The following is a 144,179-nucleotide window of genomic DNA, read 5'->3' on the forward strand; positions in this document are numbered from 1 at the left end:
CCGCAGTGTCGCTACAGAACATACTACATAACTCCTGGAAAAGTGTCCAAGCACAGACAGTGTGAAGCGTCACATACATGGACAGATGTCGGCGTGGTGCCTGATGTGTTTATTCCGATTTTATTTCTGTGTTCTGTCGTCAATGTGAAGATCTAAGGATTACTGTAAACTTTCAGTGTCGCAACAAACCACAGTACAGAACTCCTAGAAAAGTTTCCAAGCACAGACAGTGTAGAGCGTTACATGCATAGACAGAGGTCAGCATGGCCCCTGTTGTATTAATTCCGATGCTATTTCTGTGTTCTGTCGTCAATGTGAAGATCTAAGGATTACTGTAAACCTGCAGTGTCGCATTAGAACATACTACAAAACTCCTAGAAAAGTTTGCAAGCACAGACAGTGTCAAGCTTTACAGGCATGGACACAGGTCGGCATGGTGCCTGTTGTATTTATTCCAATGCAATTTCTGTGTTCTGTCGTCAATCAGAAAGCGTAAGGATTACTGTAAACCCGCAGTGTCGCTACAGAACATACAACTGAACTGCTAGAAATGTTTACAAGCACAGACAGTGTGAAGCGTTGCATGCATGGACAGAGGTCGGCGTGGTGCCTGTTGTATTTATACCGATGCTATTTCTGTGTTCTGTCGTCAATGTGAAGGTTTAAGGATTACTGTAAACCTGAATTTACGCAACAGAACATACTACAGAACTCCTAGAAAAATTTTCAAGCACAGACAGTGTGTAGCGTTACATGCATGGACAGAGGTCGGCGTGGTGCCTGTTGTATTTGTTCCGATGCTATTTCTGTGTTCTATGGTCAATGTGAAGATCTAAGGATTACTGTAAACATGCAGTATCGCAACAGAACATACTACAGAACTACTAGAAATGTTTCCAAGATCAGACAGGGTGAAGCGTTACATGCATGGACAGAGGTCGGCGTGGTGCCTGTTGTATTTATTCCGATGCTATTTCGGTGTTCTGTAGTCAATGTGAAGATCTAAGGATTTGTGTAAACCTGCAGTTTCGCAACAGGTCATACAACAGAACTCCTAGAAAAGTTTCCAAGGGCAGACAGGGTGAAGCGTTACATGCATGAACAGAGGTCAGCGTGGTGCCTCTTGTATTTATTCCGATGCAATTTCTGTGTTTTGTCGTCAATGTGAAGATCAAAGGATTTATGTAAACCTGCAGTGCCGCAACAGAACATACTACTGAACTCCTACAAAAGTTTCCAAGCACAGACAGTGTGAACCGTTACATGTATGGACAGAGGTGTGCGTGGTGCCTGTTGTATTTATTCCGATGCTATTTCGGTGTTCTGTAGTCAATGTGAAGATCTAAGGATTTGTGTAAACCTGCAGTTTCGCAACAGATCATACTACAGAACTACTAGAAATGTTTCCAAGATCAGACAGTGTGAACCGTTACATGCCTTCACAGACGTCGGCGTGGTGTCAGATGTGTTTATTCCGATGCTATTTCTATGTTCTTTCGGCAACGTGAAGATCTAAGGATTACTGTAAACCTGCAGTGTCGCAATATTACATATTACAGAACTCCGAGAAAAGTTACCAAGCACAGTCAGTGTGAAGCGTTACATGCATGGACAAAGGGCGGCGTGGTGCCTCTTGTATTTATTCCGTTGCTATTTCTGTGTTCTGTCGTCAATGTGAAGGTTTAAGGATTACCGTAAACCTGCATTTTCCCAACAGGTCATACTACAGAACTCCTGGAAAAGTTTCCAAACACAGGAAGTGTGAAGCGTTACATGCATGGACAGAGGTCGAAATGGTGCCAGTTGTATTTATTCCGATGCAATTTCTGTGTTCTGACGTCAATGTGAAGGTCTAAGGTTTACTGTAAACCTGCAGTGTCGCTACAGACCATACTACATAACTCCTAGAAAAGTTTCCAAGCACACACAGTGTGAAGCGGTAGATGGATTGACAAACGTCGGCGTGGTGGCTGTTGTATTTATTCCAAGGAAATTTCTGTGTTCAGTCGTCAATGTGAGGGTCTAAGGATTACTGTATACCTGCAGTTTCTCAACAGAACATACTACAGAACTCCTAGAAAAGTTTCCAAGCACAGACAGTGTGATGCGTTACATGCATGGACAGAGGTCGGCGTGGTGCCTGATGTGTTTATCCCGAAGTTATCTCCGTGTTCTGTCGTCAATGTGAAGATTTAAGGATTACCGTAAACATTCAGTGTCGCAATAAACCATAGTACAGAACTCCTAGAAAAGTTTCCAAACACCGACGGTGTAGAGCGTTACATGTATGGACAGAGGTGGGCATGGTGCCTGTTGTATTTATTCCGATGCAATTTCTGTGTTCTGTCGTCAATCGGAAGGTCTAAGGATTACTGTAAACCCGCAGTGTCGCTACAGAACATACTACATAAGTCCAGGAAAAATTTCCAAGCACAGACAGTGTGAAGCCCACATACATAGACAGACGTCGGCGTGGTGCCTGTTGTATTTATTCCGATGCTATTTCTGTGTTCTGTCGTCGATGTGAAGGTTTAAGGTTTACTGTAAATTTGCAGTTTCGCAACAGAACCTACTACAGAACTCCTTGAATAGTTTCCAAACACAGACAGTGTGAAGCGTTACATGCATGGACAAATGTTGACGTGGTGCCTGTTGTATTTATTCTGATTCATTCTCTGTGTTCCATGGACAATGTGAAGGTCTAAGAATTTTTGTAAACCTGCTGTGGCGCATCGGAGCATACTACAGAACTCCTAGGGAACTTACCAAGCACAGACAGTGTGAAGCGTTAAATGCATGGAGAGAGGTCGGTATGATGCCTGTTGTATTTATTCCGATGCAATTGTTGTGTTTCGTCTTCAATATGAAGATCTAAGGATTACTGTAAACCTGCAGTAGAACATCGCAACGAACTATTGAACTTCTCGGAAATTTTCGAAGCACAGACGTTGTGGAGCGTTACATATATGAACAGAGGTCGGCGTGGTGCCTGATGTGTTTATTCCGATGTCATTTCGGTGTTCTGTCGTCAATGTGAAGATCTAAGGATAACTGTAAAAATTCAGTGTCGCAACAGAACATACTACAGAACTCCTATAAAAGTTTCCAAGCACAGACAGTGTGAAGCGTTAGATACATGGACAGAGGTTCGCGTGGTGCCTGATGTGTTTATTCCGATGTTATATCTGTGTTCTGTCGTCAATGTGAAGATCTAAGGATTACTGTAAACTTTCAGTGTCGCAACAAAGCATAGTACAGAACTCCTAGAAAAGTTTCCAAGCACAGACAGTGTAGAGCGTTAATTGCATGGATAAAGGTCGGGGTGGTGCCTGTTGTATTTATTCCGATGCTATTTCTGTGTTTTGTGGTCAATGTGAGATCTAAAGATTACTGTAAACCTGCAGTCTCGCAACAGAACGTACTACCGAACTCCTAGAAAAGTTTCCAAGCATAGACAGAGTGAAGCGTTACATGCATGGACAGAGGTCGGCATGGTGCCTGCTGTATTTATTCCGATGCAATTTCTGTGTTCTGTCATCGATCTGAAGGTCTAGGAATTACTGTAAACCTGCAGTGTCGCTACGGTACATACTACATAACTCCTAGAAAAGTTTCCAAGCATAGACAGTGTGAAGCGGTAGATGGATTGACAGATGTCGGCAGGTGCCTGTTGTATTTATTCCATTGCTATTTCTGTGTTCTGTCGTCAATGAGAAGGTTTCAGGGTTACTGTCAACCTTTAGTTTGGCAACAGAACATACTACAGAACTCCTAGAAAAGGTTCCAATCACGGATAGTGTGAAGCGTTACATGCATGAACAGAGGTCAGCGTGGTGCTTGTTGTACTTATTCCGGTGCTATTACTGTGTTCTGTCGTCAATGTGAGGGTCTAAGGAGTACCGTAAACCTGCAGTGTCGCAACAGAACATACTACATAACTCCTAGAAAAGTATCCAAGCACAGACACTGTGAAGCGTTACATGCATGGACAGAGATCGGCATGGTGCCTGTTGTATTTATTCCGATGCAATTTCTGTCTTCTGTCGTCAATGTGAAGATCTAAAGATTACTCTAAACCTGCAGTCTCGCAACAGAACTTACTACAGAACTCCTAGAAAAGTTTCGAAGCATAGACAGCGTGAAGCGTTACATGCATGGACAGAGGTCAGCGTGGTGCCTCTTGTATTTATTCCGATGCAATTTCTGTGTTTTGTCGTCAATGTGAAGATCAAAGGATTTATGTAAACCTGCAGTGCCGCAACAGAACATACTACTGAACTCCTACAAAAGTTTCCAAGCACAGACAGTGTGAACCCTTACATGTATGGACAGAGGTGTGCGGGTGCCTGTTGTATTTATTCCGATGCTATTTCGGTGTTCTGTAGTCAGTGTGAAGATCTAAGGATTTGTGTAAACCTGCAGTTTCGCAACAGATCATACTACAGAACTACTAGAAATGTTTCCAAGGTCAGACAGTGTGAAGCGTTACGTGCCTTCACAGTGGTCGGCGTGGTGTCAGATGTGTTTATTCCGATGCTATTTCTATGTTCTGTCGGCAACGTGAAGATCTAAGGATTACTGTAAACCTGCAGTGTCACAATATTACATACTACAGAACTCCGAGAAAAGTTACCAAGCACAGTCAGTGTGAAGCGTTACATGCATGGACAAAGGGCGGCGTGGTGCCTCTTGTATTTATTCCGTTGCTATTTCTGTGTTCTGTCGTCAATGTGAAGGTTTAAGGATTACTGTAAACCTGCATTTTCGCAACAGATCATACTACAGAACTCCTGGAAAAGTTTCCAAACACAGACAGTGTGAAGCGTTACATGCATGGACAGAGGTCGAAATGGTGCCAGTTGTATTTATTCCGATGCAATTTCTGTGTTCTGACGTCAATGTGAAGGTCTAAGGTTTACTATAAACCTGCAGTGTCGCTACAGACCATACTACGTAACTCCTAGAAAAGTTTCCAAGCACACACAGTGTGAAGCGTAGATGGATTGACAAACGTCGGCGTGGTGCCTGTTGTATTTATTCCAAGGAAATTTCTCTGTTCAGTCGTTAATGTGATTGTCTAAGGATTACTGTATACCTGCAGTTTCTCAGCAGAACATACTACAGAACTCCTAGAAAAGTTTCCAAGCACAGACAGTGTGATGCGTTACATGCATGGACAGAGGTCGGCGTGGTGCCTGATGTGTTTATCCCGAAGTTATCTCTGTGTTCTTACGTCAATGTGAAGATTTAAGGATTACCGTAAACATTCAGTGTCGCAATAAACCATAGTACAGAACTACTAGAAAAGTTTCCAAACACAGACGGTGTAGAGCGTTACATGTATGGACAGAGGTGGGCATGGTGCCTGTTGTATTTATTCCGATGCTATTTCTGTGTTCTGTCGTCAATGTGAATGTCTAAGGATTACTGTAAACCTCTACTGTCGCATCAGAACATACTACAGAACTCCTAGAAATGTTTGCAAACACAGACAGTGTCAAGCTTTACATGTATGGACAGAGGTCCTCATGGTGCCTGTTGTATTTATTCCGATGCAATTTCTGTGTTCTGTCGTCAATGGGAAGGTCTAAGGATTACTGTAAACCCGCAGTGTCGCTACAGAACATACTACATAAGTCCTGGAAAATTTTCAAAGCACAGACAGTGTGAAGTCCACATACATGGACAGACGTCGGCGTGGTGCCTGTTGTATTTATTCCGATGCTATTTCTGTGTTCTGTCGTCAATGTGAAGGTTTAAGGTTTACTGTAAATTTGCAGTTTCGCAACAGAACCTACTACAGAACTCCTTGAATAGTTTCCAAGCACAGAGAGTGTGAAGCGTTACATGCTTGGACAAATGTTGGCGTGGTGCCTGTTGTATTTATTCTGATACATTCTCTGTGTTCCATGGACAATGTGAAGGTCTAAGAATTTTTGTAAACTTGCTGTGGCGCATCGGAGCATACTACAGAACTCCTAGGGAACTTACCAAGCACAGACAGTGTGAAGCGTTAAATGCATGGAGAGAGGTCGGCATGATGCCTGTTGTATTTATTCCGATGCAATTGTTGTGTTTCGTCGTCAATATGAAGATCTAAGGATTACTGTAAACCTGCAGTAGAACATCGCAACGAACTATTGAACTTCTCGGAAATTTTCGAAGCACAGACATTGTGGAGCGTTACATATATGAACAGAGGTCGGCGTGGTGCCTGATGTGTTTATTCCGATGTCATTTCGGTGTTCTGTCGTCAATGTGAAGATCTAAGGATAACTGTAAAAATTCAGTGTCGCAACAGAACATACTAGAGAACTCCTATAAAAGTTTCCAAGCACAGACAATGTGAAGCGTTACATACATGGACAGAGGTTCGCGTGGTGCCTGATGTGTTTATTCCGATGTTATATCTGTGTTCTGTCGTCAATGTGAACATCTAAGGATTACTGTAAACTTTCAGTGTCGCAACAAAGCATAGTACAGAACTCCTAGAAAAGTTTTCAAGCACAGACAGTGTAGAGCGTTAATTGCATGGACAAAGGTTGGGGTGGTGCCTGTTGTATTTATTCCGATGCTATTTCTGTGTTTTGTGGTCAATGTGAAGATCTAAAGATTACTGTAAACCTGCAGTCTCGCAACAGCACTTACTACAGAACTCCTAGAAAAGGTTCCAATCACGGATAGTGTGAAGCGTTACATGCATGAACAGAGGTCGGCGTGGTGCTTGTTGTATTTATTACGATGCTATTTCTGTGTTCTGTCGTCAATGTGAAGATCTAAAGATTACTCTAAACCTGCAGTCTCGCAACAGAACATACTACAGAACTCCTAGAAAAGGTTCCAATCACGGATAGTGTGAAGCGTTACATGCATGAACAGAGGTCGGCGTGGTGCTTGTTGTATTTATTCCGGTGCTATTTCTGTGTTCTGTCGTCAATGTGAGGGTCTAAGGAGTACCGTAAACCTGCAGTGTCGCAACAGAACATACTACAGAACTGCTAGAAAAGTTTCCAAGCACAGACAGTGTCAAGCTTTACATGCATGGACAGAGGTCGGCATGGTGCCTGTTGTATTTATTCCGATGCAATTTCTGTGTTCTGTCGTCAATGTGAAGATCTAAAGATTACTCTAAACCTGCAGTCTCGCAACAGAACTTACTACAGAACTCCTAGAAAAGGTTCCAATCACGGATAGTGTGAAGCGTTACATGCATGAACAGAGGTCGGCGTGGTGCTTGTTGTATTTATTACGATGCTATTTCTGTGTTCTGTCGTCAATGTGAGGGTCTAAGGAGTACCGTAAACCTGCAGTGTCGCAACAGAACATACTACAGAACTGCTAGAAAAGTTTCCAAGCACAGACAGTGTCAAGCTTTACATGCATGGACAGAGGTCGGCGTGGTGCTTGTTGTATTTATTACGATGCTATTTCTGTGTTCTGTCGTCAATGTGAGGGTCTAAGGAGTACCGTAAACCTGCAGTGTCGCAACAGAACATACTACAGAACTGCTAGAAAAGTTTCCAAGCACAGACAGTGTCAAGCTTTACATGCATGGACAGAGGTCGGCATGGTGCCTGTTGTATTTATTCCGATGCAATTTCTGTGTTCTGTCGTCAATGTGAAGATCTAAAGATTACTCTAAACCTGCAGTCTCGCAACAGAACTTACTACAGAACTCCTAGAAAAGGTTCCAATCACGGATAGTGTGAAGCGTTACATGCATGAACAGAGGTCGGCGTGGTGCTTGTTGTATTTATTACGATGCTATTTCTGTGTTCTGTCGTCAATGTGAGGGTCTAAGGAGTACCGTAAACCTGCAGTGTCGCAACAGAACATACTACAGAACTGCTAGAAAAGTTTCCAAGCACAGACAGTGTCAAGCTTTACATGCATGGACAGAGGTCGGCGTGGTGCTTGTTGTATTTATTACGATGCTATTTCTGTGTTCTGTCGTCAATGTGAAGATCTAAAGATTACCATAAACCTGCAGTCTCGCAACAGAACATACTACAGAACTCCTAGAAAAGGTTCCAATCACGGATAGTGTGAAGCGTTACATGCATGAACAGAGGTCGGCGTGGTGCTTGTTGTATTTATTACGATGCTATTTCTGTGTTCTGTCGTCAATGTGAGGGTCTAAGGAGTACCGTAAACCTGCAGTGTCGCAACAGAACATACTACAGAACTGCTAGAAAAGTTTCCAAGCACAGACAGTGTCAAGCTTTACATGCATGGACAGAGGTCGGCATGGTGCCTGTTGTATTTATTCCGATGCAATTTCTGTGTTCTGTCGTCAATGTGAAGATCTAAAGATTACTCTAAACCTGCAGTCTCGCAACAGAACTTACTACAGAACTCCTAGAAAAGGTTCCAATCACGGATAGTGTGAAGCGTTACATGCATGAACAGAGGTCGGCGTGGTGCTTGTTGTATTTATTACGATGCTATTTCTGTGTTCTGTCGTCAATGTGAGGGTCTAAGGAGTACCGTAAACCTGCAGTGTCGCAACAGAACATACTACAGAACTGCTAGAAAAGTTTCCAAGCACAGACAGTGTCAAGCTTTACATGCATGGACAGAGGTCGGCGTGGTGCTTGTTGTATTTATTACGATGCTATTTCTGTGTTCTGTCGTCAATGTGAAGATCTAAAGATTACCATAAACCTGCAGTCTCGCAACAGAACATACTACAGAACTCCTAGAAAAGGTTCCAATCACGGATAGTGTGAAGCGTTACATGCATGAACAGAGGTCGGCGTGGTGCTTGTTGTATTTATTACGATGCTATTTCTGTGTTCTGTCGTCAATGTGAGGGTCTAAGGAGTACCGTAAACCTGCAGTGTCGCAACAGAACATACTACAGAACTGCTAGAAAAGTTTCCAAGCACAGACAGTGTCAAGCTTTACATGCATGGACAGAGGTCGGCATGGTGCCTGTTGTATTTATTACGATGCAATTTCTGTGTTCTGTCGTCAATGTGAAGATCTAAAGATTACTCTAAACCTGCAGTCTCGCAACAGAACTTACTACAGAACTCCTAGAAAAGGTTCCAATCACGGATAGTGTGAAGCGTTACATGCATGAACAGAGGTCGGCGTGGTGCTTGTTGTATTTATTCCGATGCTATTTCTGTGTTCTGTCGTCAATGTGAAGATCTAAAGATTACTCTAAACCTGCAGTCTCGCAACAGAACATACTACAGAACTCCTAGAAAAGGTTCCAATCACGGATAGTGTGAAGCGTTACATGCATGAACAGAGGTCGGCGTGGTGCTTGTTGTATTTATTACGATGCTATTTCTGTGTTCTGTCGTCAATGTGAGGGTCTAAGGAGTACCGTAAACCTGCAGTGTCGCAACAGAACATACTACAGAACTGCTAGAAAAGTTTCCAAGCACAGACAGTGTCAAGCTTTACATGCATGGACAGAGGTCGGCGTGGTGCTTGTTGTATTTATTACGATGCTATTTCTGTGTTCTGTCGTCAATGTGAAGATCTAAAGATTACTCTAAACCTGCAGTCTCGCAACAGAACTTACTACAGAACTCCTAGAAAAGGTTCCAATCACGGATAGTGTGAAGCGTTACATGCATGAACAGAGGTCGGCGTGGTGCTTGTTGTATTTATTACGATGCTATTTCTGTGTTCTGTCGTCAATGTGAGGGTCTAAGGAGTACCGTAAACCTGCAGTGTCGCAACAGAACATACTACAGAACTGCTAGAAAAGTTTCCAAGCACAGACAGTGTCAAGCTTTACATGCATGAACAGAGGTCGGCGTGGTGCTTGTTGTATTTATTACGATGCTATTTCTGTGTTCTGTCGTCAATGTGAGGGTCTAAGGAGTACCGTAAACCTGCAGTGTCGCAACAGAACATACTACAGAACTGCTAGAAAAGTTTCCAAGCACAGACAGTGTCAAGCTTTACATGCATGGACAGAGGTCGGCATGGTGCCTGTTGTATTTATTACGATGCAATTTCTGTGTTCTGTCGTCAATGTGAAGATCTAAAGATTACTCTAAACCTGCAGTCTCGCAACAGAACTTACTACAGAACTCCTAGAAAAGGTTCCAATCACGGATAGTGTGAAGCGTTACATGCATGAACAGAGGTCGGCGTGGTGCTTGTTGTATTTATTACGATGCTATTTCTGTGTTCTGTCGTCAATGTGAGGGTCTAAGGAGTACCGTAAACCTGCAGTGTCGCAACAGAACATACTACAGAACTGCTAGAAAAGTTTCCAAGCACAGACAGTGTCAAGCTTTACATGCATGGACAGAGGTCGGCATGGTGCCTGTTGTATTTATTACGATGCAATTTCTGTGTTCTGTCGTCAATGTGAAGATCTAAAGATTACTCTAAACCTGCAGTCTCGCAACAGAACATACTACAGAACTCCTAGAAAAGGTTCCAATCACGGATAGTGTGAAGCGTTACATGCATGAACAGAGGTCGGCGTGGTGCTTGTTGTATTTATTACGATGCTATTTCTGTGTTCTGTCGTCAATGTGAGGGTCTAAGGAGTACCGTAAACCTGCAGTGTCGCAACAGAACATACTACAGAACTGCTAGAAAAGTTTCCAAGCACAGACAGTGTCAAGCTTTACATGCATGGACAGAGGTCGGCATGGTGCCTGTTGTATTTATTACGATGCAATTTCTGTGTTCTGTCGTCAATGTGAAGATCTAAAGATTACTCTAAACCTGCAGTCTCGCAACAGAACATACTACAGAACTCCTAGAAAAGGTTCCAATCACGGATAGTGTGAAGCGTTACATGCATGAACAGAGGTCGGCGTGGTGCTTGTTGTATTTATTACGATGCTATTTCTGTGTTCTGTCGTCAATGTGAGGGTCTAAGGAGTACCGTAAACCTGCAGTGTCGCAACAGAACATACTACAGAACTGCTAGAAAAGTTTCCAAGCACAGACAGTGTCAAGCTTTACATGCATGGACAGAGGTCGGCATGGTGCCTGTTGTATTTATTACGATGCAATTTCTGTGTTCTGTCGTCAATGTGAAGATCTAAAGATTACTCTAAACCTGCAGTCTCGCAACAGAACTTACTACAGAACTCCTAGAAAAGGTTCCAATCACGGATAGTGTGAAGCGTTACATGCATGAACAGAGGTCGGCGTGGTGCTTGTTGTATTTATTCCGATGCTATTTCTGTGTTCTGTCGTCAATGTGAAGATCTAAAGATTACTCTAAACCTGCAGTCTCGCAACAGAACATACTACAGAACTCCTAGAAAAGGTTCCAATCACGGATAGTGTGAAGCGTTACATGCATGAACAGAGGTCGGCGTGGTGCTTGTTGTATTTATTACGATGCTATTTCTGTGTTCTGTCGTCAATGTGAGGGTCTAAGGAGTACCGTAAACCTGCAGTGTCGCAACAGAACATACTACAGAACTGCTAGAAAAGTTTCCAAGCACAGACAGTGTCAAGCTTTACATGCATGGACAGAGGTCGGCATGGTGCCTGTTGTATTTATTACGATGCAATTTCTGTGTTCTGTCGTCAATGTGAAGATCTAAAGATTACTCTAAACCTGCAGTCTCGCAACAGAACTTACTACAGAACTCCTAGAAAAGGTTCCAATCACGGATAGTGTGAAGCGTTACATGCATGAACAGAGGTCGGCGTGGTGCTTGTTGTATTTATTACGATGCTATTTCTGTGTTCTGTCGTCAATGTGAAGATCTAAAGATTACTCTAAACCTGCAGTCTCGCAACAGAACTTACTACAGAACTCCTAGAAAAGGTTCCAATCACGGATAGTGTGAAGCGTTACATGCATGAACAGAGGTCGGCGTGGTGCTTGTTGTATTTATTACGATGCTATTTCTGTGTTCTGTCGTCAATGTGAGGGTCTAAGGAGTACCGTAAACCTGCAGTGTCGCAACAGAACATACTACAGAACTGCTAGAAAAGTTTCCAAGCACAGACAGTGTCAAGCTTTACATGCATGGACAGAGGTCGGCATGGTGCCTGTTGTATTTATTACGATGCAATTTCTGTGTTCTGTCGTCAATGTGAAGATCTAAAGATTACTCTAAACCTGCAGTCTCGCAACAGAACTTACTACAGAACTCCTAGAAAAGGTTCCAATCACGGATAGTGTGAAGCGTTACATGCATGAACAGAGGTCGGCGTGGTGCTTGTTGTATTTATTACGATGCTATTTCTGTGTTCTGTCGTCAATGTGAAGATCTAAAGATTACTCTAAACCTGCAGTCTCGCAACAGAACTTACTACAGAACTCCTAGAAAAGGTTCCAATCACGGATAGTGTGAAGCGTTACATGCATGAACAGAGGTCGGCGTGGTGCTTGTTGTATTTATTACGATGCTATTTCTGTGTTCTGTCGTCAATGTGAGGGTCTAAGGAGTACCGTAAACCTGCAGTGTCGCAACAGAACATACTACAGAACTGCTAGAAAAGTTTCCAAGCACAGACAGTGTCAAGCTTTACATGCATGAACAGAGGTCGGCGTGGTGCTTGTTGTATTTATTACGATGCTATTTCTGTGTTCTGTCGTCAATGTGAGGGTCTAAGGAGTACCGTAAACCTGCAGTGTCGCAACAGAACATACTACAGAACTGCTAGAAAAGTTTCCAAGCACAGACAGTGTCAAGCTTTACATGCATGGACAGAGGTCGGCATGGTGCCTGTTGTATTTATTACGATGCAATTTCTGTGTTCTGTCGTCAATGTGAAGATCTAAAGATTACTCTAAACCTGCAGTCTCGCAACAGAACTTACTACAGAACTCCTAGAAAAGGTTCCAATCACGGATAGTGTGAAGCGTTACATGCATGAACAGAGGTCGGCGTGGTGCTTGTTGTATTTATTACGATGCTATTTCTGTGTTCTGTCGTCAATGTGAGGGTCTAAGGAGTACCGTAAACCTGCAGTGTCGCAACAGAACATACTACAGAACTGCTAGAAAAGTTTCCAAGCACAGACAGTGTCAAGCTTTACATGCATGGACAGAGGTCGGCATGGTGCCTGTTGTATTTATTACGATGCAATTTCTGTGTTCTGTCGTCAATGTGAAGATCTAAAGATTACTCTAAACCTGCAGTCTCGCAACAGAACATACTACAGAACTCCTAGAAAAGGTTCCAATCACGGATAGTGTGAAGCGTTACATGCATGAACAGAGGTCGGCGTGGTGCTTGTTGTATTTATTACGATGCTATTTCTGTGTTCTGTCGTCAATGTGAGGGTCTAAGGAGTACCGTAAACCTGCAGTGTCGCAACAGAACATACTACAGAACTGCTAGAAAAGTTTCCAAGCACAGACAGTGTCAAGCTTTACATGCATGGACAGAGGTCGGCATGGTGCCTGTTGTATTTATTACGATGCAATTTCTGTGTTCTGTCGTCAATGTGAAGATCTAAAGATTACTCTAAACCTGCAGTCTCGCAACAGAACATACTACAGAACTCCTAGAAAAGGTTCCAATCACGGATAGTGTGAAGCGTTACATGCATGAACAGAGGTCGGCGTGGTGCTTGTTGTATTTATTACGATGCTATTTCTGTGTTCTGTCGTCAATGTGAGGGTCTAAGGAGTACCGTAAACCTGCAGTGTCGCAACAGAACATACTACAGAACTGCTAGAAAAGTTTCCAAGCACAGACAGTGTCAAGCTTTACATGCATGGACAGAGGTCGGCATGGTGCCTGTTGTATTTATTCCGATGCAATTTCTGTGTTCTGTCGTCAATGTGAAGATCTAAAGATTACTCTAAACCTGCAGTCTCGCAACAGAACTTACTACAGAACTCCTAGAAAAGGTTCCAATCACGGATAGTGTGAAGCGTTACATGCATGAACAGAGGTCGGCGTGGTGCTTGTTGTATTTATTACGATGCTATTTCTGTGTTCTGTCGTCAATGTGAGGGTCTAAGGAGTACCGTAAACCTGCAGTGTCGCAACAGAACATACTACAGAACTGCTAGAAAAGTTTCCAAGCACAGACAGTGTCAAGCTTTACATGCATGGACAGAGGTCGGCGTGGTGCTTGTTGTATTTATTACGATGCTATTTCTGTGTTCTGTCGTCAATGTGAAGATCTAAAGATTACCATAAACCTGCAGTCTCGCAACAGAACATACTACAGAACTCCTAGAAAAGGTTCCAATCACGGATAGTGTGAAGCGTTACATGCATGAACAGAGGTCGGCGTGGTGCTTGTTGTATTTATTACGATGCTATTTCTGTGTTCTGTCGTCAATGTGAGGGTCTAAGGAGTACCGTAAACCTGCAGTGTCGCAACAGAACATACTACAGAACTGCTAGAAAAGTTTCCAAGCACAGACAGTGTCAAGCTTTACATGCATGGACAGAGGTCGGCATGGTGCCTGTTGTATTTATTACGATGCAATTTCTGTGTTCTGTCGTCAATGTGAAGATCTAAAGATTACTCTAAACCTGCAGTCTCGCAACAGAACTTACTACAGAACTCCTAGAAAAGGTTCCAATCACGGATAGTGTGAAGCGTTACATGCATGAACAGAGGTCGGCGTGGTGCTTGTTGTATTTATTCCGATGCTATTTCTGTGTTCTGTCGTCAATGTGAAGATCTAAAGATTACTCTAAACCTGCAGTCTCGCAACAGAACATACTACAGAACTCCTAGAAAAGGTTCCAATCACGGATAGTGTGAAGCGTTACATGCATGAACAGAGGTCGGCGTGGTGCTTGTTGTATTTATTACGATGCTATTTCTGTGTTCTGTCGTCAATGTGAGGGTCTAAGGAGTACCGTAAACCTGCAGTGTCGCAACAGAACATACTACAGAACTGCTAGAAAAGTTTCCAAGCACAGACAGTGTCAAGCTTTACATGCATGGACAGAGGTCGGCGTGGTGCTTGTTGTATTTATTACGATGCTATTTCTGTGTTCTGTCGTCAATGTGAAGATCTAAAGATTACTCTAAACCTGCAGTCTCGCAACAGAACTTACTACAGAACTCCTAAAAAAGGTTCCAATCACGGATAGTGTGAAGCGTTACATGCATGAACAGAGGTCGGCGTGGTGCTTGTTGTATTTATTACGATGCTATTTCTGTGTTCTGTCGTCAATGTGAGGGTCTAAGGAGTACCGTAAACCTGCAGTGTCGCAACAGAACATACTACAGAACTGCTAGAAAAGTTTCCAAGCACAGACAGTGTCAAGCTTTACATGCATGAACAGAGGTCGGCGTGGTGCTTGTTGTATTTATTACGATGCTATTTCTGTGTTCTGTCGTCAATGTGAGGGTCTAAGGAGTACCGTAAACCTGCAGTGTCGCAACAGAACATACTACAGAACTGCTAGAAAAGTTTCCAAGCACAGACAGTGTCAAGCTTTACATGCATGGACAGAGGTCGGCATGGTGCCTGTTGTATTTATTACGATGCAATTTCTGTGTTCTGTCGTCAATGTGAAGATCTAAAGATTACTCTAAACCTGCAGTCTCGCAACAGAACTTACTACAGAACTCCTAGAAAAGGTTCCAATCACGGATAGTGTGAAGCGTTACATGCATGAACAGAGGTCGGCGTGGTGCTTGTTGTATTTATTACGATGCTATTTCTGTGTTCTGTCGTCAATGTGAGGGTCTAAGGAGTACCGTAAACCTGCAGTGTCGCAACAGAACATACTACAGAACTGCTAGAAAAGTTTCCAAGCACAGACAGTGTCAAGCTTTACATGCATGGACAGAGGTCGGCATGGTGCCTGTTGTATTTATTACGATGCAATTTCTGTGTTCTGTCGTCAATGTGAAGATCTAAAGATTACTCTAAACCTGCAGTCTCGCAACAGAACATACTACAGAACTCCTAGAAAAGGTTCCAATCACGGATAGTGTGAAGCGTTACATGCATGAACAGAGGTCGGCGTGGTGCTTGTTGTATTTATTACGATGCTATTTCTGTGTTCTGTCGTCAATGTGAGGGTCTAAGGAGTACCGTAAACCTGCAGTGTCGCAACAGAACATACTACAGAACTGCTAGAAAAGTTTCCAAACACAGACAGTGTCAAGCTTTACATGCATGGACAGAGGTCGGCGTGGTGCTTGTTGTATTTATTACGATGCTATTTCTGTGTTCTGTCGTCAATGTGAAGATCTAAAGATTACCATAAACCTGCAGTCTCGCAACAGAACATACTACAGAACTCCTAGAAAAGGTTCCAATCACGGATAGTGTGAAGCGTTACATGCATGAACAGAGGTCGGCGTGGTGCTTGTTGTATTTATTACGATGCTATTTCTGTGTTCTGTCGTCAATGTGAGGGTCTAAGGAGTACCGTAAACCTGCAGTGTCGCAACAGAACATACTACAGAACTGCTAGAAAAGTTTCCAAGCACAGACAGTGTCAAGCTTTACATGCATGGACAGAGGTCGGCGTGGTGCTTGTTGTATTTATTACGATGCTATTTCTGTGTTCTGTCGTCAATGTGAAGATCTAAAGATTACCATAAACCTGCAGTCTCGCAACAGAACATACTACAGAACTCCTAGAAAAGGTTCCAATCACGGATAGTGTGAAGCGTTACATGCATGAACAGAGGTCGGCGTGGTGCTTGTTGTATTTATTACGATGCTATTTCTGTGTTCTGTCGTCAATGTGAGGGTCTAAGGAGTACCGTAAACCTGCAGTGTCGCAACAGAACATACTACAGAACTGCTAGAAAAGTTTCCAAGCACAGACAGTGTCAAGCTTTACATGCATGGACAGAGGTCGGCGTGGTGCTTGTTGTATTTATTACGATGCTATTTCTGTGTTCTGTCGTCAATGTGAAGATCTAAAGATTACCATAAACCTGCAGTCTCGCAACAGAACATACTACAGAACTCCTAGAAAAGGTTCCAATCACGGATAGTGTGAAGCGTTACATGCATGAACAGAGGTCGGCGTGGTGCTTGTTGTATTTATTACGATGCTATTTCTGTGTTCTGTCGTCAATGTGAGGGTCTAAGGAGTACCGTAAACCTGCAGTGTCGCAACAGAACATACTACAGAACTGCTAGAAAAGTTTCCAAGCACAGACAGTGTCAAGCTTTACATGCATGAACAGAGGTCGGCGTGGTGCTTGTTGTATTTATTACGATGCTATTTCTGTGTTCTGTCGTCAATGTGAGGGTCTAAGGAGTACCGTAAACCTGCAGTGTCGCAACAGAACATACTACAGAACTGCTAGAAAAGTTTCCAAGCACAGACAGTGTCAAGCTTTACATGCATGGACAGAGGTCGGCATGGTGCCTGTTGTATTTATTACGATGCAATTTCTGTGTTCTGTCGTCAATGTGAAGATCTAAAGATTACTCTAAACCTGCAGTCTCGCAACAGAACTTACTACAGAACTCCTAGAAAAGGTTCCAATCACGGATAGTGTGAAGCGTTACATGCATGAACAGAGGTCGGCGTGGTGCTTGTTGTATTTATTACGATGCTATTTCTGTGTTCTGTCGTCAATGTGAGGGTCTAAGGAGTACCGTAAACCTGCAGTGTCGCAACAGAACATACTACAGAACTGCTAGAAAAGTTTCCAAGCACAGACAGTGTCAAGCTTTACATGCATGGACAGAGGTCGGCGTGGTGCTTGTTGTATTTATTACGATGCTATTTCTGTGTTCTGTCGTCAATGTGAGGGTCTAAGGAGTACCGTAAACCTGCAGTGTCGCAACAGAACATACTACAGAACTGCTAGAAAAGTTTCCAAGCACAGACAGTGTCAAGCTTTACATGCATGGACAGAGGTCGGCGTGGTGCTTGTTGTATTTATTACGATGCTATTTCTGTGTTCTGTCGTCAATGTGAAGATCTAAAGATTACTCTAAACCTGCAGTCTCGCAACAGAACATACTACAGAACTCCTAGAAAAGGTTCCAATCACGGATAGTGTGAAGCGTTACATGCATGATCAGAGGTCGGCGTGGTGCTTGTTGTATTTATTCCGATGCAATTTCTGTGTTCTGTCGTCAATGTGAAGATCTAAAGATTACTCTAAACCTGCAGTCTCGCAACAGAACTTACTACAGAACTCCTAGAAAAGGTTCCAATCACGGATAGTGTGAAGCGTTACATGCATGAACAGAGGTCGGCGTGGTGCTTGTTGTATTTATTACGATGCTATTTCTGTGTTCTGTCGTCAATGTGAGGGTCTAAGGAGTACCGTAAACCTGCAGTGTCGCAACAGAACATACTACAGAACTGCTAGAAAAGTTTCCAAGCACAGACAGTGTCAAGCTTTACATGCATGGACAGAGGTCGGCGTGGTGCTTGTTGTATTTATTACGATGCTATTTCTGTGTTCTGTCGTCAATGTGAAGATCTAAAGATTACTCTAAACCTGCAGTCTCGCAACAGAACTTACTACAGAACTCCTAGAAAAGGTTCCAATCACGGATAGTGTGAAGCGTTACATGCATGAACAGAGGTCGGCGTGGTGCTTGTTGTATTTATTACGATGCTATTTCTGTGTTCTGTCGTCAATGTGAGGGTCTAAGGAGTACCGTAAACCTGCAGTGTCGCAACAGAACATACTACAGAACTGCTAGAAAAGTTTCCAAGCACAGACAGTGTCAAGCTTTACATGCATGGACAGAGGTCGGCGTGGTGCTTGTTGTATTTATTCCGATGCAATTTCTGTGTTCTGTCGTCAATGTGAAGATCTAAAGATTACTCTAAACCTGCAGTCTCGCAACAGAACTTACTACAGAACTCCTAGAAAAGGTTCCAATCACGGATAGTGTGAAGCGTTACATGCATGAACAGAGGTCGGCGTGGTGCTTGTTGTATTTATTACGATGCTATTTCTGTGTTCTGTCGTCAATGTGAGGGTCTAAGGAGTACCGTAAACCTGCAGTGTCGCAACAGAACATACTACAGAACTGCTAGAAAAGTTTCCAAGCACAGTCAGTGTCAAGCTTTACATGCATGAACAGAGGTCGGCGTGGTGCTTGTTGTATTTATTACGATGCTATTTCTGTGTTCTGTCGTCAATGTGAGGGTCTAAGGAGTACCGTAAACCTGCAGTGTCGCAACAGAACATACTACAGAACTGCTAGAAAAGTTTCCAAGCACAGACAGTGTCAAGCTTTACATGCATGGACAGAGGTCGGCATGGTGCCTGTTGTATTTATTACGATGCAATTTCTGTGTTCTGTCGTCAATGTGAAGATCTAAAGATTACTCTAAACCTGCAGTCTCGCAACAGAACTTACTACAGAACTCCTAGAAAAGGTTCCAATCACGGATAGTGTGAAGCGTTACATGCATGAACAGAGGTCGGCGTGGTGCTTGTTGTATTTATTACGATGCTATTTCTGTGTTCTGTCGTCAATGTGAGGGTCTAAGGAGTACCGTAAACCTGCAGTGTCGCAACAGAACATACTACAGAACTGCTAGAAAAGTTTCCAAGCACAGACAGTGTCAAGCTTTACATGCATGGACAGAGGTCGGCATGGTGCCTGTTGTATTTATTACGATGCAATTTCTGTGTTCTGTCGTCAATGTGAAGATCTAAAGATTACTCTAAACCTGCAGTCTCGCAACAGAACATACTACAGAACTCCTAGAAAAGGTTCCAATCACGGATAGTGTGAAGCGTTACATGCATGAACAGAGGTCGGCGTGGTGCTTGTTGTATTTATTACGATGCTATTTCTGTGTTCTGTCGTCAATGTGAGGGTCTAAGGAGTACCGTAAACCTGCAGTGTCGCAACAGAACATACTACAGAACTGCTAGAAAAGTTTCCAAGCACAGACAGTGTCAAGCTTTACATGCATGGACAGAGGTCGGCGTGGTGCTTGTTGTATTTATTACGATGCTATTTCTGTGTTCTGTCGTCAATGTGAAGATCTAAAGATTACCATAAACCTGCAGTCTCGCAACAGAACATACTACAGAACTCCTAGAAAAGGTTCCAATCACGGATAGTGTGAAGCGTTACATGCATGAACAGAGGTCGGCGTGGTGCTTGTTGTATTTATTACGATGCTATTTCTGTGTTCTGTCGTCAATGTGAGGGTCTAAGGAGTACCGTAAACCTGCAGTGTCGCAACAGAACATACTACAGAACTGCTAGAAAAGTTTCCAAGCACAGACAGTGTCAAGCTTTACATGCATGAACAGAGGTCGGCGTGGTGCTTGTTGTATTTATTACGATGCTATTTCTGTGTTCTGTCGTCAATGTGAGGGTCTAAGGAGTACCGTAAACCTGCAGTGTCGCAACAGAACATACTACAGAACTGCTAGAAAAGTTTCCAAGCACAGACAGTGTCAAGCTTTACATGCATGGACAGAGGTCGGCATGGTGCCTGTTGTATTTATTACGATGCAATTTCTGTGTTCTGTCGTCAATGTGAAGATCTAAAGATTACTCTAAACCTGCAGTCTCGCAACAGAACTTACTACAGAACTCCTAGAAAAGGTTCCAATCACGGATAGTGTGAAGCGTTACATGCATGAACAGAGGTCGGCGTGGTGCTTGTTGTATTTATTACGATGCTATTTCTGTGTTCTGTCGTCAATGTGAGGGTCTAAGGAGTACCGTAAACCTGCAGTGTCGCAACAGAACATACTACAGAACTGCTAGAAAAGTTTCCAAGCACAGACAGTGTCAAGCTTTACATGCATGGACAGAGGTCGGCGTGGTGCTTGTTGTATTTATTACGATGCTATTTCTGTGTTCTGTCGTCAATGTGAGGGTCTAAGGAGTACCGTAAACCTGCAGTGTCGCAACAGAACATACTACAGAACTGCTAGAAAAGTTTCCAAGCACAGACAGTGTCAAGCTTTACATGCATGGACAGAGGTCGGCGTGGTGCTTGTTGTATTTATTACGATGCTATTTCTGTGTTCTGTCGTCAATGTGAAGATCTAAAGATTACTCTAAACCTGCAGTCTCGCAACAGAACATACTACAGAACTCCTAGAAAAGGTTCCAATCACGGATAGTGTGAAGCGTTACATGCATGATCAGAGGTCGGCGTGGTGCTTGTTGTATTTATTCCGATGCAATTTCTGTGTTCTGTCGTCAATGTGAAGATCTAAAGATTACTCTAAACCTGCAGTCTCGCAACAGAACTTACTACAGAACTCCTAGAAAAGGTTCCAATCACGGATAGTGTGAAGCGTTACATGCATGAACAGAGGTCGGCGTGGTGCTTGTTGTATTTATTACGATGCTATTTCTGTGTTCTGTCGTCAATGTGAAGATCTAAAGATTACTCTAAACCTGCAGTCTCGCAACAGAACTTACTACAGAACTCCTAGAAAAGGTTCCAATCACGGATAGTGTGAAGCGTTACATGCATGAACAGAGGTCGGCGTGGTGCTTGTTGTATTTATTACGATGCTATTTCTGTGTTCTGTCGTCAATGTGAAGATCTAAAGATTACTCTAAACCTGCAGTCTCGCAACAGAACTTACTACAGAACTCCTAGAAAAGGTTCCAATCACGGATAGTGTGAAGCGTTACATGCATGAACAGAGGTCGGCGTGGTGCTTGTTGTATTTATTACGATGCTATTTCTGTGTTCTGTCGTCAATGTGAAGATCTAAAGATTACTCTAAACCTGCAGTCTCGCAACAGAACTTACTACAGAACTCCTAGAAAAGGTTCCAATCACGGATAGTGTGAAGCGTTACATGCATGAACAGAGGTCGGCGTGGTGCTTGTTGTATTTATTACGATGCTATTTCTGTGTTCTGTCGTCAATGTGAGGGTCTAAGGAGTACCGTAAACCTGCAGTGTCGCAACAGAACATACTACAGAACTGCTAGAAAAGTTTCCAAGCACAGACAGTGTCAAGCTTTACATGCATGGACAGAGGTCGGCATGGTGCCTGTTGTATTTATTACGATGCAATTTCTGTGTTCTGTCGTCAATGTGAAGATCTAAAGATTACTCTAAACCTGCAGTCTCGCAACAGAACTTACTACAGAACTCCTAGAAAAGGTTCCAATCACGGATAGTGTGAAGCGTTACATGCATGAACAGAGGTCGGCGTGGTGCTTGTTGTATTTATTACGATGCTATTTCTGTGTTCTGTCGTCAATGTGAAGATCTAAAGATTACTCTAAACCTGCAGTCTCGCAACAGAACATACTACAGAACTCCTAGAAAAGGTTCCAATCACGGATAGTGTGAAGCGTTACATGCATGAACAGAGGTCGGCGTGGTGCTTGTTGTATTTATTACGATGCTATTTCTGTGTTCTGTCGTCAATGTGAGGGTCTAAGGAGTACCGTAAACCTGCAGTGTCGCAACAGAACATACTACAGAACTGCTAGAAAAGTTTCCAAGCACAGACAGTGTCAAGCTTTACATGCATGGACAGAGGTCGGCGTGGTGCTTGTTGTATTTATTACGATGCTATTTCTGTGTTCTGTCGTCAATGTGAAGATCTAAAGATTACTCTAAACCTGCAGTCTCGCAACAGAACATACTACAGAACTCCTAGAAAAGGTTCCAATCACGGATAGTGTGAAGCGTTACATGCATGAACAGAGGTCGGCGTGGTGCTTGTTGTATTTATTCCGGTGCTATTTCTGTGTTCTGTCGTCAATGTGAGGGTCTAAGGAGTACCGTAAACCTGCAGTGTCGCAACAGAACATACTACAGAACTGCTAGAAAAGTTTCCAAGCACAGACAGTGTCAAGCTTTACATGCATGGACAGAGGTCGGCGTGGTGCTTGTTGTATTTATTACGATGCTATTTCTGTGTTCTGTCGTCAATGTGAAGATCTAAAGATTACCATAAACCTGCAGTCTCGCAACAGAACATACTACAGAACTCCTAGAAAAGGTTCCAATCACGGATAGTGTGAAGCGTTACATGCATGAACAGAGGTCGGCGTGGTGCTGGTTGTATTTATTACGATGCTATTTCTGTGTTCTGTCGTCAATGTGAGGGTCTAAGGAGTACCGTAAACCTGCAGTGTCGCAACAGAACATACTACAGAACTGCTAGAAAAGTTTCCAAGCACAGACAGTGTCAAGCTTTACATGCATGGACAGAGGTCGGCATGGTGCCTGTTGTATTTATTACGATGCAATTTCTGTGTTCTGTCGTCAATGTGAAGATCTAAAGATTACTCTAAACCTGCAGTCTCGCAACAGAACTTACTACAGAACTCCTAGAAAAGGTTCCAATCACGGATAGTGTGAAGCGTTACATGCATGAACAGAGGTCGGCGTGGTGCTTGTTGTATTTATTCCGATGCTATTTCTGTGTTCTGTCGTCAATGTGAAGATCTAAAGATTACTCTAAACCTGCAGTCTCGCAACAGAACATACTACAGAACTCCTAGAAAAGGTTCCAATCACGGATAGTGTGAAGCGTTACATGCATGAACAGAGGTCGGCGTGGTGCTTGTTGTATTTATTACGATGCTATTTCTGTGTTCTGTCGTCAATGTGAGGGTCTAAGGAGTACCGTAAACCTGCAGTGTCGCAACAGAACATACTACAGAACTGCTAGAAAAGTTTCCAAGCACAGACAGTGTCAAGCTTTACATGCATGGACAGAGGTCGGCGTGGTGCTTGTTGTATTTATTACGATGCTATTTCTGTGTTCTGTCGTCAATGTGAAGATCTAAAGATTACTCTAAACCTGCAGTCTCGCAACAGAACATACTACAGAACTGCTAGAAAAGTTTCCAAGCACAGACAGTGTCAAGCTTTACATGCATGGACAGAGGTCGGCGTGGTGCTTGTTGTATTTATTACGATGCTATTTCTGTGTTCTGTCGTCAATGTGAAGATCTAAAGATTACCATAAACCTGCAGTCTCGCAACAGAACATACTACAGAACTGCTAGAAAAGTTTCCAAGCACAGACAGTGTCAAGCTTTACATGCATGAACAGAGGTCGGCGTGGTGCTTGTTGTATTTATTACGATGCTATTTCTGTGTTCTGTCGTCAATGTGAGGGTCTAAGGAGTACCGTAAACCTGCAGTGTCGCAACAGAACATACTACAGAACTGCTAGAAAAGTTTCCAAGCACAGACAGTGTCAAGCTTTACATGCATGGACAGAGGTCGGCATGGTGCCTGTTGTATTTATTACGATGCAATTTCTGTGTTCTGTCGTCAATGTGAAGATCTAAAGATTACTCTAAACCTGCAGTCTCGCAACAGAACTTACTACAGAACTCCTAGAAAAGGTTCCAATCACGGATAGTGTGAAGCGTTACATGCATGAACAGAGGTCGGCGTGGTGCTTGTTGTATTTATTACGATGCTATTTCTGTGTTCTGTCGTCAATGTGAGGGTCTAAGGAGTACCGTAAACCTGCAGTGTCGCAACAGAACATACTACAGAACTGCTAGAAAAGTTTCCAAGCACAGACAGTGTCAAGCTTTACATGCATGGACAGAGGTCGGCGTGGTGCTTGTTGTATTTATTACGATGCTATTTCTGTGTTCTGTCGTCAATGTGAAGATCTAAAGATTACCATAAACCTGCAGTCTCGCAACAGAACATACTACAGAACTCCTAGAAAAGGTTCCAATCACGGATAGTGTGAAGCGTTACATGCATGAATAGAGGTCGGCGTGGTGCTTGTTGTATTTATTACGATGCTATTTCTGTGTTCTGTCGTCAATGTGAGGGTCTAAGGAGTACCGTAAACCTGCAGTGTCGCAACAGAACATACTACAGAACTGCTAGAAAAGTTTCCAAGCACAGACAGTGTCAAGCTTTACATGCATGGACAGAGGTCGGCATGGTGCCTGTTGTATTTATTCCGATGCAATTTCTGTGTTCTGTCGTCAATGTGAAGATCTAAAGATTACTCTAAACCTGCAGTCTCGCAACAGAACTTACTACAGAACTCCTAGAAAAGGTTCCAATCACGGATAGTGTGAAGCGTTACATGCATGAACAGAGGTCGGCGTGGTGCTTGTTGTATTTATTACGATGCTATTTCTGTGTTCTGTCGTCAATGTGAAGATCTAAAGATTACCATAAACCTGCAGTCTCGCAACAGAACATACTACAGAACTCCTAGAAAAGGTTCCAATCACGGATAGTGTGAAGCGTTACATGCATGAACAGAGGTCGGCGTGGTGCTTGTTGTATTTATTACGATGCTATTTCTGTGTTCTGTCGTCAATGTGAGGGTCTAAGGAGTACCGTGAACCTGCAGTGTCGCAACAGAACATACTACAGAACTGCTAGAAAAGTTTCCAAGCACAGACAGTGTCAAGCTTTACATGCATGAACAGAGGTCGGCGTGGTGCTTGTTGTATTTATTACGATGCTATTTCTGTGTTCTGTCGTCAATGTGAGGGTCTAAGGAGTACCGTAAACCTGCAGTGTCGCAACAGAACATACTACAGAACTGCTAGAAAAGTTTCCAAGCACAGACAGTGTCAAGCTTTACATGCATGGACAGAGGTCGGCATGGTGCCTGTTGTATTTATTACGATGCAATTTCTGTGTTCTGTCGTCAATGTGAAGATCTAAAGATTACTCTAAACCTGCAGTCTCGCAACAGAACTTACTACAGAACTCCTAGAAAAGGTTCCAATCACGGATAGTGTGAAGCGTTACATGCATGAACAGAGGTCGGCGTGGTGCTTGTTGTATTTATTACGATGCTATTTCTGTGTTCTGTCGTCAATGTGAGGGTCTAAGGAGTACCGTAAACCTGCAGTGTCGCAACAGAACATACTACAGAACTGCTAGAAAAGTTTCCAAGCACAGACAGTGTCAAGCTTTACATGCATGGACAGAGGTCGGCGTGGTGCTTGTTGTATTTATTACGATGCTATTTCTGTGTTCTGTCGTCAATGTGAGGGTCTAAGGAGTACCGTAAACCTGCAGTGTCGCAACAGAACATACTACAGAACTGCTAGAAAAGTTTCCAAGCACAGACAGTGTCAAGCTTTACATGCATGGACAGAGGTCGGCGTGGTGCTTGTTGTATTTATTACGATGCTATTTCTGTGTTCTGTCGTCAATGTGAAGATCTAAAGATTACTCTAAACCTGCAGTCTCGCAACAGAACATACTACAGAACTCCTAGAAAAGGTTCCAATCACGGATAGTGTGAAGCGTTACATGCATGATCAGAGGTCGGCGTGGTGCTTGTTGTATTTATTACGATGCTATTTCTGTGTTCTGTCGTCAATGTGAAGATCTAAAGATTACTCTAAACCTGCAGTCTCGCAACAGAACTTACTACAGAACTCCTAGAAAAGGTTCCAATCACGGATAGTGTGAAGCGTTACATGCATGGACAGAGGTCGGCATGGTGCCTGTTGTATTTATTCCGATGCAATTTCTGTGTTCTGTCGTCAATGTGAAGATCTAAAGATTACTCTAAACCTGCAGTCTCGCAACAGAACTTACTACAGAACTCCTAGAAAAGGTTCCAATCACGGATAGTGTGAAGCGTTACATGCATGAACAGAGGTCGGCGTGGTGCTTGTTGTATTTATTACGATGCTATTTCTGTGTTCTGTCGTCAATGTGAAGATCTAAAGATTACTCTAAACCTGCAGTCTCGCAACAGAACTTACTACAGAACTCCTAGAAAAGGTTCCAATCACGGATAGTGTGAAGCGTTACATGCATGAACAGAGGTCGGCGTGGTGCTTGTTGTATTTATTACGATGCTATTTCTGTGTTCTGTCGTCAATGTGAAGATCTAAAGATTACTCTAAACCTGCAGTCTCGCAACAGAACTTACTACAGAACTCCTAGAAAAGGTTCCAATCACGGATAGTGTGAAGCGTTACATGCATGAACAGAGGTCGGCGTGGTGCTTGTTGTATTTATTACGATGCTATTTCTGTGTTCTGTCGTCAATGTGAAGATCTAAAGATTACTCTAAACCTGCAGTCTCGCAACAGAACTTACTACAGAACTCCTAGAAAAGGTTCCAATCACGGATAGTGTGAAGCGTTACATGCATGAACAGAGGTCGGCGTGGTGCTTGTTGTATTTATTCCGATGCAATTTCTGTGTTCTGTCGTCAATGTGAAGATCTAAAGATTACTCTAAACCTGCAGTCTCGCAACAGAACTTACTACAGAACTCCTAGAAAAGGTTCCAATCACGGATAGTGTGAAGCGTTACATGCATGAACAGAGGTCGGCGTGGTGCTTGTTGTATTTATTACGATGCTATTTCTGTGTTCTGTCGTCAATGTGAAGATCTAAAGATTACTCTAAACCTGCAGTCTCGCAACAGAACTTACTACAGAACTCCTAGAAAAGGTTCCAATCACGGATAGTGTGAAGCGTTACATGCATGAACAGAGGTCGGCGTGGTGCTTGTTGTATTTATTACGATGCTATTTCTGTGTTCTGTCGTCAATGTGAAGATCTAAAGATTACTCTAAACCTGCAGTCTCGCAACAGAACTTACTACAGAACTCCTAGAAAAGGTTCCAATCACGGATAGTGTGAAGCGTTACATGCATGAACAGAGGTCGGCGTGGTGCTTGTTGTATTTATTACGATGCTATTTCTGTGTTCTGTCGTCAATGTGAAGATCTAAAGATTACTCTAAACCTGCAGTCTCGCAACAGAACTTACTACAGAACTCCTAGAAAAGGTTCCAATCACGGATAGTGTGAAGCGTTACATGCATGAACAGAGGTCGGCGTGGTGCTTGTTGTATTTATTACGATGCTATTTCTGTGTTCTGTCGTCAATGTGAAGATCTAAAGATTACTCTAAACCTGCAGTCTCGCAACAGAACTTACTACAGAACTCCTAGAAAAGGTTCCAATCACGGATAGTGTGAAGCGTTACATGCATGGACAGAGGTCGGCATGGTGCCTGTTGTATTTATTCCGATGCAATTTCTGTGTTCTGTCGTCAATGTGAAGATCTAAAGATTACTCTAAACCTGCAGTCTCGCAACAGAACTTACTACAGAACTCCTAGAAAAGGTTCCAATCACGGATAGTGTGAAGCGTTACATGCATGATCAGAGGTCGGCGTGGTGCTTGTTGTATTTATTACGATGCTATTTCTGTGTTCTGTCGTCAATGTGAAGATCTAAAGATTACTCTAAACCTGCAGTCTCGCAACAGAACTTACTACAGAACTCCTAGAAAAGGTTCCAATCACGGATAGTGTGAAGCGTTACATGCATGGACAGAGGTCGGCATGGTGCCTGTTGTATTTATTCCGATGCAATTTCTGTGTTCTGTCGTCAATGTGAAGATCTAAAGATTACTCTAAACCTGCAGTCTCGCAACAGAACTTACTACAGAACTCCTAGAAAAGGTTCCAATCACGGATAGTGTGAAGCGTTACATGCATGATCAGAGGTCGGCGTGGTGCTTGTTGTATTTATTACGATGCTATTTCTGTGTTCTGTCGTCAATGTGAAGATCTAAAGATTACTCTAAACCTGCAGTCTCGCAACAGAACTTACTACAGAACTCCTAGAAAAGGTTCCAATCACGGATAGTGTGAAGCGTTACATGCATGGACAGAGGTCGGCATGGTGCCTGTTGTATTTATTCCGATGCAATTTCTGTGTTCTGTCGTCAATGTGAAGATCTAAAGATTACTCTAAACCTGCAGTCTCGCAACAGAACTTACTACAGAACTCCTAGAAAAGGTTCCAATCACGGATAGTGTGAAGCGTTACATGCATGATCAGAGGTCGGCGTGGTGCTTGTTGTATTTATTACGATGCTATTTCTGTGTTCTGTCGTCAATGTGAAGATCTAAAGATTACTCTAAACCTGCAGTCTCGCAACAGAACTTACTACAGAACTCCTAGAAAAGGTTCCAATCACGGATAGTGTGAAGCGTTACATGCATGGACAGAGGTCGGCATGGTGCCTGTTGTATTTATTCCGATGCAATTTCTGTGTTCTGTCGTCAATGTGAAGATCTAAAGATTACTCTAAACCTGCAGTCTCGCAACAGAACTTACTACAGAACTCCTAGAAAAGGTTCCAATCACGGATAGTGTGAAGCGTTACATGCATGATCAGAGGTCGGCGTGGTGCTTGTTGTATTTATTACGATGCTATTTCTGTGTTCTGTCGTCAATGTGAAGATCTAAAGATTACTCTAAACCTGCAGTCTCGCAACAGAACTTACTACAGAACTCCTAGAAAAGGTTCCAATCACGGATAGTGTGAAGCGTTACATGCATGAACAGAGGTCGGCGTGGTGCTTGTTGTATTTATTACGATGCTATTTCTGTGTTCTGTCGTCAATGTGAAGATCTAAAGATTACTCTAAACCTGCAGTCTCGCAACAGAACTTACTACAGAACTCCTAGAAAAGGTTCCAATCACGGATAGTGTGAAGCGTTACATGCATGAACAGAGGTCGGCGTGGTGCTTGTTGTATTTATTCCGATGCAATTTCTGTGTTCTGTCGTCAATGTGAAGATCTAAAGATTACTCTAAACCTGCAGTCTCGCAACAGAACTTACTACAGAACTCCTAGAAAAGGTTCCAATCACGGATAGTGTGAAGCGTTACATGCATGAACAGAGGTCGGCGTGGTGCTTGTTGTATTTATTACGAAGCTATTTCTGTGTTCTGTCGTCAATGTGAGGGTCTAAGGAGTACCGTAAACCTGCAGTGTCGCAACAGAACATACTACAGAACTGCTAGAAAAGTTTCCAAGCACAGACAGTGTCAAGCTTTACATGCATGGACAGAGGTCGGCATGGTGCCTGTTGTATTTATTACGATGCAATTTCTGTGTTCTGTCGTCAATGTGAAGATCTAAAGATTACTCTAAACCTGCAGTCTCGCAACAGAACTTACTACAGAACTCCTAGAAAAGGTTCCAATCACGGATAGTGTGAAGCGTTACATGCATGAACAGAGGTCGGCGTGGTGCTTGTTGTATTTATTACGATGCTATTTCTGTGTTCTGTCGTCAATGTGAAGATCTAAAGATTACTCTAAACCTGCAGTCTCGCAACAGAACATACTACAGAACTCCTAGAAAAGGTTCCAATCACGGATAGTGTGAAGCGTTACATGCATGAACAGAGGTCGGCGTGGTGCTTGTTGTATTTATTACGATGCTATTTCTGTGTTCTGTCGTCAATGTGAGGGTCTAAGGAGTACCGTAAACCTGCAGTGTCGCAACAGAACATACTACAGAACTGCTAGAAAAGTTTCCAAGCACAGACAGTGTCAAGCTTTACATGCATTGACAGAGGTCGGCGTGGTGCTTGTTGTATTTATTACGATGCTATTTCTGTGTTCTGTCGTCAATGTGAAGATCTAAAGATTACTCTAAACCTGCAGTCTCGCAACAGAACATACTACAGAACTCCTAGAAAAGGTTCCAATCACGGATAGTGTGAAGCGTTACATGCATGAACAGAGGTCGGCGTGGTGCTTGTTGTATTTATTCCGGTGCTATTTCTGTGTTCTGTCGTCAATGTGAGGGTCTAAGGAGTACCGTAAACCTGCAGTGTCGCAACAGAACATACTACAGAACTGCTAGAAAAGTTTCCAAGCACAGACAGTGTCAAGCTTTACATGCATGGACAGAGGTCGGTGTGGTGCTTGTTGTATTTATTACGATGCTATTTCTGTGTTCTGTCGTCAATGTGAAGATCTAAAGATTACTCTAAACCTGCAGTCTCGCAACAGAACTTACTACAGAACTCCTAGAAAAGGTTCCAATCACGGATAGTGTGAAGCGTTACATGCATGAACAGAGGTCGGCATGGTGCTTGTTGTATTTATTACGATGCTATTTCTGTGTTCTGTCGTCAATGTGAGGGTCTAAGGAGTACCGTAAACCTGCAGTGTCGCAACAGAACATACTACAGAACTGCTAGAAAAGTTTCCAAGCACAGACAGTGTCAAGCTTTACATGCATGGACAGAGGTCGGCGTGGTGCTTGTTGTATTTATTACGATGCTATTTCTGTGTTCTGTCGTCAATGTGAAGATCTAAAGATTACTCTAAACCTGCAGTCTCGCAACAGAACTTACTACAGAACTCCTAGAAAAGGTTCCAATCACGGATAGTGTGAAGCGTTACATGCATGAACAGAGGTCGGCGTGGTGCTTGTTGTATTTATTACGATGCTATTTCTGTGTTCTGTCGTCAATGTGAGGGTCTAAGGAGTACCGTAAACCTGCAGTGTCGCAACAGAACATACTACAGAACTGCTAGAAAAGTTTCCAAGCACAGACAGTGTCAAGCTTTACATGCATGGACAGAGGTCGGCATGGTGCCTGTTGTATTTATTCCGATGCAATTTCTGTGTTCTGTCGTCAATGTGAAGATCTAAAGATTACTCTAAACCTGCAGTCTCGCAACAGAACTTACTACAGAACTCCTAGAAAAGGTTCCAATCACGGATAGTGTGAAGCGTTACATGCATGAACAGAGGTCGGCGTGGTGCTTGTTGTATTTATTACGATGCTATTTCTGTGTTCTGTCGTCAATGTGAGGGTCTAAGGAGTACCGTAAACCTGCAGTGTCACAACAGAACATACTACAGAACTGCTAGAAAAGTTTCCAAGCACAGACAGTGTCAAGCTTTACATGCATGGACAGAGGTCGGCGTGGTGCTTGTTGTATTTATTCCGATGCTATTTCTGTGTTCTGTCGTCAATGTGAAGATCTAAAGATTACTCTAAACCTGCAGTCTCGCAACAGAACTTACTACAGAACTCCTAGAAAAGGTTCCAATCACGGATAGTGTGAAGCGTTACATGCATGAACAGAGGTCGGCGTGGTGCTTGTTGTATTTATTCCGGTGCTATTTCTGTGTTCTGTCGTCAATGTGAGGGTCTAAGGAGTACCGTAAACCTGCAGTGTCGCAACAGAACATACTACAGAACTGCTAGAAAAGTTTCCAAGCACAGACAGTGTCAAGCTTTACATGCATGGACAGAGGTCGGCGTGGTGCTTGTTGTATTTATTCCGATGCAATTTCTGTGTTCTGTCGTCAATGTGAAGATCTAAAGATTACTCTAAACCTGCAGTCTCGCAACAGAACTTACTACAGAACTCCTAGAAAAGGTTCCAATCACGGATAGTGTGAAGCGTTACATGCATGAACAGAGGTCGGCGTGGTGCTTGTTGTATTTATTCCGGTGCTATTTCTGTGTTCTGTCGTCAATGTGAAGATCTAAAGATTACTCTAAACCTGCAGTCTCGCAACAGAACTTACTACAGAACTCCTAGAAAAGGTTCCAATCACGGATAGTGTGAAGCGTTACATGCATGGACAGAGGTCGGCGTGGTGCTTGTTGTATTTATTCCGATGCAATTTCTGTGTTCTGTCGTCAATGTGAAGATCTAAAGATTACTCTAAACCTGCAGTCTCGCAACAGAACTTACTACAGAACTCCTAGAAAAGGTTCCAATCACGGATAGTGTGAAGCGTTACATGCATGAACAGAGGTCGGCGTGGTGCTTGTTGTATTTATTCCGATGCAATTTCTGTGTTCTGTCGTCAATGTGAAGATCTAAAGATTACTCTAAACCTGCAGTCTCGCAACAGAACTTACTACAGAACTCCTAGAAAAGGTTCCAATCACAGATAGTGTGAAGCGTTACATGCATGAACAGAGGTCGGCGTGGTGCTTGTTGTATTTATTACGATGCTATTTCTGTGTTCTGTCGTCAATGTGAGGGTCTAAGGAGTACCGTAAACCTGCAGTGTCGCAACAGAACATACTACAGAACTGCTAGAAAAGTTTCCAAGCACAGACAGTGTCAAGCTTTACATGCATGGACAGAGGTCGGCGTGGTGCTTGTTGTATTTATTCCGATGCAATTTCTGTGTTCTGTCGTCAATGTGAAGATCTAAAGATTACTCTAAACCTGCAGTCTCGCAACAGAACTTACTACAGAACTCCTAGAAAAGGTTCCAATCACGGATAGTGTGAAGCGTTACATGCATGAACAGAGGTCGGCGTGGTGCTTGTTGTATTTATTCCGGTGCTATTTCTGTGTTCTGTCGTCAATGTGAGGGTCTAAGGAGTACCGTAAACCTGCAGTGTCGCAACAGAACATACTACAGAACTGCTAGAAAAGTTTCCAAGCACAGACAGTGTCAAGCTTTACATGCATGGACAGAGGTCGGCATGGTGCCTGTTGTATTTATTCCGATGCAATTTCTGTGTTCTGTCGTCAATGTGAAGATCTAAAGATTACTCTAAACCTGCAGTCTCGCAACAGAACTTACTACAGAACTCCTAGAAAAGGTTCCAATCACGGATAGTGTGAAGCGTTACATGCATGAACAGAGGTCGGCGTGGTGCTTGTTGTATTTATTACGATGCTATTTCTGTGTTCTGTCGTCAATGTGAGGGTCTAAGGAGTACCGTAAACCTGCAGTGTCGCAACAGAACATACTACAGAACTGCTAGAAAAGTTTCCAAGCACAGACAGTGTCAAGCTTTACATGCATGGACAGAGGTCGGCGTGGTGCTTGTTGTATTTATTACGATGCTATTTCTGTGTTCTGTCGTCAATGTGAAGATCTAAAGATTACTCTAAACCTGCAGTCTCGCAACAGAACATACTACAGAACTCCTAGAAAAGGTTCCAATCACGGATAGTGTGAAGCGTTACATGCATGAACAGAGGTCGGCGTGGTGCTTGTTGTATTTATTCCGATGCAATTTCTGTGTTCTGTCGTCAATGTGAAGATCTAAAGATTACTCTAAACCTGCAGTCTCGCAACAGAACTTACTACAGAACTCCTAGAAAAGGTTCCAATCACGGATAGTGTGAAGCGTTACATGCATGAACAGAGGTCGGCGTGGTGCTTGTTGTATTTATTCCGATGCAATTTCTGTGTTCTGTCGTCAATGTGAAGATCTAAAGATTACTCTAAACCTGCAGTCTCGCAACAGAACATACTACAGAACTCCTAGAAAAGGTTCCAATCACGGATAGTGTGAAGCGTTACATGCATGAACAGAGGTCGGCGTGGTGCTTGTTGTATTTATTCCGGTGCTATTTCTGTGTTCTGTCGTCAATGTGAGGGTCTAAGGAGTACCGTACACCTGCAGTGTCGCAACAGAACATACTACAGAACTGCTAGAAAAGTTTCCAAGCACAGACAGTGTCAAGCTTTACATGCATGGACAGAGGTCGGCATGGTGCCTGTTGTATTTATTCCGATGCAATTTCTGTGTTCTGTCGTCAATGTGAAGATCTAAAGATTACTCTAAACCTGCAGTCTCGCAACAGAACTTACTACAGAACTCCTAGAAAAGGTTCCAATCACGGATAGTGTGAAGCGTTACATGCATGAACAGAGGTCGGCGTGGTGCTTGTTGTATTTATTCCGGTGCTATTTCTGTGTTCTGTCGTCAATGTGAGGGTCTAAGGAGTACCGTAAACCTGCAGTGTCGCAACAGAACATACTACAGAACTGCTAGAAAAGTTTCCAAGCACAGACAGTGTCAAGCTTTACATGCATGGACAGAGGTCGGCATGGTGCCTGTTGTATTTATTCCGATGCAATTTCTGTGTTCTGTCGTCAATGTGAAGATCTAAAGATTACTCTAAACCTGCAGTCTCGCAACAGAACTTACTACAGAACTCCTAGAAAAGGTTCTAATCACGGATAGTGTGAAGCGTTACATGCATGAACAGAGGTCGGCGTGGTGCTTGTTGTATTTATTCCGGTGCTATTTCTGTGTTCTGTCGTCAATGTGAGGGTCTAAGGAGTACCGTAAACCTGCAGTGTCGCAACAGAACATACTACAGAACTGCTAGAAAAGTTTCCAAGCACAGACAGTGTCAAGCTTTACATGCATGGACAGAGGTCGGCGTGGTGCTTGTTGTATTTATTACGATGCTATTTCTGTGTTCTGTCGTCAATGTGAAGATCTAAAGATTACTCTAAACCTGCAGTCTCGCAACAGAACATACTACAGAACTCCTAGAAAAGGTTCCAATCACGGATAGTGTGAAGCGTTACATGCATGAACAGAGGTCGGCGTGGTGCTTGTTGTATTTATTCCGATGCAATTTCTGTGTTCTGTCGTCAATGTGAAGATCTAAAGATTACTCTAAACCTGCAGTCTCGCAACAGAACTTACTACAGAACTCCTAGAAAAGGTTCCAATCACGGATAGTGTGAAGCGTTACATGCATGAACAGAGGTCGGCGTGGTGCTTGTTGTATTTATTCCGATGCAATTTCTGTGTTCTGTCGTCAATGTGAAGATCTAAAGATTACTCTAAACCTGCAGTCTCGCAACAGAACATACTACAGAACTGCTAGAAAAGTTTCCAAGCACAGACAGTGTCAAGCTTTACATGCATGGACAGAGGTCGGCATGGTGCCTGTTGTATTTATTCCGATGCAATTTCTGTGTTCTGTCGTCAATGTGAAGATCTAAAGATTACTCTAAACCTGCAGTCTCGCAACAGAACTTACTACAGAACTCCTAGAAAAGGTTCCAATCACGGATAGTGTGAAGCGTTACATGCATGAACAGAGGTCGGCGTGGTGCTTGTTGTATTTATTCCGATGCAATTTCTGTGTTCTGTCGTCAATGTGAAGATCTAAAGATTACTCTAAACCTGCAGTCTCGCAACAGAACTTACTACAGAACTCCTAGAAAAGGTTCCAATCACGGATAGTGTGAAGCGTTACATGCATGAACAGAGGTCGGCGTGGTGCTTGTTGTATTTATTACGATGCTATTTCTGTGTTCTGTCGTCAATGTGAGGGTCTAAGGAGTACCGTAATCCTGCAGTGTCGCAACAGAACATACTACAGAACTGCTAGAAAAGTTTCCAAGCACAGACAGTGTCAAGCTTTACATGCATGGACAGAGGTCGGCATGGTGCCTGTTGTATTTATTCCGATGCAATTTCTGTGTTCTGTCGTCAATGTGAAGATCTAAAGATTACTCTAAACCTGCAGTCTCGCAACAGAACTTACTACAGAACTCCTAGAAAAGGTTCTAATCACGGATAGTGTGAAGCGTTACATGCATGAACAGAGGTCGGCGTGGTGCTTGTTGTATTTATTCCGGTGCTATTTCTGTGTTCTGTCGTCAATGTGAGGGTCTAAGGAGTACCGTAAACCTGCAGTGTCGCAACAGAACATACTACAGAACTGCTAGAAAAGTTTCCAAGCACAGACAGTGTCAAGCTTTACATGCATGGACAGAGGTCGGTGTGGTGCTTGTTGTATTTATTACGATGCTATTTCTGTGTTCTGTCGTCAATGTGAAGATCTAAAGATTACTCTAAACCTGCAGTCTCGCAACAGAACTTACTACAGAACTCCTAGAAAAGGTTCCAATCACGGATAGTGTGAAGCGTTACATGCATGAACAGAGGTCGGCGTGGTGCTTGTTGTATTTATTACGATGCTATTTCTGTGTTCTGTCGTCAATGTGAGGGTCTAAGGAGTACCGTAAACCTGCAGTGTCGCAACAGAACATACTACAGAACTGCTAGAAAAGTTTCCAAGCACAGACAGTGTCAAGCTTTACATGCATGGACAGAGGTCGGCATGGTGCCTGTTGTATTTATTACGATGCTATTTCTGTGTTCTGTCGTCAATGTGAAGATCTAAAGATTACTCTAAACCTGCAGTCTCGCAACAGAACTTACTACAGAACTCCTAGAAAAGGTTCCAATCACGGATAGTGTGAAGCGTTACATGCATGAACAGAGGTCGGCGTGGTGCTTGTTGTATTTATTCCGGTGCTATTTCTGTGTTCTGTCGTCAATGTGAGGGTCTAAGGAGTACCGTAAACCTGCAGTGTCGCAACAGAACATACTACAGAACTGCTAGAAAAGTTTCCAAGCACAGACAGTGTCAAGCTTTACATGCATGGACAGAGGTCGGCATGGTGCCTGTTGTATTTATTCCGATGCAATTTCTGTGTTCTGTCGTCAATGTGAAGATCTAAAGATTACTCTAAACCTGCAGTCTCGCAACAGAACTTACTACAGAACTCCTAGAAAAGGTTCCAATCACGGATAGTGTGAAGCGTTACATGCATGAACAGAGGTCGGCGTGGTGCTTGTTGTATTTATTACGATGCTATTTCTGTGTTCTGTCGTCAATGTGAGGGTCTAAGGAGTACCGTAAACCTGCAGTGTCGCAACAGAACATACTACAGAACTGCTAGAAAAGTTTCCAAGCACAGACAGTGTCAAGCTTTACATGCATGGACAGAGGTCGGCATGGTGCCTGTTGTATTTATTCCGATGCAATTTCTGTGTTCTGTCGTCAATGTGAAGATCTAAAGATTACTCTAAACCTGCAGTCTCGCAACAGAACTTACTACAGAACTCCTAGAAAAGGTTCCAATCACGGATAGTGTGAAGCGTTACATGCATGAACAGAGGTCGGCGTGGTGCTTGTTGTATTTATTCCGGTGCTATTTCTGTGTTCTGTCGTCAATGTGAGGGTCTAAGGAGTACCGTAAACCTGCAGTGTCGCAACAGAACATACTACAGAACTGCTAGAAAAGTTTCCAAGCACAGACAGTGTCAAGCTTTACATGCATGGACAGAGGTCGGCATGGTGCCTGTTGTATTTATTCCGATGCAATTTCTGTGTTCTGTCGTCAATGTGAAGATCTAAAGATTACTCTAAACCTGCAGTCTCGCAACAGAACTTACTACAGAACTCCTAGAAAAGGTTCCAATCACGGATAGTGTGAAGCGTTACATGCATGAACAGAGGTCGGCGTGGTGCTTGTTGTATTTATTCCGGTGCTATTTCTGTGTTCTGTCGTCAATGTGAGGGTCTAAGGAGTACCGTAAACCTGCAGTGTCGCAACAGAACATACTACAGAACTGCTAGAAAAGTTTCCAAGCACAGACAGTGTCAAGCTTTACATGCATGGACAGAGGTCGGCGTGGTGCTTGTTGTATTTATTACGATGCTATTTCTGTGTTCTGTCGTCAATGTGAGGGTCTAAGGAGTACCGTAAACCTGCAGTCTCGCAACAGAACTTACTACAGAACTCCTAGAAAAGGTTCCAATCACGGATAGTGTGAAGCGTTACATGCATGGACAGAGGTCGGCGTGGTGCTTGTTGTATTTATTCCGGTGCTATTTCTGTGTTCTGTCGTCAATGTGAGGGTCTAAGGAGTACCGTAAACCTGCAGTGTCGCAACAGAACATACTACAGAACTGCTAGAAAAGTTTCCAAGCACAGACAGTGTCAAGCTTTACATGCATGGACAGAGGTCGGCATGGTGCCTGTTGTATTTATTACGATGCTATTTCTGTGTTCTGTCGTCAATGTGAAGATCTAAAGATTACTCTAAACCTGCAGTCTCGCAACAGAACTTACTACAGAACTCCTAGAAAAGGTTCCAATCACGGATAGTGTGAAGCGTTACATGCATGAACAGAGGTCGGCGTGGTGCTTGTTGTATTTATTCCGGTGCTATTTCTGTGTTCTGTCGTCAATGTGAGGGTCTAAGGAGTACCGTAAACCTGCAGTGTCGCAACAGAACATACTACAGAACTGCTAGAAAAGTTTCCAAGCACAGACAGTGTCAAGCTTTACATGCATGGACAGAGGTCGGCATGGTGCCTGTTGTATTTATTCCGATGCAATTTCTGTGTTCTGTCGTCAATGTGAAGATCTAAAGATTACTCTAAACCTGCAGTCTCGCAACAGAACTTACTACAGAACTCCTAGAAAAGGTTCCAATCACGGATAGTGTGAAGCGTTACATGCATGAACAGAGGTCGGCGTGGTGCTTGTTGTATTTATTACGATGCTATTTCTGTGTTCTGTCGTCAATGTGAGGGTCTAAGGAGTACCGTAAACCTGCAGTGTCGCAACAGAACATACTACAGAACTGCTAGAAAAGTTTCCAAGCACAGACAGTGTCAAGCTTTACATGCATGGACAGAGGTCGGCGTGGTGCTTGTTGTATTTATTACGATGCTATTTCTGTGTTCTGTCGTCAATGTGAAGATCTAAAGATTACTCTAAACCTGCAGTCTCGCAACAGAACATACTACAGAACTCCTAGAAAAGGTTCCAATCACGGATAGTGTGAAGCGTTACATGCATGAACAGAGGTCGGCGTGGTGCTTGTTGTATTTATTCCGGTGCTATTTCTGTGTTCTGTCGTCAATGTGAGGGTCTAAGGAGTACCGTAAACCTGCAGTGTCGCAACAGAACATACTACAGAACTGCTAGAAAAGTTTCCAAGCACAGACAGTGTCAAGCTTTACATGCATGGACAGAGGTCGGCATGGTGCCTGTTGTATTTATTCCGATGCAATTTCTGTGTTCTGTCGTCAATGTGAAGATCTAAAGATTACTCTAAACCTGCAGTCTCGCAACAGAACTTACTACAGAACTCCTAGAAAAGGTTCCAATCACGGATAGTGTGAAGCGTTACATGCATGAACAGAGGTCGGCGTGGTGCTTGTTGTATTTATTCCGGTGCTATTTCTGTGTTCTGTCGTCAATGTGAGGGTCTAAGGAGTACCGTAAACCTGCAGTGTCGCAACAGAACATACTACAGAACTGCTAGAAAAGTTTCCAAGCACAGACAGTGTCAAGCTTTACATGCATGGACAGAGGTCGGCATGGTGCCTGTTGTATTTATTCCGATGCAATTTCTGTGTTCTGTCGTCAATGTGAAGATCTAAAGATTACTCTAAACCTGCAGTCTCGCAACAGAACTTACTACAGAACTCCTAGAAAAGGTTCCAATCACGGATAGTGTGAAGCGTTACATGCATGAACAGAGGTCGGCGTGGTGCTTGTTGTATTTATTCCGGTGCTATTTCTGTGTTCTGTCGTCAATGTGAGGGTCTAAGGAGTACCGTAAACCTGCAGTGTCGCAACAGAACATACTACAGAACTGCTAGAAAAGTTTCCAAGCACAGACAGTGTCAAGCTTTACATGCATGAACAGAGGTCGGCGTGGTGCTTGTTGTATTTATTCCGGTGCTATTTCTGTGTTCTGTCGTCAATGTGAGGGTCTAAGGAGTACCGTAAACCTGCAGTGTCGCAACAGAACATACTACAGAACTGCTAGAAAAGTTTCCAAGCACAGACAGTGTCAAGCTTTACATGCATGGACAGAGGTCGGCGTGGTGCTTGTTGTATTTATTCCGGTGCTATTTCTGTGTTCTGTCGTCAATGTGAGGGTCTAAGGAGTACCGTAAACCTGCAGTGTCGCAACAGAACATACTACAGAACTGCTAGAAAAGTTTCCAAGCACAGACAGTGTCAAGCTTTACATGCATGGACAGAGGTCGGCGTGGTGCTTGTTGTATTTATTACGATGCTATTTCTGTGTTCTGTCGTCAATGTGAAGATCTAAAGATTACTCTAAACCTGCAGTCTCGCAACAGAACTTACTACAGAACTCCTAGAAAAGGTTCCAATCACGGATAGTGTGAAGCGTTACATGCATGAACAGAGGTCGGCGTGGTGCTTGTTGTATTTATTCCGATGCAATTTCTGTGTTCTGTCGTCAATGTGAGGGTCTAAGGAGTACCGTAAACCTGCAGTGTCGCAACAGAACATACTACAGAACTGCTAGAAAAGTTTCCAAGCACAGACAGTGTCAAGCTTTACATGCATGGACAGAGGTCGGCATGGTGCCTGTTGTATTTATTCCGGTGCTATTTCTGTGTTCTGTCGTCAATGTGAGGGTCTAAGGAGTACCGTAAACCTGCAGTGTCGCAACAGAACATACTACAGAACTGCTAGAAAAGTTTCCAAGCACAGACAGTGTCAAGCTTTACATGCATGGACAGAGGTCGGCATGGTGCCTGTTGTATTTATTCCGGTGCTATTTCTGTGTTCTGTCGTCAATGTGAGGGTCTAAGGAGTACCGTAAACCTGCAGTGTCGCAACAGAACATACTACAGAACTGCTAGAAAAGTTTCCAAGCACAGACAGTGTCAAGCTTTACATGCATGGACAGAGGTCGGCATGGTGCCTGTTGTATTTATTACGATGCTATTTCTGTGTTCTGTCGTCAATGTGAAGATCTAAAGATTACTCTAAACCTGCAGTCTCGCAACAGAACTTACTACAGAACTCCTAGAAAAGGTTCCAATCACGGATAGTGTGAAGCGTTACATGCATGAACAGAGGTCGGCGTGGTGCTTGTTGTATTTATTCCGATGCAATTTCTGTGTTCTGTCGTCAATGTGAGGGTCTAAGGAGTACCGTAAACCTGCAGTGTCGCAACAGAACATACTACAGAACTGCTAGAAAAGTTTCCAAGCACAGACAGTGTCAAGCTTTACATGCATGGACAGAGGTCGGCATGGTGCCTGTTGTATTTATTCCGGTGCTATTTCTGTGTTCTGTCGTCAATGTGAGGGTCTAAGGAGTACCGTAAACCTGCAGTGTCGCAACAGAACATACTACAGAACTGCTAGAAAAGTTTCCAAGCACAGACAGTGTCAAGCTTTACATGCATGGACAGAGGTCGGCATGGTGCCTGTTGTATTTATTCCGATGCAATTTCTGTGTTCTGTCGTCAATGTGAAGATCTAAAGATTACTCTAAACCTGCAGTCTCGCAACAGAACATACTACAGAACTCCTAGAAAAGGTTCCAATCACGGATAGTGTGAAGCGTTACATGCATGAACAGAGGTCGGCGTGGTGCTTGTTGTATTTATTACGATGCTATTTCTGTGTTCTGTCGTCAATGTGAAGATCTAAAGATTACTCTAAACCTGCAGTCTCGCAACAGAACTTACTACAGAACTCCTAGAAAAGGTTCCAATCACGGATAGTGTGAAGCGTTACATGCATGAACAGAGGTCGGCGTGGTGCTTGTTGTATTTATTACGATGCTATTTCTGTGTTCTGTCGTCAATGTGAGGGTCTAAGGAGTACCGTAAACCTGCAGTGTCGCAACAGAACATACTACAGAACTCCTAGAAAAGTTTCCAAGCACAGACAGTGTCAAGCTTTACATGCATGGACAGAGGTCGGCATGGTGCCTGTTGTATTTATTCCGATGCTATTTCTGTGTTCTGTCGTCAATGTGAGGGTCTAAGGAGTACCGTAAACCTGCAGTCTCGCAACAGAACATACTACAGAACTCCTAGAAAAGGTTCCAATCACGGATAGTGTGAAGCGTTACATGCATGAACAGAGGTCGGCGTGGTGCTTGTTGTATTTATTACGATGCTATTTCTGTGTTCTGTCGTCAATGTGAAGATCTAAAGATTACTCTAAACCTGCAGTCTCGCAACAGAACTTACTACAGAACTCCTAGAAAAGGTTCCAATCACGGATAGTGTGAAGCGTTACATGCATGAACAGAGGTCGGCGTGGTGCTTGTTGTATTTATTACGATGCTATTTCTGTGTTCTGTCGTCAATGTGAGGGTCTAAGGAGTACCGTAAACCTGCAGTGTCGCAACAGAACATACTACAGAACTGCTAGAAAAGTTTCCAAGCACAGACAGTGTCAAGCTTTACATGCATGAACAGAGGTCGGCGTGGTGCTTGTTGTATTTATTCCGGTGCTATTTCTGTGTTCTGTCGTCAATGTGAGGGTCTAAGGAGTACCGTAAACCTGCAGTGTCGCAACAGAACATACTACAGAACTGCTAGAAAAGTTTCCAAGCACAGACAGTGTCAAGCTTTACATGCATGAACAGAGGTCGGCGTGGTGCTTGTTGTATTTATTCCGGTGCTATTTCTGTGTTCTGTCGTCAATGTGAGGGTCTAAGGAGTACCGTAAACCTGCAGTGTCGCAACAGAACATACTACAGAACTGCTAGAAAAGTTTCCAAGCACAGACAGTGTCAAGCTTTACATGCATGAACAGAGGTCGGCGTGGTGCTTGTTGTATTTATTACGATGCTATTTCTGTGTTCTGTCGTCAATGTGAGGGTCTAAGGAGTACCGTAAACCTGCAGTGTCGCAACAGAACATACTACAGAACTCCTAGAAAAGTTTCCAAGCACAGACAGTGTCAAGCTTTACATGCATGCACAGAGGTCGGCATGGTGCCTGTTGTATTTATTCCGATGCTATTTCTGTGTTCTGTCGTCAATGTGAGGGTCTAAGGAGTACCGTAAACCTGCAGTCTCGCAACAGAACATACTACAGAACTCCTAGAAAAGGTTCCAATCACGGATAGTGTGAAGCGTTACATGCATGAACAGAGGTCGGCGTGGTGCTTGTTGTATTTATTACGATGCTATTTCTGTGTTCTGTCGTCAATGTGAAGGTCTAAAGATTACTCTAAACCTGCAGTCTCGCAACAGAACATACTACAGAACTCCTAGAAAAGGTTCCAATCACGGATAGTGTGAAGCGTTACATGCATGAACAGAGGTCGGCGTGGTGCTTGTTGTATTTATTACGATGCTATTTCTGTGTTCTGTCGTCAATGTGAGGGTCTAAGGAGTACCGTAAACCTGCAGTGTCGCAACAGAACATACTACAGAACTGCTAGAAAAGTTTCCAAGCACAGACAGTGTCAAGCTTTACATGCATGGACAGAGGTCGGCATGGTGCCTGTTGTATTTATTCCGATGCAATTTCTGTGTTCTGTCGTCAATGTGAAGATCTAAAGATTACTCTAAACCTGCAGTCTCGCAACAGAACATACTACAGAACTCCTAGAAAAGGTTCCAATCACGGATAGTGTGAAGCGTTACATGCATGAACAGAGGTCGGCGTGGTGCTTGTTGTATTTATTACGATGCTATTTCTGTGTTCTGTCGTCAATGTGAGGGTCTAAGGAGTACCGTAAACCTGCAGTGTCGCAACAGAACATACTACAGAACTGCTAGAAAAGTTTCCAAGCACAGACAGTGTCAAGCTTTACATGCATGGACAGAGGTCGGCATGGTGCCTGTTGTATTTATTCCGATGCAATTTCTGTGTTCTGTCGTCAATGTGAAGATCTAAAGATTACTCTAAACCTGCAGTCTCGCAACAGAACTTACTACAGAACTCCTAGAAAAGGTTCCAATCACGGATAGTGTGAAGCGTTACATGCATGAACAGAGGTCGGCGTGGTGCTTGTTGTATTTATTACGATGCTATTTCTGTGTTCTGTCGTCAATGTGAGGGTCTAAGGAGTACCGTAAACCTGCAGTGTCGCAACAGAACATACTACAGAACTGCTAGAAAAGTTTCCAAGCACAGACAGTGTCAAGCTTTACATGCATGAACAGAGGTCGGCGTGGTGCTTGTTGTATTTATTCCGGTGCTATTTCTGTGTTCTGTCGTCAATGTGAGGGTCTAAGGAGTACCGTAAACCTGCAGTGTCGCAACAGAACATACTACAGAACTGCTAGAAAAGTTTCCAAGCACAGACAGTGTCAAGCTTTACATGCATGGACAGAGGTCGGCGTGGTGCTTGTTGTATTTATTACGATGCTATTTCTGTGTTCTGTCGTCAATGTGAAGATCTAAAGATTACTCTAAACCTGCAGTCTCGCAACAGAACATACTACAGAACTCCTAGAAAAGGTTCCAATCACGGATAGTGTGAAGCGTTACATGCATGAACAGAGGTCGGCGTGGTGCTTGTTGTATTTATTCCGATGCAATTTCTGTGTTCTGTCGTCAATGTGAGGGTCTAAGGAGTACCGTAAACCTGCAGTGTCGCAACAGAACATACTACAGAACTGCTAGAAAAGTTTCCAAGCACAGACAGTGTCAAGCTTTACATGCATGGACAGAGGTCGGCATGGTGCCTGTTGTATTTATTCCGGTGCTATATCTGTGTTCTGTCGTCAATGTGAGGGTCTAAGGAGTACCGTAAACCTGCAGTGTCGCAACAGAACATACTACAGAACTGCTAGAAAAGTTTCCAAGCACAGACAGTGTCAAGCTTTACATGCATGGACAGAGGTCGGCATGGTGCCTGTTGTATTTATTCCGATGCAATTTCTGTGTTCTGTCGTCAATGTGAAGATCTAAAGATTACTCTAAACCTGCAGTCTCGCAACAGAACATACTACAGAACTCCTAGAAAAGGTTCCAATCACGGATAGTGTGAAGCGTTACATGCATGAACAGAGGTCGGCGTGGTGCTTGTTGTATTTATTACGATGCTATTTCTGTGTTCTGTCGTCAATGTGAAGATCTAAAGATTACTCTAAACCTGCAGTCTCGCAACAGAACTTACTACAGAACTCCTAGAAAAGGTTCCAATCACGGATAGTGTGAAGCGTTACATGAATGAACAGAGGTCGGCGTGGTGCTTGTTGTATTTATTACGATGCTATTTCTGTGTTCTGTCGTCAATGTGAGGGTCTAAGGAGTACCGTAAACCTGCAGTGTCGCAACAGAACATACTACAGAACTCCTAGAAAAGTTTCCAAGCACAGACAGTGTCAAGCTTTACATGCATGGACAGAGGTCGGCATGGTGCCTGTTGTATTTATTCCGATGCTATTTCTGTGTTCTGTCGTCAATGTGAGGGTCTAAGGAGTACCGTAAACCTGCAGTCTCGCAACAGAACATACTACAGAACTCCTAGAAAAGGTTCCAATCACGGATAGTGTGAAGCGTTACATGCATGAACAGAGGTCGGCGTGGTGCTTGTTGTATTTATTACGATGCTATTTCTGTGTTCTGTCGTCAATGTGAAGATCTAAAGATTACTCTAAACCTGCAGTCTCGCAACAGAACTTACTACAGAACTCCTAGAAAAGGTTCCAATCACGGATAGTGTGAAGCGTTACATGCATGAACAGAGGTCGGCGTGGTGCTTGTTGTATTTATTACGATGCTATTTCTGTGTTCTGTCGTCAATGTGAGGGTCTAAGGAGTACCGTAAACCTGCAGTGTCGCAACAGAACATACTACAGAACTGCTAGAAAAGTTTCCAAGCACAGCCAGTGTCAAGCTTTACATGCATGGACAGAGGTCGGCGTGGTGCTTGTTGTATTTATTACGATGCTATTTCTGTGTTCTGTCGTCAATGTGAAGATCTAAAGATTACTCTAAACCTGCAGTCTCGCAACAGAACTTACTACAGAACTCCTAGAAAAGGTTCCAATCACGGATAGTGTGAAGCGTTACATGCATGAACAGAGGTCGGCGTGGTGCTTGTTGTATTTATTCCGGTGCTATTTCTGTGTTCTGTCGTCAATGTGAAGATCTAAAGATTACTCTAAACCTGCAGTCTCGCAACAGAACATACTACAGAACTCCTAGAAAAGGTTCCAATCACGGATAGTGTGAAGCGTTACATGCATGAACAGAGGTCGGCGTGGTGCTTGTTGTATTTATTCCGGTGCTATTTCTGTGTTCTGTCGTCAATGTGAGGGTCTAAGGAGTACCGTAAACCTGCAGTGTCGCAACAGAACATACTACAGAACTGCTAGAAAAGTTTACAAGCACAGACAGTGTCAAGCTTTACATGCATGGACAGAGGTCGGCATGGTGCCTGTTGTATTTATTCCGATGCAATTTCTGTGTTCTGTCGTCAATGTGAAGATCTAAAGATTACTCTAAACCTGCAGTCTCGCAACAGAACTTACTACAGAACTCCTAGAAAAGGTTCCAATCACGGATAGTGTGAAGCGTTACATGCATGAACAGAGGTCGGCGTGGTGCTTGTTGTATTTATTACGATGCTATTTCTGTGTTCTGTCGTCAATGTGAGGGTCTAAGGAGTACCGTAAACCTGCAGTGTCGCAACAGAACATACTACAGAACTGCTAGAAAAGTTTCCAAGCACAGACAGTGTCAAGCTTTACATGCATGGACAGAGGTCGGCGTGGTGCTTGTTGTATTTATTACGATGCTATTTCTGTGTTCTGTCGTCAATGTGAAGATCTAAAGATTACTCTAAACCTGCAGTCTCGCAACAGAACTTACTACAGAACTCCTAGAAAAGGTTCCAATCACGGATAGTGTGAAGCGTTACATGCATGAACAGAGGTCGGCGTGGTGCTTGTTGTATTTATTACGATGCTATTTCTGTGTTCTGTCGTCAATGTGAAGATCTAAAGATTACTCTAAACCTGCAGTCTCGCAACAGAACATACTACAGAACTCCTAGAAAAGGTTCCAATCACGGATAGTGTGAAGCGTTACATGCATGAACAGAGGTCGGCGTGGTGCTTGTTGTATTTATTACGATGCAATTTCTGTGTTCTGTCGTCAATGTGAAGATCTAAAGATTACTCTAAACCTGCAGTCTCGCAACAGAACATACTACAGAACTCCTAGAAAAGGTTCCAATCACGGATAGTGTGAAGCGTTACATGCATGAACAGAGGTCGGCGTGGTGCTTGTTGTATTTATTACGATGCTATTTCTGTGTTCTGTTGTCAATGTGAGGGTCTAAGGAGTACCGTAAACCTGCAGTGTCGCAACAGAACATACTACAGAACTGCTAGAAAAGTTTCCAAGCACAGACAGTGTCAAGCTTTACATGCATGGACAGAGGTCGGCGTGGTGCTTGTTGTATTTATTACGATGCTATTTCTGTGTTCTGTCGTCAATGTGAAGATCTAAAGATTACTCTAAACCTGCAGTCTCGCAACAGAACTTACTACAGAACTCCTAGAAAAGGTTCCAATCACGGATAGTGTGAAGCGTTACATGCATGAACAGAGGTCGGCGTGGTGCTTGTTGTATTTATTACGATGCTATTTCTGTGTTCTGTCGTCAATGTGAGGGTCTAAGGAGTACCGTAAACCTGCAGTGTCGCAACAGAACATACTACAGAACTCCTAGAAAAGTTTCCAAGCACAGACAGTGTCAAGCTTTACATGCATGCACAGAGGTCGGCATGGTGCCTGTTGTATTTATTCCGATGCTATTTCTGTGTTCTGTCGTCAATGTGAGGGTCTAAGGAGTACCGTAAACCTGCAGTGTCGCAACAGAACATACTACAGAACTGCTAGAAAAGTTTCCAAGCACAGACAGTGTCAAGCTTTACATGCATGGACAGAGGTCGGCGTGGTGCTTGTTGTATTTATTACGATGCTATTTCTGTGTTCTGTCGTCAATGTGAAGATCTAAAGATTACTCTAAACCTGCAGTCTCGCAACAGAACTTACTACAGAACTCCTAGAAAAGGTTCCAATCACGGATAGTGTGAAGCGTTACATGCATGAACAGAGGTCGGGGTGGTGCTTGTTGTATTTATTACGATGCTATTTCTGTGTTCTGTCGTCAATGTGAAGATCTAAAGATTACTCTAAACCTGCAGTCTCGCAACAGAACATACTACAGAACTCCTAGAAAAGGTTCCAATCACGGATAGTGTGAAGCGTTACATGCATGAACAGAGGTCGGCGTGGTGCTTGTTGTATTTATTACGATGCTATTTCTGTGTTCTGTCGTCAATGTGAAGATCTAAAGATTACTCTAAACCTGCAGTCTCGCAACAGAACTTACTACAGAACTCCTAGAAAAGGTTCCAATCACGGATAGTGTGAAGCGTTACATGCATGAACAGAGGTCGGCGTGGTGCTTGTTGTATTTATTACGATGCTATTTCTGTGTTCTGTCGTCAATGTGAGGGTCTAAGGAGTACCGTAAACCTGCAGTGTCGCAACAGAACATACTACAGAACTGCTAGAAAAGTTTCCAAGCACAGACAGTGTCAAGCTTTACATGCATGAACAGAGGTCGGCGTGGTGCTTGTTGTATTTATTCCGGTGCTATTTCTGTGTTCTGTCGTCAATGTGAGGGTCTAAGGAGTACCGTAAACCTGCAGTGTCGCAACAGAACATACTACAGAACTGCTAGAAAAGTTTCCAAGCACAGACAGTGTCAAGCTTTACATGCATGGACAGAGGTCGGCATGGTGCCTGTTGTATTTATTACGATGCTATTTCTGTGTTCTGTCGTCAATGTGAAGATCTAAAGATTACTCTAAACCTGCAGTCTCGCAACAGAACATACTACAGAACTCCTAGAAAAGGTTCCAATCACGGATAGTGTGAAGCGTTACATGCATGAACAGAGGTCGGCGTGGTGCTTGTTGTATTTATTCCGGTGCTATTTCTGTGTTCTGTCGTCAATGTGAGGGTCTAAGGAGTACCGTAAACCTGCAGTGTCGCAACAGAACATACTACAGAACTGCTAGAAAAGTTTCCAAGCACAGACAGTGTCAAGCTTTACATGCATGGACAGAGGTCGGCATGGTGCCTGTTGTATTTATTCCGATGCAATTTCTGTGTTCTGTCGTCAATGTGAAGATCTAAAGATTACTCTAAACCTGCAGTCTCGCAACAGAACTTACTACAGAACTCCTAGAAAAGGTTCCAATCACGGATAGTGTGAAGCGTTACATGCATGAACAGAGGTCGGCGTGGTGCTTGTTGTATTTATTACGATGCTATTTCTGTGTTCTGTCGTCAATGTGAGGGTCTAAGGAGTACCGTAAACCTGCAGTGTCGCAACAGAACATACTACAGAACTGCTAGAAAAGTTTCCAAGCACAGACAGTGTCAAGCTTTACATGCATGGACAGAGGTCGGCGTGGTGCTTGTTGTATTTATTACGATGCTATTTCTGTGTTCTGTCGTCAATGTGAAGATCTAAAGATTACTCTAAACCTGCAGTCTCGCAACAGAACATACTACAGAACTCCTAGAAAAGGTTCCAATCACGGATAGTGTGAAGCGTTACATGCATGAACAGAGGTCGGCGTGGTGCTTGTTGTATTTATTCCGGTGCTATTTCTGTGTTCTGTCGTCAATGTGAGGGTCTAAGGAGTACCGTAAACCTGCAGTGTCGCAACAGAACATACTACAGAACTGCTAGAAAAGTTTCCAAGCACAGACAGTGTCAAGCTTTACATGCATGGACAGAGGTCGGCATGGTGCCTGTTGTATTTATTCCGATGCAATTTCTGTGTTCTGTCGTCAATGTGAAGATCTAAAGATTACTCTAAACCTGCAGTCTCGCAACAGAACTTTCTACAGAACTCCTAGAAAAGGTTCCAATCACGGATAGTGTGAAGCGTTACATGCATGAACAGAGGTCGGCGTGGTGCTTGTTGTATTTATTCCGGTGCTATTTCTGTGTTCTGTCGTCAATGTGAGGGTCTAAGGAGTACCGTAAACCTGCAGTGTCGCAACAGAACATACTACAGAACTGCTAGAAAAGTTTCCAAGCACAGACAGTGTCAAGCTTTACATGCATGGACAGAGGTCGGCATGGTGCCTGTTGTATTTATTCCGATGCAATTTCTGTGTTCTGTCGTCAATGTGAAGATCTAAAGATTACTCTAAACCTGCAGTCTCGCAACAGAACTTACTACAGAACTCCTAGAAAAGGTTCCAATCACGGATAGTGTGAAGCGTTACATGCATGAACAGAGGTCGGCGTGGTGCTTGTTGTATTTATTACGATGCTATTTCTGTGTTCTGTCGTCAATGTGAGGGTCTAAGGAGTACCGTAAACCTGCAGTGTCGCAACAGAACATACTACAGAACTGCTAGAAAAGTTTCCAAGCACAGACAGTGTCAAGCTTTACATGCATGAACAGAGGTCGGCGTGGTGCTTGTTGTATTTATTCCGGTGCTATTTCTGTGTTCTGTCGTCAATGTGAGGGTCTAAGGAGTACCGTAAACCTGCAGTGTCGCAACAGAACATACTACAGAACTGCTAGAAAAGTTTCCAAGCACAGACAGTGTCAAGCTTTACATGCATGGACAGAGGTCGGCGTGGTGCTTGTTGTATTTATTACGATGCTATTTCTGTGTTCTGTCGTCAATGTGAAGATCTAAAGATTACTCTAAACCTGCAGTCTCGCAACAGAACATACTACAGAACTCCTAGAAAAGGTTCCAATCACGGATAGTGTGAAGCGTTACATGCATGAACAGAGGTCGGCGTGGTGCTTGTTGTATTTATTCCGATGCAATTTCTGTGTTCTGTCGTCAATGTGAGGGTCTAAGGAGTACCGTAAACCTGCAGTGTCGCAACAGAACATACTACAGAACTGCTAGAAAAGTTTCCAAGCACAGACAGTGTCAAGCTTTACATGCATGGACAGAGGTCGGCATGGTGCCTGTTGTATTTATTCCGATGCAATTTCTGTGTTCTGTCGTCAATGTGAAGATCTAAAGATTACTCTAAACCTGCAGTCTCGCAACAGAACATACTACAGAACTCCTAGAAAAGGTTCCAATCACGGATAGTGTGAAGCGTTACATGCATGAACAGAGGTCGGCGTGGTGCTTGTTGTATTTATTACGATGCTATTTCTGTGTTCTGTCGTCAATGTGAAGATCTAAAGATTACTCTAAACCTGCAGTCTCGCAACAGAACTTACTACAGAACTCCTAGAAAAGGTTCCAATCACGGATAGTGTGAAGCGTTACATGCATGAACAGAGGTCGGCGTGGTGCTTGTTGTATTTATTACGATGCTATTTCTGTGTTCTGTCGTCAATGTGAGGGTCTAAGGAGTACCGTAAACCTGCAGTGTCGCAACAGAACATACTACAGAACTCCTAGAAAAGTTTCCAAGCACAGACAGTGTCAAGCTTTACATGCATGGACAGAGGTCGGCATGGTGCCTGTTGTATTTATTCCGATGCTATTTCTGTGTTCTGTCGTCAATGTGAGGGTCTAAGGAGTACCGTAAACCTGCAGTCTCGCAACAGAACATACTACAGAACTCCTAGAAAAGGTTCCAATCACGGATAGTGTGAAGCGTTACATGCATGAACAGAGGTCGGCGTGGTGCTTGTTGTATTTATTACGATGCAATTTCTGTGTTCTGTCGTCAATGTGAGGGTCTAAGGAGTACCGTAAACCTGCAGTCTCGCAACAGAACATACTACAGAACTCCTAGAAAAGGTTCCAATCACGGATAGTGTGAAGCGTTACATGCATGAACAGAGGTCGGCGTGGTGCTTGTTGTATTTATTACGATGCTATTTCTGTGTTCTGTCGTCAATGTGAAGATCTAAAGATTACTCTAAACCTGCAGTCTCGCAACAGAACATACTACAGAACTCCTAGAAAAGGTTCCAATCACGGATAGTGTGAAGCGTTACATGCATGAACAGAGGTCGGCGTGGTGCTTGTTGTATTTATTACGATGCTATTTCTGTGTTCTGTTGTCAATGTGAGGGTCTAAGGAGTACCGTAAACCTGCAGTGTCGCAACAGAACATACTACAGAACTGCTAGAAAAGTTTCCAAGCACAGACAGTGTCAAGCTTTACATGCATGGACAGAGGTCGGCGTGGTGCTTGTTGTATTTATTACGATGCTATTTCTGTGTTCTGTCGTCAATGTGAAGATCTAAAGATTACTCTAAACCTGCAGTCTCGCAACAGAACTTACTACAGAACTCCTAGAAAAGGTTCCAATCACGGATAGTGTGAAGCGTTACATGCATGAACAGAGGTCGGCGTGGTGCTTGTTGTATTTATTACGATGCTATTTCTGTGTTCTGTCGTCAATGTGAAGATCTAAAGATTACTCTAAACCTGCAGTCTCGCAACAGAACTTACTACAGAACTCCTAGAAAAGGTTCCAATCACGGATAGTGTGAAGCGTTACATGCATGAACAGAGGTCGGCGTGGTGCTTGTTGTATTTATTACGATGCTATTTCTGTGTTCTGTCGTCAATGTGAGGGTCTAAGGAGTACCGTAAACCTGCAGTGTCGCAACAGAACATACTACAGAACTGCTAGAAAAGTTTCCAAGCACAGACAGTGTCAAGCTTTACATGCATGGACAGAGGTCGGCGTGGTGCTTGTTGTATTTATTCCGATGCAATTTCTGTGTTCTGTCGTCAATGTGAGGGTCTAAGGAGTACCGTAAACCTGCAGTGTCGCAACAGAACATACTACAGAACTGCTAGAAAAGTTTCCAAGCACAGACAGTGTCAAGCTTTACATGCATGGACAGAGGTCGGCGTGGTGCTTGTTGTATTTATTCCGGTGCTATTTCTGTGTTCTGTCGTCAATGTGAGGGTCTAAGGAGTACCGTAAACCTGCAGTGTCGCAACAGAACATACTACAGAACTGCTAGAAAAGTTTCCAAGCACAGACAGTGTCAAGCTTTACATGCATGGACAGAGGTCGGCGTGGTGCTTGTTGTATTTATTCCGGTGCTATTTCTGTGTTCTGTCGTCAATGTGAGGGTCTAAGGAGTACCGTAAACCTGCAGTGTCGCAACAGAACATACTACAGAACTGCTAGAAAAGTTTCCAAGCACAGACACTGTCAAGCTTTACATGCATGGTCAGAGGTCGGCATGGTGCCTGTTGTATTTATTCCGATGCAATTTCTGTGTTCTGTCGTCAATGTGAAGATCTAAAGATTACTCTAAACCTGCAGTCTCGCAACAGAACATACTACAGAACTCCTAGAAAAGGTTCCAATCACGGATAGTGTGAAGCGTTACATGCATGAACAGAGGTCGGCGTGGTGCTTGTTGTATTTATTACGATGCTATTTCTGTGTTCTGTCGTCAATGTGAAGATCTAAAGATTACTCTAAACCTGCAGTCTCGCAACAGAACTTACTACAGAACTCCTAGAAAAGGTTCCAATCACGGATAGTGTGAAGCGTTACATGCATGAACAGAGGTCGGCGTGGTGCTTGTTGTATTTATTACGATGCTATTTCTGTGTTCTGTCGTCAATGTGAAGATCTAAAGATTACTCTAAACCTGCAGTCTCGCAACAGAACTTACTACAGAACTCCTAGAAAAGGTTCCAATCACGGATAGTGTGAAGCGTTACATGCATGAACAGAGGTCGGCGTGGTGCTTGTTGTATTTATTACGATGCTATTTCTGTGTTCTGTCGTCAATGTGAAGATCTAAAGATTACTCTAAACCTGCAGTCTCGCAACAGAACTTACTACAGAACTCCTAGAAAAGGTTCCAATCACGGATAGTGTGAAGCGTTACATGCATGAACAGAGGTCGGCGTGGTGCTTGTTGTATTTATTACGATGCTATTTCTGTGTTCTGTCGTCAATGTGAGGGTCTAAGGAGTACCGTAAACCTGCAGTCTCGCAACAGAACTTACTACAGAACTGCTAGAAAAGTTTCCAAGCACAGACAGTGTCAAGCTTTACATGCATGGACAGAGGTCGGCGTGGTGCTTGTTGTATTTATTCCGATGCAATTTCTGTGTTCTGTCGTCAATGTGAGGGTCTAAGGAGTACCGTAAACCTGCAGTGTCGCAACAGAACATACTACAGAACTGCTAGAAAAGTTTCCAAGCACAGACAGTGTCAAGCTTTACATGCATGGACAGAGGTCGGCGTTGTGCTTGTTGTATTTATTCCGGTGCTATTTCTGTGTTCTGTCGTCAATGTGAGGGTCTAAGGAGTACCGTAAACCTGCAGTGTCGCAACAGAACATACTACAGAACTGCTAGAAAAGTTTCCAAGCACAGACAGTGTCAAGCTTTACATGCATGGACAGAGGTCGGCATGGTGCCTGTTGTATTTATTCCGATGCAATTTCTGTGTTCTGTCGTCAATGTGAAGATCTAAAGATTACTCTAAACCTGCAGTCTCGCAACAGAACATACTACAGAACTCCTAGAAAAGGTTCCAATCACGGATAGTGTGAAGCGTTACATGCATGAACAGAGGTCGGCGTGGTGCTTGTTGTATTTATTACGATGCTATTTCTGTGTTCTGTCGTCAATGTGAAGATCTAAAGATTACTCTAAACCTGCAGTCTCGCAACAGAACTTACTACAGAACTCCTAGAAAAGGTTCCAATCACGGATAGTGTGAAGCGTTACATGCATGAACAGAGGTCGGCGTGGTGCTTGTTGTATTTATTACGATGCTATTTCTGTGTTCTGTCGTCAATGTGAAGATCTAAAGATTACTCTAAACCTGCAGTCTCGCAACAGAACTTACTACAGAACTCCTAGAAAAGGTTCCAATCACGGATAGTGTGAAGCGTTACATGCATGAACAGAGGTCGGCGTGGTGCTTGTTGTATTTATTACGATGCTATTTCTGTGTTCTGTCGTCAATGTGAAGATCTAAAGATTACTCTAAACCTGCAGTCTCGCAACAGAACTTACTACAGAACTCCTAGAAAAGGTTCCAATCACGGATAGTGTGAAGCGTTACATGCATGAACAGAGGTCGGCGTGGTGCTTGTTGTATTTATTCCGGTGCTATTTCTGTGTTCTGTCGTCAATGTGAGGGTCTAAGGAGTACCGTAAACCTGCAGTGTCGCAACAGAACATACTACAGAACTGCTAGAAAAGTTTCCAAGCACAGACAGTGTCAAGCTTTACATGCATGGACAGAGGTCGGCATGGTGCCTGTTGTATTTATTCCGATGCAATTTCTGTGTTCTGTCGTCAATGTGAAGATCTAAAGATTACTCTAAACCTGCAGTCTCGCAACAGAACTTACTACAGAACTCCTAGAAAAGGTTCCAATCACGGATAGTGTGAAGCGTTACATGCATGAACAGAGGTCGGCGTGGTGCTTGTTGTATTTATTCCGGTGCTATTTCTGTGTTCTGTCGTCAATGTGAGGGTCTAAGGAGTACCGTAAACCTGCAGTGTCGCAACAGAACATACTACAGAACTGCTAGAAAAGTTTCCAAGCACAGACAGTGTCAAGCTTTACATGCATGGACAGAGGTCGGCATGGTGCCTGTTGTATTTATTCCGATGCAATTTCTGTGTTCTGTCGTCAATGTGAAGATCTAAAGATTACTCTAAACCTGCAGTCTCGCAACAGAACTTACTACAGAACTCCTAGAAAAGGTTCCAATCACGGATAGTGTGAAGCGTTACATGCATGAACAGAGGTCGGCGTGGTGCTTGTTGTATTTATTACGATGCTATTTCTGTGTTCTGTCGTCAATGTGAAGATCTAAAGATTACTCTAAACCTGCAGTCTCGCAACAGAACTTACTACAGAACTCCTAGAAAAGGTTCCAATCACGGATAGTGTGAAGCGTTACATGCATGAACAGAGGTCGGCGTGGTGCTTGTTGTATTTATTACGATGCTATTTCTGTGTTCTGTCGTCAATGTGAAGATCTAAAGATTACTCTAAACCTGCAGTCTCGCAACAGAACTTACTACAGAACTCCTAGAAAAGGTTCCAATCACGGATAGTGTGAAGCGTTACATGCATGAACAGAGGTCGGCGTGGTGCTTGTTGTATTTATTACGATGCTATTTCTGTGTTCTGTCGTCAATGTGAAGATCTAAAGATTACTCTAAACCTGCAGTCTCGCAACAGAACTTACTACAGAACTCCTAGAAAAGGTTCCAATCACGGATAGTGTGAAGCGTTACATGCATGAACAGAGGTCGGCGTGGTGCTTGTTGTATTTATTACGATGCTATTTCTGTGTTCTGTCGTCAATGTGAAGATCTAAAGATTACTCTAAACCTGCAGTCTCGCAACAGAACATACTACAGAACTGCTAGAAAAGTTTCCAAGCACAGACAGTGTCAAGCTTTACATGCATGAACAGAGGTCGGCGTGGTGCTTGTTGTATTTATTACGATGCTATTTCTGTGTTCTGTCGTCAATGTGAAGATCTAAAGATTACTCTAAACCTGCAGTCTCGCAACAGAACTTACTACAGAACTCCTAGAAAAGGTTCCAATCACGGATAGTGTGAAGCGTTACATGCATGAACAGAGGTCGGCGTGGTGCTTGTTGTATTTATTACGATGCTATTTCTGTGTTCTGTCGTCAATGTGAAGATCTAAAGATTACTCTAAACCTGCAGTCTCGCAACAGAACTTACTACAGAACTCCTAGAAAAGGTTCCAATCACGGATAGTGTGAAGCGTTACATGCATGAACAGAGGTCGGCGTGGTGCTTGTTGTATTTATTACGATGCTATTTCTGTGTTCTGTCGTCAATGTGAAGATCTAAAGATTACTCTAAACCTGCAGTCTCGCAACAGAACTTACTACTGAACTCCTAGAAAAGGTTCCAATCACGGATAGTGTGAAGCGTTACATGCATGAACAGAGGTCGGCGTGGTGCTTGTTGTATTTATTACGATGCTATTTCTGTGTTCTGTCGTCAATGTGAAGATCTAAAGATTACTCTAAACCTGCAGTCTCGCAACAGAACTTACTACAGAACTCCTAGAAAAGGTTCCAATCACGGATAGTGTGAAGCGTTACATGCATGAACAGAGGTCGGCGTGGTGCTTGTTGTATTTATTACGATGCTATTTCTGTGTTCTGTCGTCAATGTGAAGATCTAAAGATTACTCTAAACCTGCAGTCTCGCTACAGAACATACTACAGAACTGCTAGAAAAGTTTCCAAGCACAGACAGTGTCAAGCTTTACATGCATGAACAGAGGTCGGCGTGGTGCTTGTTGTATTTATTACGATGCTATTTCTGTGTTCTGTCGTCAATGTGAAGATCTAAAGATTACTCTAAACCTGCAGTCTCGCAACAGAACTTACTACAGAACTCCTAGAAAAGGTTCCAATCACGGATAGTGTGAAGCGTTACATGCATGAACAGAGGTCGGCGTGGTGCTTGTTGTATTTATTACGATGCTATTTCTGTGTTCTGTCGTCAATGTGAAGATCTAAAGATTACTCTAAACCTGCAGTCTCGCAACAGAACTTACTACAGAACTCCTAGAAAAGGTTCCAATCACGGATAGTGTGAAGCGTTACATGCATGAACAGAGGTCGGCGTGGTGCTTGTTGTATTTATTACGATGCTATTTCTGTGTTCTGTCGTCAATGTGAAGATCTAAAGATTACTCTAAACCTGCAGTCTCGCAACAGAACTTACTACAGAACTCCTAGAAAAGGTTCCAATCACGGATAGTGTGAAGCGTTACATGCATGAACAGAGGTCGGCGTGGTGCTTGTTGTATTTATTACGATGCTATTTCTGTGTTCTGTCGTCAATGTGAAGATCTAAAGATTACTCTAAACCTGCAGTCTCGCAACAGAACTTACTACAGAACTCCTAGAAAAGGTTCCAATCACGGATAGTGTGAAGCGTTACATGCATGAACAGAGGTCGGCGTGGTGCTTGTTGTATTTATTCCGATGCAATTTCTGTGTTCTGTCGTCAATGTGAAGATCTAAAGATTACTCTAAACCTGCAGTCTCGCAACAGAACTTACTACAGAACTCCTAGAAAAGGTTCCAATCACGGATAGTGTGAAGCGTTACATGCATGAACAGAGGTCGGCGTGGTGCTTGTTGTATTTATTCCGGTGCTATTTCTGTGTTCTGTCGTCAATGTGAGGGTCTAAGGAGTACCGTAAACCTGCAGTGTCGCAACTGAACATACTACAGAACTGCTAGAAAAGTTTCCAAGCACAGACAGTGTCAAGCTTTACATGCATGGACAGAGGTCGGCATGGTGCCTGTTGTATTTATTCCGATGCAATTTCTGTGTTCTGTCGTCAATGTGAAGATCTAAAGATTACTCTAAACCTGCAGTCTCGCAACAGAACTTACTACAGAACTCCTAGAAAAGGTTCCAATCACGGATAGTGTGAAGCGTTACATGCATGAACAGAGGTCGGCGTGGTGCTTGTTGTATTTATTACGATGCTATTTCTGTGTTCTGTCGTCAATGTGAAGATCTAAAGATTACTCTAAACCTGCAGTCTCGCAACAGAACTTACTACAGAACTCCTAGAAAAGGTTCCAATCACGGATAGTGTGAAGCGTTACATGCATGAACAGAGGTCGGCGTGGTGCTTGTTGTATTTATTACGATGCTATTTCTGTGTTCTGTCGTCAATGTGAAGATCTAAAGATTACTCTAAACCTGCAGTCTCGCAACAGAACTTACTACAGAACTCCTAGAAAAGGTTCCAATCACGGATAGTGTGAAGCGTTACATGCATGAACAGAGGTCGGCGTGGTGCTTGTTGTATTTATTACGATGCTATTTCTGTGTTCTGTCGTCAATGTGAAGATCTAAAGATTACTCTAAACCTGCAGTCTCGCAACAGAACTTACTACAGAACTCCTAGAAAAGGTTCCAATCACGGATAGTGTGAAGCGTTACATGCATGAACAGAGGTCGGCGTGGTGCTTGTTGTATTTATTACGATGCTATTTCTGTGTTCTGTCGTCAATGTGAAGATCTAAAGATTACTCTAAACCTGCAGTCTCGCAACAGAACATACTACAGAACTGCTAGAAAAGTTTCCAAGCACAGACAGTGTCAAGCTTTACATGCATGAACAGAGGTCGGCGTGGTGCTTGTTGTATTTATTACGATGCTATTTCTGTGTTCTGTCGTCAATGTGAAGATCTAAAGATTACTCTAAACCTGCAGTCTCGCAACAGAACTTACTACAGAACTCCTAGAAAAGGTTCCAATCACGGATAGTGTGAAGCGTTACATGCATGAACAGAGGTCGGCGTGGTGCTTGTTGTATTTATTACGATGCTATTTCTGTGTTCTGTCGTCAATGTGAAGATCTAAAGATTACTCTAAACCTGCAGTCTCGCAACAGAACTTACTACAGAACTCCTAGAAAAGGTTCCACTCACGGATAGTGTGAAGCGTTACATGCATGAACAGAGGTCGGCGTGGTGCTTGTTGTATTTATTACGATGCTATTTCTGTGTTCTGTCGTCAATGTGAAGATCTAAAGATTACTCTAAACCTGCAGTCTCGCAACAGAACTTACTACAGAACTCCTAGAAAAGGTTCCAATCACGGATAGTGTGAAGCGTTACATGCATGAACAGAGGTCGGCGTGGTGCTTGTTGTATTTATTACGATGCTATTTCTGTGTTCTGTCGTCAATGTGAAGATCTAAAGATTACTCTAAACCTGCAGTCTCGCAACAGAACTTACTACAGAACTCCTAGAAAAGGTTCCAATCACGGATAGTGTGAAGCGTTACATGCATGAACAGAGGTCGGCGTGGTGCTTGTTGTATTTATTACGATGCTATTTCTGTGTTCTGCCGTCAATGTGAAGATCTAAAGATTACTCTAAACCTGCAGTCTCGCAACAGAACTTACTACAGAACTCCTAGAAAAGGTTCCAATCACGGATAGTGTGAAGCGTTACATGCATGAACAGAGGTCGGCGTGGTGCTTGTTGTATTTATTCCGGTGCTATTTCTGTGTTCTGTCGTCAATGTGAGGGTCTAAGGAGTACCGTAAACCTGCAGTGTCGCAACAGAACATACTACAGAACTGCTAGAAAAGTTTCCAAGCACAGACAGTGTCAAGCTTTACATGCATGGACAGAGGTCGGCATGGTGCCTGTTGTATTTATTCCGATGCAATTTCTGTGTTCTGTCGTCAATGTGAAGATCTAAAGATTACTCTAAACCTGCAGTCTCGCAACAGAACTTACTACAGAACTCCTAGAAAAGGTTCCAATCACGGATAGTGTGAAGCGTTACATGCATGAACAGAGGTCGGCGTGGTGCTTGTTGTATTTATTACGATGCTATTTCTGTGTTCTGTCGTCAATGTGAAGATCTAAAGATTACTCTAAACCTGCAGTCTCGCAACAGAACTTACTACAGAACTCCTAGAAAAGGTTCCAATCACGGATAGTGTGAAGCGTTACATGCATGAACAGAGGTCGGCGTGGTGCTTGTTGTATTTATTCCGGTGCTATTTCTGTGTTCTGTCGTCAATGTGAGGGTCTAAGGAGTACCGTAAACCTGCAGTGTCGCAACAGAACATACTACAGAACTGCTAGAAAAGTTTCCAAGCACAGACAGTGTCAAGCTTTACATGCATGGACAGAGGTCGGCATGGTGCCTGTTGTATTTATTCCGATGCAATTTCTGTGTTCTGTCGTCAATGTGAAGATCTAAAGATTACTCTAAACCTGCAGTCTCGCAACAGAACATACTACAGAACTCCTAGAAAAGGTTCCAATCACGGATAGTGTGAAGCGTTACATGCATGAACAGAGGTCGGCGTGGTGCTTGTTGTATTTATTACGATGCTATTTCTGTGTTCTGTCGTCAATGTGAAGATCTAAAGATTACTCTAAACCTGCAGTCTCGCAACAGAACTTACTACAGAACTCCTAGAAAAGGTTCCAATCACGGATAGTGTGAAGCGTTACATGCATGAACAGAGGTCGGCGTGGTGCTTGTTGTATTTATTACGATGCTATTTCTGTGTTCTGTCGTCAATGTGAAGATCTAAAGATTACTCTAAACCTGCAGTCTCGCAACAGAACATACTACAGAACTCCTAGAAAAGGTTCCAATCACGGATAGTGTGAAGCGTTACATGCATGAACAGAGGTCGGCGTGGTGCTTGTTGTATTTATTACGATGCTATTTCTGTGTTCTGTCGTCAATGTGAAGATCTAAAGATTACTCTAAACCTGCAGTCTCGCAACAGAACTTACTACAGAACTCCTAGAAAAGGTTCCAATCACGGATAGTGTGAAGCGTTACATGCATGAACAGAGGTCGGCGTGGTGCTTGTTGTATTTATTACGATGCTATTTCTGTGTTCTGTCGTCAATGTGAAGATCTAAAGATTACTCTAAACCTGCAGTCTCGCAACAGAACTTACTACAGAACTCCTAGAAAAGGTTCCAATCACGGATAGTGTGAAGCGTTACATGCATGAACAGAGGTCGGCGTGGTGCTTGTTGTATTTATTCCGGTGCTATTTCTGTGTTCTGTCGTCAATGTGAGGGTCTAAGGAGTACCGTAAACCTGCAGTGTCGCAACAGAACATACTACAGAACTGCTAGAAAAGTTTCCAAGCACAGACAGTGTCAAGCTTTACATGCATGGACAGAGGTCGGCATGGTGCCTGTTGTATTTATTCCGATGCAATTTCTGTGTTCTGTCGTCAATGTGAAGATCTAAAGATTACTCTAAACCTGCAGTCTCGCAACAGAACTTACTACAGAACTCCTAGAAAAGGTTCCAATCACGGATAGTGTGAAGCGTTACATGCATGAACAGAGGTCGGCGTGGTGCTTGTTGTATTTATTACGATGCTATTTCTGTGTTCTGTCGTCAATGTGAAGATCTAAAGATTACTCTAAACCTGCAGTCTCGCAACAGAACTTACTACAGAACTCCTAGAAAAGGTTCCAATCACGGATAGTGTGAAGCGTTACATGCATGAACAGAGGTCGGCGTGGTGCTTGTTGTATTTATTACGATGCTATTTCTGTGTTCTGTCGTCAATGTGAAGATCTAAAGATTACTCTAAACCTGCAGTCTCGCAACAGAACTTACTACAGAACTCCTAGAAAAGGTTCCAATCACGGATAGTGTGAAGCGTTACATGCATGAACAGAGGTCGGCGTGGTGCTTGTTGTATTTATTCCGGTGCTATTTCTGTGTTCTGTCGTCAATGTGAGGGTCTAAGGAGTACCGTAAACCTGCAGTGTCGCAACAGAACATACTACAGAACTGCTAGAAAAGTTTCCAAGCACAGACAGTGTCAAGCTTTACATGCATGGACAGAGGTCGGCATGGTGCCTGTTGTATTTATTCCGATGCAATTTCTGTGTTCTGTCGTCAATGTGAAGATCTAAAGATTACTCTAAACCTGCAGTCTCGCAACAGAACATACTACAGAACTCCTAGAAAAGGTTCCAATCACGGATAGTGTGAAGCGTTACATGCATGAACAGAGGTCGGCGTGGTGCTTGTTGTATTTATTACGATGCTATTTCTGTGTTCTGTCGTCAATGTGAAGATCTAAAGATTACTCTAAACCTGCAGTCTCGCAACAGAACTTACTACAGAACTCCTAGAAAAGGTTCCAATCACGGATAGTGTGAAGCGTTACATGCATGAACAGAGGTCGGCGTGGTGCTTGTTGTATTTATTACGATGCTATTTCTGTGTTCTGTCGTCAATGTGAAGATCTAAAGATTACTCTAAACCTGCAGTCTCGCAACAGAACTTACTACAGAACTCCTAGAAAAGGTTCCAATCACGGATAGTGTGAAGCGTTACATGCATGAACAGAGGTCGGCGTGGTGCTTGTTGTATTTATTCCGGTGCTATTTCTGTGTTCTGTCGTCAATGTGAGGGTCTAAGGAGTACCGTAAACCTGCAGTGTCGCAACAGAACATACTACAGAACTGCTAGAAAAGTTTCCAAGCACAGACAGTGTCAAGCTTTACATGCATGGACAGAGGTCGGCATGGTGCCTGTTGTATTTATTCCGATGCAATTTCTGTGTTCTGTCGTCAATGTGAAGATCTAAAGATTACTCTAAACCTGCAGTCTCGCAACAGAACTTACTACAGAACTCCTAGAAAAGGTTCCAATCACGGATAGTGTGAAGCGTTACATGCATGAACAGAGGTCGGCGTGGTGCTTGTTGTATTTATTACGATGCTATTTCTCTGTTCTGTCGTAAATGTGAGGGTCTAAGGAGTACCGTAAACCTGCAGTGTCGCAACAGAACATACTACAGAACTGCTAGAAAAGTTTCCAAGCACAGACAGTGTCAAGCTTTACATGCATGGACAGAGGTCGGCATGGTGCCTGTTGTATTTATTCCGATGCAATTTCTGTGTTCTGTCGTCAATGTGAAGATCTAAAGATTACTCTAAACCTGCAGTCTCGCAACAGAACATACTACAGAACTCCTAGAAAAGGTTCCAATCACGGATAGTGTGAAGCGTTACATGCATGAACAGAGGTCGGCGTGGTGCTTGTTGTATTTATTCCGGTGCTATTTCTGTGTTCTGTCGTCAATGTGAGGGTCTAAGGAGTACCGTAAACCTGCAGTGTCGCAACAGAACATACTACAGAACTGCTAGAAAAGTTTCCAAGCACAGACAGTGTCAAGCTTTACATGCATGGACAGAGGTCGGCATGGTGCCTGTTGTATTTATTCCGATGCAATTTCTGTGTTCTGTCTTCAATGTGAAGATCTAAAGATTACTCTAAACCTGCAGTCTCGCAACAGAACATACTACAGAACTCCTAGAAAAGGTTCCAATCACGGATAGTGTGAAGCGTTACATGCATGAACAGAGGTCGGCGTGGTGCTTGTTGTATTTATTACGATGCTATTTCTGTGTTCTGTCGTCAATGTGAAGATCTAAAGATTACTCTAAACCTGCAGTCTCGCAACAGAACTTACTACAGAACTCCTAGAAAAGGTTCCAATCACGGATAGTGTGAAGCGTTACATGCATGAACAGAGGTCGGCGTGGTGCTTGTTGTATTTATTACGATGCTATTTCTGTGTTCTGTCGTCAATGTGAAGATCTAAAGATTACTCTAAACCTGCAGTCTCGCAACAGAACTTACTACAGAACTCCTAGAAAAGGTTCCAATCACGGATAGTGTGAAGCGTTACATGCATGAACAGAGGTCGGCGTGGTGCTTGTTGTATTTATTACGATGCTATTTCTGTGTTCTGTCGTCAATGTGAAGATCTAAAGATTACTCTAAACCTGCAGTCTCGCAACAGAACTTACTACAGAACTCCTAGAAAAGGTTCCAATCACGGATAGTGTGAAGCGTTACATGCATGAACAGAGGTCGGCGTGGTGCTTGTTGTATTTATTACGATGCTATTTCTGTGTTCTGCCGTCAATGTGAAGATCTAAAGATTACTCTAAACCTGCAGTCTCGCAACAGAACTTACTACAGAACTCCTAGAAAAGGTTCCAATCACGGATAGTGTGAAGCGTTACATGCATGAACAGAGGTCGGCGTGGTGCTTGTTGTATTTATTCCGGTGCTATTTCTGTGTTCTGTCGTCAATGTGAGGGTCTAAGGAGTACCGTAAACCTGCAGTGTCGCAACAGAACATACTACAGAACTGCTAGAAAAGTTTCCAAGCACAGACAGTGTCAAGCTTTACATGCATGGACAGAGGTCGGCATGGTGCCTGTTGTATTTATTCCGATGCAATTTCTGTGTTCTGTCGTCAATGTGAAGATCTAAAGATTACTCTAAACCTGCAGTCTCGCAACAGAACTTACTACAGAACTCCTAGAAAAGGTTCCAATCACGGATAGTGTGAAGCGTTACATGCATGAACAGAGGTCGGCGTGGTGCTTGTTGTATTTATTACGATGCTATTTCTGTGTTCTGTCGTCAATGTGAAGATCTAAAGATTACTCTAAACCTGCAGTCTCGCAACAGAACTTACTACAGAACTCCTAGAAAAGGTTCCAATCACGGATAGTGTGAAGCGTTACATGCATGAACAGAGGTCGGCGTGGTGCTTGTTGTATTTATTCCGGTGCTATTTCTGTGTTCTGTCGTCAATGTGAGGGTCTAAGGAGTACCGTAAACCTGCAGTGTCGCAACAGAACATACTACAGAACTGCTAGAAAAGTTTCCAAGCACAGACAGTGTCAAGCTTTACATGCATGGACAGAGGTCGGCATGGTGCCTGTTGTATTTATTCCGATGCAATTTCTGTGTTCTGTCGTCAATGTGAAGATCTAAAGATTACTCTAAACCTGCAGTCTCGCAACAGAACATACTACAGAACTCCTAGAAAAGGTTCCAATCACGGATAGTGTGAAGCGTTACATGCATGAACAGAGGTCGGCGTGGTGCTTGTTGTATTTATTACGATGCTATTTCTGTGTTCTGTCGTCAATGTGAAGATCTAAAGATTACTCTAAACCTGCAGTCTCGCAACAGAACTTACTACAGAACTCCTAGAAAAGGTTCCAATCACGGATAGTGTGAAGCGTTACATGCATGAACAGAGGTCGGCGTGGTGCTTGTTGTATTTATTACGATGCTATTTCTGTGTTCTGTCGTCAATGTGAAGATCTAAAGATTACTCTAAACCTGCAGTCTCGCAACAGAACATACTACAGAACTCCTAGAAAAGGTTCCAATCACGGATAGTGTGAAGCGTTACATGCATGAACAGAGGTCGGCGTGGTGCTTGTTGTATTTATTACGATGCTATTTCTGTGTTCTGTCGTCAATGTGAAGATCTAAAGATTACTCTAAACCTGCAGTCTCGCAACAGAACTTACTACAGAACTCCTAGAAAAGGTTCCAATCACGGATAGTGTGAAGCGTTACATGCATGAACAGAGGTCGGCGTGGTGCTTGTTGTATTTATTACGATGCTATTTCTGTGTTCTGTCGTCAATGTGAAGATCTAAAGATTACTCTAAACCTGCAGTCTCGCAACAGAACTTACTACAGAACTCCTAGAAAAGGTTCCAATCACGGATAGTGTGAAGCGTTACATGCATGAACAGAGGTCGGCGTGGTGCTTGTTGTATTTATTCCGGTGCTATTTCTGTGTTCTGTCGTCAATGTGAGGGTCTAAGGAGTACCGTAAACCTGCAGTGTCGCAACAGAACATACTACAGAACTGCTAGAAAAGTTTCCAAGCACAGACAGTGTCAAGCTTTACATGCATGGACAGAGGTCGGCATGGTGCCTGTTGTATTTATTCCGATGCAATTTCTGTGTTCTGTCGTCAATGTGAAGATCTAAAGATTACTCTAAACCTGCAGTCTCGCAACAGAACTTACTACAGAACTCCTAGAAAAGGTTCCAATCACGGATAGTGTGAAGCGTTACATGCATGAACAGAGGTCGGCGTGGTGCTTGTTGTATTTATTACGATGCTATTTCTGTGTTCTGTCGTCAATGTGAAGATCTAAAGATTACTCTAAACCTGCAGTCTCGCAACAGAACTTACTACAGAACTCCTAGAAAAGGTTCCAATCACGGATAGTGTGAAGCGTTACATGCATGAACAGAGGTCGGCGTGGTGCTTGTTGTATTTATTACGATGCTATTTCTGTGTTCTGTCGTCAATGTGAAGATCTAAAGATTACTCTAAACCTGCAGTCTCGCAACAGAACTTACTACAGAACTCCTAGAAAAGGTTCCAATCACGGATAGTGTGAAGCGTTACATGCATGAACAGAGGTCGGCGTGGTGCTTGTTGTATTTATTCCGGTGCTATTTCTGTGTTCTGTCGTCAATGTGAGGGTCTAAGGAGTACCGTAAACCTGCAGTGTCGCAACAGAACATACTACAGAACTGCTAGAAAAGTTTCCAAGCACAGACAGTGTCAAGCTTTACATGCATGGACAGAGGTCGGCATGGTGCCTGTTGTATTTATTCCGATGCAATTTCTGTGTTCTGTCGTCAATGTGAAGATCTAAAGATTACTCTAAACCTGCAGTCTCGCAACAGAACATACTACAGAACTCCTAGAAAAGGTTCCAATCACGGATAGTGTGAAGCGTTACATGCATGAACAGAGGTCGGCGTGGTGCTTGTTGTATTTATTACGATGCTATTTCTGTGTTCTGTCGTCAATGTGAAGATCTAAAGATTACTCTAAACCTGCAGTCTCGCAACAGAACTTACTACAGAACTCCTAGAAAAGGTTCCAATCACGGATAGTGTGAAGCGTTACATGCATGAACAGAGGTCGGCGTGGTGCTTGTTGTATTTATTACGATGCTATTTCTGTGTTCTGTCGTCAATGTGAAGATCTAAAGATTACTCTAAACCTGCAGTCTCGCAACAGAACTTACTACAGAACTCCTAGAAAAGGTTCCAATCACGGATAGTGTGAAGCGTTACATGCATGAACAGAGGTCGGCGTGGTGCTTGTTGTATTTATTCCGGTGCTATTTCTGTGTTCTGTCGTCAATGTGAGGGTCTAAGGAGTACCGTAAACCTGCAGTGTCGCAACAGAACATACTACAGAACTGCTAGAAAAGTTTCCAAGCACAGACAGTGTCAAGCTTTACATGCATGGACAGAGGTCGGCATGGTGCCTGTTGTATTTATTCCGATGCAATTTCTGTGTTCTGTCGTCAATGTGAAGATCTAAAGATTACTCTAAACCTGCAGTCTCGCAACAGAACTTACTACAGAACTCCTAGAAAAGGTTCCAATCACGGATAGTGTGAAGCGTTACATGCATGAACAGAGGTCGGCGTGGTGCTTGTTGTATTTATTACGATGCTATTTCTCTGTTCTGTCGTAAATGTGAGGGTCTAAGGAGTACCGTAAACCTGCAGTGTCGCAACAGAACATACTACAGAACTGCTAGAAAAGTTTCCAAGCACAGACAGTGTCAAGCTTTACATGCATGGACAGAGGTCGGCATGGTGCCTGTTGTATTTATTCCGATGCAATTTCTGTGTTCTGTCGTCAATGTGAAGATCTAAAGATTACTCTAAACCTGCAGTCTCGCAACAGAACATACTACAGAACTCCTAGAAAAGGTTCCAATCACGGATAGTGTGAAGCGTTACATGCATGAACAGAGGTCGGCGTGGTGCTTGTTGTATTTATTCCGGTGCTATTTCTGTGTTCTGTCGTCAATGTGAGGGTCTAAGGAGTACCGTAAACCTGCAGTGTCGCAACAGAACATACTACAGAACTGCTAGAAAAGTTTCCAAGCACAGACAGTGTCAAGCTTTACATGCATGGACAGAGGTCGGCATGGTGCCTGTTGTATTTATTCCGATGCAATTTCTGTGTTCTGTCTTCAATGTGAAGATCTAAAGATTACTCTAAACCTGCAGTCTCGCAACAGAACATACTACAGAACTCCTAGAAAAGGTTCCAATCACGGATAGTGTGAAGCGTTACATGCATGAACAGAGGTCGGCGTGGTGCTTGTTGTATTTATTCCGGTGCTATTTCTGTGTTCTGTCGTCAATGTGAGGGTCTAAGGAGTACCGTAAACCTGCAGTGTCGCAACAGAACATACTACAGAACTGCTAGAAAAGTTTCCAAGCACAGACAGTGTCAAGCTTTACATGCATGGACAGAGGTCGGCATGGTGCCTGATGTATTTATTCCGATGCAATTTCTGTGTTCTGTCGTCAATGTGAAGATCTAAAGATTACTCTAAACCTGCAGTCTCGCAACAGAACATACTACAGAACTCCTAGAAAAGGTTCCAATCACGGATAGTGTGAAGCGTTACATGCATGAACAGAGGTCGGCGTGGTGCTTGTTGTATTTATTCCGGTGCTATTTCTGTGTTCTGTCGTCAATGTGAGGGTCTAAGGAGTACCGTAAACCTGCATTGTCGCAACAGAACATACTACAGAACTGCTAGAAAAGTTTCCAAGCACATACAGTGTCAAGCTTTACATGCATGGACAGAGGTCGGCGTGGTGCTTGTTGTATTTATTCCGATGCTATTTCTGTGTTCTGTCGTCAATGTGAAGATCTAAAGATTACTCTAAACCTGCAGTCTCGCAACAGAACATACTACAGAACTCCTAGAAAAGGTTCCAATCACGGATAGTGTGAAGCGTTACATGCATGAACAGAGGTCGGCGTGGTGCTTGTTGTATTTATTCCGGTGCTATTTCTGTGTTCTGTCGTCAATGTGAGGGTCTAAGGAGTACCGTAAACCTGCAGTGTCGCAACAGAACATACTACAGAACTGCTAGAAAAGTTTCCAAGCACAGACAGTGTCAAGCTTTACATGCATGGACAGAGGTCGGCATGGTGCCTGTTGTATTTATTCCGATGCAATTTCTGTGTTCTGTCGTCAATGTGAAGATCTAAAGATTACTCTAAACCTGCAGTCTCGCAACAGAACATACTACAGAACTCCTAGAAAAGGTTCCAATCACGGATAGTGTGAAGCGTTACATGCATGAACAGAGGTCGGCGTGGTGCTTGTTGTATTTATTACGATGCTATTTCTGTGTTCTGTCGTCAATGTGAGGGTCTAAGGAGTACCGTAAACCTGCAGTGTCGCAACAGAACATACTACAGAACTGCTAGAAAAGTTTCCAAGCACAGACAGTGTCAAGCTTTACATGCATGGACAGAGGTCGGCGTGGTGCTTGTTGTATTTATTACGATGCTATTTCTGTGTTCTGTCGTCAATGTGAAGATCTAAAGATTACTCTAAACCTGCAGTCTCGCAACAGAACATACTACAGAACTCCTAGAAAAGGTTCCAATCACGGATAGTGTGAAGCGTTACATGCATGAACAGAGGTCGGCGTGGTGCTTGTTGTATTTATTACGATGCTATTTCTGTGTTCTGTCGTCAATGTGAGGGTCTAAGGAGTACCGTAAACCTGCAGTGTCGCAACAGAACATACTACAGAACTGCTAGAAAAGTTTCCAAGCACAGACAGTGTCAAGCTTTACATGCATGGACAGAGGTCGGCGTGGTGCTTGTTGTATTTATTCCGGTGCTATTTCTGTGTTCTGTCGTCAATGTGAGGGTCTAAGGAGTACCGTAAACCTGCAGTGTCGCAACAGAACATACTACAGAACTGCTAGAAAAGTTTCCAAGCACAGACAGTGTCAAGCTTTACATGCATGAACAGAGGTCGGCGTGGTGCTTGTTGTATTTATTCCGGTGCTATTTCTGTGTTCTGTCGTCAATGTGAGGGTCTAAGGAGTACCGTAAACCTGCAGTGTCGCAACAGAACATACTACAGAACTGCTAGAAAAGTTTCCAAGCACAGACAGTGTCAAGCTTTACATGCATGGACAGAGGTCGGCGTGGTGCTTGTTGTATTTATTACGATGCTATTTCTGTGTTCTGTCGTCAATGTGAAGATCTAAAGATTACTCTAAACCTGCAGTCTCGCAACAGAACATACTACAGAACTCCTAGAAAAGGTTCCAATCACGGATAGTGTGAAGCGTTACATGCATGAACAGAGGTCGGCGTGGTGCTTGTTGTATTTATTACGATGCTATTTCTGTGTTCTGTCGTCAATGTGAGGGTCTAAGGAGTACCGTAAACCTGCAGTGTCGCAACAGAACATACTACAGAACTGCTAGAAAAGTTTCCAAGCACAGACAGTGTCAAGCTTTACATGCATGGACAGAGGTCGGCGTGGTGCTTGTTGTATTTATTACGATGCTATTTCTGTGTTCTGTCGTCAATGTGAAGATCTAAAGATTACTCTAAACCTGCAGTCTCGCAACAGAACATACTACAGAACTCCTAGAAAAGGTTCCAATCACGGATAGTGTGAAGCGTTACATGCATGAACAGAGGTCGGCGTGGTGCTTGTTGTATTTATTACGATGCTATTTCTGTGTTCTGTCGTCAATGTGAGGGTCTAAGGAGTACCGTAAACCTGCAGTGTCGCAACAGAACATACTACAGAACTGCTAGAAAAGTTTCCAAGCACAGACAGTGTCAAGCTTTACATGCATGGACAGAGGTCGGCGTGGTGCTTGTTGTATTTATTCCGGTGCTATTTCTGTGTTCTGTCGTCAATGTGAGGGTCTAAGGAGTACCGTAAACCTGCAGTGTCGCAACAGAACATACTACAGAACTGCTAGAAAAGTTTCCAAGCACAGACAGTGTCAAGCTTTACATGCATGGACAGAGGTCGGCGTGGTGCTTGTTGTATTTATTACGATGCTATTTCTGTGTTCTGTCGTCAATGTGAAGATCTAAAGATTACTCTAAACCTGCAGTCTCGCAACAGAACATACTACAGAACTCCTAGAAAAGGTTCCAATCACGGATAGTGTGAAGCGTTACATGCATGAACAGAGGTCGGCGTGGTGCTTGTTGTATTTATTACGATGCTATTTCTGTGTTCTGTCGTCAATGTGAGGGTCTAAGGAGTACCGTAAACCTGCAGTGTCGCAACAGAACATACTACAGAACTGCTAGAAAAGTTTCCAAGCACAGACAGTGTCAAGCTTTACATGCATGGACAGAGGTCGGCATGGTGCCTGTTGTATTTATTCCGATGCAATTTCTGTGTTCTGTCGTCAATGTGAAGATCTAAAGATTACTCTAAACCTGCAGTCTCGCAACAGAACTTACTACAGAACTCCTAGAAAAGGTTCCAATCACGGATAGTGTGAAGCGTTACATGCATGAACAGAGGTCGGCGTGGTGCTTGTTGTATTTATTACGATGCTATTTCTGTGTTCTGTCGTCAATGTGAAGATCTAAAGATTACTCTAAACCTGCAGTCTCGCAACAGAACATACTACAGAACTCCTAGAAAAGGTTCCAATCACGGATAGTGTGAAGCGTTACATGCATGAACAGAGGTCGGCGTGGTGCTTGTTGTATTTATTACGATGCTATTTCTGTGTTCTGTCGTCAATGTGAGGGTCTAAGGAGTACCGTAAACCTGCAGTGTCGCAACAGAACATACTACAGAACTGCTAGAAAAGTTTCCAAGCACAGACAGTGTCAAGCTTTACATGCATGGACAGAGGTCGGCATGGTGCCTGTTGTATTTATTCCGATGCAATTTCTGTGTTCTGTCGTCAATGTGAAGATCTAAAGATTACTCTAAACCTGCAGTCTCGCAACAGAACATACTACAGAACTGCTAGAAAAGTTTCCAAGCACAGACAGTGTCAAGCTTTACATGCATGGACAGAGGTCGGCGTGGTGCTTGTTGTATTTATTACGATGCTATTTCTGTGTTCTGTCGTCAATGTGAAGATCTAAAGATTACTCTAAACCTGCAGTCTCGCAACAGAACATACTACAGAACTCCTAGAAAAGGTTCCAATCACGGATAGTGTGAAGCGTTACATGCATGAACAGAGGTCGGCGTGGTGCTTGTTGTATTTATTACGATGCTATTTCTGTGTTCTGTCGTCAATGTGAGGGTCTAAGGAGTACCGTAAACCTGCAGTGTCGCAACAGAACATACTACAGAACTGCTAGAAAAGTTTCCAAGCACAGACAGTGTCAAGCTTTACATGCATGGACAGAGGTCGGCATGGTGCCTGTTGTATTTATTCCGATGCAATTTCTGTGTTCTGTCGTCAATGTGAAGATCTAAAGATTACTCTAAACCTGCAGTCTCGCAACAGAACTTACTACAGAACTCCTAGAAAAGGTTCCAATCACGGATAGTGTGAAGCGTTACATGCATGAACAGAGGTCGGCGTGGTGCTTGTTGTATTTATTACGATGCTATTTCTGTGTTCTGTCGTCAATGTGAAGATCTAAAGATTACTCTAAACCTGCAGTCTCGCAACAGAACTTACTACAGAACTCCTAGAAAAGGTTCCAATCACGGATAGTGTGAAGCGTTACATGCATGAACAGAGGTCGGCGTGGTGCTTGTTGTATTTATTACGATGCTATTTCTGTGTTCTGTCGTCAATGTGAGGGTCTAAGGAGTACCGTAAACCTGCAGTGTCGCAACAGAACATACTACAGAACTGCTAGAAAAGTTTCCAAGCACAGACAGTGTCAAGCTTTACATGCATGGACAGAGGTCGGCATGGTGCCTGTTGTATTTATTCCGATGCAATTTCTGTCTTCTGTCGTCAATGTGAAGATCTAAAGATTACTCTAAACCTGCAGTCTCGCAACAGAACTTACTACAGAACTCCTAGAAAAGGTTCCAATCACGGATAGTGTGAAGCGTTACATGCATGAACAGAGGTCGGCGTGGTGCTTGTTGTATTTATTACGATGCTATTTCTGTGTTCTGTCGTCAATGTGAGGGTCTAAGGAGTACCGTAAACCTGCAGTGTCGCAACAGAACATACTACAGAACTGCTAGAAAAGTTTCCAAGCACAGACAGTGTCAAGCTTTACATGCATGGACAGAGGTCGGCATGGTGCCTGTTGTATTTATTCCGATGCAATTTCTGTCTTCTGTCGTCAATGTGAAGATCTAAAGATTACTCTAAACCTGCAGTCTCGCAACAGAACTTACTACAGAACTCCTAGAAAGGTTTCGAAGCATAGACAGCGTGAAGCGTTACATGCATGGACAGAGGTTGGCGTGGGACCTGTTGTATTTATTCCGATGCTATTTCTGTGTTCTGTCGTCAATGTGAAAATCTAAAGATTACTCTAAACCTGTTGTCTCGCAACAGAACTTACTACAGAACTCCTAGAGATGTTTCCAAGCATAGACAGCGTGAAGCGTTACATGCTTGGACAGAGGTTGGCGTGGGACCTGTTGTATTTATTCCGATGCTATTTCCGTCCTCTGTCGTCAATGTGAAGATTTAAGTATTACTGTAAACCTGCAGTGTCGTAACAGAACATACAACAGACCTCCTGGAAACGTTTCCAAGCACAGACAGTATGATGCGTTACATGCATGGACAAAGGTTGGCTTGGTGCCTGTTGTAATTATTCTGATACATTATCTGTGTTCCATGGACAATGTGAAGGTCTAAGAATTTTTGTAAACCTGCTGTGGCGCATCGGAGCATACTACAGAACTCCTAGGGGAGTTACCAAGCACAGACAGGGTGAAGCGTTACATTCATTTAGAGAGGTCGGTGTGATGCCTGATGTATTTATTCCGATGCAATTTTTGTGTTCCGTCTTCAATGTGAAGATCTAAGGATTACTGTAAACCTGCAGTGGAACATCGCAACGAACTACTGAACTTCTAGGAAATTTTTGAAGCACAGACATTGTTAAGCGTTACATACATGGACAGAGGTCGGTGTGGTGCCTGATGTGTTTATTCCGATGTCATTTCGGGTTTCTGTCGTCAATGTGAAGATCTAAGGATAACAGTAAAAATTCAGTGTCTCAACAGAACATACTACAGAACTCCTATAAAAGTTTCCAAGCACAGACAGTGTGAAGCGTTAGATACATGGACAGAGGCTCGCATGGTGCCTGATGTGTTTATTCCGATGTTATTTCTGTGTTCTGTCGTCAATGTGAAGATCTAAGGATTACTGTAAACTTTCAGTGTCGCAACAAACTATAGTACAGAACTCCTAGAAAAGTTTCCAAGCACAGACAGTGTGAAGCGTTACACGCATAGACAGAGGTCGGCATGGTGCCTGTTGTATTTTTCTGATGCAATTTCTGTGTTCTGTCGTCAATCTGAAGGTCTAAGGATTACTGTAAACCTGCAGTGTCACAACAGAACATACTACAGAACTATTAGAACAGTTTCCAACCACAGACTGTGTGAGGCGTTACATCCATGGACAGAAGTCGGCGTGGTGCCTGTAGTATTTATTCAGATGCAATTCCTGTGTTCTGTCGTCAATGTGTGAAGGTATAAGGATTACTGTAAACCTGCAGTGTCGCAACAGAACATACTACAGAACTCCTAGAAAAATTTTCAAGCACAGAAAGTGTGAACCGTTACATGTATGGACAGAGGTTGGCGTGGTGCCTGTTGTATTTATTCCGATGCTATTTCGGTGTTCTGTAGTCAATGTGAAGATCTAAGGATTTGTGTAAACCTGCAGTTTCGCAACAGATCATACTACAGAACTACTAGAAATGTTTCCAAGATCAGACAGGGTGAAGCGTTACATGCATGGACAGAGGTCGGCGTGGTGCCTGTTGTATTTATTCCGATGCTATTTCGGTGTTCTGTAGTCAATGTGAAGATCTAAGGATTTGTGTAAACCTGCAGTTTCGCAACAGGTCATACAACAGAACTACTAGAAATGTTTCCAAGATCAGACAGTGTGAAGCGTTACATGCCTTCACAGAGGTCGGCGTGGTGTCAGATGTGTTTATTCCGATGCTATTTCTATGTTCTGTCGGCAACGTGAAGATTTAAGTATTACTGTAAACCTGCAGTGTCGCAACAGAACATACAACAGACCTCCTGGAAAAGTTTCCAAGCACAGACAGTGTCAAGCGTTTCATGAATGGACAGAGGTAAGAGTTGTGCCTGTTGTATTTATTTCGATGCAATTTCTGTGTTCCATCGTGAATGTGAAGGTCTAAGGATTAGTGTAAACCTGCAGTTTCGCAACAGAACATACTACAGATCTACTAGAATAGTTTCCAACCACAGACAGTGTGAGGCGTTACATTGATTTTCAGAGGATGGCGTGGTGCGTGATGTGTTTATTCCGACGCTATTTCTGTGTTCTGTCGTCATTGTAAAGATCTAAGGATTACTGTACATCTGCAGTGTCGCAACAGACCATTCTACAAAACTCCTAGAAAAGTTTCCAAGCACAGACAGTGTGAAGCGTTACATGCATAGACAGAGGTCGGCGTGGTGCCTGTTGTATTTGTTCCAATGATATTTCTGTGTTCTGACGTCAATGTGAAGGTCTAAGGATTACGGTAAACCTGAAGCGCCGCAACAGAACATACTACAGAACTCCTATAAAAGTTTCCATGCACAGACAGTGTGAAGCGTTAGATGCATTGACAGAGTTCGGCGTGGTGCCTGTTGTATTTATTCCGATGCTATTTCTGTGTTCTGTCGTCAATGTGAGGATCTAAAGATTAGTGTAAACCTGCAGTGTCGCCATAGATCATACTACAGAACTCCTAGAAAAGTTTCCAAGCACAGAGAGTGTGAAGCGTTACATGCATGGACAGACGTCGGCGTGGCGCCTGTTGTATTTATTCCGATGCAATTTCTGTTTTCTGTCGTCAATATGAGGGTCTAAGGATTACTGTAAACCTGCAGTCTCGCAACAGCACTTACTACCGAACTCCTAGAAAAGTTTCCAAGCATAGACAGCGTGAAGCGTTACATGCATGGACAGAGGTCGGCATGGTGCCTGCTGTATTTATTCCGATGCAATTTCTGTGTTCTGTCGTCGATCTGAAGGTCTAGGGATTACTGTAAACCAGCAGTGTCGCTACGGTACATACTACATAACTCCTAGAAAAGTTTCCAAGCATAGACAGTGTGAAGCGTTAGATGCATTGACAGAGGTCGGCATGGTGCCTGTTGTATTTATTCCGATGCAATTTCTGTGTTCTGTCGTCAATGTGAAGATCTAAAGATTACTCTAAACCTGCAGTTTCGCAACAGAACATACTACAGAACTCCTAGAAAAGGTTCCAATCACGGATAGTGTGAAGCGTTACATGCATGAACAGAGGTCGGCGTGGTGCTTGTTGTATTTATTACGATGCTATTTCTGTGTTCTGTCGTCAATGTGAGGGTCTAAGGAGTACCGTAAACCTGCAGTGTCGCAACAGAACATACTACAGAACTGCTAGAAAAGTTTCCAAGCACAGACAGTGTCAAGCTTTACATGCATGGACAGAGGTCGGCATGGTGCCTGTTGTATTTATTCCGATGCAATTTCTGTGTTCTGTCGTCAATGTGAAGATCTAAAGATTACTCTAAACCTGCAGTTTCGCAACAGAACATACTACAGAACTCCTAGAAAAGGTTCCAATCACGGATAGTGTGAAGCGTTACATGCATGAACAGAGGTCGGCGTGGTGCTTGTTGTATTTATTACGATGCTATTTCTGTGTTCTGTCGTCAATGTGAGGGTCTAAGGAGTACCGTAAACCTGCAGTGTCGCAACAGAACATACTACAGAACTGCTAGAAAAGTTTCCAAGCACAGACAGTGTCAAGCTTTACATGCATGGACAGAGGTCGGCATGGTGCCTGTTGTATTTATTCCGATGCAATTTCTGTCTTCTGTCGTCAATGTGAAGATCTAAAGATTACTCTAAACCTGCAGTCTCGCAACAGAACTTACTACAGAACTCCTAGAAAGGTTTCGAAGCATAGACAGCGTGAAGCGTTACATGCATGGACAGAGGTTGGCGTGGGACCTGTTGTATTTATTCCGATGCTATTTCTGTGTTCTGTCGTCAATGTGAAAATCTAAAGATTACTCTAAACCTGTTGTCTCGCAACAGAACTTACTACAGAACTCCTAGAGATGTTTCCAAGCATAGACAGCGTGAAGTGTTACATGCTTGGACAGAGGTTGGCGTGGGACCTGTTGTATTTATTCCGATGCTATTTCCGTCCTCTGTCGTCAATGTGAAGATTTAAGTATTACTGTAAACCTGCAGTGTCGTAACAGAACATACAACAGACCTCCTGGAAACGTTTCCAAGCACAGACAGTATGATGCGTTACATGCATGGACAAAGGTTGGCTTGGTGCCTGTTGTAATTATTCTGATACATTATCTGTGTTCCATGGACAATGTGAAGGTCTAAGAATTTTTGTAAACCTGCTGTGGCGCATCGGAGCATACTACAGAACTCCTAGGGGAGTTACCAAGCACAGACAGGGTGAAGCGTTACATTCATTTAGAGAGGTCGGTGTGATGCCTGATGTATTTATTCCGATGCAATTTTTGTGTTCCGTCTTCAATGTGAAGATCTAAGGATTACTGTAAACCTGCAGTGGAACATCGCAACGAACTACTGAACTTCTAGGAAATTTTTGAAGCACAGACATTGTTAAGCGTTACATACATGGACAGAGGTCGGTGTGGTGCCTGATGTGTTTTTTCCGATGTCATTTCGGGTTTCTGTCGTCAATGTGAAGATCTAAGGATAACAGTAAAAATTCAGTGTCTCAACAGAACATACTACAGAACTCCTATAAAAGTTTCCAAGCACAGACAGTGTGAAGCGTTAGATACATGGACAGAGGCTCGCATGGTGCCTGATGTGTTTATTCCGATGTTATTTCTGTGTTCTGTCGTCAATGTGAAGATCTAAGGATTACTGTAAACTTTCAGTGTCGCAACAAACTATAGTACAGAACTCCTAGAAAAGTTTCCAAGCACAGACAGTGTGAAGCGTTACATGCATAGACAGAGGTCGGCATGGTGCCTGTTGTATTTATTCCGATGCAATTTCTGTGTTCTGTCGTCAATCTGAAGGTCTAAGGATTACTGTAAACCTGCAGTGTCACAACAGAACATACTACAGAACTATTAGAACAGTTTCCAACCACAGACTGTGTGAGGCGTTACATCCATGGACAGAAGTCGGCGTGGTGCCTGTAGTATTTATTCAGATGCAATTCCTGTGTTCTGTCGTCAATGTGTGAAGGTATAAGGATTACTGTAAACCTGCAGTGTCGCAACAGAACATACTACAGAACTCCTAGAAAAATTTTCAAGCACAGAAAGTGTGAACCGTTACATGTATGGACAGAGGTTGGCGTGGTGCCTGTTGTATTTATTCCGATGCTATTTCGGTGTTCTGTAGTCAATGTGAAGATCTAAGGATTTGTGTAAACCTGCAGTTTCGCAACAGATCATACTACAGAACTACTAGAAATGTTTCCAAGATCAGACAGGGTGAAGCGTTACATGCATGGACAGAGGTCGGCGTGGTGCCTGTTGTATTTATTCCGATGCTATTTCGGTGTTCTGTAGTCAATGTGAAGATCTAAGGATTTGTGTAAACCTGCAGTTTCGCAACAGGTCATACAACAGAACTACTAGAAATGTTTCCAAGATCAGACAGTGTGAAGCGTTACATGCCTTCACAGAGGTCGGCGTGGTGTCAGATGTGTTTATTCCGATGCTATTTCTATGTTCTGTCGGCAACGTGAAGATTTAAGTATTACTGTAAACCTGCAGTGTCGCAACAGAACATACAACAGACCTCCTGGAAAAGTTTCCAAGCACAGACAGTGTCAAGCGTTTCATGAATGGACAGAGGTAAGAGTTGTGCCTGTTGTATTTATTTCGATGCAATTTCTGTGTTCCATCGTGAATGTGAAGGTCTAAGGATTAGTGTAAACCTGCAGTTTCGCAACAGAACATACTACAGATCTACTAGAATAGTTTCCAACCACAGACAGTGTGAGGCGTTACATTGATTTTCAGAGGATGGCGTGGTGCGTGATGTGTTTATTCCGACGCTATTTCTGTGTTCTGTCGTCATTGTAAAGATCTAAGGATTACTGTACATCTGCAGTGTCGCAACAGACCATTCTACAAAACTCCTAGAAAAGTTTCCAAGCACAGACAGTGTGAAGCGTTACATGCATAGACAGAGGTCGGCGTGGTGCCTGTTGTATTTGTTCCAATGATATTTCTGTGTTCTGACGTCAATGTGAAGGTCTAAGGATTACGGTAAACCTGAAGCGCCGCAACAGAACATACTACAGAACTCCTATAAAAGTTTCCATGCACAGACAGTGTGAAGCGTTAGATGCATTGACAGAGTTCGGCGTGGTGCCTGTTGTATTTATTCCGATGCTATTTCTGTGTTCTGTCGTCAATGTGAGGATCTAAAGATTAGTGTAAACCTGCAGTGTCGCCATAGATCATACTACAGAACTCCTAGAAAAGTTTCCAAGCACAGAGAGTGTGAAGCGTTACATGCATGGACAGACGTCGGCGTGGCGCCTGTTGTATTTATTCCGATGCAATTTCTGTTTTCTGTCGTCAATATGAGGGTCTAAGGATTACTGTAAACCTGCAGTCTCGCAACAGCACTTACTACCGAACTCCTAGAAAAGTTTCCAAGCATAGACAGCGTGAAGCGTTACATGCATGGACAGAGGTCGGCATGGTGCCTGCTGTATTTATTCCGATGCAATTTCTGTGTTCTGTCGTCGATCTGAAGGTCTAGGGATTACTGTAAACCAGCAGTGTCGCTACGGTACATACTACATAACTCCTAGAAAAGTTTCCAAGCATAGACAGTGTGAAGCGTTAGATGCATTGACAGAGGTCGGCATGGTGCCTGTTGTATTTATTCCGATGCAATTTCTGTGTTCTGTCGTCAATGTGAAGATCTAAAGATTACTCTAAACCTGCAGTTTCGCAACAGAACATACTACAGAACTCCTAGAAAAGGTTCCAATCACGGATAGTGTGAAGCGTTACATGCATGAACAGAGGTCGGCGTGGTGCTTGTTGTATTTATTACGATGCTATTTCTGTGTTCTGTCGTCAATGTGAGGGTCTAAGGAGTACCGTAAACCTGCAGTGCCGCAACAGAACATACTACAGAACTGCTAGAAAAGTTTCCAAGCACAGACAGTGTCAAGCTTTACATGCATGGACAGAGGTCGGCATGGTGCCTGTTGTATTTATTCCGATGCAATTTCTGTGTTCTGTCGTCAATGTGAAGATCTAAAGATTACTCTAAACCTGCAGTTTCGCAACAGAACATACTACAGAACTCCTAGAAAAGGTTCCAATCACGGATAGTGTGAAGCGTTACATGCATGAACAGAGGTCGGCGTGGTGCTTGTTGTATTTATTACGATGCTATTTCTGTGTTCTGTCGTCAATGTGAGGGTCTAAGGAGTACCGTAAACCTGCAGTGTCGCAACAGAACATACTACAGAACTGCTAGAAAAGTTTCCAAGCACAGACAGTGTCAAGCTTTACATGCATGGACAGAGGTCGGCATGGTGCCTGTTGTATTTATTCCGATGCAATTTCTGTCTTCTGTCGTCAATGTGAAGATCTAAAGATTACTCTAAACCTGCAGTCTCGCAACAGAACTTACTACAGAACTCCTAGAAAGGTTTCGAAGCATAGACAGCGTGAAGCGTTACATGCTTGGACAGAGGTTGGCGTGGGACCTGTTGTATTTATTCCGATGCTATTTCTGTGTTCTGTCGTCAATGTGAAAATCTAAAGATTACTCTAAACCTGTTGTCTCGCAACAGAACTTACTACAGAACTCCTAGAGATGTTTCCAAGCATAGACAGCGTGAAGTGTTACATGCTTGGACAGAGGTTGGCGTGGGACCTGTTGTATTTATTCCGATGCTATTTCCGTCCTCTGTCGTCAATGTGAAGATTTAAGTATTACTGTAAACCTGCAGTGTCGTAACAGAACATACAACAGACCTCCTGGAAACGTTTCCAAGCACAGACAGTATGATGCGTTACATGCATGGACAAAGGTTGGCTTGGTGCCTGTTGTAATTATTCTGATACATTATCTGTGTTCCATGGACAATGTGAAGGTCTAAGAATTTTTGTAAACCTGCTGTGGCGCATCGGAGCATACTACAGAACTCCTAGGGGAGTTACCAAGCACAGACAGGGTGAAGCGTTACATTCATTTAGAGAGGTCGGTGTGATGCCTGATGTATTTATTCCGATGCAATTTTTGTGTTCCGTCTTCAATGTGAAGATCTAAGGATTACTGTAAACCTGCAGTGGAACATCGCAACGAACTACTGAACTTCTAGGAAATTTTTGAAGCACAGACATTGTTAAGCGTTACATACATGGACAGAGGTCGGTGTGGTGCCTGATGTGTTTATTCCGATGTCATTTCGGGTTTCTGTCGTCAATGTGAAGATCTAAGGATAACAGTAAAAATTCAGTGTCTCAACAGAACATACTACAGAACTCCTATAAAAGTTTCCAAGCACAGACAGTGTGAAGCGTTAGATACATGGACAGAGGCTCGCATGGTGCCTGATGTGTTTATTCCGATGTTATTTCTGTGTTCTGTCGTCAATGTGAAGATCTAAGGATTACTGTAAACTTTCAGTGTCGCAACAAACTATAGTACAGAACTCCTAGAAAAGTTTCCAAGCACAGACAGTGTGAAGCGTTACATGCATAGACAGAGGTCGGCATGGTGCCTATTGTATTTATTCCGATGCAATTTCTGTGTTCTGTCGTCAATCTGAAGGTCTAAGGATTACTGTAAACCTGCAGTGTCACAACAGAACATACTACAGAACTATTAGAACAGTTTCCAACCACAGACTGTGTGAGGCGTTACATCCATGGACAGAAGTCGGCGTGGTGCCTGTAGTATTTATTCAGATGCAATTCCTGTGTTCTGTCGTCAATGTGTGAAGGTATAAGGATTACTGTAAACCTGCAGTGTCGCAACAGAACATACTACAGAACTCCTAGAAAAATTTTCAAGCACAGAAAGTGTGAACCGTTACATGTATGGACAGAGGTTGGCGTGGTGCCTGTTGTATTTATTCCGATGCTATTTCGGTGTTCTGTAGTCAATGTGAAGATCTAAGGATTTGTGTAAACCTGCAGTTTCGCAACAGATCATACTACAGAACTACTAGAAATGTTTCCAAGATCAGACAGGGTGAAGCGTTACATGCATGGACAGAGGTCGGCGTGGTGCCTGTTGTATTTATTCCGATGCTATTTCGGTGTTCTGTAGTCAATGTGAAGATCTAAGGATTTGTGTAAACCTGCAGTTTCGCAACAGGTCATACAACAGAACTACTAGAAATGTTTCCAAGATCAGACAGTGTGAAGCGTTACATGCCTTCACAGAGGTCGGCGTGGTGTCAGATGTGTTTATTCCGATGCTATTTCTATGTTCTGTCGGCAACGTGAAGATTTAAGTATTACTGTAAACCTGCAGTGTCGCAACAGAACATACAACAGACCTCCTGGAAAAGTTTCCAAGCACAGACAGTGTCAAGCGTTTCATGAATGGACAGAGGTAAGAGTTGTGCCTGTTGTATTTATTTCGATGCAATTTCTGTGTTCCATCGTGAATGTGAAGGTCTAAGGATTAGTGTAAACCTGCAGTTTCGCAACAGAACATACTACAGATCTACTAGAATAGTTTCCAACCACAGACAGTGTGAGGCGTTACATTGATTTTCAGAGGATGGCGTGGTGCGTGATGTGTTTATTCCGACGCTATTTCTGTGTTCTGTCGTCATTGTAAAGATCTAAGGATTACTGTACATCTGCAGTGTCGCAACAGACCATTCTACAAAACTCCTAGAAAAGTTTCCAAGCACAGACAGTGTGAAGCGTTACATGCATAGACAGAGGTCGGCGTGGTGCCTGTTGTATTTGTTCCAATGATATTTCTGTGTTCTGACGTCAATGTGAAGGTCTAAGGATTACGGTAAACCTGAAGCGCCGCAACAGAACATACTACAGAACTCCTATAAAAGTTTCCATGCACAGACAGTGTGAAGCGTTAGATGCATTGACAGAGTTCGGCGTGGTGCCTGTTGTATTTATTCCGATGCTATTTCTGTGTTCTGTCGTCAATGTGAGGATCTAAAGATTAGTGTAAACCTGCAGTGTCGCCATAGATCATACTACAGAACTCCTAGAAAAGTTTCCAAGCACAGAGACTGTGAAGCGTTACATGCATGGACCGACGTCGGCGTGGCGCCTGTTGTATTTATTCCGATGCAATTTCTGTTTTCTGTCGTCAATATGAGGGTCTAAGGATTACTATAAACCTTCAGTTTCGCAACTGAACATACTACTGAACTCCTAGGAAAGTTTGCAACCACACACAGTCTGAAGCGTTACATGCATGGACAGAGGTCAGCGTGGTGCCTGTTGTATTTTTTCCGCTGCTATTTATGTGTTCTGTCGTCAATGTGAAGATATAAAGATTGCTGTAAACCTGCAGTGTCGCTACAGAACATACTACTGAACTCATAGAAAAGTTTCCAAGCACAGACATTGTGTAGCGTTACATGCTTGGACAGAGGTAAGAGTTTTGCCAGTTGTTCTTATTCTGATGCTATTTCTGTGTTCTGTCGTTAATGTGAAGATCTAAGGACTACTGTAAACCCGCAGTGTCACAACAGAACATACTACAGAACTCCTAGGATAGTTTCCAAGCACAGACAGTGTAAAGCGTTGTATGCATGGACAGAGGTCGGCGTGGTGCCTGTTGTATTTATTCCGATGGAATTTCTGTATTCTGTCGTCAATGTGAAGGTCTAAGGATTACTGTAAACCTGCAGTGTCGCAACAGAACATACTACAGATATCCTAGAAAAGTTTACAAGCACAGGCAGTGTCAAGCGTTTAATGCATGGACAGAGGTTATCGTGGTGCCTGTTGTATTTATTCCGACGCTATTTCTGTGTTCTGTCGTCAATGTGAAATTCTAAGGATTACTGTATATCTGCAGTGTCGCTACAGAACATACTACAGAACTCCTAGAAAAGTTTCCAAGCACAGACAGTGTGAACCATTACGTGTATGGACAGAGGTTGGCGTGGTGCATGTTGTATTTATTCCGATGCTATTTCTGTGTTTTGTCGTCAATGAGAAAGTATAAGGATGACTGTAAACCTGCAGTGTCGCAACAGAACATACTACAAAACTCCTAGAAGAGTTTCCTAGCACAGACAGTGTGCAGCATTAAATGCAAGGACAGAGGTCGGCGTGGTGCCTGTTGTATTTATTCCGAAGGGATTTCTGTATTCTGTCGTCAATGTGAAGGTCTAAGGATTACTGTAAACCTGCAGTGTCACAACAGAACATACTACAGAACTATTAGAACAGTTTCCAACCACAGACTGTGTGAGGCGTTACATCCATGGACAGAAGTCGGCGTGGTGCCTGTAGTATTTATTCAGATGCAATTCCTGTGTTCTGTCGTCAATGTGTGAAGGTATAAGGATTACTGTAAACCTGCAGTGTCGCAACAGAACATACTACAGAATTCCTAGAAATATTTCCAAACAAGACAGTGTCAAGCATTACATGGAACGACTTAGGTCGGCGTGCTGCCTCTTGTTATTTATTCCGATGCAATTTCTGTGTTCTGTCGTCAATGTGTAGGTCGAAGGATTACTTTAAACCTGCAGTGTCGCAACAGAGCATGCTACAGTACTCCTAGAAAAGCACCCAAGCAAATCAGTGTGAAGCGTTACATGCATGGACAGAGGCTGGTGTGGTGCCTATTGTATTGATTTGCGATGCAATTTCGTGTTCTGTCGTCATTGTGAAGATGTAAAGATTTCTGTAAACTTGCAGTGTCGCAACAGAACATACTACAGAACCCATAGAAAAGTTTCTAAGCACAGACAGTGTGAAGCGGTACATGCATCGACAGAGGTCGGCGTGGTGCCTGTTGAATTTACTCCGATGCAAATTCTGTGTTCTGTTGTCAATGTGACGGTCTAAGGATTACTGTAAACCTGCAGTGTAGCAACAGAACATACTACAGAACTCCTAGAAAAGTTTCCAAGCACAGACAGTGTCAAGCGTTACATGCATGGACAGGGATCGGCGTGGTGCCTGTTGTATTTATTCCGATACTGTATCTGTGTTCTGGCGTCAATGTCAAGATCTAAGGATTACTGTAAACCTGCAGTGTCGCAACAGAACGTACTACAGAACTCATAGAAACGTTTCCAAGCACTGACAGTGTCAGGCGGTACATGCATGAACAGAAGTAAGCGTGATGCCTGTTGTATCTATTCCGATATTATATCTGAGTTCTGTCGTCAATGTGAAGATCTATGGTTTACTGTAAACCTGCAGTGTCGCAACAGAACATACTACTGAACTCCTAGAAATGTTTCCAACCACAGACCTTGTGAAGCGTTACATGCATGGACAGAGGTTTGTGTAGTGCCTCTTGTAATTATTCCGATGCAATTTCTGTGTTCTGTCGTCAATTTGAAGGTCTAAGGATTACAGTAAACCTGCAGTGTCGCAACAGAACATGCTACAGAACTCCTATAAAAGTTTCCAAGTGCAGACTGTGTAAAGCGTTACATGCATGGACAGAGGTCGTCATGATGCCTGTTGTATATATTCCGATGCAATTTCTGTGCTCTAATGATTACTGTAAACCTGCAATGTCGCAACAGAACATACTACAGAACTCCTAGAAATGTTTCCAAGCACAGACAATGTCATGCGTTACGTTCTTGGACAGAGGTCGGCTTGCTGTATGTTGTTATTTACTCCATATCAATTTCTGTGTTCTGTTGTCTAAGGATTACTGTAAACCTGCAGTGTCGCAACAGAATATACTATAGAACTCCTAGAAAAGTTTCCAAGCACAGAGAGTGTGAAGAGTTACATGCGTGGACAGAGGCCGGCTTGTTGCCTGTTGAATTGATTCCGATGCAATTTCCGTGTTCCGTCGTCAATGTGAAGATCTAATAATTACTGTAAACCTGCAGTGTCGCTACAGAACATACTACAGAGCTCGTAGAAATGTTTCCAAGCACAGAAAGTGTCAAGCGTTACATACATGGACAAAGGTCGGCGTGGTGCCTGTTGTTATTAATTCCGATGCAATTTCTGTGTTCTGTCGTCAATGTAAAGATCTAACGATTACTTTAAACCTGTAGTGTCGAAACAGAACATACTACAGTACTCCTAGAAGAGTTTCAAAGCACAACTGCGTGAAGCGTTACATGCATGGACAGAGGTCGGCGTGGTGCCTGATGTATCTATTCCGATGCTATATGTGTGTTCTGTTGTCAGTGTGAAGACCTAAGGATTATTGTAAACCTGCAGTGTTGCAACAGAACGTACTACAGAACTCCTAGAAAAGTTTCCAAGCACAGACAGTGTCAAGCGTTATATGCATGGACAGTAGTCGGCGTGGTGCCTGTTGTATTTATTGCGATGAAATTTCTGTGTTATGTCGTCATTGTGAAGGTCTAAGGATTACTTTAACTTGCAGTGTCGCAACAGAACATACTACATAACTCCTAGAAAAGTTTCCAAGCACAGATAGAGTCAAGCGTTACATGCATGGACAGACGTCGGCGTGGTGCCTGTTGTTATTTCTTACGATGCAATTTCTGTGTTCTGTCGTCAATGTGAAGATCTAAAGATTACTGTAAACCTGCAGTGTCGCAACAGAATATACAACAGAACTCCTAGAAAAGTATCCAAGCACAGACAGTGTCAAGCATTACATGCATGGACAGAGGTCAGCGTGGTGCCTGTTATTTATTCCGATGCAATTTCTGTGTTCTGTCGTTAATGTGAAGGTCTAAGGATTATTGTAAACCTGCAGTGTTGCAACAGAACGTACTACAGAACTCCTAGAAAAGTTTCCAAGCAGAGACAGTGTCAAGCGTTAGATTCATGGACAGAGGCTGGTGTGGTGACTGTTGTTATTTATTCCGATGCAATTTCTATGTTCTGTCGTCAATGTGAAGGTCTGAGGATTACTTCAAACCTGCAGTGTCCTGACAGAACGTACTACAGATCTCTTAGAAAAGTTTCAAAGCACAGAAAGTGTCAAGCGTTATATGAATGGACAGAGGTCGACGTGGTGCCTGTTGTATTTATTCCGATGCAATTTTTTGTGTTCTGTCGTCAACGTGAAAGTCATAGGATTACTGTAAACCTGCAGTGTCGCAACAGAACATACTAGACAACTATTAGAAAAGTTTCCAAGCACAGACAGAGTCAAGCGTTACATGCATGGACAGAGGTCGACGTGGTGCCTGTTGTTATTTATTCCGATTTAATTTCTGTGTTCTGTCGTCAATGTGAAGGTCGAAGGATTATTGTACACCTGCAATCTCGCAACAGAACGTACTACAGAACTCTTAGAAAAGTTTCCAAGAACAGGCAGTGTGAAGCGTCACATGCTTGGACAGAGGTCGGCGCGGTGCCTGTTGAATTTATTCCGATACTATATCTATGTTCTGTCGTCAATGTGAAGGTCTAAGGATTACTGCAAACCTGCAGTGTCGCAACAGAACATACTACAGAACTCCTACAAAAGTTTCCAACTCAGACAGTATGAAGGGTTACATGCATGGACAGAGGTCGGCATGGGGCCTGTTGTATTTATTCCGATGGTATTTATTTGTTCTCTCGTCAATGTGAAGGTCTAAGGATTACCTTAACCTGCAGTGTCGCAACAGAACATACTACAGACCCCCTAGAAAAGTTTCCTAGCACAGACCGTGTGAAGCGTTACATGCATGGACAGATGTCGGCGGGGTGGCTGATGTATTTTTTCCAATGCAATTTCTGTGTTCTGGCGTCAATGTGAAGATCTAAAGATTACTGTAAACTTGCATTGTCGCATTAGAACATACTACAGAACTCCTAGAAAAGATTCCTAGCAGAGACAGTGTCACGCGTTACATGCATGGATAGAGGTAGGCGTGGTGCCTGTTGTTATTTATTCCGATGCAATTTTTTGTGTTCTGTCGTCAACGTGAAGGTCAAAGGATTTATGTAAACCTGCAGTGTCTCAACAGAACATACTACAGAACTCCTAGAAACGTTTCCAAACAGAGACAGTGTCAAGCGTTACAAGCATGGACACAGGTCGGCGTGGTGAATGCTGTTATTTATTCCGATTCAATTTCTGTGTTCTGTCGTCAATCTGAAGGTCTAAGGATTACTGTAAACGGGCAGTTTCGCAACAGAACATACTACAGAACTCCTAGAAAAGTTTCCAACTCAGACAGTATGAAGGGTTACATGCATGGACAGAGGTCGTCATGGTGGCTGTTGTATTTATTCCGATGCAATTTCTGTGTTCTGTCGTCAATGTGAAGGTCTAAGTATTACTGTAAACCTGCAGTGTCGCAACAGGACATACTACAGAATTCGTAGAAAAGTTTCGTATTTCAGACTGTGTGAAGCGTTACTTGCATGGACATAGGTCGGCGTGGTGCCTGTTCTTATTTATTCCGATGTAATTTCTGTGTTCTGTCGCCAATGTGAAGATCTGAAGATTACTGTAAACCTGCAGTGTCGCAAAAAAACGTACTACAGAACTCGTAGAAAAGTTTCCAAGCACAGACAGTGTTAAGCATTACATGCATATACATAGGACGGCGTGGTGCCTGTTGGATTTATTCCGATAGTGTATCTAAGTTCTGTCGTCAATGTGAAGATCTAAGGATTACTGTTAACCTGCAGTATCGCAACAGAACATACTACAGAACTCCTAGAAACTTTTCCAAACACAGACAGTGTCAAGCTTTACATGCATTGGACAGAGGTCGGAGTGGTGTCTGTTGCATTTGTTCCGACGTAATTTCAGTGTTCAGTCGTCAATTTTAAGGTATGAGGCTTACTGCAAACGGGCAGTTTCGCAACAGAACACATTACAGAACTCCTAAAAAATTTTTTTAAGTCAGACAGTATGAAGCGTTACATGCATGGACAGAGGTCGGCATGGTTCCTGTTGTATTTATTCCGATATAATTTCTGTATACAGCCGTGAATGTAAAGGTCTAAGAATTACTATAAACCTGTAGTGTCGCAACAGAACGTACTACAGAACTCCTAGAAAAGTTTTTAACTCAGACAGTATGAAGCGTTACATGCATGGACAGAGGTCGGCATGGTTCCTGTTGTATTTATTCCGATGGTATTTATGTGTTCTGTCGTCAGTTTGAAGGACTAAGGATTACTTTAACCTGCAGAGTCGCAACAGAACATCCTACAGGAATCATAGAAAGGTTTCCAAGCACAGACATTGTGAAGCATTACATGCATGGTCAGAGGTCGTCGTGGTACCTTTTGTATTAATTCCTATGCAATTTCTGTGTTCTGTCGTCAATGTGAAGGTCTAAGGATTAGTGTAAACCTGCAGTGTCGCAACAGAACATACTACAGAACTCCTAGAAAAGTTTCATAGCACAGACAGTGTCAAGCATTACATGCATGGACAGAGGTCAGCGTGGTGCCTGTTATTTATTCCGATGCAATTTCTGTGTTCTGTCGTTAATGTGAAGGTCTAAGGATTATTGTAAACCTGCAGTGTTGCAACAGAACGTACTACAGAACTCCTAGAAAAGTTTCCAAGCAGAGACAGTGTCAAGCGTTAGATGCATGGACAGAGGCTGGCGTGGTGCCTGTTGTTATTTATTCCAATGCAATTTCTGTGTTCTGTCGTCAATGTGAAGATCTAAGAGTTACTGTAAACATGCAGTATCGCATAAGAACATACTACAGAACTCCTAGAAAAGTATCCAAACACACACAGTTTCAAGCGTTACATGCACGGACAGAGAATGGCGTGGTGATTGTTGTTATTTATTCCGATGCAATTTCTATGTTCTGTCGTCAATGTGAAGGTCTAAGGATTACTTCAAACCTGCAGTGTCCCGACAGAACGTACTACAGATCTCTTAGAAACGTTTCAAAGCACAGAAAGTGTCAGGCGTTATATGAATGGACACAGGTCGACGTGGTGCCTGTTGTTATTTATTCCGATGCAATTTTTTGTGTTCTATCGTCAACGTGAAAGTCAAAGGATTACTGTAAACCTGCAGTGTCGCAACAGAACATACTATACAACTATTAGAAAAGTTTCCAAGCACAGACAGAGTCAAGCAATAGATGCATTAACAGAGGTCGACGTGGTGCCTGTTGTATTTATTCCGATGCTATTTCTGTGTTTTGTCGACAATGTGAAAATCTAAAGATTTCTGTAAACCTGCATTGTCGCAACAGAACATACTACAGAACTCCTAGAAAAGTTTCCAAGCACTGACAGTGTTAAGCGTTAGATGCATGAACAGAGGTTGGCGTGGTGCCTGTTGAATTTATTCCGATACTATATCTATGTTCTGTCGTCAATGTGAAGGTCTAAGGATTACCCTAACCGGCAGTGTCGCAACAGAACATACTACAGACCCCCTAGAAAAGTTTCCTAGCACAGACCGTGTGAAGTGTTACATGCATGGACAGATGTCGGCGGGGTGGCTGATGTATTTTTTCCGATGCAATTTCTGTGTTCTGGCGTCAATGTGAAGATCTAAAGATTACTGTAAACTTGCATTGTCGCAACAGTACATACTACAGTACTCCTAGAAAAGTTTCCTAGCAGAGACAGTGTCACGCGTTACATGCATGGATAGAGGTAGGCGTGGTGCCTGTTGTTATTTATTCAGTTGCAATTTCTGTGTTCTGCCGTGAATGTGAAAGTCTAAGGATTATTGTAAACCTGCAGTGTCGCAACAGAATGTACTACAGAACTCCTAGAAATGTTTCCAAGCACAGACAGTGTCAAGCGTTACATGAATGGACAGAGTTCGGAGTGGTGACTGTTGTATTTATTCCGATGCTATATCTGTGTTCTGTCGTCAATGTGAAGATCTAAGAGTTATTGTAAACATGCAGTATCGCAACAGAACATACTACAGAACTCCTAGAAAAGTATCCAAACGCAGACAGTTTCAAGCGTTACATGCATGGACAGAGAATGGCGTGGTGCCTGTTGTTATTCATTCCGATGCAATTTCTATGTTCTGTCGTCAATGTGAAGGTCTAAGGATTACTGAAAACCTGCAGTGTCCCGACACAACGTACTACAGATCTCTTAGAAAAGTTTCCAAGCACAGAAAGTGTCAAGCGTTACATCAATGGACAGAGGTCGGCGTGGTGCATGTTGTTATTTATTCCGATGCAATTTTTTGTGTTCTGTCGTCAACGTGAAGGTCACAGGATTAATGAAAACCAGCAGTGTCGCAACGGAACATACTACAGAACTACTAGAAAAGTTTCCAAGCACAGACAGTGTGAAGCGTTACATGCATTGACAGAGGTCGGCATGGTGTCTGTTGTATTTATTCCGATGCAATTTCTGTGTTCTGTCGTCAATGTGAAGGTCTAAGGATTATTGAACACCTGCAGTCTAGCAACAGAACGTACTACAGAACACTTAGAAAAGTTCCCAAGAACAGTCAGTATAAAGCGTTACATGCATGGACAGAGGACAGCGTGGTGGCTGTTGTATTTATTCCGATGCCATTTCTGTTTTCTGTCGTCAATGTGAAGATCTAAAGATTTCTGTAGCCCAGCAATGTCACATCAGAACATACTACAGAACTCATAGAAAAGTTCCCAAGCACAGAGAGTGTCAAGCGTTACATGCATGGACACAGGTCGGCGTGGTGAATGTTCTTATTTATTCCGATGTAATTTCTGTGTTCTGTCGCCAATGTGAAGATCTAAAGATTACTGTAAACCTGCAGTGTCGCAAAATAACGTACTACAGAACTCGTAGAAAAGTTTCCAAGCACAGACAGTGTCAAGCACTACACGCATCGACAGAGTTCGGCGTGGTGCCTGTTGTATTTATTCCGATGCTATGCCTGTGTTCTGTCGTCAATGTGAAGATCTACAGGTTATTGTAAACCTACAGTGTCGCAACAGAACATACTACAGAACTCCTAGAAACGTTTCCAACCACAGACAGTGTCACGCGTTACATGAATGGACAGAGGTCGGCGTGGTGCCTGTTGTATATATTCTGATACAATTTCTGTGTTCTGTCGTCAATGTGAAGGTCTAAGGATTATTATAAACCTGCAGTGTCGCAACACAACGTGCTACAGAACTCTTAGAAAAGTTTCCAAGCACAGACAGTGTGAAGCGTTACATGCACAGACAGAGGTCGGCGTGGTGAATGTTGTATTTATTCCGATAGTATATCTCTGTTCTGTCGTCAATGTGAAGATCTATAGATTACTGTAAACCTGCAGAGTCGCAACAGAACATATTACAGAACTCATAGAAATTTTCTAAACACAGAAATTGTGAAGCACTACATGCATGGTCAGAGGTCGTCGTGGTGGCTGTTGTATTTATTCCGATTCAATTTCTGTGTTCTGTCGTCAATGTGATGGTCTAAGGATGATTGTGAACCTGCAGTGTCGCAACAGAACGTACTACAGAACTTTTAGGAAAGTTTCCAAGCACAGACAGTGTCAAGCGAAACATGCATGGACTGAGGTCGGCGTGGTGCCTGTTTTATTTATTCCGATGTAATTTCTGTGTTCTGTCGTTATTGTGAATGTCAAAGGATTAGTGTAAACGTGCAGTGTCGCAAAAGAACGTACTACACACCTATTAGAAAAGTTTCCAAGCACAGACAGAGTCAAGTGTTACATGCATGGACAAGGTCGGCGTGGTGCCTGTTGTATTTATTCCGATGCTATTTCTGTGTTCTCTCGTCAATGTGAAGATCTAAAGATTACTGTAAACCTGCAGTATCGCAACAGAACATACTACAGAACTCCTAGAAAAGTTTCCAAGCAGAGACAGTGTCAAGCGTTAGATGCATGGACAGAGGTCGACGTGGTGCCTGTTGTTTTTGTTCCAATACAATTTCTTCGTTCTGACGCCATTGTGAAGATCTAAAGATTACTGTAAACCTGCCGTGTCGCAAGACAACATACTACAGAACTCCTAGAAAAGTATCCAAACACAGACAGTGTGAAGCGTTACATGCATGGACAGAGGTCGGCGTGGTGCCACTTATATTTATTTTATCCGATGCAATAGCTCTGTTCTGTCGTCAATGTGAAGAACTAATGATTACTCTAAACCTGCACTATCGCAAAAGAACATACTACAAATCACCTAGAAAAGTTTCCAAGCACAGACAGTATGAAGCGTTACATGCATGGACAGAGGACAGCGTGGTGCCTGTTGTATTTATTCCGATGGTATTTCAGTGTTCTGTCTTCAATGTGAAGATCAATAGATTACTGTATACCTGCAGAGTCGCATCACAACATATTACGGAACTCATAAATAAGTTTCCATGCACAGACAGTGTCAAGCCTTACATGCATTGGACAGAGGTCGACGTGGTGCCTGTTTTATTTATTCCGATGTAATTTCTGTGTTCTGTCGTTATTGTGAATGTCAAAGGATTAGTGTAAACGTGCAGTGTCGCAAAAGAACGTACTACAGAACTCCTAGAAAAGTTGCCAACCACATACAGTGTCAAGCGTTACATGAATGGACAGAGGTCGGCGTATGCCTGTTATATTTTTCCGATGCTATATCTGTGTTCTGTCGTCAATGTGGAGATCTAAGTATTACTGTAAACCTGCTGTGTAGCAACAGAAAATACTACAGAACTTTTATAACAGTTTGCAAGCACAGACAGTATGAGGCGTTAAATGCAAGGACAGAGTTCGGTGTGGTGCCTGTTGTATTTATTCCTATGCAATTTCTGTGTATTTGTCGTCAATTTAAGGTCTAAGGATTACTGTAAATCTGCAGTGTCGCAACAGATTATGCTACAGAACTCATAGAAAAGTTTCCAAGCACAGACAGTGTCAGGCGTTACATGAATGGACAGAGGTCGGCGTGGTGCCTGTTATATTTATTCCGATGCAATTTCTGTGTTCTGTCGTCAATGTCAAGGTCTAAGGAATACTGTAAAGCTGTTGTGTCGCAACAGAACATACTACAGAACTCCTAGAAATGTTTCCAAGCACTGACAGTGTGAAGGGTTACTCGCATCGACAGAGGTCGGCGTGGTGCCTGTTGTATTTATTCCGATGAAATTTCTGTGTTATGTCGTCAATGGGAGGGTCCAAGGATTACTGTAAACCTGCAGTGTCGCAACAGAACATACTACACACCTATTAGAAAAGTTTCCAAGCACAGACAGAGTCAAGTGTTACATGCATGGACAAGGTCGGCGTGGTGCCTGTTGTATTTATTCCGATGCTATTTCTGTGTTCTCTCGTCAATGTGAAGATCTAAAGATTACTGTAAACCTGCAGTATCGCAACAGAACATACTACAGAACTCCTAGAAAAGTTTCCAAGCAGAGACAGTGTCAAGCGTTAGATGCATGGACAGAGGTCGACGTGGTGCCTGTTGTTTTTGTTCCAATACAATTTCTTCGTTCTGACGCCATTGTGAAGATCTAAAGATTACTGTAAACCTGCCGTGTCGCAAGACAACATACTACAGAACTCCTAGAAAAGTATCCAAACACAGACAGTGTGAAGCGTTACATGCATGGACAGAGGTCGGCGTGGTGCCACTTATATTTATTCTGAGACAATTTCTGTGTTCTGTCGTTAATGTGAAGGTCTAAGGATTATTGTAAACCTGCAGTGTTGCAACAGAACGTACTACAGAACTCCTAGAAAAGTTTCCAAGCACAGACAGTGTCAAGCGTTACATGCATGGAGAGATGTCGGCGTGGTGCCTGTTGTAATTTAATCCGATGCAATTTCTGTGTTCTGTCCCTATTGTGAAGGTCAAAGGATTATTGTAAACCTGCAGTGTCGCAACAGAACGTACTACAGAACTCCTAGAAAAGTTGACAGCCACATACAGTGTCAAGCGTTACATGAATGAACAGTGGTCGGCGTATGCCTGTTATACCTTTCCAATGCTATATCTGTGTTCTGTCGTCAATGTGAAGATCTAAGGATTACTGTAAACCTGCGGTGTAGCAACAGAACATACTACAGAACTCTTATAACAGTTTGCAAGCAGAGACAGTATGAGGCGTTAAATGCAAGGAAAGAGTTCGGTGTGGTGCCTGTTGTATTTATTCCTATGCAATTTCTGTGTATTTGTCGTCAATGTAAAGGACTAAGGATAACTGTAAATCTGCATTGTCGCAACAGAACATACTACACAACTCATAGAAAAGTTTCCAAGCACAGACAGTGTCAAGCGTTACATGAATGGACAGAGATCGGCGTGGTGCCTGTTATATTTATTCCTATGCAATTTCTGTGTATTTGTCGTCAATGTAAAGGACTGAGGATTACTGTAAATCTGCAGTGTCGCAACAGAACATACTACAGAACTAGAAAAGTTTCCAAGCACAGACAGAGTCAAGTGTTACATGCATGGACAGACGTCGGCGTGGTGGCTGTTGTTATTTATTACGATGCAATTTCTGTGTTCAGTCGTCAATGTGAAGGTCTAAGGATTACTGCAAACCTACAGTGTCCTGACAGAACGTACTACAGAACTCTTAGAAAAGTTTCCAAGCACAGGCAGTGTCAAGCGTTACATGCATTGGACATAGATCGGCGTATTGCTTGTTGTATTTATTCCGATGTAATTTCTGTGTTTTGTCGTTAATTTCAAGGTCTAAGGATTACTGTAAACCTGCAAGTTTCTCAACAGAACATACTACAGAACTCCTAGAAAAGTTTCAACTCAGACAGTATGAAGCGTTACATGCAATGGCAGAAGTCGGCATGGTGCCTGTTGTATTTATTCCGATGGAATTTCTGTGTTCTGTCGTCAATGTGAAGGTCTAAGAATTACTGTAAACCTGCAGTGTCGCAACAGAACATACTACAGAACTCCTACAAAAGTTTCCAAGCACAGACTGTGTGAAGCGTTACATGCATGGACAGAGGACGGTGTGGTGCCTCTTGTATTTATTCCGATGCAATTTCTGTGTTCTGTCGTCAATGTGAAGGTCTAAGGATTACTACATACCTGCAGTGTCCCGACAGAATGTACTACAGAAGTCCTAGAAAAGTTTCCAAGCACAGACAGAGTGAAGCGTTACATGCATGGACAGAGGTCGGCGTGGTGCCTGTTATTTATTCCGATGCAATTTCTGTGTTCTGTCGTCAATGTCAAGGTCTAAGGAATACTGTAAAGCTGTTGTGTCGCAACAGAACATATTACAGAACTCCTAGAAATGTTTCCAAGCACTGACAGTCTGAAGGGTTACTCGCTTCGACAGAGGTCGGCGTGGTGCCTGTTGTATTTATTCCGATGGAATTTCTGTGTTATGTCGTCAATGGGAGGGTCCAAGGATTACTGTAAACCTGCAGTGTCGCAACAGAACATACTACACAACTATTAGAAAAGTTTCCAAGCACAGACAGAGTCAAGTGTTACATGCATGGACAAGGTCGGCGTGGTGCCTGTTGTATTTATTCCGATGGTATTTCTGCGTTCTGTCGTCAATGTGAAGATCTACAGATTACTGTAAACCTGCAGTGTCGCAACAGAACATACTACAGAAGTCCTAGAAAAGTTTCCAAGCACAGACAGAGTGAAGCGTTACATGCATGGACAGAGGTCGGCGTGGTGCCTGTTATTTATTCCGATGCAATTTCTGTGTTCTGTCGTTAATGTGGAGGTCTAAGGATTATTGTAAACCTGCAGTGTCGCAACAGAACATACTACAGAACTCCTAGAAACGTTTCCAAGGGCAGACAGTGTCAAGCTTTAACGCATGGACTTAGGTTGGCGTGGTGCCTGTTGTTATTTATTCCGATGGAATTTCTGTGTTCTGTCGTTAATGTGAAGGTCTAAGGATAATTGTAAACCTGCAGTGTCGCAACAGAACGTACTACAGAACTCCTAGAAAAGTTGCCAACCACATAGAGAGTGAAGCGTTACATGCATGGACAGAGGTTGACGTGGTGCCTGTTGTATTTGTTCCAATGCAATTTCTGCGTTCTGACGCCATTGTGAAGATCTAAAGATTACTGTAAACCTGCCGTGTCGCAACACACATATTACAGAACTCCTAGAAAAGTATCCAAGCACTGATTGTGTAATGCGTTACACGCATCGACAGAGATCGGCGTGGTACCTGTTGTATTTATTCGGATGTAATTTCTGTGTTCTGTCGTCAAAGTCAAGCTCTAAGGATAACTGTAAACCTGTAGTGTCGCAACAGAACATACTACCGAACTCCTAGAAAAGTTTCCAAGCACAGACTGTGTAATGCGTTACACAGATCGACAGAGGTCGGCGTGGGGCGTGTTGTATTTATTCCGATGCAATTTCTGTGTTCTGTCGTCAATTTGAAGGTCTAAGGATTACTGTAAACCTGCAAGTTTCGCAACAGAACATGCTACAGAACTCCTAGAAATGTTTCCAACACAGACAGTATGAAGCGTTACATGCATGGACTGATGTAGACGTGATGCCTGTTATATGTTCCGATGCAATTTCTGTGTTCTGTCGTCAATGTGAAGGGCTAAGGATTACTGTAAACCTGCAGTGTCGCAACAGAACATACTACAGAACTAATAGATAAGTTTCCAAGCACAGGCAGGGTCAAGCGTTACACGCATGGACTGAGATTGGCGTGGTGCCTGTTGCTATTTATTCCGATGCAATTTCTGTGTTCTGTCGTTATTGTGAATGTCAAAGGATTAGTGTAAACGTGCAGTGTCGCAACAGAACGTACTACAGAACTCCTAGAAAAGTTGCCAACCACATACAGTGTCAAGCGTTACATGAATGGACAGAGGTCGGCGTATGCCTGTTATATTTTTCCGATGCTATATCTGTGTTCTGTCGTCAATGTGGAGATCTAAGTATTACTGTAAACCTGCGGTGTAGCAACAGAAAATACTACAGAACTCTTATAACAGTTTGCAAGCACAGACAGTATGAGGCGTTAAATGCAAGGACAGAGTTCGGTGTGGTGCCTGTTGTATTTATTCCTATGCAATTTCTGTGTATTTGTCGTCAATTTAAGGTCTAAAGATTACTGTAAATCTGCAGTGTCGCAACAGATTATGCTACAGAACTCATAGAAAAGTTTCCAAGCACAGACAGTGTCAGGCGTTACATGAATGGACAGAGGTCGGCGTGGTGCCTGTTATATTTATTCCGATGCAATTTCTGTGTTCTGTCGTCAATGTCAAGGTCTAAGGAATACTGTAAAGCTGTTGTGTCGCAACAGAACATACTACAGATCTCCTAGAAATGTTTCCAAGCACTGACAGTGTGAAGGGTTACTCGCATCGACAGAGGTCGGCGTGGTGCCTGTTGTATTTATTCCGATGAAATTTCTGTGTTATGTCGTCAATGGGAGGGTCCAAGGATTACTGTAAACCTGCAGTGTCGCAACAGAACATACTACACAACTATTAGAAAAGTTTCCATGCACAGACAGAGTCAAGTGTTACATGCATGGACAAGGTCGGCGTGGTGCCTGTTGTATTTATTCCGATGCTATTTCTGTGTTCTCTCGTCAATGTGAAGATCTAAAGATTACTGTAAACCTGCAGTGTCGCAACAGAACATACTACAGAACTCCTACAAATGTTTCCAAGCACAGACTGTGTGAAGCGTTACATGCATGGACAGAGCTGGCCGTGGTACCTGTTGTATTTATTCCGAGCAATTTCATGTTTCTGTCGTCATTGTGAAGGTCTAAGGATTACTTTAACCTGCAGTGTCGCAACAGAACTTACTACAGAACTCCTAGAAAAGTTTCCAAGCACAGACAGAGTGAAGCGTTACATGCATGGACAGAGGTCGACGTGGTGCCTGTTGTTTTTGTTCCAATGCAATTTTTGCGTTCTTACGCCATTGTGAAGATCTAAAGATTACTGTAAATCTGCCGTGTCGCAACAGAACATACTACAGAACTCCTAGAAAAGTATCCAAACACAGACAGTGTGAAGTGTTACATGCATGGACAGAGGTCGGCGTGGTGCCTCTTATATTTATTCCGAGACAATTTCTGTGTTCTGTCGTCAATGTGAAGGGCTAAGGATTACTGTAAACCTGCAGTGTCGCAACAGAACATACTACAGAACTAATAGATAAGTTTCCAAGCACAGACAGGGTCAAGCGTTACACGCATGGACTGAGATTGGCGTGGTGCCTGTTGCTATTTATTCCGATGCAATTTCTGTGTTCTGTCGTTATTGTGAATGTCAAAGGATTAGTGTAAACGTGCAGTGTCGCAACAGAACGTACTACAGAACTCCTAGAAAAGTTGCCAACCACATACAGTGTCAAGCGTTACATGAATGGACAGAGGTCGGCGTATGCCTGTTATATTTTTCCGATGCTATATCTGTGTTCTGTCGTCAATGTGGAGATCTAAGTATTACTGTAAACCTGCGGTGTAGCAACAGAACGTACTACAGAACTCTTATAACAGTTTGCAAGCTCAGACAGTATGAGGCGTTAAATGCAAGGACAGAGTTCGGTGTGGTGCCTGTTGTATTTATTCCTATGCAATTTCTGTGTATTTGTCGTCAATTTAAGGTCTAAGGATTACTGTAAATCTGCAGTGTCGCAACAGATTATGCTACAGAACTAATAGAAAAGTTTCCAAGCACAGACAGTGTCAAGCGTTACATGAATGGACAGAGGTCGGCGTGGTGCCTGTTATATTTATTCCGATGCAATTTCTGTGTTCTGTCGTCAATGTCAAGGTCTAAGGAATACTGTAAAGCTATTGTGTCGCAACAGAACATACTACAGAACTCCTAGAAATGTTTCCAAGCACTGACAGTGTGAAGGGTTACTCGCATCGACAGAGGTCGGCGTGGTGCCTGTTGTATTTATTCCGATGAAATTTCTGTGTTATGTCGTCAATGGGAGGGTCCAAGGATTACTGTAAACCTGCAGTGTCGCAACAGAACATACTACACAACTATTAGAAAAGTTTCCAAGCACAGACAGAGTCAAGTGTTACATGCATGGACAAGGTCGGCGTGGTGCCTGTTGTATTTATTCCGATGCTATTTCTGTGTTCTCTCGTCAATGTGAAGATCTAAAGATTACTGTAAACCTGCAGTGTCGCAACAGAACATACTGCAGAACTCCTAGAAAAGTTTCCAAGCAGGGACAGTGTCAAGCGTTAGATGCATGGACAGAGGTTGGCGTGGTGCCTGTTATTATTTATTCCGATGCAATTCCTGTGTTCTGTCGTCAATGTGAAGGTCTAAGGATTACTGTAAACCTGCAGTGTCGCAACAGAACATACTACAGAACTCCTAGAAAAGTTTCCAAGCACAGACTGTGTGAAGCGTTACATGCATGGACAGAGCTGGCCGTGGTACCTGTTGTATTTATTCCGAGCAATTTCTGGTTTCTGTCGTCAATGTGAAGGTCTAAGGATTATTGTAAACCTGCAGTGTCGCAACAGAACATACTACAGAACTCCTAGAAAAGTTTCCAAGCACAGACTGTGTGAAGCGTTACATGCATGGACAGAGCTGGCCGTGGTACCTGTTGTATTTATTCCGAGAAATTTCTGGTTTCTGTCGTCAATGTGAAGGTCTAAGGATTACTTTAACCTGCAGTGTCGCAGCAGAACATACTACAGAACTCCTAGAAAAGTTTCCAAGCACAGACAGTGTGAAGCGTTACATGCATGGACAGAGGTCGGCGTGGTGCCTCTTATATTTATTCCGAGACCATTTCTGTGTTCTGTCGTTAATGTGAAGGTCTAAGGATTATTGTAAACCTGCAGTGTTGCAACAGAACGTACTACAGAACTCCTAGAAAAGTTTCCAAGCACAGACAGTGTCAAGCGTTACATGCATGGAGAGATGTCGGCGTGGTGCCTGTTGTTATTTATTCCGATGCAATTTCTGTGTTCTGTCCTTATTGTGAAGGTCAAAGGATTATTGTAAACCTGCAGTGTCGCAACAGAACGTACTACAGAACTCCTTGAAAAGTTGCCAGCCACATACAGTGTCAAGCGTTACATGAATGGACAGAGGTCGGCGTATGCCTGTTATACCTTTCCAATGCTATATCTGTGTTCTGTCGTCAATGTGAAGATCTAAGGATTACTGTAAACCTGCGGTGTAGCAACAGAACATACTACAGAACTCTTATAACAGTTTGCAAGCAGAGACAGTATGAGGCGTTAAATGCAAGGAAAGAGTTCGGTGTGGTGCCTGTTGCATTTATTCCTATGCAATTTCTGTGTATTTGTCGTCAATGTAAAGGACTAAGGATTACTGTAAATCTGCATTGTCGCAACAGAACATACTACAGAACTAATAGAAAAGTTTCCAAGCACAGACAGTGTCAAGCGTTACATGAATGGACAGAGATCGGCGTGGTGCCTGTTATATTTATTCCTATGCAATTTCTGTGTATTTGTCGTCAATGTAAAGGACTAAGGATTACTGTAAATCTGCAGTGTCGCAACAGAACATACTACAGAACTAGAAAAGTTTCCAAGCACAGACAGAGTCAAGTGTTACATGCATGGACAGACGTCGGCGTGGTGGCTGTTGTTATTTATTACGATGCAATTTCTGTGTTCAGTCGTCAATGTGAAGGTCTAAGGATTACTGCAAACCTACAGTGTCCTGACAGAACGTACTACAGAACTCTTAGAAAAGTTTCCAAGCACAGGCAGTGTCAAGCGTTACATGCATTGGACATAGATCGGCGTATTGCCTGTTGTATTTATTCCGATGTAATTTCTGTGTTTTGTCGTTAATTTCAAGGTCTAAGGATTACTGTAAACCTGCAAGTTTCTCAACAGAACATACTACAGAACTCCTAGAAAAGTTTCAACTCAGACAGTATGAAGCGTTACATGCAATGGCAGAAGTCGGCATGGTGCCTGTTGTATTTATTCCGATGGAATTTCTGTGTTCTGTCGCCAATGTGAAGGTCTAAGGATTACTGTAAACCTGCAGTGTCGCAACAGAACGTACTACAGAACTCCTAGAAAAGTTGCCAACCACATAGAGAGTGAAGCGTTACATGCATGGACAGAGGTCGACGTGGTGCCTGTTGTATTTGTTCCAATGCAATTTCTGCGTCTGACGCCATTGTGAAGATCTAAAGATTACTGTAAACCTGCCGTGTCGCAACACACATATTACAGAACTCCTAGAAAAGTATCCAAGCACAGACTGTGTAATGCGTTACACGCATCGACAGAGATCGGCGTGGTACCTGTTGTATTTCTTCGGATGTAATTTCTGTGTTCTGTCGTCAAAGTCAAGCTCTAAGGACAACTGTAAACCTGTAGTGTCGCAACAGAACATACTACAGAACTCCTAGAAAAGTTTCCAAGCACAGACTGTGTAATGCGTTACACACATCGACAGAGGTCGGCGTGGGGCATGTTGTATTTATTCCGATGCAATTTCTGTGTTCTGTCGTCAATTTGAAGGTCTAAGGATTACTGTAAACCTGCAAGTTTCGCAACAGAACATGCTACAGAACTCCTAGAAATGTTTCCAACACAGACAGTATGAAGCGTTACATGCATGGACAGAGGTAGACGTGATGCCTGTTATATATTCCGATGCAATTTCTGTGTTCTGTCGTCAACGTGAAGGGCTAAGGATTACTGTAAACCTGCAGTGTCGCAACAGAACATACTACAGAACTAATAGATAAGTTTCCAAGCACAGACAGGGTCAAGCGTTACACGCATGGACTGCGATTGGCGTGGTGCCTGTTGCTATTTATTCCGATGCAATTTCTGTGTTCTGTCGTTATTGTGAATGTCAAAGGATTAGTGTAAACGTGCAGTGTCGCAACAGAACGTACTACAGAACTCCTAGAAAAGTTGCCAACCACATACAGTGTCAAGCGTTACATGAATGGACAGAGGTCGGCGTGTGCCTGTTATATTTTTCCGATGCTATATCTGTGTTCTGTCGTCAATGTGGAGATCTAAGTATTACTGTAAACCTGCGGTGTAGCAACAGAAAATACTACAGAACTCTTATAACAGTTTGCAAGCACAGACAGTATGAGGCGTTAAATGCAAGGACAGAGTTCGGTGTGGTGCCTGTTGTATTTATTCCTATGCAATTTCTGTGTATTTGTCGTCAATTTAAGGTCTAAGGATTACTGTAAATCTGCAGTGTCGCAACAGATTATGCTACAGAACTCATAGAAAAGTTTCCAAGCACAGACAGTGTCATGCGTTACATGAATGGACAGAGGTCGGCGTGGTGCCTCTTATATTTATTCCGATGCAATTTCTGTGTTCTGTCGTCAATGTCAAGGTCTAAGGAATACTGTAAAGCTGTTGTGTCGCAACAGAACATACTACAGAACTCCTAGAAATGTTTCCAAGCACTGACAGTGTGAAGGGTTACTCGCATCGACAGAGGTCGGCGTGGTGCCTGTTGTATTTATTCCGATGAAATTTCTGTGTTATGTCGTCAATGGGAGGGTCCAAGGATTACTGTAAACCTGCAGTGTCGCAACAGAACATACTACACAACTATTAGAAATGTTTCCAAGCACAGACAGAGTCAAGTGTTACATGCATGGACAAGGTCGGCGTGGTGCATCTTATATTTATTCCGAGACAGTTTCTGTGTTCTGTCGTTAATGTGAAGGTCTAAGGATTATTGTAAACCTGCAGTGTTGCAACAGAACGTACTACAGAACTCCTAGAAAAGTTTCCAAGCACAGACAGTGTCAAGCGTTACATGCATGGAGAGATGTCGGCGTGGTGCCTGTTGTTATTTATTCCGATGCAATTGCTGTGTTCTGTCCTTATTGTGAAGGTCAAAGGATTATTGTAAACCTGCAGTGTCGCAACAGAACGTACTACAGAACTCCTAGAAAAGTTGACAACCACATACAGTGTCAAGCGTTACATGAATGGACAGAGGTCGGCGTATGCCTGTTATATTTTTCCGATGCTCTATCTGTGTTCTGTCGTCAATGTGGAGATCTAAGGATTACTGTAAACGTGCGGTGTAGCAACAGAACATACTACAGAACTCTTATAACAGTTTGCAAGCAGAGGCAGTATGAGGCGTTAAATGCAAGGACAGAGTTCGGTGTGGTGCCTGTTGTATTTATTCCTATGCAATTTCTGTGTATTTGTCGTCAATTTAAGGACTAAGGATTACTGTAAATCTGCAGTGTCGCAACAGATTATGCTACAGAACTAATAGAAAAGTTTCCAAGCACAGACAGTGTCAAGCGTTACATGAATGGACAGAGGTCGGCGTGGTGCCTGTTATATTTATTCCGATGCAATTTCTGTGTTCTGTCGTCAATGTCAAGGTCTAAGGAATACTGTAAAGCTATTGTGTCGCAACAGAACATACTACAGAACTCCTAGAAATGTTTCCAAGCACTGACAGTGTGAAGGGTTACTCGCATCGACAGAGGTCGGCGTGGTGCCTGTTGTATTTATTCCGATGAAATTTCTGTGTTATGTCGTTAATGGGAGGGTCCAAGGATTACTGTAAACCTGCAGTGTCGCAACAGAACAGTACTACACAACTATTAGAAAAGTTTCCAAGCACAGACAGAGTCAAGTGTTACATGCATGGACAAGGTCGGCGTGGTGCCTGTTGTATTTATTCCGATGCTATTTCTGTGTTCTCTCGTCAATGTGAAGATCTAAAGATTACTGTAAACCCGCAGTGTCGCAACAGAACATACTACAGAACTCCTAGAAAAGTTTCCAAGCAGGGACAGTGTCAAGCGTTAGATGCATGGACAGAGGTTGGCGTGGTGCCTGTTATTATTTATTCCGATGCAATTCCTGTGTTCTGTCGTCAATGTGAAGGTCTAAGGATTACTGTAAACCTGCAGTGTCGCAACAGAACATACTACAGAACTCCTACAAATGTTTCCAAGCACAGACTGTGTGAAGCGTTACATGCATGGACAGAGCTGGCCGTGGTACCTGTTGTATTTATTCCGAGCAATTTCTGGTTTCTGTCGTCAATGTGAAGGTCTAAGGATTACTTTAACCTGCAGTGTCGCAACAGAACATACTACAGAACTCCTAGAAAAGTTTCCAAGCAGAGACAGTGTCACGCGTTAGATGCATGGACAGAGGTCGACGTGGTGCCTGTTGTTTTTGTTCCAATACAATTTCTTCGTTCTGACGCCATTGTGAAGATCTAAAGATTACTGTAAACCTGCCGTGTCGCAACACAACATACTACAGAACTCCTAGAAAAGTATCCAAACACAGACAGTGTGAAGCGTTACATGCATGGACAGAGGTCGGCGTGGTGCCTCTTATATTTATTCCGAGACAATTTCTGTGTTCTGTCGTTAATGTGAAGGTCTAAGAATTATTGTGAACCTGCAGTGTTGCAACAGAACGTACTACAGAACTCCTAGAAAAGTTTCCAAGCACAGACAGTGTCAAGCGTTACATGCATGGAGAGATGTCGGCGTGGTGCCTGTTGTTATTTATTCCGATGCAATTTCTGTGTTCTGTCCTTATTGTGAAGGTCAAAGGATTATTGTAAACCTGCAGTGCCGCAACAGAACGTACTACAGAACTCCTAGAAAGTTGCCAGCCACATACAGTGTCAAGCGTTACATGAATGGACAGAGGTCGGCGTATGCCTGTTATACCTTTCCAATGCTATATCTGTGTTCTGTCGTCAATGTGAAGATCTAAGGATTACTGTAAACCTGCGGTGTAGCAACAGAACATACTACAGAACTCTTATAACAGTTTGCAAGCAGAGACAGTATGAGGCGTTAAATGCAAGGAAAGAGTTCGGTGTGGTGCCTGTTGTATTTATTCCTATGCAATTTCTGTGTATTTGTCGTCAATGTAAAGGACTAAGGATTACTGTAAATCTGCATTGTCGCAACAGAACATACTACAGAACTAATGGAAAAGTTTCCAAGCACAGACAGTGTCAAGCGTTACATGAATGGACAGAGATCGGCGTGGTGCCTGTTATATTTATTCCTATGCAATTTCTGTGTATTTGTCGTCAATGTAAAGGACTAAGGATTACTGTAAATCTGCAGTGTCGCAACAGAACATACTACAGAACTAGAAAAGTTTCCAAGCACAGACAGAGTCAAGTGTTACATGCATGGACAGACGTCGGCGTGGTGGCTGTTGTTATTTATTACGATGCAATTTCTGTGTTCAGTCGTCAATGTGAAGGTCTAAGGATTACTGCAAACCTACAGTGTCCTGACAGAACGTACTACAGAACTCTTAGAAAAGTTTCCAAGCACAGGCAGTGTCAAGCGTTACATGCATTGGACATAGATCGGCGTATTGCCTGTTGTATTTATTCCGATGTAATTTCTGTGTTTTGTCGTTAATTTCAAGGTCTAAGGATTACTGTAAACCTGCAAGTTTCTCAACAGAACATACTACAGAACTCCTAGAAAAGTTTCCAACTCAGACAGTATGAAGCGTTACATGCAATGGCAGAAGTCGGCATGGTGCCTGTTGTATTTATTCCGATGGAATTTCTGTGTTCTGTCGTCAATGTGAAGGTCTAAGGATTACTGTAAACCTGCAGTGTCGCAACAGAACATACTACAGAACTCCTACAAAAGTTTCCAAGCACAGACTGTGTGAAGCGTTACATGCATGGACAGAGGACCGTGTGGTGCCTCTTCTATTTATTCCGATGCAATTTCTGTGTTCTGTCGTCAATGTGAAGGTCTAAGGATTTCTGTAAACCTGCAGTGTCGCAAAAGAACATGCTACACAACTCCTGTTGTATTTATTCCTATGCAATTTCTGTGTATTTGTCGTCAATTTAAGGTCTAAGGATTACTGTAAATCTGCAGTGTCGCAACAGATTATGCTACAGAACTCATAGAAAAGTTTCCAAGCACAGACAGTGTCAGGCGTTACATGAATGGACAGAGGTCGGCGTGGTGCCTGTTATATTTATTCCGATGCAATTTCTGTGTTCTGTCGTCAATGTCAAGGTCTAAGGAATACTGTAAAGCTGTTGTGTCGCAACAGAACACACTACAGAACTCCTAGAAATGTTTCCAAGCACTGACAGTGTGAAGGGTTACTCGCATCGACAGAGGTCGGCGTGGTGCCTGTTGTATTTATTCCGATGAAATTTCTGTGTTATGTCGTCAATGGGAGGGTCCAAGGATTACTGTAAACCTGCAGTACCGCAACAGAACATACTACAGAACTCCTAGAAAAGTTTCCAAGCAGGGACAGTGTCAAGCGTTAGATGCATGGACAGAGGTTGGCGTGGTGCCTTTTATTATTTATTCCGATGCAATTCCTGTGTTCTGTCGTCAATGTGAAGGTCTAAGGATTACTGTAAACCTGCAGTGTCGCAACAGAACATACTACAGAACTCCTACAAATGTTTCCAAGCACAGACTGTGTGAAGCGTTACATGCATGGACAGAGCTGGCCGTGGTACCTGTTGTATTTATTCCGAGCAATTTCTGGTTTCTGTCGTCAATGTGAAGGTCTAAGGATTACTTTAACCTGCAGTGTCGCAACAGAACATACTACAGAACTCCTAGAAAAGTTTCCAAGCAGAGACAGTGTCACGCGTTAGATGCATGGACAGAGGTCGACGTGGTGCCTGTTGTTTTTGTTCCAATACAATTTCTTCGTTCTGACGCCATTGTGAAGATCTAAATATTACTGTAAACCTGCCGTGTCGCAACACAACATACTACAGAACTCCTAGAAAAGTATCCAAACACAGACAGTGTGAAGCGTTACATGCATGGACAGAGGTCGGCGTGGTGCCTCTTATATTTATTCCGAGACAATTTCTGTGTTCTGTCGTTAATGTGAAGGTCTAAGGATTATTGTAAACCTGCAGTGTTGCAACAGAACGTACTACAGAACTCCTAGAAAAGTTTCCAAGCACAGACAGTGTCAAGCGTTACATGCATGGAGAGATGTCGGCGTGGTGCCTGTTGTTATTTATTCCGATGCAATTTCTGTGTTCTGTCCTTATTGTGAAGGTCAAAGGATTATTGTAAACCTGCAGTGTCGCAACAGAACGTACTACAGAACTCCTAGAAAAGTTGCCAGCCACATACAGTGTCAAGCGTTACATGAATGGACAGAGGTCGGCGTATGCCTGTTATACCTTTCCAATGCTATATCTGTGTTCTGTCGTCAATGTGAAGATCTAAGGATTACTGTAAACCTACGGTGTAGCAACAGAACATACTACAGAACTCTTATAACAGTTTGCAAGCAGAGACAGTATGAGGCGTTAAATGCAAGGAAAGAGTTCGGTGTGGTGCCTGTTGTATTTATTCCTATGCAATTTCTGTGTATTTGTCGTCAATGTAAAGGACTAAGGATTACTGTAAATCTGCATTGTCGCAACAGAACATACTACACAACTCATAGAAAAGTTTCCAAGCACAGACAGTGTCAAGCGTTACATGAATGGACAGAGATCGGCGTGGTGCCTGTTATATTTATTCCTATGCAATTTCTGTGTATTTGTCGTCAATTTAAAGGACTAAGGATTACTGTAAATCTGCAGTGTCGCAACAGAACATACTACAGAACTAGAAAATTTTCCAAGCACAGACAGAGTCAAGTGTTACATGCATGGACAGACGTCGGCGTGGTGGCTGTTGTTATTTATTACGATGCAATTTCTGTGTTCAGTCGTCAATGTGAAGGTCTAAGGATTACTGCAAACCTACAGTGTCCTGACAGAACGTACTACAGAACTCTTAGAAAAGTTTCCAAGCACAGGCAGTGTCAAGCGTTACATGAATGGACAGAGGTCGGCGTGGTGCCTGTTGTATTTATTCCGATGCTATTTCTGTGTTCTATCGTCAATGTGAAGATCTATAGATTACTGTAAACCTGCAGTGTCGCAACAGAACATACTACAGAACTCCTACAAATGTTTCCAAGCACAGACTGTGTGAAGCGTTACATGCATGGACAGAGCTGGCCGTGGTACCTGTTGTATTTATTCCGAGAAATTTCTGGTTTCTGTCGTCAATGTGAAGGTCTAAGGATTACTTTAACCTGCAGTGTCGCAGCAGAACATACTACAGAACTCCTAGAAAAGTTTCCAAGCACAGACTGTGTGAAGCGTTACATGCAAGGACAGAGCTGGCCGTGGTACCTGTTGTATTTATTCCGAGAAATTTCTGGTTTCTGTCGTCAATGTGAAGGTCTAAGGATTACTTTAACCTGCAGTGTCGCAGCAGAACATACTACAGAACTCCTAGAAAAGTTTCCAAGCACAGACAGAGTGAAGCGTTACATGCATGGACAGAGGTCGGCGTGGTGCCTCTTATATTTATTCCGAGACAATTTCTGTGTTCTGTCGTTAATGTGAAGGTCTAAGGATTATTGTAAACCTGCAGTGTTGCAACAGAACGTACTACAGAACTCCTAGAAAAGTTTCCAAGCACAGACAGTGTCAAGCGTTACATGCATGGACAGATGTCGGCGTGGTGCCTGTTGTTATTTATTCCGATGCAATTTCTGTGTTCTGTCTCTATTGTGAAGGTCAAAGGATTATTGTAAACCTGCAGTGTTGCAACAGAACGTACTACAGAACTCCTAGAAAAGTTGCCAACCACATACAGTGTCAAGCGTTACATGAATGGACAGAGGTCAGCGTATGCCTGTTATACCTTTCCGATGCTATATCTGTGTTCTGTCGTCAATGTGAAGATCTAAGGATTACTGTAAACCTGCGGTGTAGCAACAGAACATACTACAGAACTCTTATAACAGTTTGCAAGCACAGACAGTATGAGGCGTTAAATGCAAGGAAAGAGTTCGGTGTGGTGCCTGTTGTATTTACTCCTATGCAATTTCTGTGTATTTGTCGTCAATGTAAAGGACTAAGGATTACTGTAAATCTGCAGTGTCGCAACAGAACATACTACACAACTCATAGAAAAATTTCCAAGCACAGACAGTGTCAAGCGTTACATGAATGGACAGAGATCGGCGTGGTGCCTGTTATATTTATTCCTATGCAATTTCTGTGTATTTGTCGTCAATGTAAAGGACTAAGGATTACTGTAAATCTGCAGTGTCGCAACAGAACATACTACAGAACTAGAAAAGTTTCCAAGCACAGACAGAGTCAAGTGTTACATGCATGGACAGACGTCGGTGTGGTGGCTGTTGTTATTTATTACGATGCAATTTCTGTGTTCTGTCGTCAATGTGAAGGTCTAAGGATTACTGCAAACCTACAGTGTCCTGACAGAACGTACTACAGATTTCTTAGAAAAGTTTCCAAGGACAGACAGTGTCAAGCGTTACATGCATTGGACATAGATCGGCGTATTGCCTGTTGTATTTATTCCGATGTAATTTCTGTGTTTTGTCGTTAATTTCAAGGTCTAAGGATTACTGTAAACCTGAAAGTTTCGCAACAGAACATACTACAGAACTCCTAGAAAACTTTCCAACTCAGACAGTATGAAGCGTTACATGCAATGGCAGATGTCGGCATGGTGCTTGTTGTATTTATTCCGATGGAATTTCTGTGTTCTGTCGTCAATGTGAAGGTCTAAGGATTACTGTAAACCTGCAGTGTCGCAAAAGAACATACTACAGAACTCCTAGAAAAGTTTCCTAGCACAGACAGTGTGAAGCGTTACATGCATGGACAGTGGTCGTCATGGTGGCTGTTGTATATATTCCGATGCGATTTCTGTGTTCTGTCGTCAATGTGAAGGTCTAAGGATTATTGTATGCCTGCAGTGTCGCAACAGAACGTTCTACTGACACCTTAGGAAAGTTTCCAAGAACAGACAGTGTAATGCGTTACATGCATGGACTGAGGTCGGCGTGGTGCCTGTTGTATTTATTCCGATGGTATTTTTGTGTTCTGCCGTCAATATGAAGGTCAAAAGATTACTGTATACCTGCAGAGTCGCAACAGAACATACTACAGATCTCATAGAAACGTTTCCAAGTACAGACAGTGTCAAGCGTTACATGCATTGGACAGAGGTCGGCGTGGTGCCTGTTGTATTTATTCCGATGCAGTTTCTGTGTTCTGTCGTCAATGTGAAGGTCTAAGGATTCTTGTACACCTGCAGTCTCGCAACAGAACGTACTACAGAACTCTTAGAAAAGATTCCAAGAACAGACAGTTTGAAGCGTCACATGCATTGACAGAGGTCGGCGTGGTACCTGTTGTATTTATTCCGATGAAATTTCTGTGTTCGGTCGTCAATGTGAAAATCTAAAGATTACTGTAAACTTGCAGTGTCGCTACAGAACATACTACAGAACTCCTAGAAAAGTTTCCAAGCACAGACAGTGTCAAGCGTTAGATGCAACGACAGTGGTTGAATGGTGCCTGTTGTTATTTATTCCGATGCAATTTCTGTGTTCTGTCGTCAATGTCAAGGTCTAAGGATTACTGTAAACCTGTAGTGTCGCAACAGAACATACTACAGCACTCCTAGAAATGTTTCCAAGAACAGACAGTGTGAAGCGTTACTCGCATCGGTAGAAGTCGGCGTGGTGCCTGTTGTATTTATTCCGATGAAATTTCTGTGTTCTGTCGCCAATGTGAAGATCTCAAGATTACTGTAAACCTGCAGTGTCGCAAAATAACGTACTACAGAACTCGTAGAAAAGTTTCCATGCACAGACAGTGTCACACGTTACATGCATGGACACAGGTAGGTGTGGTGCCTGTTGTTATTTATTCCGATGCAATTTCTGTGTTCTGTCGTTATTGTGAAAGTCTAAGGATTATTGTAAACCTGCAGTGTCGCAACAGAATGTACTACAGAACACCTAGAAAAGTTTCCAACCACAGACAGTGTCAAGCGTTGCATGAATGGACAGAGGTCGGAGTGGTGACTGTTGTATTTATTCCGATGCTATATCTGTGTTCTGTCGTCAATGTGAAGATCTGAGAGTTACTGTAAACATGCAGTATCGCAACAGAACATACTACAGAACTCCTAGAAAAGTATCCAAACACAGACAGTTTCAAGCGTTACATGCATGGACAGAGAATGGCGTGGTGCCTGTTGTTATTTATTCCGATGCAATTTTTTGTGTTCTGTCGTCAACGTGAAGGTCAAAGGATTACTATAAACCAGCAGTGTCGCAACAGAACATACTACAGAACTACTAGAAAAGTTTCCAAGCACAGACAGTGTGGAGCGTTACATGCATTGACAGAGGTCGGCGTGGTGCCTGTTGTATTTATTCCGATGCAGTTTCTGTGTTCTGTCGTCAGTGTGAAGGTCTAAGGATTCTTGTACACCTGCAGTCTCGCAACAGAACGTACTACAGAACTCTTAGAAAAGTTCCCAAGAACAGACAGTGTGAAGCGTCACATGCATGGACAGAGGTCGGCGTGGTGCCTGTTGTATTTATTCCGATGAAATTTCTGTGTTCTGTAGTCAATTTGAAGGTCAAAGGATTACTGTAAACGGGCAGTTTCTCAACAGAACACACTACCGAACTCCTAGAATAGTTTCCATCTCAGACAGTATGAAGGGTTACATGCATGGACAGAGGTCGGCATGGTGCCTGTTCTATTTATTCCGATGGTATTTATTTGTTCTCTCGTCAATGCGAAGGTCTAAGGATTACCTTAACCTGCAGTGTCGCAACAGAACATATTACAGACCTTCTCGAAAAGTTTCCTAGCACAGACTGTGTGAAGCGTTACATGCATGGACAGATGTCGGCGGGGTGGCTGTTGTATATATCCCGATGCAATTTATGTGTTCTGCCGTCAGTGTGAAGATCTGAAGATTACTGTAAACATGCATTGTCGCAACAGAACATACTACAGAACTCCTAGAAAAGTTTCCAAGCACACCCAGAGTCACGCATTACATGCATGCACATAGGTTGGCGTGGTGCCTGTTGTTATATATTCCGATGCAATTTCTGTGTTCTGTCGTTAATGTGAAAGTCTAAGGATTATTTTAAACCTGCAGTGTCGCAACAGAACATACTACAGAACTCCTAGAGACGTTTACAAACACAGACAGTGTCAAGCGTTACATGCATTGGACAGAGGTCGGAGCGGTGTCTGTTGTATTTATTCCGATGTAATTTCAGTGTTCAGTCTTCAATTTTAAGATATAAGGATTACTGTAAACGGGCAGTTTCGCAACAGAACACATTACAGAACTCCTAGAAAAGTTTTTAACTCAGACAGTATGAAGCGTTACATGCATGGACAGAGGTCGGCATGGTGCCTGTTGTATTTATTCCGATGGTATTTATGTGTTCTGTCGTCAGTGTGAAGGACTAAGGATTACTTTAACCTGCAGAGTCGGAACAAAACATACTACAGAAATCATAGAAAAGTTTCCAAGCACAGACATTGTGAAGCATTACCTACATTGTCAGAGGTCATCGTGGTACCTTTTGTATTAATTCCTATGTAATTTCTGTGTTCTGTCGTCAATGTGAAGATCTAAGGATTAGTGTAAACCTGCAGTGTCACAACACAACATACTACAGAACTCCTAGAAAAGTTTCCTAGCACAGACAGTGTGAAGCGTTATATGCATGGACAGAGGTCGTCATTGAGGCTGTTTTTTTATTCCGATGTAATTTCTGTGTTCTGTCGTCAATTTGAGGGTCTAAGGATTACTGTAAACGGGCAGTTTCCTAACAGAACATACTACAGAACTCCTACAAAAGTTTCCAACTCAGACAGTATGAAGGGTTACATGCATGGACACAGGTCGGCATGGTGGCTGTTGTGTTAATTCCGATGCAATTTCTGTGTTCTGTCGTCAATGTGAAGGTCTAAGTATTACTGTAAACCTGCAGTGTCGCAACAGGACATACTACAGAACTCCTAGAAAAGTTTCGAAGTACAGACAGTGTGAAGCGTTACGTGCATGGACAGAGGTCGGCGTGGTGTCCGTTGTATTTATTCTGATGCAATTTCTATGTTCTATTGTCAATGTGAAAATCTAAAGATTACTGTAAACCTGCTTTTTCGCAACGGAACACCCTACAGAACGCCTAAAAAAGTTTCCAAGCACAGACAGTGTCAAGCGTTACATGCATGGACAGAGGTCGGCGTGGTGCCTGTTCTTATTTATTCCGATGTAATTTCTGTGTTCTGTCGCCAATGTGAAGATCTAAAGATTACTGTAAACCTACAGTGTCGCAAAATAACTTACTACAGAACTCGTAGAAAACTTTCCAAGCACAGACAGTGTCAAGCGTTACATGCATGGACAGAGAATGGCGTGGTGTCTGTTGTTATTTATTCCGATGCAATTTCTATGTTCTGTCGTCAATGGGAAGGTCTAAGGATTACTGCAAACCTGCAGTGTCCCGACAGAACGTACTACAGATCTCTCAGAAAAGTTTCCAAGCACAGAAAGTGTCAAGCGTTACATGCATGGACAGACGTCGGCGTAGTGCCTGTTGTATTTATTCCGATGGTATTTTTGTGTTCTGCCGTCAATATGAAGGTCAAAAGATTACTGTATACCTGCAGAGTCGCAACAGAACATACTACAGATCTCTTAGAAAAGTTTCCAAATACAGAGAGTGTCAAGCGTTACATGCATAGGACAGAGGTCGGCGTGGTGCCTGATGTATTTATCCCGATGTAATTTCTGTGTTCTGTCGTCAATTTGAAGATCTAAGGATTACTGTAAACGGGCAGTTTCGCAACAGAACATACTAGAGAACTCCTAGAAAAGTTTCCAACTCAGACAGTATGAAGGGTTACATGCATGGACAGAGGTCGGCATGGTGGCTGATGTATTTATTCCCATGAAATTTCTGTGTTCTGTCGTCAATATGAAGGTCTAAGTATTACTGTAAACCTGCAGTGTCGCAACAGGACATACTACAGAACTCCTAGAAAAGTTTCCAATCACAGACAGTGTCAAGCGTTAGATGCATGGACAGGGGTTGGCGTGGTGCCTGTTGTTATTTATTCCGATGCAGTTTCTGTGTTCTGTCGTCAATGTGAAGGTCTAAGGATTACTGTAAACCTGCAGTGTCGCAACAGAATGTACTACAGAATTCCTAGAAAAGTTTCCAACCACAGACAGTGTCAAGCGTTACATGAATGGACAGATGTCGGCGTGGTGCCTGTTGTTATTTATTCCGATGCAATTTTTTGTGTTCTGTCGTCAACGTGAAGGTCAAAGGATTACTGTAAACCTGCAGTGTCGCAACAGAACATATTACAGAACTCCTAGAGACGTTTACAAACACAGACAGTGTCAAGCATTACATGCATTGGACAGAGGTCGGCGTGGTGCCTGATGAATTTATTCCGATGCAAATTCTGTGTTCTGTCGTCAATGAGAAGGTCTTAGGATTTCTACAAAACTGCAGTGTCGCTATAGAACATACTACAGAACTCCTAGAACACTTTCCAAGCACAGACAATGTGAAGCGTTACATGCATGGACAGAGTTCGGCGTGGTGACTGTTGTATTTATTCCGATGCAATTTCTGTGTCCTATCGTCAATGTGAAGGTCTAAGGATTACTGTAAACCTTCAGTGTCGCAACAGAACATACTACAGAACTCCTAGAAAGGTTTCCAAGCACAGACAGTTTCAAGCGTTACATGCATGGACAGAGGTCGGCGTGGTGCCTGTTCTTATTTATTCCGATGTAATTTCTGTGTTCTGTCGCCAATGTGAAGATCTAAAGATTACTGTAAACCTGCAGTGTCGCAAAATAACGTACTACAGAACTCGTAGAAAAGTTTCCAAGCACAGACAGTGTCAAGCGTTACATGAATGGACAGAGGTCCGAGGTGTGACTGTTGTATTTATTCCGATGCTATATCTGTGTTCTGTCGTCAATGTGAAGATCTGAGAGTAACTGTAAACATGTAGTATCGCAACAGAACATACTACAGAACTCCTAGAAAAGTATCCACACACAGACAGTTTCAAGCGTTACATGCATGGACAGAGAATGGCGTGGTGCCTGTTGTTATTTATTCCGAAGCAATTTCTATGTTCTGTCGTCTTGAACGTCTAAGGATTACTGCAAACCTGCAGTGTCCCGACAGAACGTACTACAGATCTCTTAGAAAAGTTTCCAAGCACAGAAATTGTCAAACGTTAATGAATGGACGGAGTTCGGCGTGGTGCCTGTTGTTATTTATTCCGATGCAATTTTTTGTGTTCTGTCGTCAACGTGAAGGTCAAAGGATTACTGTAAACCTGCAGTGTCGCAACACAACATATTACAGAACTACTAGAAAAGTTTCCAAGCACAGACAGTGTGGAGCGTTACATGCATTGACAGAGGTCGGCGTGGTGCCTGTTGTATTTATTCCGATGCAGTTTCTGTGTTCTGTTGTCAGTGTGAAGGTCTAAGGATTCTTGTACACCTGCAGTCTCGCAACAGAACGTACTACAGAACTCTTAGAAAAGTTTCCAAGGACAGACAGTGTGAAGCGTCACATGCATGGACAGAAGTCGGCGTGGTGCCTGTTGTATTTATTCCGATGAAATTTCTGTGTTCTGTCGTCAATTTGTAGGTCTAAGGATTACTGTAAACGGGCAGTTTCGCAACAGAACACACTACCGAACTCCTAGAATAGTTTCCATCTCAGACAGTATGAAGGGTTACATGCATGGACAGAGGTCGGCATGGGGACTGTTGTATTTATTCCGATGGTATTTATTTGTTCTCTCGTCAATGCGAAGGTCTAAGGATTACCTTAACCTGCAGTGTCGCAACAGAACATATTACAGACCTTCTCGAAAAGTTTCCTAGCACAGACCATGTGAAGCGTTACATGCATGGACAGATGTCGGCGGGGTGGCTGTTGTATATATCCCGATGCAATTTATGTGTTCTGCCGTCAGTGTGAAGATCTGAAGATTACTGTAAACATGCATTTTCGCCACAGAACATACTACAGAACTCCTAGAAAAGTTTCCAAGCACAGAAAGTGTCAAGCGTTACATGCATTGACAGACGTCGGCGTGGTGCCTGTTGTATTTATTCCAATGGTATTTTTGTGTTCTGCCGTCAATATGAAGGTCAAAAGATTACTGTATACCTGCAGAGTCGCAACAGAACATACTACAGATCTCTTAGAAAAGTTTCCAAATACAGACAGTGTCAAGCGTTACATGCATAGGACAGAGGTCGGCGTGGTGCCTGATGTATTTATTCCGATGTAATTTCTGTGTTCTGTCGTCAATTTGAAGATCTAAGGATTACTGTAAACGGGCAGTTTCGCAACAGAACATACTAGAGAACTCCTAGAAAAGTTTCCAACTCAGACAGTATGAAGTGTTACATGCATGGACAGAGGACGGCATGGTGGCTGATGTATTTATTCCCATGCAATTTCTGTGTTCTGTCGTCAATGTGAAGGTCTAAGTATTACTGTAAACCTGCAGTGTTGCAACAGGACATACTACAGAACTCCTAGAAAAGTTTTCAAGCACAGACAGTGTCAAGCGTTAGATGCATGGACAGAGGTTGGCGTGGTGCCTGTTGTTATTTATTCCGATGCAGTTTCTGTGTTCTGTCGTCAATGTGAAGGTCTAAGGATTACTGTAAACCTGCAGTGTCGCAACAGAACATACTACAGACGCCCTACAAATTTTTCCAAGCACAGACTGTGTGAAGCGTTACATGCATGGACAGAGAATGGCGTGGTGCCTGTTGTTATTTATTCCTATGCAATTTTTTGTGTTCTGTCGTCAACGTGAAGGTCAAAGGATTAAATTAACCTGCCGTGTCGCAACAGAACATACTACAGAACTCCTAGAAAAGTTTCCAAGCACAGACAGAGTCAAGCGTTACATGCATGGACAGACGTCGGCGTGGTGCCTGTTGTTATATATTCCGATGCAATTTCTGTGTTCTGTCGTTAATGTGAAAGTCTAAGGATTATTTTAAACCTGCAGTGTCGCAACAGAATGTATTACAGAATTCCTAGAAAAGTTTCCAACCACAGACAGTGTCAAGCGTTACATGCATGGACAGACGTCGGCGTGGTGCCTGTTGTTATTTATTCCGATGCAATTTTTTGTGTTCTGTCGTCAACGTGAAGGTCAAAGGATTACTGTAAACCTGCAATGTCGTAACAGAACATATTACAGAACTCCTAGAGACATTTACAAACACAGACAGTGTCAAGCGTTACATGCATTGGACAGAGGTCGGCGTGGTGCCTGATGAATTTATTCCGATGCAATTTTGTGTTCTGCCGTCAATGAGAAGGTCTTAGGATTTCTACAAAACTGCAGTGTCGCAACAGAACATACTACAGAACTCCTAGAACAGTTTCCAAGCACAGACAATGTGAAGCGTTACATGCATGGACAGAGTTCGGCGTGGTGCCTATTGTATTTATTCCGATGCAATTTCTGTGTCCTATCGTCAATGTGAAGGTCTAAGGATTACTGTAAACCTTCAGTGTCGCAACAGAACATACTACAGAACTCCTAGAAAAGCTTACAAACACAGACAGTGTCAACCGTTACATCCATGGACAAAGGTCGACGTGGTGCCTGTTGTATTTATCCTGATGCTATAACTGTGTTCTGTCGTCAATATCAAGATCTAAGGATTACTGTTAACCTGCAGTGTCGCGACAGAACATACTACAGAACTTCTAGAAAAGTTTCCAACTCAGACAGTATGAAGCGTTACATGCATGGACAAAGGTCGGCGTGGTGGCTGTTGTATTTATTCCTATGCAATTTCTGTGTTCTGCCGTCAATGTGAAGGTCTAAGGTTTACAGTAATCCTTCAGTGTCGCAACAGAACATACTACATAACTCCTAGAAAAGTTACCAAGCACAGAACTTGTGAAGCGTTACATGCATGTACAGAGGTCGGCGTGGTGCCTGTTGTATTTATACTATTGCTATAACTGTGTTCTGTCGTCAATATCAAGATATAATTCTTACTGTTAATCTGCAGTGTCGCAACAGAACACACTACAGTACTCCTAGGAATGTTTCCAAACACAGTCAGTGTCAAGCGTTACACGACTGGACATTTGTCGGCGTGGTACCTGTTGTTATTTATTCCGATGCCATTGCTTTGTTCCGTCGTCAATGTGAAGAACTAAGGGTTACTGTAAACATGCAGTGTCGCAACAGAAAATACTACAGAACTCCTAGAAAAGTTTCCAAGCACAGAAAGTGTCAAGCGTTACATGCATGGACAGACGTCGGCGTGGTGCCTGTTGTATTTATTCCAATGGTATTTTTGTGTTCTGCCGTCAATATGAAGGTCAAAAGATTACTGTATACCTGCAGAGTCGCAACAGAACATACTACATAACTCCTAGAAAAGTTACCAAGCACAGAACTTGTGAAGCGTTACATGCATGTACAGAGGTCGGCGTGGTGCCTGTTGTATTTATACTATTGCTATAACTGTGTTCTGTCGTCAATATCAAGATATAATTCTTACTGTTAATCTGCAGTGTCGCAACAGAACATACTACAGAACTCCTAGAAATGTTTCCAAGCACAGACAGTGTCAAGGGCTACATGCATGGATAGAGGTCGGCGTGGTGCCTGTTGTTATTTATTCTGATGCAATTTCTGTGTTCTGTCCTCTATGTGAAGATCTAAGGTTTACTGTAAACCTGCAGCGTCACAACAGAACATACTACAGAACTCCTAGAAAATTTTCAAACCACAGACAGTGTAAAGCGTCACATGCACTGACAGAGGACTGCGTGGTGCCTGTTGTAGTTATTCTGATTCTATTTATGTGTTCTGCTGTCAATGTGGAGATCTAAAGAATACTATAAACATGCAGTGTCGCAACAGAATATCCTACAGTTGTCACAGAAGTGTTTCCAAGCACACACATTGTGAAGTGTTACATGCATGGACATAGGTTGCCGTTCTGCCTGTTGTATTTATTATGATGCAATTTCTGTATTCCATCGTCTATGTGAAGGTCTAAGGATTACTGTAAACCTGCAGTATCGCAACAGAACATACTATAGAACTCCTAGAAAAGTTTCCCACCACAGATAGTGTGAAGTGTTACATGCATGGACAGAGGACTGCGTGGTGCGTGTTGTATTTATTCTGATACTATTTATGTGTTCTGTCGTCAATGTGAAGATCTAAAGGTTACTGCAAAACTGCAGTGTCACAGTAGATCATACTACAGAACTCCTAGAACATTTTCCAACCACTGACAGTGTGTAGCGTTACATGCATGGACAGAGGTCGACGTGGTGTTTCTTGTATTTATTTCGATGAAATTTCTATGTTCTGTCGTCAATGTGAAGACATAAAGATTACTGTAAAACTGCAGTGTCGATACAGAACATAATTAAGTTCTCACAGAAATGTTTCCAAGCAAAGACATTGTGAAATGTTACATGTATGCAATGAGGTTGCCGTGGTGCCTGTTGTATTTATTCCGATGCAATATCTGTGCTCTGTCGTCAATGTGATGGTCTAAGGATTACTGTAGTCTTCAGCGTCGAAACAGAACATACTACAGAACTCCTAGAAACGTTTACAAGCACAGATCTTGTGAAGCGTTACATGCATGGACAGAGATCCTGTGGTGCCTGTTGTATTTATTCCGATGCAATTTCTGTGTTCTGTCGTCAATGTGAAGATATAAAGATTACTGTAAACCTGCAGTGTTGCAACAGAATTTACTAGAGAACTCCTGGTAAAGTTTCCAAACAAAGACAGTGTGAAGCGTTACATGCATGGAGAGAGGTCGGCGTGGGGACTGTTGTATTTATTCCGATGCAACTTCTGTGTTCTGTCGTCAATGTGAAGATATAAACATATCTGTAAACCTGCAGTGTCGAAACAGAACATAGTACAGAACTCCTAGAAAACTTTCCAAGCACCGACAGTCTGAAATGTTACATGCATGGACAGAGGTCGATATGGTGCCTTTTGTATTTATTTCCATGCAATTTCTGTGTTCTGTCGTCAATGTGGAGCTCTAATGATTACTGTAAACCTTCAGTGTCGCAACAGAACACACTACAAAACTCCAAGAAAAGTTTCCAAGCACAGACAGTGTGAAGGGTTATATGCATGGACAGAGGTCGGCGTGGTGCTCTGTTGTATCTATTCGGATGGTATTTTTGTGTTCTGTCGTCAATGTGAAGATCTAAAGATTACTGCAAACCTGCAGTGTCGCAACAGATCATACTACAGAAATCCTAGAAAAGTTTCCAAGTACAAACAGTGTGAAGCGTTACATGCATGGAAAGAGGTCGGAGTGGTGCCTATTGTATTTATTTCGATGCTATTTCTGTGTTCTGTCGTCAATCTCAAATTCTATAGATTACTGTAAACCTGCATTGTCACAACAGAACATACTACAGAACTCATAGAAAAGTTTCCAAACACAGTCATTTTGAGGCGTTACATGCATGGACAGAAGAGGACGTAGTGCCTGTTGTATTTATTCCGATGCAATTTCTGTGATCTGTCGTAATTGTGAAGGTCTAAGGATTACTGTAAACCTGCAGTGTCGCAACAGAACATACTACAGAACCCCTAGAAAAGTTTCCAAGCACAGACAGTGTGAAGGGTTATATGAATGGACAGAGGTCGGCGTGGTGCTCTGTTGTATCTATGCGGATGGAATTTTTGTGTTCTGTCCTCAATGTGATGATATAAAGATTACTGCAAACCTGCAGTGTCGCAACAGAACATACTACAAAACTCCAAGAAAAGTTTCCATGCACAGTCAGTGAGAAGCGTGACATGCATGGACAGAGGTCGGCATAGTGCCCGTTGTATTTATTCCGATGCTATTTCAGTGTTCTGTCGTCAATGTGAAGGTCTAAGGATTACTGTAAACATGCAGTGTCGCAACAGAACATAGTACAGAACACCTAGAAAACTTTCCAAGCACCGACAGTGTGAAGTGTTACATGCATTGACAGAGGTCGATATGGTGCCTTTTGTATTATTTCCATGCAATTACTGTGTTCTTTCGGATATGTGAAGGTCTAAGGATTGCAGTAAACGTTCAGTGTCATAACAGAACATACTAGAGAACTCCTGGAACAGTTTCCAACCACAGACAGTGTCAAGCGTTACATGCATGGACAGAGGTCGGCGTGGTGCTTGTTCTATTTATTCCGATGCAATTTCTGTGTTCTGTCGTCAATGTGAAGATATAAGGATTACTGTAAACCTGCAGTGTCGCAGCAGAACATACTGCAGAACACCTAGAAAAGTTTCCAAGTACAGACAGTGTGAGCGTTACATGCATGGACAGAGGACTGCGTGGTGCCTGTTGTATTTATTCCGATGCTATTTATCTGTTCTGTCGTGAATGCGAAGATCTATAGATTACTGTAAACCTGCAGTGTCGCAACAGATCATCTTACAGAACTCCTAGAAAAGTTTCCAAGAGATACAGTGTAAGCGTTACATGCATGGACAGAGGTCGGCGTGGTGACTGTTGTATTTATTCCGATGCAATTTCTGTGTTCTGTCGTCAATGTGAAATCCTAAGGATTCCTGTAAACCTGCAGTGTCGCAACCGAGCATACTACAGATCTGCCAGATAAGTATCCAAGCACAGACATTGTGAAGCGTAACATGCATGGACAGAGGTCTGCATGGTGCCTGTTGTATTTATTCCGATGCAATTTCTGTGTTCCATCGCCAATGTGAAGGTCTAAGGATTACTGTAGACCTGCAGTGTCGAAAAAGAACATAGTACAGAACTCCTAGACAACTTTCCAAGCACCGACAGTGTGAAATGTTACATGCATGGACAGAGGTCAATATGGTGCATTTTGTATTTATTTCCATGCAATTTCTATGTTCTGTCGGATATGTGAAGGTCTAAGGATTACTGTAAACCTTCAGTGTCGAAACAGAACATACTAGAGAACTCCTAGAAAAGTTTCCAAGCACAGACAGTGTCAAGCGTTACATGCATGGACAGAGGTCGGCGTGGTGCTTGTTCTATTTATTCCGATGCAATTTCTGTGTTCTGTCGTCAATGTGAAGATATAAAGATTACTGCAAACCTGCAGTGTTGCAACAGAACGAACTTCTGTTCTCACTGAAAAGTTTCCAAGCACAGGCATTGTGAAGTGTTACATGCATGGTCAGTGATTGGCGTGGTGCCTGTTGTATTTATTCCGATGTAATTTCTGTGTTCCATCGCCAATGTGAAGATCTAAGGATTACTGTAAACCTGCAGTGTCGAAACAGAACATAGTACAGAACTCCTAGAAAAGTTTCTAAGCACAGACAGTGTGAAGCGTTACATGCATAGACAGAAGTCGGCGTGGTGCCTGTTGTATTTATTTCCATGCTATTTCTGTGTTCTGTCCGATATGTGAAGGTCTAAGGATTACTGTAAACCTTCAGTGTCGAAACAGAACATACTAGATAACTCCTAGAAAAGTTTCCAAGCACAGACAGTGTCAAGCGTTACATGCATGGACAGAGGTCGGCGTGGTTTCTGTTGCATTTATAACGATGCAATTTCTGTGTTCTGTCGTCAATGTGAATTTTTAAAGATTACTGTATACCTTCAGTGTCGCAAACAGAACGTACTACAGAACTCATAGAAAAGTTTCCAATCACAGACATTGTGAATCGTTACATGCATGGACAGAGGTCGGCATAGTGCATGTTGTATTTATTCCGATGCTATTTATCTGTTCTGTCGTCAATGCGAAAATCTATAGATTACTGTAAACCTGCAGTGTTGCAACAGGACATACTACAGAACTCCTAGAAAAGTTTCCAAGAGATACAGTGTAAGCGTTACATGCATGGACAGAGGTCGGCGTGGTGCTGTTGCATTCATTCCGATGCAATTTCTATGTTCTGTCGTGAATGTGAAGATATAAAGATTACTGTAAACCTGCCGTGTCGCAAATGAATTTACTAGAGAACTCCTGGAAAAGTTTGTAATACGTTACATGCATGGACAGAGGTCGGCGTGGTGTCTGTTGTATTCATTCCAATGCAATTTCTATGTTCTGTCGTGAATGTGAAGATATAAAGATTACTGTAAACCTGCCGTGTCGCAACAGAATTTACTAGAGAACTCCTGGAAAAGTTTCCAAACAAAACAGTGTTAAGCGTTACATGCATGGACAGAGGTCGGCGTGGTGTCTGTTGTATTTATTCCGATGCAATTTCTGTGTTCTGACGTCAATGTGAAGATATAAAGATTACTGTGAACCTGCAGTGTCGCAACAGAACATACTAAAGATATCCAAGAAATGTTTCCAAACGCAGACATTGTGATGCGTAACATGCAGGGACAGAGGTCTGCGTGGTGCCTGTTGTATTTAATCCGATTCAATTTCTGTGTTCTGTCGTCAATGCGAAGATCTAAAGGTTACTGTAAACCTGCAGTGTCGCAACAGAACAAACTTCTGTTCTCACTGAAACGTTTCGAAGCACAGACATTGTGATGTGTTACATGCATCACAGTGGTTGCTATGGTGCCTCTTGTATTTATTCCGATGTAAGTTCTGTGTTCCATCGCCAATGTGAGTGTCTAAGGATTACTGTAAACCTGCAGTGTCGAAACAGAACATAGCACAGAACTCCTAGAAAAGTTTCCAAGCACAGACAGTGTGAAGCGTTACATGCATGGACAGAAGTCGTAGTGTTGCCTGTTGTATTTATTTCCAAGCTATTTCTGTGTTCTGTCGTCTATGTGATGGACTAAGGATTACTGTAAACTTGCAGTGTCGCAACGGAACATACTACAGAACTCCAAGAAAAGTTTCCAAGCACAGACAGTGCGAAGCGATACATGCATGGACAGAGGTCAGCGTTGTGCCTGTTGTGTTTATTCCGATGCTATTTCTGCGTTCTGTCGTCAATGTGAAGGTCTAAGGACTACTGTAAACCTGCAGTGTCGCAACAGAACATACTACAGAACCCATTGAAATGTTTCCAAAAAGAGACATTGTGAGGGGTTACATGCATTGACAAATGTCGACGTAGTGCCTGTAGTATTTATTGCGAAGCAATTACTGTGTTCTGACGTTAATGTGAAGGTCTAAGGATTACTGTAAACCTTCAGTGTCGCAAACAGAACATACTACTGACCTCCTACAAAAGTTGTCAAGCACAGACCGTGTGAAACGTTACATGCATGGACGGAAGACGGCGTGGTGCCTGTTGTATTTATTCCGATGCAACTTCTGTGTTCTGTCGTCAATGTGAAGATATAAAGATATCTGTAAACCTGCAGTGTCGAAACAGAACATAGTACAGAACTCCTAGAAAACTTTCCAAGCACCGACAGTGTGAAATGTTACATGCATGGACAGAGGTCGATATGGTGCCTTTTGTATTTATTTCCATGCAATTTCTGTGTTCTGTCGTCAATGTGGAGCTCTAATGATTACTGTAAACCTTCAGTGTCGCAACAGAACACACTACAAAACTCCAAGAAAAGTTTCCAAGCACAGACAGTGTGAAGGGTTGTATGCATGGACAGAGGTCGGCGTGGTGCTCTGTTGTATCTATTCGGATGGTATTTTTGTGTTCTGTCGTCAATGTGAAGATCTAAAGATTACTGCAAACCTGCAGTGTCGCAACAGATCATACTACAGAAATCCTAGAAAAGTTTCCAAGTACAAACAGTGTGAAGCGTTACATGCATGGAAAGAGGTCGGAGTGGTGCCTATTGTATTTATTTCGATGCTATTTCTGTGTTGTGTCGTCAATCTCAAATTCTATAGATTACTGTAAACCTGCATTGTCACAACAGAACATACTACAGAACTCATAGAAAAGTTTCCAAACACAGTCATTTTGAGGCGTTACATGCATGGACAGAAGAGGACGTAGTGCCTGTTGTATTTATTCCGATGCAATTTCTGTGATCTGTCGTAATTGTGAAGGTCTAAGGATTACTGTAAACCTGCAGTGTCGCAACAGAACATACTACAGAACCCCTAGAAAAGTTTCCAAGCACAGACAGTGTGAAGGGTTATATGAATGGACAGAGGTCGGCGTGGTGCTCTGTTGTATCTATGCGGATGGAATTTTTGTGTTCTGTCCTCAATGTGATGATATAAAGATTACTGCAAACCTGCAGTGTCGCAACAGAACATACTACAAAACTCCAAGAAAAGTTTCCATGCACAGTCAGTGAGAAGCGTGACATGCATGGACAGAGGTCGGCATAGTGCCCGTTGTATTTATTCCGATGCTATTTCAGTGTTCTGTCGTCAATGTGAAGGTCTAAGGATTACTGTAAACATGCAGTGTCGCAACAGAACATAGTACAGAACACCTAGAAAACTTTCCAAGCACCGACAGTGTGAAGTGTTACATGCATTGACAGAGGTCGATATGGTGCCTTTTGTATTATTTCCATGCAATTACTGTGTTCTTTCGGATATGTGAAGGTCTAAGGATTGCAGTAAACGTTCAGTGTCATAACAGAACATACTAGAGAACTCCTGGAACAGTTTCCAACCACAGACAGTGTCAAGCGTTACATGCATGGACAGAGGTCGGCGTGGTGCTTGTTCTATTTATTCCGATGCAATTTCTGTGTTCTGTCGTCAATGTGAAGATATAAGGATTACTGTAAACCTGCAGTGTCGCAGCAGATCATACTGCAGAACACCTAGAAAAGTTTCCAAGTACAGACAGTGTGAGCGTTACATGCATGGACAGAGGACTGCGTGGTGCCTGTTGTATTTATTCCGATGCTATTTATCTGTTCTGTCGTGAATGCGAAGATCTATAGATTACTGTAAACCTGCAGTGTCGCAACAGATCATCTTACAGAACTCCTAGAAAAGTTTCCAAGAGATACAGTGTAAGCGTTACATGCATGGACAGAGGTCGGCGTGGTGACTGTTGTATTTATTCCGATGCAATTTCTGTGTTCTGTCGTCAATGTGAAATCCTAAGGATTCCTGTAAACCTGCAGTGTCGCAACCGAGCATACTACAGATCTGCTAGATAAGTATCCAAGCACAGACATTGTGAAGCGTAACATGCATGGACAGAGGTCTGCATGGTGCCTGTTGTATTTATTCCGATGCAATTTCTGTGTTCCATCGCCAATGTGAAGGTCTAAGGATTACTGTAGACCTGCAGTGTCGAAAAAGAACATAGTACAGAACTCCTAGACAACTTTCCAAGCACCGACAGTGTGAAATGTTACATGCATGGACAGAGGTCAATATGGTGCATTTTGTATTTATTTCCATGCAATTTCTATGTTCTGTCGGATATGTGAAGGTCTAAGGATTACTGTAAACCTTCAGTGTCGAAACAGAACATACTAGAGAACTCCTAGAAAAGTTTCCAAGCACAGACAGTGTCAAGCGTTACATGCATGGACAGAGGTCGGCGTGGTGCTTGTTCTATTTATTCCGATGCAATTTCTGTGTTCTGTCGTCAATGTGAAGATATAAAGATTACTGCAAACCTGCAGTGTTGCAACAGAACGAACTTCTGTTCTCACTGAAAAGTTTCCAAGCACAGGCATTGTGAAGTGTTACATGCATGGTCAGTGATTGGCGTGGTGCCTGTTGTATTTATTCCGATGTAATTTCTGTGTTCCATCGCCAATGTGAAGATCTAAGGATTACTGTAAACCTGCAGTGTCGAAACAGAACATAGTACAGAACTCCTAGAAAAGTTTCTAAGCACAGACAGTGTGAAGCGTTACATGCATAGACAGAAGTCGGCGTGGTGCCTGTTGTATTTATTTCCATGCTATTTCTGTGTTCTGTCCGATATGTGAAGGTCTAAGGATTACTGTAAACCTTCAGTGTCGAAACAGAACATACTAGATAACTCCTAGAAAAGTTTCCAAGCACAGACAGTGTCAAGCGTTACATGCATGGACAGAGGTCGGCGTGGTTTCTGTTGCATTTATAACGATGCAATTTCTGTGTTCTGTCGTCAATGTGAATTTTTAAAGATTACTGTATACCTTCAGTGTCGCAAACAGAACGTATTACAGAACTCATAGAAAAGTTTCCAATCACAGACATTGTGAATCGTTACATGCATGGACAGAGGTCGGCATAGTGCATGTTGTATTTATTCCGATGCTATTTATCTGTTCTGTCGTCAATGCGAAAATCTATAGATTACTGTAAACCTGCAGTGTTGCAACAGGACATACTACAGAACTCCTAGAAAAGTTTCCAAGAGATACAGTGTAAGCGTTACATGCATGGACAGAGGTCGGCGTGGTGCTGTTGCATTCATTCCGATGCAATTTCTATGTTCTGTCGTGAATGTGAAGATATAAAGATTACTGTAAACCTGCCGTGTCGCAAATGAATTTACTAGAGAACTCCTGGAAAAGTTTGTAAGCGTTACATGCATGGACAGAGGTCGGCGTGGTGTCTGTTGTATTCATTCCGATGCAATTTCTATGTTCTGTCGTGAATGTGAAGATATAAAGATTACTGTAAACCTGCCGTGTCGCAACAGAATTTACTAGAGAACTCCTGGAAAAGTTTCCAAACAAAACAGTGTTAAGCGTTACATGCATGGACAGAGGTCGGCGTGGTGTCTGTTGTATTTATTCCGATGCAATTTCTGTGTTCTGACGTCAATGTGAAGATATAAAGATTACTGTGAACCTGCAGTGTCGCAACAGAACATACTAAAGATATCCAAGAAATGTTTCCAAACGCAGACATTGTGATGCGTAACATGCAGGGACAGAGGTCTGCGTGGTGCCTGTTGTATTTAATCCGATTCAATTTCTGTGTTCTGTCGTCAATGCGAAGATCTAAAGGTTACTGTAAACCTGCAGTGTCGCAACAGAACAAACTTCTGTTCTCACTGAAACGTTTCGAAGCACAGACATTGTGATGTGTTACATGCATCACAGTGGTTGCTATGGTGCCTCTTGTATTTATTCCGATGTAAGTTCTGTGTTCCATCGCCAATGTGAGTGTCTAAGGATTACTGTAAACCTGCAGTGTCGAAACAGAACATAGCACAGAACTCCTAGAAAAGTTTCCAAGCACAGACAGTGTGAAGCGTTACATGCATGGACAGAAGTCGTAGTGTTGCCTGTTGTATTTATTTCCAAGCTATTTCTGTGTTCTGTCGTCTATGTGATGGACTAAGGATTACTGTAAACTTGCAGTGTCGCAACGGAACATACTACAGAACTCCAAGAAAAGTTTCCAAGCACAGACAGTGCGAAGCGATACATGCATGGACAGAGGTCAGCGTTGTGCCTGTTGTGTTTATTCCGATGCTATTTCTGCGTTCTGTCGTCAATGTGAAGGTCTAAGGACTACTGTAAACCTGCAGTGTCGCAACAGAACATACTACAGAACCCATTGAAATGTTTCCAAAAAGAGACATTGTGAGGGGTTACATGCATTGACAAATGTCGACGTAGTGCCTGTAGTATTTATTGCGAAGCAATTACTGTGTTCTGACGTTAATGTGAAGGTCTAAGGATTACTGTAAACCTTCAGTGTCGCAAACAGAACATACTACTGACCTCCTACAAAAGTTGTCAAGCACAGACCGTGTGAAACGTTACATGCATGGACAGAAGACGGCGTGGTGCCTGTTGTATTTATTCCGATGCAACTTCTGTGTTCTGTCGTCAATGTGAAGATATAAAGATATCTGTAAACCTGCAGTGTCGCAAGAGAACATGCTACAGAACTCCTAGAAAAGTTTCCAAGCACACACCGTGTGAAGCGTTACATGCAAGGACAGAGGTCGGCGTGGTGCCTGTTGTATTTATTTCGATGCTATTTCTGTGTTCTGTCGGCAATGTGAAGATCTATAGATTACTGTAAACGTGCAGTGTCGCAACAGAACAAACTACAGAACTCATAGAAAAGTTTCAAAAACAGACATTTTGGAGCGTTACATGCATGGACAGAGGTCGACGTACTGCCTGTCGTATTTATTCTGATGCAATTTCTGTGTTCTGTCGTCAACGTGATGGTCTAAGGATTACTGTAAACCTGCAGTGTCGCACCAGAACATACTAAAGAACTCCCAGAAAAGTTTCCAAGGACAGACAGTGTCAAGCGTTACTCGCATGGACAGAGGTCGGCGTGGTCCTGTTGTTTTAATTACGATGCTATTTCTGTGTTCTGTCGGCAATGTGAATATCTAAAGATTACTGTAAACCTTCAGTGTCGCAAACAGAACATACTACAGAACTCCTAGAAAAGTTTACAAGCACAGACCGTGTGAAGCGTTACATGCATGGACAGAGGTCGGCGTGGTGCCTGCTGTATTTATTTGGATGCAATTTCTGTGTTCTGTCGTCAATGTGAATGTCTAAGAATTACTGTAAAACAGCAGCGTCACATAAACACGTACTACAGAATTCATAGAAAAGTTTCCAAGCACAGACAGTGTGAAGCGTTACATGAATGGACAGAGGGCGGCGTGGTGCCTGTTGTATTTATTCCGATGCTATTTCTGTGTACTGTCGTCAATGTGAAGGTCTAAGGATTATTGTAAACCTGCAGTTCACAACAGAACATACTACAGAACTCCTAGAAAAGTTTCCAAACACACAGTGCGAAGCGTTACATGCATGGACAGAGGGCGGAGTGGTGCCTGTTCTATTTATTTCCATGCTATTTTTGTGTTCTGTCGTCAATGTGAAGGTCTAAGGATGACTGTAAACCTGCAGTGTCGCAACAGAATATACTACACAACTCCTGGAATAGATTCCAAGCACAGACATTGTGAAGCGTTACATGAAAGGACAGAGGTCGGCGTGGTGCCTGTTGTTTTAATTCCGATGCTATTTCTGTGTTCTGTCATCAATGTGAATATCTAAAGATTACTGTAAACCTTCAGTGTCGCAAATAGAACATACTACAGAACTCCTAGAAAATTTTCCAAGCACAGACATTGTGAAGCATTACATGCATGGTCAGAGGTCGTCGTGGTACCTTTTGTATTAATGCCTATGCTATTTCCGTGTTCTGTCGTCTATGTGAAGGTCTAAGGATTACTGTAAACGTGCAGTGTCGCAACAGAACATACTACAGTTGTCACAGAAAAGTATCCAAGCACAGACACTGTGAGTGTTACATGCATGGACAGAGGTCGACGTGGTGTCTGTTTTATTTATTCCGATGCAATTTCTGTGTTCTGTCGTCAATTAGATGATATAAAGATTACTTTATACTTGCAGTAACGCAACAGAACATACTACAGAACTCCTAGAAAAGTTTCCAAGTACAGATCTTGTGATGCGTTACATGCATGCACAGGAGTCGTCGTGGTGTATGTTGTATTTATTCCGAATCTATTTCGTTGTTCTGTCGTCAATGTGATGATCTAAGGATTACTGTATACCTTGAGTGTCGCAACAGAACATACTACAGAACTCCTAGAAAAGTTTCAAACCACAGACAGTGTGAAGCGTCACATGCATGCAAAGAGGACTGCGTGGTGCCTATTGTATTTATTCCGATGATATTTATGGGTCCTGTCGTCAATGTGAAGATCTAAAGATTACTGAAAATCTGCAGTGTCGCAACAGAATATACTACAGTTCTTACAGAAAAGTTTCCAAGCACAGACATTGTGAAGCGTTACATGCATTGAGAGAGGTCGGCGTGGTGCATGTTGTATTTATTTCGATGCTATTTCTGTCTTCTGTCGTCAATCGGAAGATCTATAGATTACTGTAAACCTGCAGTGTCGCAACAGAATATACTACAGAACTCCTTGAAATGTTTCCAAGAAGAAACAGTGTCAGGCATTACATGCTTGGACAGAGGTCCGCGTGGTGTCTGTTGTATTTATTCCGATGGAATATCTGTGTTCTGTCGTCAATGTGAAGATATAAAGATTACTGTAAACCTGCAGTGTCGCAACAGAACATACTACAGAACTCCTAGAAAAGTTTCCAAGCCCAGATCTTGTGAAGCGTAACATGCATGGACAGGGGTCGTCGTAGTGTATGTTGTATTTATTCCGAATCTATTCCGATGTCCGTTCGTCAATGTGAAGATCTAAGGATTACGGTATACCTGCAGTGTCGCAACAGAACATACTGCAGAACTCCAAGAAAAGTTTCCAAGCACAGACAGTGTGAAGCGTTACATGCATGGACAGAGGTCGGCGTAGTGCCTTTTGTGTTTATCCTGATGCTATTTCTGTGTTGTGTCGTCAAGGAGAGATCTATAGATTACTGCAAACCTGCAGTGTCGCAACAGATCATACTACAGAACTCCTAGAAAATTTTCCGAGCAAAGACAGTGTGAAGCGCTACATGCATGAACAGAGGTCGACGTGGTATCTGTTGTATTTATTCCGATGCAATTTCTGTGTTCTGTCATCAATGTGAAGATTTTAAGATTACTGTTAACCTGCAGTGTCGCAACAGATCATACTACAGAACTCCTAGAAAATTCTCCAATCACAGACATTGTCAAGCGTAACATGCATAAACAGATGTCGACGTGGTGCCTGTTGTATTTATTCCGATGCAATTTCTGTGTTCTGTCGTCAATGTGAAGATCTAAAGATTACTGTAAACCTGCAGTGTCGCAACAGAACATACTACAGAACTCTAAGAAAAGTTTCCAAGCACAGACAGTGTGAAGCGTTGCATGCATGGAGAGAGGTCGGCGTGCTGCCTGTTGTGTTTATTCCGATGCTATTTCTGCGTTCTGTCGTCAATGTGAGATCTTTTGATTACAGTAAACCTGCAGTGTCGCAACAGATCATACTACAGAACTCCTAGAAAGTTTTCCAAGCACAGACATTATCAAGCGTAACATGCATAAACAGACGTCGACGTGGTGCCTGTTGTATTTATTCCGACGAAATTTCTGTGTTCTGTCGTCAATGTGAAGATCTAAAGATTACTGTAAACCTGCAGTGTAGCAACAGATCATACTACAGAACTCCTAGAAAAGTTTCCAAGCACAGACAGTGTGAAGCGGTACATGCATGGAGAGAGGTCGGCGTGGTGCCTGTTGTGTTTATTCCGATGCTATTACTGCGTTCTGTCGTCAATGTGAGATCTTCAGATTACTGGAAACCTGCAGTGTCGCAACAGATCATACTACACAACTCCTAGAAATTTTTCCAAGCACAGACATTGTCAAGCGTAACATGCATAAACAGAGGTCGACGTGCTATCTGTTGTATTTATTCCGGTGCAATCTCTGTGTTCTGTCGTCAATGTGAAGATCTAAAGATTACTGTAAACCTGCAGTGTCGCAACAGATCATACTACAGAACCATTAGAAAATTTTACAAGCACAGACATTGTGAAATGTTTCATGCATGGACAAATGTCGACGAGGTGTCTGTTGTATTTATTACGATGCAATTTCTGTGTTCTGTCGTCAATTAGAAGATATAAAGGTTACTTTAAACTTGCAGTGTCGCAACAGAACATACTACAGAACTCCTAGAAAGGTTTCCAAGCACAGACTGTGTGAAGCGTTACATGCATGGACAGAGGTCGGCGTAGTGCCTTTTGTGTTTATTCCAATCCTATTTCTGCGTTGTGTCGTCAATGAGAGATCTATAGATTACTACAAACCTGCAGTGTCGCAACAGATCATACTACAGAACTCCTAGAAAATTTTCCGAGCAAAGACAGTGTGAAGCGTTACATGCATGTACAGAGGTCGACGTGGTATCTGTTGTATTTATTCCGATGCAATTTCTGTGTTCTGTCATCAATGTGAAGATCTTAAGATTACTGTAAACCTGCAGTGTCGCAACAGATCATACTACAGAGCTCCTAGAAAAATTTCCAAGCACAGACATTGTCAAGCGTAACATGCATAAACAGAGGTCGACGTGGTGCCTGCTGTATTTATTCCGACGCAATTTCTGTGTTCTGTCGTCAATGTGAAGATCAAAAGATTACTGTAAACCTGCAGTGTCGCAACAGATCATACTACAGAACTCCTAGAAAATTTTACAAGCACAGACATTGTGAAGCGTTACATGCATTGACAGAGGTCGACGTGGTGTCTGTTGTATTTATTCCGGTGCAATTTCTGCGTTCTGTCATCAATGTGAAGTTCTAAAGATTACTGTAAACCTGCAGTGTCGCAACATATCATACTACACAACTCCTAGACAATTTTCTAAGCCCAGACAGTGTGAAGCGTTACATGCATGGACAGAGGTTGACATGATGCCTGATGTATTTATTCCCATGCAATTTCCATGTTCTGCTGTCAATGTGAAGGTCTAAGGATTACTGTAAACCTGCAGTGTCGCAACAGAACATACTACAGAATTCCTAGAAATGTTTCCAAGCACAGACATTGAGAAGCGTTACATGCATTGACAGAGGTCAGCGAGATGCCTGTTGTATTTATTCCGATTCAATTTCTGTGTTCTGTCGTCAATGTGAATATCTAAACATTACAATAAACCTGTAGTGTCGCATCAGAACACACTACAGAAGTGGTAGAAAAGTTTCCAAGCACAGACAGTGTAAAGCGTTTCATACATGGACGGAGATCGGCGTGGTGCCTGTTGTATTTATTCCGATGCAATTTATGTGTTCTATCGTCAATGTGAAGATTTAAAGATTACTGTAAACCTGCAGTGTCACAACAGAACCTACTACAGAACATCTAGAAAATTTTCCAATCACCGACAGTGTGAAGCGGTACATGCATGGACTGAAGTCAGCGTGGTGCCTGTAGTATTTATTCCGATGCAATTTCTGTGTTCTGTCGTCAATGTGAAGGTCTAAGGATTACTGTAAACCATCAGTGTCAAAACAGAACATACTACAGAACTCCTAGAAAAATTTCCAAGCACAGACCTTGTGAAGCGTTACATGCATGGTTAGAGGTCGACGTGGTGTCTGTTGTATTAATTCCGATGCAATTTCTGTGTTCTGTCGTCAATGTGAAGATCAAAAGATTACTGTAAACCTGCAGTGTCGCAACAGATCATACTACAGAACTCCTAGAAAATTTTACAAGCACAGACATTGTGAAGCGTTACATGCATTGACAGAGGTCGACGTGGTGTCTGTTGTATTTATTCCGGTGCAATTTCTGCGTTCTGTCGTCAATGTGAAGTTCTAAAGATTACTGTAAACCTGCAGTGTCGCAACATATCATACTACACAACTCCTAGACAATTTTCTAAGCCCAGACAGTGTGAAGCGTTACATGCATGGACAGAGGTTGACATGATGCCTGATGTATTTATTCCCATGCAATTTCCATGTTCTGCTGTCAATGTGAAGGTGTAAGGATTACTGTAAACCTGCAGTGTCGCAACAGAACATACTACAGAATTCCTAGAAATGTTTCCAAGCACAGACATTGAGAAGCGTTACATGCATTGACAGAGGTCAGCGAGATGCCTGTTGTATTTATTCCGATTCAATTTCTGTGTTCTGTCGTCAATGTGAATATCTAAACATTACAATAAACCTGTAGTGTCGCATCAGAACACACTACAGAAGTGGTAGAAAAGTTTCCAAGCACAGACAGTGTAAAGCGTTTCATACATGGACGGAGATCGGCGTTGTGCCTGTTGTATTTATTCCGATGCAATTTATGTGTTCTATCGTCAATGTGAAGATTTAAAGATTACTGTAAACCTGCAGTGTCACAACAGAACCTACTACAGAACATCTAGAAAATTTTCCAATCACCGACAGTGTGAAGCGTTACATGCATGGACAGGGGTCGTCGTGGTGTATGTTGTATTTATTCCGATGATATTTATGGGTTCTGTCGTCAATGTGAAGATCTAAAGATAACTGTAAATCAACAGTGTCGCAACAGAATATACTACAGTTCTCACAGAAAAGTTTCGAAGCACAGACATTGTGAAGCGTTACATGCATGAACAGAGGTCGACGTGGTGTCTGTTGTATTTATTCCGATGGAATTTCTCTGTTCTGTCGTCAATGTGTAGATATAAAGATTACTGTAAACCTGCAGTGTCGCAAAAGAACATACTACAGTACTCCTAGAAAAATTTCTAAGCACAGACAGTGTGAAGCGTTACATACATGGACAGAGGTCGACGTGGTGTCTGTTGTATTTATTCCGATGCTATTTCTGTGTTCTGTCATCAATGTGAAGATCTAAAGATTACTGTAAACCTTCAGTGTCGAGAACTGACCATACTACAGAACTCCTAGAAAAGTTTCCAAGCACAGATCTTGTGAAGAGTTCCATGCATGGACAGAGGTCGGCATGGTGTCTGTTGTATTTATTCCGATGCTATTTCTGTGTTCTGTCGGCAATGTAAAGGTCTAAGGATTACTGTAAACCTGCATTGTCACATCAGGACTTACTAAATATCTCCTAGTTAAGTTTCCATGCGCACAAAGTGTCAGGCAATACATACATGGACAGAGGACGACGTGGTGTCTTTTGTATTTATTCCGATGCTATTTCTGTGTTCTGTCATCAATGTGAAGTTCTAAGGATTACTGTATACCTGCTGTGTCGCAACAGAATGTACTACAGAACTCCACGAAAAGTTTCCAATCACAGAGAGTGTGAAGAGTTACATGAATGGACAGAGGTGGGCGTGGTGCCTGTTGTGTTTATTCCGATGCAATTTCTGTGCATTGTCGTCAATGTGAAGATATGAAGATTACTGTAAACCTTCAGTGTCGAAACAGAATATACTACAGAACTCCTAGAAAAATGTCCAAGCACAGACCTTTTGAAGAGACACATGCATGGTCTGAGGTCGGCGTGGTGCCTGTTGTATTTATTCCGATGCTATTTCTGCGTTCTGTCGTCAATGTGAAGATCTAAAGATTACTGTAAACCTGCAGTGTCGCAACATATCATACTATACAACTCCTAGAATGTATTCTAAGCCCAGACAGTGTGAAGCGTTACATGCATTGACAGAGGTCAGCGAGGTGCCTGTTGTATTTATTCCGATTCAATTTCTGTGTTCTGTCGTCAATGTGAATATCTAAACATTACTCTAAACGTGTAGTGTCGCATCAGAACACACTACAGAAGTAGTAGAAAAGTTTCCAAGCACAGACAGTGTAAAGCGTTTCATCCATTGACGGAGATCGGCGTGGTGCCTGTTGTATTTATTCCGATGAAATTTCTGTATTCTGTCGTCAATGTGAAGATCTTAGGATTATTGTAAACCTGCAGTAACGCTACAGACACACTACATAACTCCTAGAAAAGTTTTTAAGCACAGACAGTGTCAAGCGTTACATGCATGGACAGTGGTCCGCATGGTGCGTGTTGTATTTATTTCGATGCTATTTCTGGGTTCTGTCGTCAATGTGAAGATCTAACGATTATTGTAAACCTGCAGTAACGCTACAGACACACTACAGAACTCCTAGAAAAGTTTTTATGCACAGACAGTGTCAAGCGTTACATGCATGGAGAGTGGTCGTCGTGGTGCCAATTGTATTTATTCCGATGCTATTTCTGGGTTCTGTCGTCAATGTGAAGATCTAAAGATTACTGTTAACCTGCAGTGTCGCTATAGAACATGCTACAGAACTCCTAGAAATGTTTGTAAGCACAGACATTGTGAAGCGTTACATGCATGGACAGAGGTCGGCGTGGTGCCTGTTGTATTTATCCCGATGCTATTTCTGTGTGCCGTCGTCAATGTGAAGATTTAAAGATTACTGTAAACAAGCAGTGTCGCAACAGAACATACTACAGAAGTGATAGAAGAGATTCCAAGCACAGACAGTGTAAAGCGTTACATGCATGGACGGAGGTTGGCGTGGTGCCCGTTGTATTTATTCCGATGCAATTTCTGTGTTCTGTCGTCAATGTGAAGATCTAAGGATTATTGTAAACCTGCAGTAACGCTACAGACACACTACAGAACTCCTAGAAAAGTTTTTATGCACAGACAATGTCAAGCGTTACATGCATTGACAGAGGTCGACGTGGTGTCTGTTGTATTTATTCCGATGGAATATCTGTGTTCTCTCCTCAATGTGAAGATCTGAAGATTACTGTAAACCTGCAGTGTCGCAACAGAACATACTGCAGATCTTCAAGAAAGGTTTCCAAGCACAGACAGTGTGAAGCGTTACATGCATGGACAGAGGTCGGCGTAGTGCCTTTTGTGTTTATTCCGATGCTATTTCTGCGTTGTGTCGTCAATGAGAGATCTATAGATTACTGCAAACCTGCAGTATCGCAAAAGATCATACTACAGAACTCCCAGAAAATTTTACAAGCACAGACATGCATGTTACATGCATGGACAGAGGTCCACGTGGTGTCTGTTGTATTTATTCCGATTTAATTTCTGTGTTCTGTCGTCAATGTGTACATATCAAGATTACTGTAAACCTGCAGTGTCGCAACAGAACATACTACAGTACTCCTAGAAAAGTTTCTAAGCACAGACAGTGTGAAGCGTTACATGCATGGACAGAGGTCAGCGTGGTGCCTGTTGTATTTATTCCGATGCCATTTCTGTGTTCTGTCATCAATGTGAAGATCTAAAGATTACTGTAAACCTTCAATGTCGAGAACTGACCATACTACAGAACTCCTAGAAAAGTTTCCAAGCACAGACCTTGTGAAGCGTTCCATGCATCGGCAGAGGTCGGCATGGTGTCTGTTGTATTTATTCCGATGCTATTTCTGTGTTCTGTCGGCAATATGAAGGTCTAAGGATTACTGTAAACCTGCATTGTCGCATCAGAACTTACTAAATATCTCCTAGTTAAGTTTCCATGCGCAGAAAGTGTCAGGCAATACATTCATGGACAGAGATCGGCGTGTTGCCTGTTGTATTCATTCCAATGCTATTTCTGTGTTCTGCCGTCAATGTCAAGATCTAAAGAATACTGTAAACCTGCAGTGTCGCAACAGAATATACTTCATTTCTCACAGAAAAGTTTCCAATCACAGAGAGTGTGAAGAGTTACATGAATGGGCAGAGGTCGGCGTGGTGCCTGTTGTGTTTATTCCGATGCAATTTCTGTGTTCTGTCGGCAATGTGAAGGTCTAAGGATTACTGTAAACCTTCAGTGTCGAAACAGAACATACTACAGAACTCCTAGAAAAGTTTCCAAGCACAGACAGTATGAGCGTTACTTGCATGGACTGAGGTCGGAGTGGTGCCTGTTGTATCTATTCCAATGCAATTGCTGTGTTCTGTCGTCAATGTGAAGTTCTGAGGATTACTGTAAATATGCAGTGTCGCAACAGAACATACTACTGAACTCCTAGAAAAATTTCCAACCACAGACAGTGTGAAACGTTACATTCATGGTCAGAGGTCGGCGTGGTGCCTGATGTACACTCCTGGATATGGAAAGAAGAACACATTGACACCGGTGTGTCAGATCCACCATAGTTGCTCCGGACACTGCGAGAGGGCTGTACAAGCAATGATCATACACACGGCACAGCGGACACACCAGGAACCGTGGTGTTGTCCGTCGAATGGCGCTAGCTGCGCAGCATTTGTGCACCGCCGCCGTCACTGTCAGCCAGTTTGCCGTGGCATACGGAGCTCCATCACAGTCTTTAAACCTGGTAGCATGCCGCGACAGCGTGGACGTAAACCGTATGTGCAGTTGATGGACTTTGAGGGAGGGCGTATAGTGGGCATGCGGGACGCCGGGTGGACGTACCGCCGAATTGCTCAACACGTGGGGCGTGAGGTCTCCACAGTACATCGATGTTGTCGCCAGTGGTCGGCGGAAGGTGCACGTGCCCGTCGACCTGGAACCGGACCGCAGCGACGCACGGATGCACGCCAAGACCGTAGGATCCTACGCAGTGCTGTAGGGGACCGCACCGCCACTTCCCAGCAAATTGGGGACACTGTTGCTCCTGGGGTATCGGCGAGGACTATTCGCAGCCGTCTCCATGAAGCTGGGCTACGGTCCCGCACACCGTTAGACCGTCTTCCGCTCACGCCCCAACATCGTGCAGCCCGCCTCCAGTGGTGTCGCGACAAGCGTGAATGGAGGGACGAATGGAGACGTGTCGTCTTCAGCGATGAGAGTCGCTTCTGCCTTGGTGCCAATGATGGTCATATGCGTGTTTGGCGCTGTGCAGGTGAGCGCCACAATCAGGACTGCATACGACCGAGGCACATAGGGCCAACACCCAGCATTATGGTGTGGTCAATAAAGTTTCCCCTTCCTGGGACAATGAATTCGCGGTGTTCTTATTTCAATTTCCAGGAGTGTATTTATTCCGATGCAATTTCTGTGTTCTGTCCACAACGTGAAGGTCTAAGGATTGCTGTAAACCTTCAGTGTCGAAACAGAACATACTAGAGAACTCCTAGAAAAGTTTCCAAGTACAGTCAGTGTCAAGCGTTACATGGATGCTTAGAGGTCGGCGTGGTGCCTGTTCTATTTATTCCGATGCAATTTATGTGTTCTATCGTCAATATAAAGATCTATAGATTACTGTAAACCTGCAGTGTCACAACAGAACATACTACAGACCTTCTAGAAAAGTTTCCAAGCACAGACAGTGTGAGGCGTTACATGCATAGACAGAGGTCGGCATGGTGAGTGTTGTATTAATTCCGATGCTATTTCTGTGTTCTGTCGTCAATGTGAACATCTAAAGATTACTGTAAACCGGCAGTGTCGCAACAAATCATACTATAGAACTCCTAGAGACTTTTCTAAGCACAGACAGTGTGAAGTGTTACATGCATGGACAGAGGTCGACGTGATGTCTGTTGTATTTATTCCGATGCAATTTCTGTGTTCTGTCGTCAATGTGAAGATATAAAGATTACTGTAAACAAGCAGTGTCGCAACAGAACATGCTACAGAACTCCTAGAAAAGTTTCCAATCCCAGACAGTGTGAAGCGTTACATGCATGGACTGATGTCAGCGTGGTGCCTGTTGTATTTATTTCGATGCTATTTCTGTGTTCTGTCGTCAATGTGAAGATCTAAGGATTACTGTAAACCAGCAGTGTCGCAACAGAACATACTACAGAACTCATAAAAACGTTTCCAAGCATAGACAGTGTGAAGCGTTACATGCATGGATAGAGGTCGGCTTGGTGCCTGTTGTATTTATTCCGATGCAATTTCTGTGTTCTGTCGTCAATGTGAAGGTCTAAGGATTGCTGTAAACCTGCAGTGTCGCAACAGAACCTAATACAGTACTCATAGAAAAGATTCCAAGCACGGACATTGTGAAGCGTTACATGCATCGACAGAGGTCGGCGTGGTGCCTGTTGTGTTCATTCCGATTCAATTTCTGAGTTCTGTCGTCGATGTGAAGATATAAAGATTACTGTAAACCTGCAGTGTCGCAACAGAACATACTACAGAATTCCAAGAAATGTTTCCAAGCACAGACATTGAGAAGCGTTACATGCATGGACAGAGGTCGAAGTGGTGCCTGTTGTATTTATTCCGATTCTATTTCTGTCTTCTGTCGTCAATGTGAAGCTGTAAAGATAACTGTAAACCTGCAGTGTCGCAACAGAACACACTACAAAACTGATAGAAAAGTTTCCAATCACAGACGGTGTGAAGAGTTAAATGCATATACAGATCGGCGTGATGCCAGTTGTATTTATTCCTTTGCAATTTCTGTGTTCTATGGTCAGTGTGAAGGTCTAAGGATTACTGTAAACCTGCAGTGTCGCAACAGAACATAATAGAGAACTCCTAGAAACGTTTCCAAGCACAGACAGTGTGAAGCGTTACATGCATGGACAGATGTAGGCGTGGTGCCTGTTGTATTTATTCCGATGGAATTTCTGTGTTTCATCTCAATGTGAAGGTCGAAGGATTACTGTAAACCAGTAGTGGCTCATCGGAACATGCTACTGAACTCCTAGGAAGGTTTCCAAGCACAGACAGTGTGAAGCGTTACATGAATGGGCAGAGGTCGGCATGGTGCCTGTTGTATTTATTCCGATGCCACATCTATGTCTTGTCGTCAATGTGGAGGTCGAAGGATTACTCTAATCCTGCAGTGGCGCATCGGAACATACAACAGGCACCACGCCGACCTATGTCCATTCATGTAACGCTTCACAATGTCTGTGGTTCAAAACTTTTCTAGGAGTTCAGTAGTTTGTTGCGATGTGCCACTGCAGGTTTACAGTAATCCTTAGACCTTCACATTGACGATTGAACACAGAAATTGCATCGGAATGAATACAATAGGCACCACGCCGACCTATGTCCATTCATGTAACGTTTCACGCTGTCAGTGCTTGGAAACTTTTCTAGGAGTTCTGTAGTATGTTCTGATGCGCCACTGCACGTTCACAATTATCCTTAGACCTTCACATTAACGATGGAACTCAGGAATTACATCGGAATAAACGCAACATGCACTATACCCATTTCTGTCAAGGGAGGTAACGCTTCAAATGGTCTGGGCTTGGATCCTTTCCTGGTGGTCCTGCCGTAGTTTAGGATGAGCCACTAAAGGTTTTCTGTTACACTTGGGTATTCACTTTGACGATGAAACTTATATATTGCATCGTATTAAAAACAACAGGCACCATGCGGCCTTCAGTCCAGGCGAATAACGCTTCAAATGGTCGGTGTATGGAAACCTTCTTAGTATTTCAGTAGTATGTTCCGGTGCACCACTGCAGGTTTACAGTAATCCTTAGACCTTCATATTGACGACGGACCACAGAAATCACATCGCAATAAATACAACAGGCACCATGCCAACTTAAGTGCAGGCGATAAACGCTTCAAATGGTCAGTGCATAGAAACTTTCCTAGTAGATCGGTAGTTTGATCCGTTGGGCCACTGCAGGTTTAAAGTAATAGTTAGACCTTCACATTGACGACGGAAGAAAGAAATTGCATCGGAATAAGTACAACAGTCACCATACTGACTTCTGTCAAGGGGGGTAAAGCTTCAAAATGTCTGTGCTTGGAACCTTTCCTAGGAGCCATGTAGTAGTTTTCAATGAGTAACTAAACGTTAACTGTAAGATGTGGATATTCACGTTGACAATGAAACTTAGAAATTGCATCGCATTGAAATCAACAGGCACCATGCCGACTTCAGTACAGGCGAATAACGCTTCAAATGGTAAGTGTATGGAAACATTCCTAGTACTTCAGTAGTATGTTCCCACGGGCCACTGCAGGTTTACAGTAATCCTTAGTCCTTCAAATTGACGACGGAACCCAGAAACTACATCGCAATAAATACAACAGGCACCATGCCAAATTCAGTCCTGGCGAATAACGCTTCAAATGGTCAGTGCATCGAAACTTTTCTAGTAGTTCAGTAGTGTGTTCCGATGCGCCACTGCAGGTTTACACTAATTCGTAGACCTTCACATTGATGACGGAACACAGAAATTGCATCGGAATAAGTACATCAGGCACGGCGCTGACCTCTGTCCATGCATGTAACGCTTGACACTGTCTGTGCTTGGAAACGTGCCTAGGAGTTCAGTAGTATGTTCCGATGCGCCACTGCAGGTTTACAGTAATCCTTACACCTTCACACAGAAATTGCATCGGAATAAATAGAAAAGGCACCATGCCGATTTCTGTCCATGCATGTAACGCTTCAGACTGTCTGTGCTTGCAAACTTTGATAGGAGATCAGTAGTATGTTCCAATGAGCCACTGCAGGTTTACAGTAATCTTTAGACCTTCACATTAACGACAAAACAAAAGTATGAGCTTGGAAACTTCCTTATTAGTTCCATAGTATTTTTCGGTGCGCCACTGGAGGTTTACAGTAATCCTTTAAACTTTACATTGACGACGGAACACAAAAATTGCATCGGAATAAGTACAACAAGCACCACGCTGACCTCTGTCCATGCATGTAACGCTTGAGTCTGCCTGAGCTTGGAAACGTTCCTAGGAGTTTAGTAGTATCTTTCGGTGCGCCACTGCAGGTTTACAGTAATACTTAGACCCTCACATTGACGACGAAACACAGAAAGTGCAACGCAATAAATACAACAATCACCATGCCGACCTCGGTACAT

This window comes from Schistocerca gregaria, unplaced genomic scaffold (assembly GCF_023897955.1).
Source record: "Schistocerca gregaria isolate iqSchGreg1 unplaced genomic scaffold, iqSchGreg1.2 ptg000304l, whole genome shotgun sequence".
Classification (NCBI taxonomy): Eukaryota; Metazoa; Arthropoda; class Insecta; order Orthoptera; family Acrididae; genus Schistocerca; species Schistocerca gregaria.